We start from the raw sequence: 138,221 nt of genomic DNA, 5'->3' as shown, positions 1-138,221 counted from the left end.
ATGCATTCTATATACGTGCAATAAACATGCTGGAAAAGGAAATATGAATCATAAGGCTGTCACCATCACTGTTGCCAGATCTGAAGGCTAGTTTGCTCAGTTTGTTGCTTCAAGTACAAAATTGGAGGATGAAATGCTCACTTGCTAGCTAATCTCCCTCACTGGCTGAAATAGACTTAACCAGGCCTGTGATACAGACACAAAAAGAAGCTGAAGATGTCAGATATTTTTCTCAAGTCCATTGTGGAGATTGCAATCACATCTATTGGGGTGGCAGCAGGAGGAACAAGGGACTTAAAGAGGCTGAACAAACCGATAAGGAAAAGCTGTCTCTGTTCTGCGTTTTGCTCAGGAGCCTCTAGAGCAGAAAAGAAGATGAAAACTATTGTGCAAAACCTTGATCCTCCCCTTCATTACACAATAACAACAGCTTCTTCTGATCGGCTGCATCACTGGCTGGTTCAGGAGATTCTTCCTGCCCACAGCTGTAACCAACTACAACGTTGCACTGACGATTCTTAGAACTTTGTTACTACGACTCAGGGACATGCGGTCAGGGGAGAGGAGACAGCGCCTAACCTGTCATCATACTCACCTACCATCATGAGATGTGTAGCTAAGAATAAAAACATATATATGTACGCTAATCTGTTCCATAAATGCAAAAAACATGTATGATTTGAATCCTTTTCATCAGTTTTATCCTCACAATCCCTACATTTTATGTATTTCTTGCACAATTACAGTATATGCTATGAGGTGAGGCAGGCAGTAGCTCTGCCTCAAATGTAGAGTAGGGGAGCTCACGTACTCATGAGCTCACGATTGCTCATCAGTTGTTGCTAATGGAGTTCAATAGGAGTTAGTTATTTTCATGTTTTGCTCTGACTCGATGCAAAAATGGGGAATGTAATCTTGTTTAATTAAAAATGTCTCAACAGTGATCATTTAATCAAAGCATAAAGTAATAATGGATGATCAATGCTTCATTCAGACTGAGAGACTTCTAAAACAAAAAGTAGATTTTTCCTGCGGTTTTTGTCCAGAAGGAGAGACGAACGGACTTAATTTACAAGTAAAGGTTAGAACAGGGTTGGGTTGACGTTTTGACTGGTGAGCCACAAAGGGCTCTGAACTCGACAGAAGTGCCAAACCAAGAGCAAAAATGTGGAGTAAGAGAAGGAAAAAACATGGAATCTGGACAAAAAACATAGTTAATTTTTATTGAAACTGAATATATACGTATATATATACTTTAAAACAGAACATTTTGGAGTTTTTATTTCAAAATTAGAGAAATGCTGCGTTTGTGAGGTGTTGCAATGATCGCGAAAAAAAAAGACAAATCTTCCACCACCAAATGAATGTAGAATAACTTTTTGCACCTAAACAAAGGTAAATGTTTTTATAGTGTGCCATCTATGTGTAATTACCAGAGTTACAAGGAAAATAAAAAGGTAATAAGGATTCTTCTTTCACTTTCGGCTTGTCCCATCAGGGGTTGCCACAGTGAATCAGCTGTTTCATTGTGGATGAGTCGCATGGTTAACTTGGCAATGTTTTATGCTGGATGCCCTTCCTGGTACAACCCTCTCAAACAAACCAGGCTTGGGACCGGCACAGACGCAGAGAAGGGAACAGGGAGCAGCCTGGATTTGAACACTGGTCTCATGGATGGAAGGCGCTGCAAAGCACCACGAGCTAAACTGGGTAAATAGAAAAAAAGGTAATAAGGATCGTCTGTATAATTTATTTCAGTTTGGCGGGCCAGTTTTAGGGTTTGCATATTGCCCCCAGGCCATAGTTTGCCCACCCCTGCTAGACCAGTGTGGGGATTCTGTATGTATGTGAGAGAGAGTGTGCATGTTGTGTCTCTGTTGTCGTCTGTCTGTAGCATTCACCTTGGTGTTTTTTTGGAGTAAACTAAATTTGACATTCCACCTTGGGCCAAAATGAACCTACTATGATTCTTATAAGATTGTTCATGAGAAATGAAACACAGATAGTAGTTAGCAAATATATTGGGTTTTTATATGTGTATATCTGACTCTGAAAAGCCTCACCACACGTCACTGCTACAAAATCTATTTTTACCTGCAGAATCATGCTGGTGTAGTTTCTATTAAACTGGACTAATCCGTGCATTAGAATTGCTGCAATGTTGAAAATCCATACAGAGGTCTGTAGTGTCTGCTTTGTTGCAAAAATGCTCCTTATTTTGGTCATGTAATCCCATGAAGGATACGCATTTCTGGGGAGCCGCTTGTTGTGCTTTTGAAAGATAAACCCTGGTCAAAATGAATCCATGGAGCACTCAAAGAAATGCTTCAACATTGAACTCTTCTGCTGGTAAAAAAAATAGATGATGCTATTGAGGAAATGATCTTCGAGCTCCTGAGGGATTTCTTCATGGAGGATTAAGTTGTCACACTTAATTTCTCCAAAGGCTTAATATTAGGACTCTAAATGATGAAGGAAAAAGATATATATTTTTTTCCTTTTTAGAACTGAAAACATGAAGCAGTCTATAGAGTCCTCCGGAACACTGTAGGAGCTTGCAGCACGTTTTCAAGTGCTGAAAAGTCTGCTTAATGGAATGAGCACGATCCAGGCTGTCAACAGTTGCACTCCACTGAGAATAGGAACTGGCCAAAAGAGAAGACTGGAGCCCTAAACACACAGATGAGGAAGCTCCTCACAATGCTGGATCTGTTTCATCACAAATGTGGGCAAAAAGCAGAAAACCAATGCAGCAAACCTAGCATCCAGGATAAAACAATAAAAACACATCAGTTTATCAGCAGGATCATTAAAGGCAGTGTAGTGCTAAATTAATACGTCAGGCAGTAACAGCAGCAGGAGAGGAAAAGTCAAATGGATCAAGCATCAGTGGAAGGACAAGCCCCTGTGTGGTGTTCCATCTGCAAATCCAAGAAGTAGCTGAAAGTAGCAGAAAAAGTTCTTGTAGATTGAAACGACTGGACTAAAGGACTGCACTAAGGCATTGATCGTGGCTGCACAGACACAGGCCCTGAAAACAAGTTCAATAGATACCGTACCACACCAGCCAACAGCATTTAAAATGCCAGCAGCCACGGCACACATTGAGCTCCATAAGCACATAGCACAGCCTGCAGAAAGGACAAGTTCCAGTTAAAAAATATCAGGTTCAAGGGGAGAGGTGGTCCTAAAATGGTCATAAATCGGTCAATTCAAAAACACATAATGCCATACCAAATAGGCTTAGTGATGATGAAGGAACAACAGAGGGTGGTGATGATAGCAATAGATGTTGGTAACCTGATTATAGAGAAATTGAGAATGAACTAAAGAAGAGCTGAAAAAATTTATGAAAGCAAGAGTGGTTCCTGTGGCATTTGCAGCCCTTGGAGCTGTAACTCTCAAACTGCCTCAAACCCGTAACATCTGTTCACTGCAAACACAGGCCTATGCAAAAAGTCTGACCCCATTGGTAGATTTTCTTTAAATGAGAAAACAAATCTGCCAATGTGGTAAGAAAAGTTGTCTTACCAAGAATTCTTGATTTTAAAAAAAATTCCAGTCACATGCAAAAAAATTGATAAATCATTTTTCTTGCAGGCCAAAAAATTTGACATTTTTTATTGAAACAACTGCCTCTTTACTTTTTTAAGATTCAGTTTTTGCAGCAGGAACATCATCCGTGATTTCTGTCCAGAAGAGTGTAGTACCACAGACAGCTATGACAGTTTGCATAACCCTCAACCTCCAAGGCTATTGGGAGAAAAAGCTGACCGACATGGAAGAGTATGGAGAACTTCAGATCTTTTACAGAAACACAGTAATGTTAAAACGTTTTTTTATGTAACAAATCACACGTCATAACGCCCCCAACAACATCTTACTTGAAGTTCAGGACTCAAGTTGATGCAAGTAGTGCAAGATGTCTAAAGTAATGGCAAATACTTATAGAACTTTTCTACCTTCCTTAAAGGTCCAAAGTGCTTCACAGTCACAAACCCAGTCACACACACCGGTGGTGGCTCCACTGCCAAACACTGGCGCTACCAGTAGCCACGCATCTACCAGGTAGGCTTTGGTGTCTTGCCCAGGGACACTTCCCCACATGGGCGGGCAAGGCGGGAATCGAATCTGCAATCCTACCGCTGCACCACAGCCGCCCTATATTCACACTGCAACAAGCAGTGACCACTTTCAACACGCTTTTTGGGCTTCCATGTAGAAAACCCTTGCAGTCACACAGAGCTATGCAAGTTTCCACGACCATTTCAGAAAAATCAGGGACTCGGATTTGGTGATGACACATGGATGGCGTCCACGGAAGTGCCAGTCGTTTTGAGAATTGATCATGGAAGAGAAATACTAATTGCGGTTTGTGCCCAGCTGGAATTTTATGACACCAAGTCTTTCATATTGGAATAGAGCTGTGAATAGAAAAAGCCTGGAGCAAGCACCAAACCTCTTCCAACTGTGGGTGCCAGAGATGTGCTAGTAAACAGTAGTGGGGAAAAAAGAAGAAGCCCCTCCCTGCACATCCAGTGTGAACGTCCATCCATTTTCTTAACCAGTTACATCATTCAGGGTCATGGGGTTGCCAGAGTCTGTCCTGGCTACTGTTGGGTGAAGGCGGGGTACACCCTGGAGACGTTGCTGGTCTGTTGCAGGGCACGCAATGATTCCCACACACACGCTCACACATGTATAAGAGGAACCAGCTAACCTATGAACCATGTTTTTGGAGTATGGGAGGGAAAAAACTCCAGAAAAAAAACAAGCAAACTCCAAACAGAAAGGTCCCAGCTGGGATTTGAACAAGGACCTTCTTGCTGTGAGGCGAGAGCATTAATCACTGCACCACCTTGCAGCCCATCAGTGTGGGTTCAAGAACACACTTAACGCAGATTTTTGAACATGCATCACATGCCTGGTGTTGTGAACAGAGCATTACAGGGAAAAGCAGCAATGGTCTTTTGCTCCGACTCATTCCGGACTCGTCGGTTTTAGATGATGGATTGTGGTGTAGCTTTTAAACTCCACTCCAGCTCTCACAGAAGTCAGCATTGTAAATGCTTTTCGAGTCGCATATCTGATGGGCTGAGCGGTGAAAAGCGTAATAACATGAGGCTGATGTTTCCTTCTTCCTGATAAGAGCTGTCACATCCAAAGTGCTCGAATGCCAGCGAATTGGGTTTGACAGGAAAAGGGAGCAGGTCTTATTAGATTTAAACACAAAAGCAATTTTTTGAGATTGTGCTTGAAATTGTGATGCAGCATAAAATAACTCTTGTTGTTTAACTTTGTCCACTTTTTATTGATTGACTGAATTCAATTAGGCCTTGTGGCAGGCTTGAGTCTGTCTCAGCTGCCAAACCCCTTTGTTTTCAGAAATCTACTCTGCAGCATCAGAGCAAGTCTTTTTTTCCCCATTGCAGTGTGCTATTAGAGTTGCTTATGCTGCCAGTGTCTAGTATCATTCTCCCAAGTGCTTTTTTTTGTGCGCGAAAACACACTGTCCCTAGGGAATTCAAGGGTATTTAAGGAATTATTTAAAACAAACAAAAGACCAATTAAAATATTTTCTGTTGGTGTCCTCGGGAAATTCTATCACATAGATTATACAGTAGGACGGCGTCTGAAAAACCCTGATAGGCAGGGTTTTTTCGTGTACAGTATAAATATTCTGGATCCTTCCACATTTTGTTTTGCTTTTCTCGGAGGATCCACTAGATAGGGAGCTGTTCTCTTAATGGAAAAGACTAAACCTCTATTTAGTCTGGAGGATGTCAGGACTAATGTCAGTCGGATTCTTTGCTGCTGCAATATTAAACTCCCAATGTCTGTTTTTCCAGCATTGGCAAACCTTTTATTGAAAAAACTATTTACAGGCATCAATAACATTGCCATGCATTTTTAAGAAAGGCAATAGAGGAGATTACAGCCCACAAAACAACCAAAGGAATCTTTGGAGAACTAAAAGCAACACAGTTCAAAGGAAGCCAGTATGCTGAGATTTATTAATGATATAATAATCATAATAACAATACATTTTATTTATATCACCCCTTTCTGGGCATCCAAGGTCACCTTACAGGTAAAAAAAAAAATCATAAAAATTAGTTACAAGGATCATGCAGTAGTTAAATAAAATACATAAAACAACAGAATTATACATTTATTCGGGAATCTGGAAGTGGGTTTTGAGATTTTTAGCAAACTAAGGGAGAAAGTCCATGTTGTGTAAATCACAGGGGAGTGAGTTCCAGAGTTGATGTGGCATTTGTATAAATTGCCAATATCATGAATGACAACAACCTCTTTGCTCCAAATGTGTTTACTATTAGGAAAAATAAATCAGGTAAAAGCTGCTTGATTCATTTTCTGATCTTTCCCAGCACCCTTCCTGTTGGCTGCTCCCTTAAGGTGGCGCCACAGCAAATTATCTGCCTTCATCCCATCCCATCTTCTGCATCCACCTCACTCACACCAACCACCCTCATGTCCTCCTTCTGCTGCATCCATGAACTTCCTCTTTGAATTTTCCTTAAACCTCCCTCACGGTAGCTCCAACCTCAGTGTAATGAGCAAACCAAAAAATATTTATATGACATACACGAGCTAATAACTAATACTTAACCCTTGTGCTATCTTAGATGACCCCACCCTTACACTGATGTGTTGTCCCTACCATGATAAAGGTGGAAAGATTTCATGTAATCCACGGACACCAGTGAGGATCACAAATCATTGAAGAAAAAAGGTTCAGCGCACTGTCTAGTGGGTCTAGATGACCCAACTCCCAACGTTAAAGCGCCTAGGATAGCACAAGGGTTAAATAATATACTAACTCCCTCATAACAGGTCATTTGGTAATAGTTTTTTTAGCCATCGACTAATCCGGTGAAGCTTTGTTGATTAGGAAACGAGTGGAACAAGTTCAAGATTGTAGTTGTTATGCACGAACAGAAATGGGTGGGGCAAAGTCTCTCTGCTCCGCTCCATGATGCATCACTTGCAGACAAATGGATAAAAACAAAATAATAATGGATTGGATTTAACTGCGCTTTGCCAGATGCTCGAAGCACTTCCATTGTGTCCATTATTCATTCCTTCATACTTGGTGATGGTAGAGGCCTGGCTGCCAGTTTACACCTAAAGTCCCTCTGACCATCATCAGGATCATTCATGCACATTCAAGCTGGTAGGCAGTGGCGTTAAGGGGCTTGCCCAAGGGCCCCATTGATGTGGTAATTACCACTAGTACCATTGTTTATTCCTCTCCAGGAATCGAATCCTGGATTCCTGCGTGGTAGCCTTCTACCTTACCAACCTTACCAGGATCCCTGTACATCTTCTTTTGCTCGTCCAAGGCGACATCTGACTCAAAACGGCTGGATAGCTGTTATTGCTCGCCATTTTTGTTTTACCGTGACTGTTTGGGGTTGTGGGGGGCTGTAAGGTAGTGGGAGATACTGTAAACAAAGGGATGATGGCAGATGAGCGCAGGCTTACTTCTGCACTCCCTCCCACAACTCAGTGGTGAGTTTCTGATGAACTCCTGCCGCTCTGCAGAAAGTATGTCCTGGAAGATGACAGTTTTTTTTCATTTTGTGGCTAAAAATGGTATAATCATAATTAAAAGATCACTGGCTTTAGACGCTTTAAAAATAGATGAAAATGTCATTGGAGCAGGACTTTAATGTACTGAAAAAAAGCATGGTACCAGCGAAATGATTACATCCACCCTAGAGCCCAAAACGAAAACAAGCACATAACTCCTGACATAAACATGTCTGCCAGAGGTTTATTAGAGAACCCAAATGAACTGCCATGTTTTTTGTATTTAGTATTGCATTAGTTTTACAAATGACAATAAAAAGAAAATGTTTAAATAAGTGAAAAATAAAAGTATTGAAGATCTCACCAGACTCACATTGTTTTTAATATTATCCCTTATAGCCATGTTTTTTCAATGTGTGCACTTTTGGAGGTTAATTGGGAAAAAAAAACACTTGGGAATAGATATGCTGAAACCTTTTGATGATCCTGCCCCCCCCCCCCCCCAAAAAAAAAAAAAAAAAAGAAAAAAGAAATTGTCTTTGAACCCAATACCCTTGAGGAAAAGCTCATCTTTTTTGCGCTACAGCACATGAAGCGTTTTGTGTAAAATTGACTGCCGTCTGTTTGGCTAAGCATCTTCTCAAACATTTGGGGAAGTGAGCCCTACTCAGGTATGAACAGGCCTCGCAGCTGGACTCAGTTGTCTTATTTTAATTTGTCGATTCATAAATGTCTTAACAAATAACAGTGAGGTGCCATTATCCCTATCTATCTATCTATCTATCTATCTATCTATCTATCTATCTATCTATCTATCTATCTATCTATCTATCTATCTATCTATCTATCTATCTATCTATCTATCTATCTATCTATCTATCTATCTATCTATCTATCTATCTATCTATCTATCTATCTATCTATCTATTTATCTATCTATCTATCTATCTATCTATCTATCTATCTATCTATCTATCTATCTATCTATCTATCTATCTATCTATCTATCTATCTATCTATCTATCTATCTATCTATATAAATATATATATATTGTGGAGGTGAACAGGGATTCCATAATATTTTTTATGATCTTTTTACTATGCATTACAGGGGTTCTATTATATTTTCTATGTTCTTGTTATTATGAATTTAATGGATTCTATAATATGCATGTATATTTTATTGCAGAAATATGCTTGATTCCTGCCCTCAGTAGCAGATAATATGTGCCGAGGTCACCAGCAGGCCTGTTTTTGACTTGTGGTCTCTGTTTTCTTTCTGTACTGGAGTGTTTATGGAGCCACGACACCTGCAATTCAGACTAGACAAAAACACACCATTCTAATGACGTATTTTGTATGTTTCATCTTCCCTTACTGAATAATAAAAAAGCCTTTTTGCCTTGAGGACAGAGAGAGCAGACAGCCACAAAGCCTAACAGGTCGTGTTTCTCCACCTCTCCCCTTTTGCAAAAGGTTTGAAAATTCATGCAGACTCTTGTGTGTCTTTTCGTTTCCAAACTGCACATTTCATTTTTGGACGTCCTGAACCATCCGAATCTGCGAAGGCCGGACGAGACGGCAACATTTTATGTTTATATATATATATATATATATAATATATATAAAACGCCCCTTCACCTCCAAGCTCGGGTCCTCTACCAGAGGCCTGGGAGATTGAGGGTCCTGCGCAGTATCTTAGCTGTTCCTAGCGCTGCGCTTTTCTAGACTGAGAGGTCTGAGGTCTTTCCAGGTATCTTTTGTAGCCACTCCTCCAGCTTGGGGGTTACTGCCCCGAGTGCTCCAATTACCACTGTCACCACTGTCACCTTCACTTTCCATGCTTTCTCCAGTTCTTCTCTGAGTCCCTGGTATTTCTCCAGTTTCTCATGTTCCTTCTTCCTGATGTTCCCATCGCTTGGCACTGCCACATCCACCAAAACGGCTTTTCTCTGTTCTTTATCCACCACTACAATGTCTGGTTGGTCCGCCATAACCATTCTATCAGTCTGGATCTAGAAGTCCCACAGGATCTTTGCCCTCTCATTCTCTACCACCTTCAGAGATGTTTCCAATTTTGACCTTGGGGTTTCCAGTTCAAATTCTGCACACATGTTCCTGTATATTATTCCAGCCACTTGATTGTGGCGCTCCATGTATGCTTTACCTGCCAGCATCTTACACCCTACAGTTATGTGCTGGTTTGTTTCAGGCGCCTCTTTGCACAGCCTACACCTTGGGTCTTGTCTGGTGTGGTAGATCTGAGCCTCTATTGCTCTGGTGCTCAGGGCTTGTTTCTGAGCTGCCAGGATGAGCGCTTCAGTGCTGTCCTGTAGGCCAGCCCTTTCTAGCCATTGGTAGGACTTCTTGATATCAGCCACTTCAGTTATGGTCCGGTGGTTCATCCCATGCAGGGGTTTGTCCTCCCATGAGGATCTGTCCTCCAGCACTGTATCCTCTGCTCTCCATTGCCTGAGACATTCACTGAGCACACTGTCAGTTGGGGCCTTGAGCTTGATGTATTCATGGATCTTGGATGTTTCATCCTGGATAGTGGCTTCTACACTCACTAGTCCTCGGCCTCCATCCTTCCGGCTAGCATTCAGTCTCAGGGTGCTGGATTTGGGATGGAACCCTCCATGCATGGTGAGGAGATTTCGTGCTTTAACATCCGTGGTCCGTATCTCTTCCTTTGGCCATCTTATTATTCCTGCAGGGTATCTGATGACTGGCAGTGTGTAGCTGTTTATTGCCCGGGTCTTAGTTTTGCCATTGAGCTGGCTTCTCAGGACTTGCCTTACTCGTTGGAGGTATTTAGCTGTTGCAGCTTTCCTTGTTGCCTGCTCCAGGTTGCTTTTTGCCTGCGGAATTCCAAGTTACTTGTAACTGTCCTCGATGTCTGAGATTGTTCCTTCTGGGAGTGAGACCCCTCCTGTGTGGACTACCTTGCCTCTCTTTGTCACCATCCGGCTACATTTCTAAAGCCTGAATGACATCCCAATGTCAGTACTGTAGATCCTGGTAGTGTGGATCAGGGAGTCAATGTCACGCTCGCTCTTAGCATATAGCTTGATGTCATCCATGTAGAGGAGGTGACTGATGTTGGCCCCATTTCTGAGTCGGTATCCATAGCCAGTCTTGTTGATTATTTGGCTGAGGGGGTTCAGACTTATGCAGAACAGCTGTGGGGACAGAGCATCACCTTGGTATATCCCACATTTGATGGACACTTGTGCAAGTGGCTTCCCATTGGCTTCAAGGGTGGTTTTCCACAGCTTCATCGAATTTCCTATGAAGGGTCTTAGAGTCCTGTTGATGTTGTACAGCTCCAAGTATTCAGTGATCCACTGAATGCTAGAAATGGACTAGATGCGATATAGATATATATACACATACTGTATTTTTGTGGGTTACCGGTTTTCTCCAGCATGATGTAGCTGTTGACAAAATGTGCTGCTGAATACTTCAATGATTTTGAAACGTAATACCTGTAATTTTCCAGGAAGTGGCCATTATTATCTGAGCTCACCACAGGCACAATGAGTGATAATGACAGGGAGCCGCATCCCTGACAGAGAGGTATGGATACATTTGTTTTTTTTTTCCTCATGATAGAAACGACAAAACCAATTCCAGTGTTACTTAAACCATGGGTCATTTAGATTTTCCCACTTCTAGCTTGTAAGCTGTTCACTCTCTTTAAAACAACAAAAAAAAACATTCATTTTCTTTGTATTCTGGTCTATTCTCCCTTGCATTTAAAAATAAAGAGGTGAGAAATTAATGAAGGGGTCTCCAGCAAGGAAAGAGCCTCTCTGAAATGCTGAGCTGACTCATAGTATAGGCAGTACAGGCAAATGCTAGGGTGGCTGTGCATCCAGGGAACGACAGAGAGGGAGACAAGTGCGATTTCCACTATTCTTAAAACAATTTGTTCGTTATTAAGTAAGGGATTATGGCAGTCAATTACCAGAAATTAACGCACAGTTGCTTCCAGGAAGTATATCAATTTCTGATAAAACCTTGAAGGCCAATTATCTCAATTATACCATGGTCACTTACAAAATAAAGAAATATTCAATCAGTTTTTAGTACTTAATTCTTGTTATTTTTTTCGGTTTAAATCACTTTTTTCACCTAAAGCGCACTACTTCATACAACACGTTGTCACGCTGATTGTCATGATGGGCTAAATAAAGCTTAAGTTCAGAGAGAAAGTTCACCTCTTACAAGTTGTTTTTGTCCAGATGATGAAGCTAAACTTTGTTTTAAAGAAGCTACAGCAGTGATTTAGAACATTTAAGGTATGTGAACGGAACTTCTCTTTTAGGTGTGCGTTATCACTGTGGAATATCACTTTTTTATACCATGATCCGGGTGAATTCTCAATTCTGATTGGCTGTTGGGTGTGCATTAAAAAGATCTAATGTTATTTTGGCTTTGAAGAGAGAGTTGTATTTTTTTAAGTTCCATCTAAAAAGTGGTTCCTTCATGCAAACAAATTAGACTTGTTGATGCTTTGCCATTTCCGTTAAAATCTAAAAGATACTACAGTGAAAGCGGGGTATTTGTCATAATTGTAGCACCAGGATACAGAAAAATTATATAATCTTCTTAGAGATCGACCAAGAAGTCTCCAATTTGCAAAAAACAACAAAACAGCCCATAAATAAAAGAAGTAAAGAAATTCAGATTTATTGACATCAGCTGTGCTGACACAAAGCCGGGACCAGGAATAATTTAAAGCAAAGATAATCATCCGTCAACCGTCAGCTGTCTTTCACCAGGATTACACTTTCGTTTGTTTTTAGTTATTCCTCAATAGGGAAAGTACGTAACTGAAATGAAAAAGCTTCTGGAAGACAGCCAGTAAGATTTTTTTTTGTTTAAAACAACTTCATAAGTACAAAACATGCATCCCAAGTTATTCACAATAATCAGTCTTACAAAGTACAGAGATTGCAAAAAAATTAAAAATCAATTAAAATGACAGCAACTGTAAACATCTTCATCAGATGTTACACGCAAGACACACTTGGCTAAGTCTAGCTCCTAAACAATGAAAAACATCTTTACCATTAATTTTTACAAGAAAATGTACCGTTCTCTGATTTCTGAGCCATTTTCAAAAACAGCCTGAGGTAAGGTTTAGCACAAGAGACACGGCTCAATCAAGGCTTCGAAAATAAATAAGTCACAAAGAGGACAAAATGACTCTTCAATGAAGAAATGCCAGTGATGCCTTCCTTCTGGTTTAGCTGTAAACAAATTCAAAGTGCCAAAGGAGTTCTGAACTAATCGTCTGATAAAATCCATCTTCATCTAATAAATGTTGGTCAACCACGCTGCAGTGACACACAACAAATTACAATGACAAAAAAAAGGCCAAAACTAAAAAGGTGGGACAAGGTGTAAAAGAACCGCTCAGTGTTCCCTTTTCTGCTTGCGTCCCACGTCGACCTCGTCCAGCCCGCTGGCCGACCTGGACTGCTGCAGTTTTTGCAGCTGAGAGTAAGAGCGGGGCTGCTGCTTCTTCAGCTTCTGCAGGTGAACGTCAATGGGGTCAAGATCGGGCTCGGAGGCGGGGACGGGCAAGTAGCCGCCATCTCTTGGCAGGCACAAGCACCAGCCGGCACCGGCCAGGTCCAGCTCGCTGTAGCTGAACTCAGCCTTCTTTATCTTGAAGTCCACCATGTCGGCAGACTTGCTCATGTCCACCAGCAGGTTCCAGAAGACGCAGCTCAAGATGATGCCCAGCAGCTGTACAGAGACACACATGATTCAACAAAATCACTGCAGCCAAAACACAATTGATGATGAAAGTGCAAAAATACACTAATTACTGTACTTTTTTAGAGTATAAGTTACAGTTTTTTTTATATTTTGGCCAGGGGTGTAAATTAAACTCAGTAGCAACTTATATGCGATTTTTCTTTTTTAAACTTGGCTTAGTTGATTTGTTATTTTCCAACTAACAACCAGCTTCTCTTTAGCGGATGTTTACCACTAAAATCCTTTAGAGGGCACTGTAGGTGTGTGTATCCGTATTTGCTACTGACACCAAAGCAGAAGAAGAAGCGCCGTCCAAAACAAACAGAATCTGATCGTTTTCCTCCTGAACTTTATGATGTTTTTCTTATTTGCATTGAGACATTGTTTTTCATTAATTGCATTCATCTGCTTCCGTTTGTTCCCTTTCAGGGTCACAGGGCTGCTGGAGCCTATCCTGGCCACGCATGCACGGGGAGAACAGGCAAACCCCACACAGAAAGGTCCCCCATTGATGTTGTGTTTCAGGTCCCCCAGCCGGGACTAGAACTGTGAGGCAAGAGCGCTAACCACTGCGCCACCGTGCAGCCACATTGTTTTTCTTGTTTTTTTTAATTTTTTACATCCTTGGGCTAACACAGGACAGCAAGTCATCAAACTGGGTCACAGAGACACGAAAGTACCGCTGTAAGCGCCGTCATTCAGACGCAGAAGATAAAGAAATATAGACTGAATGATCTCATAAACCCAGACATGGAGACGGGATTACCGATGCTTTTGTAGAACTCTTTCAAATAAATAAACCTGATCTCTCAACGACATCCGTGTCTTCCATGCATTCTAAAGAAATATACAGTCTTCCATGTAGCGTTGAGGCTAAAAAGCTCATGGTAGCTCCTCCCACACGAGACAGGAGCATTTAGTTTATGAATGCATTTTAGGAACAGCGTTAAGCATTGAATTTGACACATGTTAAAAGGGGCAGCAGACATATATTTGACGCGTGAATTGCGTTTGGTGTGAACGCAGCGTTACGCTGGGTTTGGCGGATTTGTTTTAGAAGTATTACATAGCATTCTTTCCATCTGTCTATCCCTCCATTCATCTTTTTATTAATGCATTTTTTGGCTTTTGTGACTTATACTCTGGTGCAACTTATACTGCTGAAAATACGGTCGGTTAAATAGTGATGCAGCTTTTTGAAACAATAAAAAAGCTGCATTATTTTCGTATACCTGTAGGTGCATCTTAAAGAAAAACTTAAAGTATTCAAATTAAAATAAAAAAAGAGACAACTAACTCTGATCAAGAAGGGATTCAACCTCAACACTTCCATGTTTCATTTAGATGAGACATTTGGTTTTTAAAATAACAATATTTTACTCAAAGTTGTCATTTTCGAAAAGAAGCACCAGCAGCTGGTCAAAGAAAGAAAAATGCAACCACTGCCATTTTAAAAATATCCTTTAAATGTAACCCTCTTCTCACAGTGCAAGGACTTAGTATTTATCAGCTGTAGTTTGAATGAACTAAACATGAAAGGCTGACAGCAGGATGCCAAGAGAGAAGAGAGCTGTGAAAAAATAAAGGTGAAAGATTCTAGTCGGCCAGTATTTTTAGAAGTCTATTACATTTGATACTATTTAATTTATGTCTTAATGCTCCCCCCATCTGACCACGAGGCTTTTAGGAATATTTGAGATTTTAACAGAAGTCTGGGAAAAGCTGCTTGAACTCCTGAAATGACTTGATCAAATCTAACCAAGTCAGCAAATACAATCAAACTGAAATGTTTAAAAGAAGGAAAAAAAACTATAAAAACTGTAAATAAAAAATTACAAGATGTGTGTGCTGAGAAGATAAATGGAAGAAACAGACCATTGTTAATTGAATTTTAAATGAATCTGAAGAAAAATGGGCACAACACTGTTATCTGAAAAGTGTCAACGAAGATTTAGTCTGGGTTTACAAAAAAAAGCAGCAGTGCTGAAGAAATGAAGGCTTTCATTGCAAAAAAACACACCAATTTTTCTGTTGATTTCTTTTTTTAAGCCACTGCCATGCACATTTACTCAAATATTTTCCAGCAACGGCAGATCTGAAAACGCTAAAGACATAAAACAAATCCAGGAAGGAAAAAGTAAATTGTCAAAACCAGAGTAACTGAAGGGATCTGTTGAGAAGGCAAAAAATAAATAAAAAAACATCTGTCCAAAGAAGAAGCAGTGACAGCAGACAGGCTGCTGCTCGGATAAACAGCTGCAGCTGAAGGGAAAAATAGACGTTTTCTTTCAAAACAGGTGGTCCCTAACAGTTAACCTTCAGACAGGCAGTGCCTCCAGTTTTCCATTACCTGTGGCAGCCCAATGGCACAGCAAAGTGCAACGGTTATTCCAATGTTGTCACTCATCCAGAGGTTGACGGCATGGATGCAGCCTCGCACGTGGATCACCTCCTGCAGGGTTTCACGCTGTCACACGGAAGAAAAAGAGGGGAAAAAGTCCAACTTAAATCCAGAAAATTAACTGATAAATACTTTAGCTACTCTGCATCAGTCACTTTAAAAGTATATTTGATGGTACTTAGAAACCTTTTAGGCTCTTTGGAAATTGTTGTTTCTTTAAAAAATGTCAGGGCAGAACAGAACAAACCAAATGTTTTTGCCCTTTCACTTATAGATTGCAACAACATCCCCCTAGAAAAATAAGTCAAACATTCTCAAAAATTGGAAACTAAGCTGCCTATGTGGTGATAGAAAAACAAGGAATTCTTATTATAACAGAAATAATTGAGACACGTTTTCTCAAACTTAAATTGTTTTGCCACTGAAAAACTTTCTTGCTAAGATTTATTTTTCTTGAAACGAGGGCTAATGAATACCTAACCTTTTTGATTTAAGTGGATTTTGCTGGACTATCAAGATTTTTTTAACTTCATTTTAACTTAAAATTTTCCAAATGAGTAAAATATACAATTAGATTCAAATGTTGACAAATCCTGAGTGTCAAAAAATAGGAGTGGACTGTTGCTGATGTGTAATGAGGCGGTCGGACGGCAGCGGCTCAAAGGGAGCATCGCGGTAAAGACAGAAGCAAATGCATTGCTGCTCTCACCTGTTGGCTCAAAGTGTTGTAGCCACAAAGAGTGTTAATGACCTCTCCCACCTGCAAGGGAAGCACACATGTAGACGGTCGGAAAGAGCATTTTGACAGGGAGCAGAAACAGAAGCACAGGGTGATGACAGCAGTGCTGGTCCGGAGGGGCTGGACCTGTCGCCGGCCAGCTCGAGCGTAAACTTGGTGAAATGATTGCAGCCACCATGAGAGCAAAATGATAAGAGCACACATGTAGAAAATGTTCAGACTTATATATTTATATAGGAGTCTATGTGTGTGTGTGCAGTACACAAAAAGATTCTGGCTGCAACTTCTCCAACACAGGTAAACAGTAAGAACCACAAGAGGCCAAAATTCATTTAAAATAACCCAAAGTCTATTTTCCTTTAAATGGCAGCATATCTACAGTTTATCATAAAATATTCTTCTTTCTTAAAGTTGTTTATGGCTGCTGTGGAGATAAGAAGCCCCCTTTGCAGGTTTACGAAAGCTCAAGATGGAACTGACCCAGCAGGTCTGAATCTGAGTAAAGCGGGACTGGAGGAAATAAAATAAAAACTCTGAGAAGAAGCTTCCTTTTATTCACGAATGTTCATATGGTAAAAGTTATTCAACAGAGTTTGTTTCTTAAACACAGCCATGGGACCATTCTCTAGGATTTCCAGAGAACGGTCCAGCAGTTCTGTGGGCGGAAATGCCTTGTTGATGTCAGAGGCCGGAGGAGAATGGCAACAGGGACTCAACCAACCACTGGTTACAAGTGTGCAGGGTTCAGGGAGGGGTTTAACAAAAGGAAAAATCCATACGACCTGCCTGAGTCTCTCCTACTTCACCCTTACATGTTGTTTAAGTGTTTACTCCAACCTGTTGCCTGCAGCATGCCCGTAGAAAAAACCCTGAACGTTTTTGCTGTCCGGGCTCATCGGGTGTTCTACCATCTTAACTCTTCCTGCAGGACACCTGGGAGTCCATACAGACAACTTTGTGTGCAGAAAAGGGCAGTTGTGACTACAGCATTAGCAGTCAAGAGCAACTTTCTGATGCCTGAGCCCCAAAAACGTCTTCTTTCAAAATGCAGGAAATCCTGAGTACTATTCCAGAACTAAATGACCAAAGTTGGAAAAGGTTGGTGTGTTTTGAACCTGTGAGCTGCTCATTTGTGAAGTGAAAGTCCAGCAAAGCTTCACCTTACAGCATGACTTTAAAACAAACAGCTTTTGGTTTTACCCTTTAAATTGTATGCAACAAACCAGTGCAATGCTCCATCAGCATTATGTGGCACTAAATTATTCTGATGGTGTAACCATAGCAACATAGATAGAGAGTTAGATAAATCTCTGTCTCTTATTTGAATCTTAACAGGTGAAATTTATCTGAGTCATTAGAATTTGTCTTCAGACAATATATTACTTAATAAGCACAAATAACATTTGCTGATAGAACAATACGAAACATTCATTAACTATAGTTCATAAGCAGAAAAGGGCAGCAATGTGTGCTGTCAGTCATGCAGCAGGACAAAAACAACACTCTCCCAAACACTGAGGATGTCTTCACAGAGGACTTTAGGCTGTTGTGGCTGCAAAGGATGGACCAACATCATACTAGAACTTCACATATAGAGTAAAAAGAAAGCCATTGCTAATGTAAAAAGTAAAAAGGCCTAAAAGCAGCCAAATTTAATGAAATAAAGTGCTAATAATTATTTCAAAAATACGCTGCAGGGCTTTCAAATTTAGGAATTTTCCTCTGATTTATCTTTCTTTCATGTCCAAAAGAAAAGGAGCTGTCACACAACAAAAAAGACCCGATGAACTTATCAGGAAAAGAAAGGACACTTGGGTCTTTTTAAGTTCTAAAAAGAAACTAGACTTATTCTTTTCAAGCTGAAACCTTTTCCAAAGTGCATCCAAAAGGGATATTCGGATAAATGAGAAAGACTTGTGAGTTGTTGGTGTCTGACCTGCAGCCAGAGGGTCAGTTCAGAGAACTCTAAAAGGGGACGTCAAGCAAACCACTGATTTACCTTTTTAGTGAAAAAACATAATGCTGATGCAAGAAAAGTGGCCAACAGCTGAAAAAGATGTATCAAGCCTTTTGGATTCCTGCTAACATTTCAGCAAACTCCATTTTTTTTATACAAAAAGCGACATTTAAAACTCTTTAATGCTTTGTTACAACTTCAGTAAACTAAGAAGCCATATTGCTTGATGGAATTTTGAAGCATTGCAGCTCCCATAGTCAGGAGCCTGGTTGTAGTATTGCGCTTCAACCTAATGAGGTGAAAATGAGGGCATTGTTTTGTATTTTTTGTGTAACAAGTAAACAGTGTTCTTGTAAATGAGTTGAACCTTTTAACATCTGAGCTTTTTGAACTACCATAACTCTACCATAACTCTTCAACCTATGAAACGCAATCAATGCAATGAAAAGCAGCTCAGGGCTGCAATATGCAACCAAATGCAACATTTGACACGAATAAAGTGTTGCGTACCAAAGCAAAGCTGCTTCTCACCGAGTCATAACCAGCTGGTTTACACTGATTGCGTAAACGCTTTATTACTGTAAAGTGTACTTTCTACTAGGGCTGCATGATATGAGGAAAACTTCCGATATTAGTGATCAATATTGCGATAACGATAACATGCGGTATATGAACAAATAGCAAAACAACCAAAAACATCATTCTCATTTCCTTCCAACAGTTAGAAAAAAAAATTATACTCCCAATGACCCTCGTTGACACAGGAGACGAACATCTAAGATAAAAGGGCTCCATTCGATTGGTCAACAACGTAAGGGAGTCCATCTGATTGGTCAAATTCATAAATGGATTTATTTGATTCGTTAAATACTTCAAGCAGCCAAAAGATTGTTTTAGCACATTTAAGGAAACCATTTATTGCTATTTTCGCCGTTTTTTGCATTATGTATATTGCACAGCTTGATGTTGCGATAAAGATACATTTTGCAATATATTGTACAGGCTTCCCATCTACTGTATTATGGTGCATGTCAGCGCAATGCTGCTTTTCTCCACTACAGAATCGGATGGAATTATGTAAGCTGCATAAACGGTTAAATAGTTAAGGTAATTAAATAATGACTCTCCTCTGACATCAAAAATATGGGTACCAGAAGTCTTTGTTTTTATTTTCTGAACATTATACAGATTCAAAATATTTAGGAATGCCTTTTAAGTATATTAAATGAACAAAGCAAACAATGCTAGACATGCTTCCCAACAACAGACTGTCCAACAGTTGGACAGGCAGGAAAGCATGTTGGGAAGCATGTAGATATGCTTCCCAACAAACTGTTGGACAGGCTTTTCTGCCTGTTTGTGGACCAAATAGATGAACAAATGTAAATACAGACAGCTTCCATCAAAAATGATTAATAAAGTAACAGTTAGACATGCGATTAGCTAATAAAACTAACATCAAGATCAGCAAATCAGAGAAATCAGTTTTCAAATAAATCATTTAAACCATGTCCACTAAAATCTGTTTGTGTAAAAGTAGCTGTGGATAATGCAGAAGTGAGGGCATGGAGCATTGATGTGGTTCTGCTCTAACCAGCCTGCTTCTACACTGGAGCTGAAGTATTTCTACTCTAACGCAGTAACCTGGTTATATTTGCGTGATTTTCTATAGAAACTCAATGTAAGACCTACTACTTTGTTTACTTAAAATTAAAACGTACAGGAATCCATCCTGAATTTTGGGGAATCCTGGTTACTTCCTGCTTCAATCAAGACAGAGCAACACTTGAGAAACAACTAGATGTGTTGCTGTGGATGAATTTTCAGCAGCAGAACTCACCTTGCCTCGAACACAGCAGGTATACGGAACCCCACATGCCAGCGGACCAGAACCATTGCAGAAATGGTACTGATTGACTTCCCAATCCTTGTACTCATCTCCTCCACAGCATGAAAACTTAAAAACAAAACAAAAGAGGAGGTGTGTTTGATGACCAAACAAGATTTAAAAAATTGGCAGTTAGTTCAAAACTGTCCCCACGGTGCCCACCAGCCAGCAAACCCCACACACCCAGACAGACAGCTGTAGATCCAGTTCAAACCCTTCTGCAGTCAAAGGTATGGGCTCACGTGGTGACAACTACACCGTTTCACACATGTTGAGATCTTTTCCAAAAAATAAAAGACATCTTCACCCCTGAGATTGCCAGACACAAGCAGTGCAAACCCCCACAGCAGGCTCCAAGCTGGATGTTCAGAGAAAGCAGAAATGTGAGGGCGTCGATGGTATATTTGGAGGTAAAGGCTTTTTATTCAAGCTATCAAGTAAAGGAGAAAGATCTCCTCATGAACGTCATACAGACTCACTAGGAGAAGATAAATGCAAATATTGTGAGTTTGTTTTATGACATTAGTTTATTGAAGATAACACACTGCAACGCCAATGTAAAGGAAAGCTTTGAGTCCTTCTGTTATATAACAATTACAAATAAAAGATGACTTTAAATTCTAGATGATACAAAGAGACCCTCCTTAATTCTTTGATCCGGTGTACGGACATGAAGAAGAGAAAGACATATGTAATGCGGTTTTATCAGACTGAAACAAAGAGACAACGCCCAGCCGAAGCCTCCTTTTAAACAGGATTTTTATAGTTAAGATGTTCAGTGCCTGAAATAAAGAATTTTATCAACTTCAATAATAACAGTGGTTGTTATTTAATTAGGTAAGGTATTAAGAAGTAGTTCTCTATTCTTATATTTGTTATTATAAGTAGTTCTTTATGATAATGACCTGGCGGGGGAGCAGAGACAGAGCAGTCAGAGATCATTACTCATTACTCAACAAGCTGAAAACTGGTTTACAAACATTAAAGTACAATGCACACTGAAAAGAATACATGAACACATTTAGATGCAACATCAGCAGGCTCGGCACATCATTTTAATTAAACACATTTGACCACCAAGTTCCCATAAAAGGTACTTCAGTCTGTAACTGCTAAATAATGGAAAGATAGTCAGTTTGATGGATTTTGGGAACAATAAAAAAATTAACTTGAGTTGTATTTATTATTTATAATGACTTCCAGCAGATACTTGGTTATATTTGCTCAATATTATACTGACTTATTGAGCTGGAGATGTTTGGAAGTCATATAATGTGATGCAAGGATCCAAACCACATTCCTTTGGTTTTGTTTGTGTTGAGAACAAGTTTTAAAGAAGTTACGTCTCTGGACTGTTAGAACTGCTTTTGGGGATGGGCCAAATCCATAAAGGATTGTGTCATCGGCTTAAAGGTGAATAGATGAGCCCATAACTGACATGTCAGATAATGCACTGAGTTCTATCTGAGACGTATTTAGTGAATCAGGGAAGTGATTGGGCTTTTTTCAGAAACTGTGTTAGATAATTTAGCTAGGTCTATATAAATTGGTGCATGAGCCATTTTACAATGTAAAGCCAAATTATGTCATCCAGCACTTTCAAAGTTATTATGCAGCCAACAGTCTTGATTTTCCACCTGGAATCTAATCCTCTCTTTGTCCATTTAGCCAGTAACCTTAGTGGGTAGAAGACATTTGACACAAATACCATGTAAAATATTTATAATAATTTTAAATAATTTAAAAATGGACTGATAGATTAGTCAAAAACTAGAATCCACAATAGATGTAGCTAAAGATTCAACTCAAGACAGTATTAGATAGATTTATGAAACTTTAGACGGTGTGTCATTTTTAAATGCTCTTTTGTGGGGCAATAAAAGCAGCACACGCCTTCACCATATCAAATAGCTGTGATAACAGTTAATCGATTGCAATTTCCAGAAAACATTGAAGCTGAGCATTCAGTGAATGAAGCGAATGCTTTTGCAAAGGCAAAAACCCAACTTTTTCAGTTTTTGAAAGCTTCTCAGAAGCACAACAGCAGACGTGCAGGTCTGATGATAACTGAAGTTACGCCTGAAACTCACAGAAACGCCTGCCTGCTGCCCTCACTGCAGACAAAAAAAAAACAAGTCTGTTAGCCGTAAAAGGCTAAAATAGATTCTCTTTCCACATGAATTCTGCCTCTTTGTTGTTGGTTTCTTTTTTTGATGCTCGGTCCTGTTTGGTTTCTGCAGTGGCTTGGTTTAATTTAGCAGCAAACAAATCCATATTTAACAACATTAGTTGCATTGATTAGTGCTACATAATACCGCGATCACGTTTCCATCTAAGATTTTTTTGCTGTCAGGTAAACATATGAAAAGGTGAGGAAAATGGATGCTAATAATTGCAAAATACACACCTCTTCTAAATAATAAAAAGTGCTAACATGTGAAATATGCATAGGGCACAAAAATGTTTGTCTGTATTGGTTAAAAATAATTTTGTTCTCATTCATTGTTCCCAGTGTTTACTTGCAGCTAAATCTGCCCATCAAGATCAATGCTAGCAGAGCAGGAGATGAAGCTTCAGTGTTAAGAAGCAAAAGTTTGACCCTTTACTCTGTTTAAACATGTTTCACAGACTAAGCAGGCTGACACCAGGAAAAGAGGCGGCATAAATGCTGAGTCACATTTAGTTTTCTTATCAATTGCTGATCATAAAGTCGATTTTAGGTTAAAAAGAAAAAGCTAAAAAGGGATCCAAATGCAAGCCTTGAAATAATTTAACTTTAAAATAATACTCTGAGTTACTAGTTCCAATGCTTTAACTCACAGTCATTTATTTATTTAAAAAAACAACAGTAATTAAAAAAGTCAGTGTTTTCAACGTAAATTGTCCAGCCTTTGTCCTTTTTTCTGACTAAAATAATATTGTTACCTTTTGCTGCACATAGTCCAAAATGTTTTTGAAGTCCAGATCATCGTAATAGTGTTTTATTCCTTCTCGTAAGCTCCTCTGAAACAAAGCAGATGTCTGCACCAAACAGGACAAAAAAAAGCAGGACGTTACTCATTGTTTTGCTGATATTTTTGGACAGAATGCAGAGATGGATTATGGGAAACCTTTTTTTCAAAGATGAGAGCCATGACGAGACCAACTGCTTGGAGGAGCAGCAGGACGCACAGGACACACAGGAACTGTGGAGAGAGAAGAGGAACCAATTCATAAAAACAAGAGCCCTAACAAACAATGACAGCTTCAAACACCAAATATGTGTCTCTAAAAGATTGGCAATAAAATTCTGCAGTTTTTATTTAATATAAAATAAATTATTTGGAAGTACATTGAAGACATTGATCCTTTCTATTGTTACTTCATTATATGTCTTAATTTTAATTCCATATTAAATTAAACAGGTAGTCAAAAACTGCACATTTGGCAGCATAAACCAAAAACTATGAATAGGATAAATGAACGGCTAGTTCATTCTTATTCTCTGGTGCATTGTAGTGCACTTTTTTTTAGTTTTCATTTTCTTGATAAAAATTAAATAATGTAAGTAATATAAAACCTTTATGACTCAATAAAAAAAATTAAAAAATGTATAAAAAAACAGAAATGTTTCTCATAATTTTTTGCTTAAAACATATATTTTCAGTAAAACGCTCAGATTTATTTTTGAGTTTCTCTCTAATATCTATAAATTTAGCTACATCTTATGGAATGTTGGCTTAAAACCCCAATAATTTTTTTTTTTAAAGCACCCTTAAGATGGCCTATTGGTAATGAACAGATTTATAGATAGAAGATAAATAAAATAGCAAGAATACAGATAAACAATAAAAGAAGTTGACAATTTTAACACGTTTTGACCTTTGATTTAAAAAGGGAGAGTGTTGTGGATGTCATGAGGAAGAACGTCTCAGGGTTTGGAAGTTGATTTACTAAACTTTAGAACCTGCTTCATGTGGAGCTGGATGGAAGACGAGGATTTGAGAGAATGGGACGAAGACGATAAATGGATGAGATCAGACAGGTAATGTGGACTTAAAATCAAAAAAGGAAAAATTTGAACTGAATTCCTAAACAGAGTAGGGATTTCAGAACGTGGGTGGTGTGATCAGAAACAGGAGCTGTGATGATAATACAGGAAGCACACATTCCTGTTTTTGAGGAAGGCCAAAAAGAATGGCCCCCGGTTCGAGTCCCCGCTGGGGGACCTGAAACAGAACACCAAATGGGGGACCTTTCTGTGTGGAGTTTGCAGTTTCTCCCCGTAAATGTGTGGATTTTCTCCGGGGACTCCAGCTTCCTCCCCCCGTCCAAAAGCATGTTTCATAGGTCAACTGGTCGCTCTAAATTGTCCCTAGGTGTGAATGTGATTGTGCATGGATGTGTGACTTGTGGCCAGATTGTCCCCTGCCTTCGCCCATGAATGGCCAGGATAGGCCCCGGCAGCCTTGTGACCCCGAAAAGGTCAAAACGGGATTAGAAGACGAATGGATGAGTGCAAGAAGGAACAACCTGTGAACATGTATGGAAGCAGAGTGAAGAGGATGAAGGAGATTTATATTTCACCAGATGAAGCTGAGCAGGTGACGATGTTAATATGGTTCTGGAATGAAAGAAACCATATGAACTATATGAGACTACTGATTTGAGAACCTGGGGAAGCAGAGGAGGAGTTGATGTTGATAAAAAAAAATGAATAACTTTGGTAAGTGCAGATTGTACTGCTATTTTACGGAAGTTATAGATAAACCAGAATTAAATCCAGTTTGTGAAAGAAGCAAAAGTGTAGACAGGTTTGCTGGAGCAATAAAGTCAAGAGTCATTGATAAAACATTCTGGAAATAATGAAATTGCAGGAAAACTAACAAAAACATGTGCTAAAAACAGCATGTCTTAGGACAGAGCCTTGAGGGATGCCTGTCATGAAGGTGGAAGGCTGAGACTGGATTTGATGTAAAAAAAAAATGGGAACAGTCTGAGTGATGAGAGTGAAACCACTGCAAGGGGGTGTGGGAGATACCAATGGAGGAGAGGCAGTCAAATGTGGATGGGTGATATAGTAGTAAAGGAAGTACCAATACTGAGAATAATATTATATTCCTGCCATTTTTTAAGCTCTCCGTTCTTTAAAATATCCACAGCTGACTTTTTACAGATGATGAGGTCTTCTAACTGTTCATCTGAATATTAATAATCAGATGATCCATAAGGATTACAAAGCTGTACCAGAAATTAGAACTCTTTACACATATCCTGAGAAGTAGCGTATTAGCATGTAGAGCAAATGATGACATTACCCTACATCCTCACCATGTGCAATAGTGTTTTGTTGTCTCTCAGGGATCCGACCATTCCCACCACAGACACCGTGAACATCACCAGACCCAGCAGGATGAGCAGCACGGCAGGAGCTAGAAAGAGACCCTCCAGGGTTCGATTCTTCTGCCTTTCCACTTCTGCATAAACTCCCACACAGAGCACACAAAGACCCATCAACTGGAAAGAGACGGAGCAAACGTTCATGAGATGACGATTCTTGTTCAACTCTTAGCTATTTAACTCAGGAAAGCACCCCAGGATTTATTTAGGAAACTCTTTTGTTTGAAGTCCTTCCATTTAATTATATGGATTTAATAACTTCTTTACAAAATAAAACAGCTTAACCCTGTAAAACCCACTACATCAAAAAACTCACAGATATTTTTTGGAATTAGGATGTTTTTACCCTTTGATGAAATCCACAAAGATTGTTCCAATATCCTTTTTTTTTTTAGATATAGATATATTATGATACGTTGTTTCTTGTTCACAATTATGATGGTTTAAGATGCAAAATATTGGCATGAGTGTTCAGGAAAAAAACACCTTATTTACCCACCGTCTCAAATTAGATCCGCAAATTTTTAACATGGTGTCACTGGGATTGAAAAAAATTAAATTTCAACAAATTTAGCATTCTTTCAATACAGCAAGTAGTTATTTAGAAAAAAAAATTGATGAGTTATTCTGACCATAAGGTTTTGAAAATTTTCAAAACTCTTCCCACCAAGTGTTTTTGAGATTTCATGAAAGCAGTGATTTTGAAATGAGCATGAATGGCAATTCTACTGCCTCCAGTGGAAGGATGATGAACTACAGGGATTGTACAAGTTGAATACACTGGGTTTTTAAGGAAAGTTTGGATCGTTCTAAGTAGAAAGGGGTTTAAGAAATGTGTGTATCAAATATGGTACGAATGGTTATTCACGGTTAATGATAATAATTTGAACTCCTCAGGTGTGCCTACAATCATTTCATAGGGCTTTTGAGGAAGATGTCCAGATAACACCAATGATGTCAATTGATTTTAAAACTGAATTTTTTAATCAATGATGTTTTCTCTTGCATCTAGGCTGCACTAATATCTTTGTTGGGATGGAAAATGTCAAACTTGTTTGCAATTCATATATAATACATTTATATATAAAATATAATTTGATTTGACTTTAAATGATTCTTTATGTTAACAAAATAAAAGTGCATCAGATTGGAAGTTTTAATTTGCTTGTTATTCAATTTTTATTTTCAACAAAGGCAATCTGCATTTATTCGTAGACATGACTACTTAAACTCCCTTTTACTGCCCAGAAGTCTCCTTAAAGCATTGTCAAAGACGTCTGGCTCGATTCCCATTTACGGCGTCAGCATTAACCTTCACTTTAGCGATGATACAGACAAGAATGAAGGAAAGCCTAAATTTTTTATGAAACCCCGAAAGAATAGGAAAAAGCACGCTGCAGGAGTGATTTTTGGAGCAAAGTTATTCTTATAAATAGTTTAACCACTATTTTGACAAACATTGAACCATAAAAAATACCTACAGATTTGAATTATAGGTAAGAATTTTGACAGAATGCTGGCAGCTTCAGTTCTGTCATGGCACTAACCAAACTTAGCATTCCCTCAGCAACCATAGCTTTAATTAAGTCTGCATGGATTGCTCAAGGCAAAAGAAGCCTTTGTTTGCTGAGCCACCATGTCCTAAATCACAGCAGTGAGTGGAGAGGCCAAGGAGAAACGAATCGGTCCAGTGGGAGGAATGGAGGTTTGATAGAATCAAAGCTTCTTTTTTTATTATTGTTGATTCATTCTCAGAGCTTGTTTTACATTGTTTTGTTTTGTTTGTTTGTTTTCTTACCGTGAATGCAGAAAAAATATGGGGGCTCACATAAGGAATTAATACCAGCACAGGTTGACTGACCTTTTTGAGGCCCATTCAGATGAAAGTTGTGTTTTTCAGAATGTTCTTGTGTGGGGCTGGATTGATAAAATCGATCTGAATCGATCCAAGCGTAATAAATCAATATTTGATCCATACAAGTAGAGATCGTTCTTTAAGATTTTTCCTTTTCTGGTGACTTTAATGCTACTGGCTATGTCCGAATTCCTTCACTACTCACTACATAGGGCACATAGTGCGTTTGCCATTTTGTAGTGCTGTCCAAATCTACGATTCCAAAATCCAGTGCCTTAGAATTTTTCCCAGAAGTCTCTGTGAAAAACCAATAAGCATGCATGCTCACTTGAGCTTTAAGCTCAAAATTGCATTTCTGACTATGTCTATATTCAAATCCTTTTGAATCAGGAGTAGATGAAAAAATGCGGTCTGAAAAAACTGGTAGCAGTGACGGTAAAGCTACAATCAGCAAACCACAAGCTTCCTGCTCCACTTCCTTCTGATGTACCCACTTGCAGAATACTTGTTTTCCTCGTCTGAGATGGCATCTGACTCGACAACATTTTTGTTGCACCGGTAATGTTAGGTTGGGGGTGTGAGGGGCTGTAAGCTAGAGGGAGAGAGTGTAAACACGAGACACAAGATCTATTTATTTTCATTACACAAAATATCAGTTGTCCCCAAGTTTCTTTCCCCCTGTATTCAGTGTTGGGTTGGAACCCCCTTCTTAATGTGTTCTTCTTCGCTGGTTTTCCCTTTTTATGTTTGGCGCTTGCTTTCCCTCTCCCCTTTCTGTTTTACTGTCCAGCGGGAGAGATGGGTGTCCTGGAATGTTAGCAATACGAATCTTCATTTTATCTCAATTATGTCCGATATACTGTTATTATTTGGGATCTGTTATGAAAAATACAAAAACTTAATAGACGTCGACAGTTTATTTCAGTGTAAGAATTAGTCACCCTCGTGTCTGAGCTAATACGGGATGCTAACCCTGCAGTTTCTATTGTTTTTTTGTTTGTTTGTTTTTCTGAAAAATTGTCAGATTTATCGTTATCGGGATATCAAACTGTGCAATATGCATATCGCAGAAGACGGCGTAAAAATCGCAATAAATAGTTACTTTAACTGTGCTAAAACAATCTTATGGCAGCTTGAAGTATTTAGCGAATCAGATAAATCCGCTGGTGCATTTGTTCAATTGGATGAAGCCCTTTTATGTTAGATGCTCGTCTCCCATGTAGACTAGTTTCATTTAAAGTATAATTTAAGTTATGTCGTCTCTTATTTAAATTAAACTGCAGTGAAATGGAAATTATGTTTTTGATTGTTTTGCTATTTGTTCAAACATCGCAAGTTGTATTGTCATCACAATACTGATCGCTAATATCATGCGTTTTCCTCATTTCGTGCAGCCCTACTAGACAGCAATTGCTCTTTGTTTTTTGGACCTAGAGATCAAATTCAGTCACAGAGTGACATCCCCAAACTTTACAATTATGATCTCAGCTTTGGTTAACTAAATCTAAATCTACCTTTATATCATACTGTTGTCTTTTTTTTTTTAACTATTATTATAATTGACTTTATTAACAAATGTATTGTAATGACTAGAAATATGGGTCCTTAAGTGTGCGTGGGGATTTTTCCATCGGCAAAGCAGCACCATGATCCCTTTAAGAGCATCCATTGCCGGTAGAGCGTCTCCAACGCCCTGCACCACCGTGCTGCCTGTTCGGATCGCTTTGTATGCGCTCTGTGTCTACAGCCGTCATGGATGAATCACCACACCGCGAGCAGACGGCACCCTCCTAAACCATCAGCAGAGGGAACTTTAAAAAATGCTGTTGTTTTTTTTATTAACAAAAATACAAATAAAGCGACGATTTAGAAGCGTTAGTCGAATCTGACACTAAAGATTCACCGGCTAGCTAATGTTCAGGGAATTCCCAACCAGAACACATAAAATAACTGTGACACTTCCACTCAAAAAACAAATAAATACTTAAACAACCATGTTTTTTTTTTCGTATCATCTGCTGACCCCACTTCTCCTACTGTAATTAGAAGTGTATTCAGTCTATCTTACCGCAAATTCGCTTAAACATCTGGTTTTAAGGTAAAAGCATAGGCGTGGAAGTTCAATCAGGTTGTAACGAAATATTTGCTTCATCTGTAAATTTAAATAAAAAGGTTGATAATTATTCTTATATGTATAAGCCGAATAATAGAGGAGATTTGCAATATGTATAATAGAGAAAAAATATATTATTGCAAGCAAAGAATAAGACAAAAACAGACCGTTTACTTTAAAACAATCATTTCCCTAGTGAAGTTCGGGAAGATCATGGCTACTGCCTGATTCGACATGATTAGCGAACATCACTGTGGTTGAAACATACTTGCAATTTGTGCAAACATCCCGCACTGAACCACACACTTACCGAGAAGATCATAGAGTAGATATTTAGGGTGAATTTGATGAAAAAGTAGAAGTGGTTGGTTTTCCTCAGTTCAGAGTAGGGCGGCATGGCTGCTTTCTCTCTGCTGATGCTAACTGACAAGCTAGCAGGAGTAGCTTTCGCTTTTTTCGGGTGATGTGAAAATTGTGAAACTAAAATACAGAACACTCTCAACACAAAAGCCTTTGAGGAATATGAATAAATTTTAAATGTGCACCAGCTCTCATTTCTAATATAGTAAGGTATTGTGGGTAAGTCCCGAAACGAAACCACTTCCGTGCGGTCGGCCACTCCACGCTTTGTTTTGACGCTACTCTTAAAGAGACAGTACACGCTTCTTCATTATTCATTCATCCGACAGTAAATACAGGTTTATTATGTGTTATACAGTTGGGCCATGATTCTTTTCTCCAACAATTGAATAATGGAGCCCAAAATAAGTATTTACAAACACTTTTAAAAGTTTGTTCTGACTATGGCAGAGACTTTGATATAAACTACAATCCCTCCAAATCAAAGTAATGATTGTAAGGACCAAAGACGACAGAAATGTAAACTTTCCTGTTTTTAAACTTTGTGGAACGCCTCTGGAACAAACCTCATCTATCAAATACCTTGGACATTTCATTACTGATGATTGGAGGGATGATAGAGACATTCAGAGACAGTACTGTAAACTCTATGCTCAGGCAAACATTCTGATGAGAAAATTCAGTACGTGTTCTCTTCAAGTGAAGTGTTCGCTGTTCAGAGCTTACTGCACTCCTCTGTATACGGCCCCTCTTTGGTGGAACTATGGACGTGGGACATTCCGCAAATTCTTAGTGGCCTATAATGATGCTTTTAGGCTTCTGCTACAGGTGCCAAGGTGGTACAGAGCCAGTCAGCTATTTGTGGATGCTCACATCCCCACCTGTGAAGCACTACTGCGTAAGCTTACATACAGCCTTATGGAACGCCTGGACAAATCTAAGAACTGAATTATCATGTCTCTGACTGATCCCAGAAGAAGCTCATGCCGCTACACCTCTGCCCTGAGGAAACACTGGATACAGCGATTATACTTTTTTAATTTATATCTTTTTACTTTTTATTATGTATACTGTATTTGTATCTTTTTCTATGGACCACATCTGAGTCTGAAATAAAAGTGTGTTTTTTTTTATTTTTTATTTGGTGACTACAACCTCAATACTTTCTGATAACCCTGGTAATCAATAGAGTTTCAAAAGTTTCATGCAGTCTTCCTCAGGTTTTCACACACTGTATTTTGGTCTGTTCCTCCTTTCAGATCTTCCTAAGAGCTCCGGTGCATTAGGGCTGCCGTTGGGCACTATAAACTTTCAACTCCCTCTGTTGGATTTAGGTCCAGAGTCTGATCACTCCAGAACACTGAAATACAGAGCCACTCTTTAAATCCCCATGTGACATGTATGGGACCAACGTCATACTGGAAGAAGCAACCACACTTTCTTCAAAACTGATGAAAGGAGGTCTTTTGCCCAAAATGTCACAGTACATGGCTCATAATCCACCCCATTCGTCCTCTTTAAACAAAGCAATTGTGTTACATTTACAAAAGTGCAGCCCCTAAGCAGGATGTTTCCAACCCCATGCTTCACAGTAGGTATGGTTTTCTTGGGATTCAACTCAGCATTCTTTCTTCTCTTAGTATAGAGAGCGGCATTCACACCAAAAATGCAGCTCCCTGCTGTAAACCGACAACTTGGTTGGTTGCACCAAGTGGCACAGCCAAGTGATTGTGCCACTTGGTATGCATTCTCTGCCAGGATCTTACACCCTGCAGCTATGTGCTGGATTGTCTCTCTCTTCATTCAAGTCTCCAAAACAAATGTCTGTAAGTCAAGTGACAGTACTTCAAAGTCAATAATTAACCTCATGCCTTGGGTTTTCTGTCTTTATGTACACTGATGGACACTCTTGTGTTCAAACACATGTTTTGTTTAGACAAATTGTGACTGCCACAGAGGTCCAGTAACAAAGCATTACCTAAGGTCAATGAGGAAAAATGTTGTTTCTATTGAAACCCTCCCAGGTGTCACTGTCACTGCCAAGGTAAAGTTTTCCAGTAGAGCAGTGAAGTCGACAGTCAAGGCAATTCTTAGAACCCCCATTTGGAGACTCCAAGAATGTCGAGGACTCGACTTCTGTGCAGCTGCACAATAACAGAAACCACAGTTGGAGGGCTGACACAACCCTCTTCTTCGCTGGGGTGGACCTTAAGATATTTAGAACTTGTAATTTTTTCTAAGTTGTAAAATAACATATTTTACATTTTGAGTATTCACATAATTAAAAAGATGCTTAAATTAAAGTGTATTTGACCATAAAATACTCAAACCTTTCATAGTATATCCTAATAGAGCTTTACATCTGTACTTACGTTTGCTTTGATCCCAGCTTTTGTATCGAGTTGCATCCCCAATACTACCAATTGCTAGTAACTGGCTATTTTTTGCATACTGATGACATTGCTGACGTGTTGTAAACAAGTGTGCTTACCTGTGAAGCTCGCTGTGCAGTTGTTTTCACCCATGAGTGATTACCCATGTTTTTGAAGAGCCCTCTGCCACGACACGTCTTTCTTTTTGTTACATCAATTTGTTATTTTTATTATCTGCTTTCCTTAACAACCGGGATATTGAATTTGTGGTTACTAAAGAAAATAAAAAATAATTATAATCAAGTTATGATCTATTTTCCTTCAAGATAATTAAAAATCATGGCTATTTGTGCTGCGATATTTTTGTTCTTGACCTCACTGGAAAAGGTGAAATCAAAGTTTTCTCCCCACACCTATTAAGGGAAAAGCCTCCGGGGAAAAAACATTCCCTAACTACATCTACCAGCAAAAAAATAAATAAATAAAAGGAAACAAAAAAGTGATAAGATTGTAAAGACTGATTCAAATTTGTTTGTTCTTTTCTCAATTTTTCACATTTTCTGTATTTTTTTGTTAACCTAAATATAGAGCTCTTTCCTGACTTGTCCTGTGCCAGGAGCTGTTAAAAATGTTCATGGGACAAATAATTAAGGCCTGCAGCGGTCACTAACTCAAAAGGGTACAAAAAGCCCTCTAAATGCCTAAAAGAAAAGGAATAAGCCCAAACAGTGTAGTACTAAAAAAAGCACATAAAGACACAGTCAACGTGGTTGGAAAAAATTCTGCATCTTAATCGCCATGTTTCATAATTGAGTTTCTCTTCCTTACTGCACCTTTGAGCAAAAAATTGACACACATCTATGACCAGGAGAAAATACATTTTTGGTCATAGTGGAACACTCCCCTCCCCTCAGAAAACGATTCCAAATGATGGCCACAGGACTTACATTTTTTGCCAAAGTGTAAAATTTGGCGATTTTTCATGTTTTTTTCACTATATGGAAAAAGAAAACATTTGTTTGAGCAATCTTCATGAAATTTACCCCACGTGCCACCGCCTCAAGTCTACAGCCTCCCGTGGGATTTTGTTGACTTTTGACTATGAGAAAAAGCCACTCTCTTGAAGTAAAAAAGAAAAAACACATTTAGTACCAGCTACAAGTAAAAACTCCTCCTTTTAGGCATTTTCATCTATTGCTTCCTAACTTCCAGAGCATCACTGGAAGCTACTGTGGAAAGAACATTGGAAATTGTAGATTTTGAAGAGCATGCATGTGGCAAGCTTGCAAATGTGGTGATCTCCTGTGAACTGCACTTTTTTACTGGAATATTGTGAACATGTAATGCATGGATCCCTGGCTAGCTAAACGAAATGATAAAATATTGGACAGGAACATATTAGGAATGTGGGAGTGATTAGCAAATAACTTCCGTTGCTAAGGAAATCCAAAAGATTACTATTGACAATTCTTCTGAAGCTTACATTGATGTATTCAGGATCCACAGGTGACCCAAACATAAAATGGTTGCTATGGAGATGAAATCAACACGAAAGCCACCATAAATAAAAAAGTTTTCAATTTTTTTTAACATCAATTTGTCACATGCAGATCTGACTAGCATGACATTGACAGAACGGTGGCGAGGGCAGGCACGTAGCGCCTGCGAGCCATACAATGCCGTTCACGGCTTTAATTTGGTTCTAATTACATAGTGAAGGTACTTCAGTAACCTGCAGAAAATTGGAAAATGGGAAGGAACATTTGAGATCCCCAAACATCCCACCTGATCCATCAAAAATTGATTTCGGATGGATGTGAAGGCCATCTGAATCGAGCCATTACTCCTGTCGAGATTCATCTGTTTGTACACCTTGATTTGTTCCAAAGTTTAGTGCCACACACCAACACACAGAAACTTTTCTTTGTGGTACTTACCAATTTGATCTTGAAGTTCACCTTAAGTTGGAAAAACTGTTTTTGGAAATTGAATGGTAACGATTTGCCACTGACTCTGTATAAAAGTTGTTCAGTGTAAAAAGGTCATGCAGTTTTAAAAGTCTAGATTGATAAAATAAATTGTTTGTGTGATCAAGATCCTTCACACAAAGCAGCTTCTGTTTCTTTTTTTCATTGCCCCTATTACGCTAGTCATATCTTTTGATAAACATTGCAGTGAGGAACACTTTTTCCATTATTTGTAGGTGGCAGGTTCGTGAACACAGGCAGAAAGAAATAGATTGAAAAAAAATCCTTCTGTAGAGCCCTCACTGCCCTTGTATTGTTTCTCTGTGCTGTCATTACAGCAAAGAGACTCCTCATTGTCCTTCTGCACTCTCACTTTTGAATTTGATTGACTAGTTAAATGAGTCGAATTTCAGATGACCAGAATAACTTTGACTGGAAGTGTTTAGTGTTTCATGAAAAGTGTCTGGTTTCTTATTCAAAATAAAATGAGGAGAAATTTTTCTTTCAACTTATGATGAGACAAGTTGTTCATCAGTGAATACTTTTAAAAGAAAATTGTCCTTTTTGTTAAACTAGCACCTTCAAAAGATTTTTCAATAGTCTGACCTCAGCTGATTTTTCTGAAATTACAAAGAACTGCAATTTGCAGAAGTGCAGATTGGCCCCACTTAGCAAAAACACAAAAGACTTCACATTTCACAGTAATTAAACGTTTTAATTTTCCTGACCGTACCTTATTTTTATTTTTTATTTTTATTTTTTTATGTGGTATAGTCATTAATTTCTTTAAAAAAAAAATTGTCAACTCTCATCTAATGATGCACCCTTGACCAAACTGTACTTTATGCAGTTTATGCATAAAGTGTTTTTGAGTAAATGTCAATTAAAAAAAATATAAGACAAAAAGTGGGAGTTAATTGTTTGATAAACTGTTTACTAATTGACTGTTAGATAGTTATCTGTGACTTAGGTCAACTTTTTTATGGATGACATTTGTTGATCTAAGTTTACTAACAGATTAATACTGTTAAAAATAATTAGCTTGCAATAGTTAATGAAGGGGGTAATAGGTCATTAATTCATCCGTAGCTCTTTTGACAAATTTCTTAAATATTTTGAGAAACTTCTGTTGCTTTATTTTGCTTTTTAATTGCAGGATAGCAGAATGAGAGCTCATTGTTGCACACACATGATAATCTGTTACATAACTCTGCAGAGGAAAATTCCTAGATGGATAAAAAGAAAGTATTTGAACAGCTCAGAAAGTATGAAACTCTTTATATGAGTAGACCATCCTGACAATTTCTTACTTACAGCCACATTAGTGAGGTGTACAGTAAAAAAAAACCAAAGAATTTTCTGGAAGAAAAAAACCTGTGGAATATTGTACCTTATGTTCTGTCAGCTGGTAAACACTGATAGTTTTGAGTCTTGCTAGAATCGCACATTTTTGGTTCATCAGTGAAGACTTGTACCATCTGGCGCTCCTCATCCGTGCCATCAGTTGTCTGCCTTTCTCAGCGGTTCACAAGATCCCTTTCAGCGCTGCTTTATCCTGTGGGAGCTGAAATGCTTCAGTGTTGGCTGATAAAAGTGGACTGCATGAATCACACAGCCATAATCGTGTTCAGAGAACAGAGTGGAATCAAGCCTTTGATAAAGGAGATGATAGCAGGCAGGGAGCAGGACTGGAGACTCGAGGAGGACTTATACTTTTGGCAAAAACATAGAAATTGGCTCTGACTGATATCAAAATCGATGTGTAAATATTTTGTGAGAACAACAGGGTTTTCATTTGTGTTGAAAAACGTGATTCACAGACAAATTGGTGACCAACGTCAAGAAAATGAACAGTCATATTGAGTAGTTTCAGACAAATGTGGTCAGCTTAATGATCTTAAAGATTAGTCTTGCTTTGATGTGACTACCTGCTGCCTTTTAGCCCACCTCAGAATAAGGCAGCAAGCCAGTTGAAATTACCTAGCCTCCTTAATACACACAAGCAAATCAAAGCAATATTCTCCTCTGCTGGTGTTAGGAAAGTGCCAGCAGCCACAAAGGATGCTCAGTGTCTGCTAATTCCTGATTGACATGGGCACTGATGGCCATGGTGAAGCGATGACACAATTTTTCTTCCTCCTTAGTTTGGAAAGTACATTACTTATCAGAAAGCTGCCTGAAAGCTGCCAATTAAAATAGACAAATAGATAAAATCACTTAATCTAGTAAATTACCTCTAATCATAACGTACATACTTGAATACTTTTGGGGTCACAAATTAAATTAAATAAATACCAACATTTCTATAATAAGTTTATTAAAGTAAAAATTCAATATATACCCCAATATATGGCAGCCTTTCATTATAATTTGATACATGCATGGTGTCTGTTTGAAAAGAAACTCCATAGCTCAAATATTATTTCAAAGTATTTGTTACACAGATTTTAAACTATAGAGGTCAAAGGGCAGGATGTCTAAATGAATATTTAAAATGATTTAGATTGAGAAAAGAAGAAATGAATTACTGAACAAAATAGACCCAATGGCCAAACAGGCAAATGACAACTGAAGGATTTTTATAAAATACAACTTTCTAAAAAATGCTAAAATCATAACCATAATTAGAGATTATACTTAAATGATTGTGTTTTTTTTCCCTTTTTGACAATTACAATGGACAAGTGACTCTTTAATATAAAACATATATCTCAACCTTTACTTGGTTTGATATAATCCCAACTGCAATGTTAACAGGTCACACAACAAATTTGAAATATTTGTTTTTCTTCAAATAGTTCATGACGTTTTTAAAATATGATAGTTTAAGAAAACAGATTTAAACAGATTCAAAATGAATGTTGGTTGCTTGAGTGAGAATACATCCAAGTAAGTATTTCAACAGCATTTGTCTTTAATGTATCATGGAATCCCCAAAAATATGCTTTGGCTGTATCCTTGTGAGATTCTCATTTAAATGTCTTGCTAGCATTTTTTGGAATCTCACAGTTATGAATGTAATATAATTCTGAAGCCAAATATGTCATTGCATGTGATTCAGTATTTTTAATTAAGCATAATTATTAGTTTTCAATAAAAACCCAGTTATTGATATTTTTGAAGGTAATTTACTTGATACCTTTTCATAAACATTAACCTGAAAGGTTTATATATTTTGTTAAGGTGACTGACATGCCAGAGTGGCGCCTGCTCCACGGATTTAGTGTATACAGACTGGAAGAATCATTTCCAAAGAAAGACATCTGTTTGAGTAATCATCATCTGTTAAGTTCAGATGAATTTCAATCACATCGTCATTCAATATTCTTTTGGATACCAGAACTCTGGCTCAGGCTGCTACTTTGGTCATACTGGTGTGTAATGGCTTTTCCAGAAAATGCATCTACCTGTTGAACATTCAGTTTACAAAGATTGAAACTTAAGCATTTTGCATCACTATTTTAGATTGAGGTTCACATGCTTTTGGATCAACAAACGTGAAATTTGATTTGTATGTAAGATTTATTTTTTCTTATTATTTTTTTGGAAATCCCATCCTAGAGTGTGTGTTCTTGCGGAAAATTTTGGACATTATTTTATGTTTCTGCAGTTACCAAAGAACTTGGTGGAAAACAATATCTGACGCCCAACACCCCAACATGAAATCACCCTAAAACCAAATTTTCACCACCTCTTCTGTATTCATGTTGTAGATGAAATTATTCTTTAGTCTTGGGATTCATGTAAAACATATTAGCTTGTTGCACTCTTTGATTTCTTGCCAAATTTGGCAGCTTTTTGTGGTTCAAGCAAAAATGCTGTCATCTTTTGTAAATATTTTGTACCATTCCATTCTGCTACACCTTTACAGTAAAACAAAAAGTCAGAAAAGATACAATTCTCTTAACTATGAATAAACTTTTCTTAGTTTCTTGATTTTTTTTTATTTTAACTTTTTTTTCATTCTCAGTTTAAGTTTAGTTTTTCATTTCTGCACTTCAGTGCACTATCTTTTCAGCTGCTTTCTTAGTTAAATACTTATTTAGTCTGTTAAAGATTTATTTATTTAGATTTTTTTTTTACAGTCAGTCTTTGCTAGAGCCTGTTGCCTTAACCCCTTTGTTCTCTGTCTCTGAACAACCATGCACGTGACCATTTTGGGCAGTAAATTTACTGTCATATGTTGACTGGATGAAAGAGGTGGCTTAACTAAGACAGGTTCAAACAACAATCTGTTGATTTGAAATAAATTGAAGCTGCTCATACAATCATAGATCAGAAAGGATTTTTGCTATGTGTGTGGGCAGATTGAATAATAGCCAAAAGGTGAAAGCGTGACAGTCATGGCAGCAAAAGTGGAAGCAAAACGTTTTCTTTACTTTGACACTTGGAATGTTTCTGTTGTATTTAGTGAAATGTGGAAGTTCTGCCATAATTGACCTGCTTGCAGTGCATTAAATACCATGGATAATGCACCTTTGTTTTAAACTAAAAGCTCACAAGAGCGAGACAAAAAACATGACAAAGGGACAAACAGCTCTCACCGAGACTGGTGGATTCTAAAGGTAGCCGTTTCTAAAAATGTGTTACATGGACCAAGTAAAATTAAAATCACTTGTTTTTCTTTTCATTTTTTTTCCCCATTTCTATAAATTATAAATCAAATGTTGTACATGTTCCTGAATGTTCAGTTCACAAATATGAAACCAAGAGGGGGCAGTGAGAACCAATGTTGGAATTTTAGCGCAGCGCATCATTGAACACCACATCATATAAGACAATCAATGAGATATGCAGTATACTATGAGGTTAACTATTTCAGCATCAGCACATGATAAATACAGACTCTGGGAGTGCTTTTGTTGAACTTTTGCTTTCAAAAATTTTTCTTTACTGCCTGCCTGATTATTTTAAGCCTCTTTGCCAGATTGATGTAACATTGTCCCCCCCCCCCCCTGCCCCATCCGTATGTTGTATTATTGTCGACAGATGAATAATACGCAAATTAAATCAGATAGAGGGCATTTAAGCATGATAATCCGTCTGGAGTCCCCATGCGGTTTTATTCGGAAGGAATGAATAACTTACCTCGCTCATCCATAATCATAATCACTGAGCCTGCCCATTGGACGGGTGCGTACTAGCTCCCTTCATAAGTGGGAGTGCAGCTGCTCAGATCGAACAGAGAAACTCGAAGAAGGCGCTCAGACTCTGAGGGTGAGAGGACGAAGCTGAGCGTTCTGTTGTGTGAGACACGATAAGGCAGCGCGCACTCCTTCTACTGCTGTGCCGCGCGTAAAAGCCGTTCCATTTTTTTACGCACAGTCTAGAGTGGCAGATTTTTGAGATTTTGTCGAACCTAAGGTTTAAGATATCTTTTTATATGAATTTCAAGACAGAGAGGCCTTCAGGTGGACACTTTGCCGAGATCAGTCTGAACTATAATCGGGAAAAGGAGGCATTTTCCCCCAAATGAGCGCAAGGTTGCAAGGTTTTCTGAAGTGACCTTTTCTTCACTGTTTCACCGGAATTATTCACTTCAAGTCGTAATGTTCAGTGGGTAGTCTCCACTTGCTGTCACAACAATAGAATGGATCCTCTGTTTAATACAAGCGCTGTGCCAAATTGGACTGCGAGCCCCAACGACACCGACAACGACAAAGAGTACGGGAACCAGTTTGTGCAGCCTGTCTGGAGAATCGTCCTCTGGGCTATTGCCTACAGTTGTATCGTTATAGTGTCAACAGTAGGCAATGTTACGGTGATCTGGATCATTATGGCGCACAAACGCATGAGGACTGTCACCAACTACTTTTTGCTGAACCTGGCTTTCGCCGAAGCCTCCATGTCCACCTTCAACACGGTGATCAACTTTGTCTACGCAGTGCACAACGAGTGGTACTTTGGACTGGTCTACTGCCGATTCCAAAACTTCTTTCCAATCGCCGCTGTCTTCGCCAGCATCTACTCCATGTCTGCGATCGCTCTGGACAGGTACGTATGCTGCTCACGCTGCGCTTGTGTCGATAAAAGACAGATGACAACATATGTGTGGAGAAAAACAAAAACCTTACAATACATAAAGTTCCATAACATGTTTTTTTTCCTCTGTTAAAATTTATATTAGTGAGAACAATTTAGAATTGCTTGGTTAATAATGCAGAAATATGACACATTTTCTAAACGCAGAGATAAAGGAGTTCATGGTGATAAAACCTTATTTAAAATCAGATTTCAAAATCTCATGATGGAGTTTTGCTGCAGTCTGCACATCAATGCAGTCTCTTAAATCTGAGCTGTGCATAGAGCCCCCCTCCCCAACAAAACAAAGATTGATTGTTTTAAACATTTGCAATAGATAAATGATTTAGACAAGCAAGTGCAGCTCCCAAAAGCAGATTGTTCAAAATTGTTATGACCTTGTGGCATCATCTGTTCATATAAATATGTAAAAGTCTGTCAGAAGATAATAGTGCTTTCTCTATTTAATGGGCATCTCCTCTACACAATGCCATAGAATGAAAATGAATATGTAAAAACCAAAGTTCTGTTGGAATGTGTAACATGTTCTGTGTGTTTGTGTCACTGTCTCACTGTTTTAACAGGTTTGTCTTGTTGTGCATTCATATGAAGTGTGTGTTTGAGGGTGCAGATTTAGTCCTGGATGCATGAGTTCCACATCTGAGCCAAAGTCGGATAAAGCCCCAAACATGATCATTTTTTGCCTCTTTTTTGTCTTTTTTGCATATGGCAGGTCACATAATGGAAATAGCTGGCAGGTCTTTTTAATCAATTTTAGCAAGAAATGTGTGATTGACATTTTTTGAGAGCTCCAAAGAGACAGAAAACAACAAAAAAGATTAGAGTGGCATCACGCCACAGTATAAACACCTCACTTCCCTGCTGCCAGTTTGCTTTAAATCTGTATGAGAAAACATTCTCATTCCTTCCTGTTAAAAAATGAAGTTTTATTTTTGCAGGAAAGCAATTAAATGAATTTGTTAATCCAGTGGAAGAGGTAATGAAAACAATTTTAATCAGAGGTGAGGAAAGTTTTTTATAAGGGGAATCAACTAATCTTTTCCTTTTCAAATTCTTGATTTCTCTGAGCTGAAGAGCTCCCGTGTATTTTTAGATGTGACACCCTCTGAAAAATACAAATGGAGATCTGTGGGATCTCATCACAGGTAGTGTTGAGACTCTGCTTCATTGTATTGTCTGCTGTGAGAGTGCCATGGGGTTCCTGCACTGCACAATTCACAGATTATCAGTAAAGCTGGGTGCCAACAACAGTGTGTTGGCTTCTTCAAAACAGCCCACCTGCAGCCTCCAGGCTCATGAAGTCGTTCAAAGGATGCAACATGTTTTTCTTGGATTTTATTTTTTCTAGCTTTAAAGGAAACTGAGCTTAAGAACTATATCAGTTAAGACTTTCATATATTATCACTTATTAAATCGCAACTTTTATGTATATCATTATTTTGCTCTGCCAGTCATAAAAATGCCTTTCGAGGCAAACCATCCAAGTTGTGCCCTATCCCTTCCCTATCTTCTCTGGGATAGGCTCCAGCATCTCTGTGACCCTTAAAGGGATTGAGCAGGTTTAGAAAATGGATGGTCAAAAAAAGACATGAAAAACAGTAACTTTGGTCAGTGAGTTGAAGTTAAATTTAAATTAATTTAAGCAAGAACTAATTCAAGGCTTGATGTGAACCTGAACTTGGTTTTAGTATTTATTAACAAAATGTCTGGCTTAATTTTTTTCACTCCTAAAGGGACAGCTGTGGCTTGGAGGTAGAGGAGTCTCCTAGGGAACAGTTGGCGGTTCCATCTCAAAGTGCCTTTAGGCAAGACACTGTTTGCTGAGTTCTCTCTGGCGGGTTAAGCTAAGCGGCATGGCCGCTTCCTCAGTAGTGTATTATTGTGGGAGAAAGTGAGTACCGGTAAATGAGAAGCCGCGTAAAAGTGTGTTGAGTACCAGTAGCCAATAAAGTACTATCCAAGTGCAGACTGTTTACTATTTTCCATCATAATTAACACAATCCAGATGATCAGCAGCTCTTTCAGTGTTGTTCTTTTGATAATGTGTTAAAATCGATACAGTAACAACACTGTGGACTCAGCCAAAAACAAAAGTCCAATTGTTTTATAGGAGGCAGAGTTGCTATAAAGCAGTGCTTCTCAAAGGGGGGGCACGCAGAAGTAGCGGTTTTAGGCACGGGCACAAATTTGACAGGGCGCGTTGGTGACAGGGGCTCAGTGCTTGGAGAAAAATCTGCGCCACTATGGAATTATTATTATCTGTTATATGACAGAGTTTGTAACAGCCTGAAACCTGTGAACTGCCGTCCCTGCAACTGCGCGCTCCTGTCACACGCGTGTGTGAGAAGGAAAGGGGAGGGATAGTGTGCTCAGGCTGCCAGGTGGAACCGCACACGCGGAACGCTGCCTAGATTGCACAACACCAGGATCATCGCATGCCTTTAGATTCCTTAGCTCATGCTAATAATGTCATTCTTTATGAACTATTGTAGACATTTTGATGACACTTTATTTTCCATAAATGTATTCTTTGTCTGCCTGTGGTTTAGTTGGTGTCAGTATTTGACAGAAAGACAGCAGGTAATGCAGTAAAACAGCTGCACTTTATGAGATCATAAATAAACAATCCACCTTTTAAAAAAAATCAGCACAATGTTTTTTACCTATTTCTTCAGACTAAAAACGTTAAATATATTGATGCTGCTGTGTTAATGTTTCAGATCAATTTACATTTAATATTATTTATTGATTGAATTATTTTTCTCTGCAATGTGTCTAGTTTAAATAAGGAATGACAGATTTTTTTTTATATCAGGCACTCTAAGCTACTTTTCTGTTTCAGAGTATAACAGGGTTTCTGTGCGGCTAAATAAAGTTAAAATTTGTTGAAAGTGGATTTATGTTGCTTTTTTTCTTTTTTTAATGTTAAAAGATACAATTTCAGGTATACTTAAACAATTTCCTAGGGGGGCCTTGCAAAAAATAATTGAGAAGCACTGTTATAAACAATCACATCTATCCGCCCGTCCATCCATCCATCCATCCATCCATCCATCCATCCATCCATCCATCCATCCATCCATCCATCCATCCATCCATCCATCCATCCATCCATCCATCCATCCATCCATCCATCCATCCATCCATCCATCCATCCATCCATCCATCCATCCATCCATATCCCTTCCAGGGGGTTAGCTGGAGCCAACCCAGTTAATGTTGGGCGAAGGTGGGGTACACCCTGAACAGATTGCCAGTCTGTTGCTGGGCCACACAGTCACATGCGCACCTTGAGAGAATTTAGCGACACCTATTAGAATAAGAAGCATGTTTTTGGACCGAGGGACGAAGCCGAAGAAAACTCTTGCATGTGTGAGGAGAACATGTAAACTCCACACAAAAGGGTCCAGCCGGGATCCATACCAAGGCCTTCTCACTGTGAGGCGCAACCGCTAACCTCTGCGCCTCCGTGCAGCCCCATCCACAAGTCCTGAGCAGCAGAAAGAAAACCAGCTAGTCCCAATAGTGCCCTGCCTATGAATTATTCATAGGCACCCCCTGCCAATTTCAGGAATGGCATCAAGTCAATATACATCTTTTTTATGATTTGCTCTTCAGACTTACTCTATGGGCTGTTTTTCCCCAGAAAATAGCTCAAATAAATTACTCTGTTTATATACAGAACAGTTCATTTGTATTCATTCTGCTGATGAACTGGACTTGGGTTCACTTACCCTTGTGTCTGGAAAAGCACACATCTCTGGTCTGATCTTCAACAAATATCTGGTAAACCTTTGGTTTCACCAATCAATCAATGGAGACTGTTTTGTTGATCAGCTTTTGTGTGGACCCATTTCCGGCCCTATATGAGTTTTTTTTTTTTTTTTTTTTTTGGAGGGGGTTCAGTTACCACAGAGTTTCTTTAGATATTTTTAAACATATGAGTTTCTGGCAACGGAAATTCAAACCTTTCCGAAACCTTAAATGTTAATAAAAACATAAAGAACGGGAACTAATAAAACATCCCTGCCATCTGTCAGCATGCAAACATTATACAACATCACTTTTTACTTAATATTCTAACCAGGAAACAATGATATCATAAACTTGAGAAAGCACATTTCTTTTAAGAGAAATATTGCGCTGGATATTTTTTTGAGGCACACTTGCTCGAGTATCAACTCCAAGGTCATCTGGCCCCGACGAGCCAATCTGAGGACTGCTATTGCAGTGAAGGTGTGAACACTCTGAAAAAGCAGAGTGGAGAGATTTTATTGTCGCTGCGGCTCTTGGATGCATTTGCCTGGCTGATGCTGAAGCAGTTTTACTAGTTTCCTTACTGCTTCTGCACTCATTGCTCACTTTTTTTAGACATATTCTTATGTCCATTTTACCAATTTTACAACAATACAGAGTGCACAACTGAAACATTAAGTTAGCAACCAGTCCTGGGGGGGGGACCGGATTTGTGTATTTGTTTGGACCAAAAAGCAGTGATGGGACCATTGTAAAATTTTAGCAAGAGCTTGTTTTAAACCTTTTAGCCTAGAAGTTTTAACTTAATGAATTTAATTTCACAGTTAAATAATTTGCATTTCAGCACACTTGTCCACAATCTCTAATTCATTGATCGTGGGAATGTTAGCTCAACTGGCTAATGCTAGCTGTTGTTGGAACCTGAAAGCAGCAACCCAGGACACAAAATCATAATCCAGGTTGCAGCACACCTCAAATATCAACACATGTCTTTGCTCATATCTCTGTTTCTAACTGTATATACATACAGTCCCATCAGGGAAATATGAATGATAATCCATAGAATTCAATGGAGCAGTGGCTACTGAGAATATTGGAGAGCCTGATGATGCGGGGGCCTCCCAGAGGAATCCACTAATCAACACAACATGGGGAGACACAACTGTCGAGACAACAGACGCATGCACAACTCCAGCACACATTTCTTTTTTTGCTCTATAGGAATGTTCTTTTTTGGTGAGGGGTGTGTCTTTTTTCTATTTTGTAAATCAGAGTTCTTGCCAGTGATATTTTTGGAAAAATTATCCCTTCAGGATGCTTAGAGCTGCTAAATAAGCCCCATGTGTTTTCAAAGAACTGGACTATTTAATTTTTATTTATTTATTTATTTTCATTTTTGGCTCAAAATTCAAGGTACTGGATTTTTTACCAATAAAACCCTGGGACATGGAAATCCAAATGAAACACACACACACACACACACGCACACCTACACACACACATTGTACTTTCGGCAATTTAACAGCAGTTTGTGACATACTATTTTGTGAGGTTTTATTTTTTTAATGTTATATTTTTGTTCAGTGTAAAATATGTATGTAAAACATATTTTAAGGAAAAAAAAATACTAAAGAAAATTAAGCTTTTTTAAATTAAACATTATTGTGCAATATTGCTATCAATTATTGCACATGCGAGACTTCATTTTACAAAATGAACATTTGGATAAAGGCACGAATAAAAAAATAGTTCTTAATGTTAAATATTCAAAGTACGCATTTTTAGGTAATCTCAATGCTAAACTCGTTGTTTAAGATGCATGTATTCACATGTAATTATGGAGATAATATAAGATAATGGTCTTTAAGATGAAGAATAATAATAAAAAAGGAAGGGATTAGCCCAGAGCTTTTGAAAGAAAGCCTAATGGAGTGCATTCCTAATGTGCAAACCCGACTGGAAAGTTGGATGGATAAATGAATAGATGGATGGATGGATGGATAGACAGATGGACCACTACACAGTTTGGTCAGTCTTTAATGTGGTTAGAATTAGCCAGAAGGAAAAAGATGTCTGTGAAAAAAAATAAAAATAGGGCACCACGAACTGATGACTTCATCATTTCTTGCAGCACTGGAGCAGAAAACCAGACAATAAACATCCACCTATTCAATAACCGTTCTGTCCAAATGATGATTCGTTTATAATCTCAAGGTAATTTAAAACTGCAACTACTGGAATGTTAATTAGGGTAGAAATACCAGAAAGATAGGGAAAACCTCAAAATGTTTTCTTTCCAACTAAAGTAATTGGAGGATTAAATTGCAAATAATTGAAGACTTCACTTTAGAGTCTGACTCCTTGAAGATTGTTAAGTCCTTTTCCATATATACTGCTTTAGGATTTTTCTGCCAAAATGGAGCAAATTCTAAAGAGCATGCTGTAGCAAAATGCAAAAAAATAAACGTTTTTACACAGGGGCGGCCTAAATACAGCTCTAGGGTCGTACCGGTATGTGACCCTTTAAACTATTTAATCTGACTAGCCAAACTGGGATAAATTATATTGATAATTCTTATTTGTGTTTTTTTTTTCCTGCATTATGGTGTCTCCCCATAAATGGTGCTCTACAAATAAACTGACCTTTGTTTAGGTGAAGAAAGTTATTCTAGATTTGTTTGGTGTTGGGAGATTTGTTGTTTTTCCAACGTTTATTTGGGTTTTTAAATTCAGACTGTAATTTTTCCCCATCATTCCAACACCACATAAACGCACCATTTCTCTAATTTGCATTTTTCCTTGAGGGACATCAACCCACGGGGACAATGCAATTGGCATTAAAATGAGAACAAAAGCTGCAGTTATGAAATAAAGAAAAAGTGCTTAAAATACATTTTTTAAAATTTTTAATTAAAAATGAATCATGTTTTTATATGTAATGTGATTGTTTGTTTATTAATTAATGGGGACAACATACGAATACATTATGGTTAAAAAGCACAGATGCTTGCACTAGATTGTAGCTTAATAGCTAATTTTTATCAGTAATCCCTTTACAAAACAATACATTATGACTGAACATTACTTATCAAATTAAGAGGGGTTATTTTAAAAAAAGAAAAGCAATATAAAACATGTTTTACCAATTTACAAAAGAAAAAAACACAAAACACAACCCTACAATTTAGAATAAAACAATTACACCAATAGTCTGGTTCGCTGATGGCCATCACATCTGATGGCGAAATACGGCCTGTTAATGTGAATGTGAGCAAGACTGATGCTTCAGAATCCATGGTTTGGCAGCTCGTCTGTGTGTCTGACCAATACGTAAAAGTTCATACTCAATTTTTTAATGCCAACACATCGTAGTCAAAACACAATCAGGCATAATGTCATTATGATGGACACCACTGGTTTAACCTTGGGAAACGAGGAGAAAAGAAAAGTACAACAATAGTGCACTCCTATTGGTTTCATGGGGTGTAACTTGTACGGTTTAGTGCAGCAATCACAAAACCCCGGTCATTAAAACGTGTATTACAGTAACACAATGAATTCATGAGTTTACCTGAAAGGTGTCTAAAAGAAGCAAATGCTGTTGCACATCAAGATAATCTGAGGTACAGTACAGACCAAAAGTTTGGACACACCTTCTCATTCAAAGAGTTTTCTTTATTTTCATGACTATGAAAATTGTAGATTCACACTGAAGGCGTCAAAACTATGAATTAAAACATGTGGAATTATACACATAACAAAATAGTGTGAAACAACTGAAAATATGCCTTTTTGTAGGTTCTTCAAAGTAGCCACCTTTTGCTTTGATCACCTCTTTGCACACTCTTGGCATTCTCTTGATGAGCTTCAAGAGGTAGTCACCTAAAATGGTCTTCCAAAAGTCTTGAAGGAGTCCCCAGAGATGCTTAGCACTTGTTGGCCCTTTTGCCTTCACTCTGCGGTCCAGCTCACCCCAAACCATTTAGATTGGATTCAGGTCCAGTGACTGGAGGCCAGGTCATCTGCACCACTCTAGCCCTTACACAGACTGGAGGTGTGGTGGGGTCATTGTCCTGTTGAAAAATAAATTATGGTCCAACTAAATGCAAACCGGATGGAATAGCATGCCGCTGCAAGATGCAGTGGTAGCCATGCTGGTTCAGTATGCCTTCAATTTGGAATAAATGCCCAACAGTGTCACCGGCAAAGCACCCCCACACCATCACACCTCCTCCTCCATGCTTCACGATGGGAACCAGGCATATAGAGTCCATCCATTCACCTTTTCTGTGTCTCAGAAAGACACGGTGGTTGGAACCAAAAATCTTCAATTTGGACTCATCAGACCAAAGCACAGATTTCCACTGGTCTAATGTCCATTCCTTGTGTTCTTTAGTCCAAACAAGTCTCTTCTGCTTGTTGCCTTTCTTTAGCAGTGGTTTCCTAGCAGATATTCTACCATGAAGGCCAGATTCACACAGTGTCCTGTAAACAGTTGTAGAGCTGTGTCTGCTGCTTGAACTCTGTGTGCCATTGACCTGGTCTCTGAGCTGCTGTTAACCTGCCATTTCTGAGGCTGGTGACTCGGATGAACTTATCCTCCGCAGCAGAGGTGACTCTTGGTCTTCCTTTCCTGGGGCGGTCCGTATGTGAGCCAGTTTCTTTGTAGCGCTTGATGGTTTTTGTGACTGCACTTGGGGACACTTTCAAAGTTTTCCCAATTTTTCAGACTGACTGACCTTCATTTCTTAAAGTAATGATGGCCCCTCTTTTTCTGTACTTAGCTGCTTTTTTCTTGCAATAATACAAATTCTAACAGTCTATTCAGCAGGACTATCAGCTGTGGATCCACCTGTCTTCTGCACAACACAACTTGTGGTCCCAACCCCAGATATAAGGCAAGAAATCCCACTTATTAAACCAGACAGGGCACACCTGTGAAGTGAAAAACATTTCAGGTGACTACCTCTTGAAGCTCATCAAGAGAATGCCAAGAGTGTGCAAAGCAGTAATCAAAGCAACAGGGTGGCTACTATGAAGAGCCTACAATATGACATATTTTCTGTTGTTTCATATGTTTATTTTATGTATATAATTCCACATGTGTTAATTCACAGTTTTGATGCTTTCAGTGTGAATCTAGAATTTTCATAGTCATGCAAGAAAACTCTTTGAATGAGAAAGTGTGTCCACACTTTTGGTCTGTACTTAATGTCAAAATCAAAATTTTATTTTTTAAAGATACCAGACTTTTTTTCACTCCTCTTGTATTTAATAAATAATAAAACAACCTGCAACAATTAAATAGCATTTTTACACACACATGGCAAAAAGATTAAATTAGTTGTGGTCAATAACTTCGTTTTCGGCACAATTTACTTATTTGGATGATGTTTAACAGCTTGTTCAGATGATATATTTCTTAGATTATGAAAGCTCCAGAGAGCAGGTGCTGGGATTTCAGAGACATTTCAGAGTGATGGATACTTTCTAATATTAAGAATGCATTAATGTGCTCAGTGTAGTGTGGAGACTGTGACTGATGCTCATTATTATTTAATTTAGCAGTGCCGTTTTTCTCCTCTATTTAGTTAGGTCTTGTGCACAGCTGCCACTGATCGCTGCTCTTGGTCTTTTGTTTGAAATGCTGAAAATCACTTTCCCCTGTTCGCTAGAGCAGTGCTTGAACAAAACATTTCATAGCTTACTTAAGCTGAAGTTCCAAACACTGATCATTCTGAATGAGCTGCGGGGGAGCCACAAGCAAGAATTTTTAAGTACCCAGTTATTCTAAGATACCCTTGATTAGACTGATTGGATAGAAAAACTAAAGCATTTTATGTAAATTACATAATTTACATCATACGAAGTGTTGTATAATGCAAGCTGTGTTGAGGAATCAACATTATAGTAATAGTAGATAAATATAATGTTTCGTTTAAAAGTTACTTAATGAGACAAAATGCTGCATAGCTCAAACAATTCTTTAAATCACTGCACTTAGAAATAAAAAGAGATGAAATTTCTCACAATTCAGCATTCAGCAAAATATAGTTTTCTAAGAATTCACAACAGGCCAGCTTGTGAACTTTAAGGTAGTGATGTGGACTCCATGTTATTTTGTTCATTCTGATATCAATAAAAAAGGGGTTTGGTTGTGTCTAATTTTACTTTGAAATGCAGTTATATTTGGGTCTAATTTCTGTATAACATGGCTTTGCTTAGAGCTGACACCTTGCAGTACAACTTCTTTGCAGGTAAATGCTTATACGTGTTCTCTTCATGGAACTCTTTGGGAATTTTAGGTATCCACAGGAATGACAGATGGGCCTGTTTGTTCTAAACTGGCAGTGGCCGACAATCTGGGCCTTGCTTGCCTCTGGTGTATCACGCTGCTTGTACAATGGCAGCTTCCATTGTGGTGAGACCTTGGCAAGCCTTTGCAGTATAAAATAGAAACAGGAAGTACAAGGATTTGGGCTTATTTTAAAATTGCAGTTTTCTTTTTTAGTAATTCTGAACTGAGCAAATGTTCCTTAGAATGTAAAATGGATTTTTAAACATCTAATCTATGTTTCACTATTTTCAGATATGCAACCATTTCTGTAGAAAAAAAACCCCTCAGAACTTCTTTAATTTTCCATATTTTCACATAATTTAATTTATAAGGCACAGTTGAAAGCCTAATCCGGAGAGCCTTTTATATATATTCATTCTGGTTACTGATGTCAAAGTGATTTTAAGAGGTACACTGGTTGGGTTATTGTGAATTTGCTACCTTGGCTAACGTGTAGAGGTGTCAGATTGTTTTAAGTGTTACTAACAAATATGGAGTTAGCTTAGTCCAGGGGTGGGCAATTCCAGGCCTCGAGGGCCGGTGTGTCTGCATGATTTCCAGATACTCTTGCCCTACTCATGGCTGATTACCTGGTTCAGGTGTGTCCAGCCAATAATCTTGCCCTACTGATGGCTGATTACCTGGTTCAGGTGTGTCCAGCCAATCAGAACATGCCAGAGCAGGGTATGCTGGAAAACATGCAGGACTGCGGCCCTCAGTGCCCACCTCTGGCTTAGTCACAGACATTTTTGTGGGCGGTATCAGTCTGTTTTTTTACATGTTGCAAACAAAGTTGGGTATTACAGACACTGTTTATATGCAAATGTAGCTGGGGCTTAACTAAACAGACCACTTTAGCCTACTCTGAGGTTTAGTTTAGTTTAGCCATTACCGATTGAATTCTATCACTTCATGTTCTTTATGATTTCATGCTAACTATACAATTACCGGTAGGAAGCCCATTGAGATGACTATTGTTGTAATATTGGGTTATATAAATAAAATTGAATTTAATTGAATTAATGTAGCTAATGCTTCTAATCTTACTGTGAACATAGTAAAGTCTGGCTGACTGACAGACTTATCTCTGACTCTTTTGTCTTGCTTTTTACATTTCTTTTAAATATTTCATTTCAAACACAATATGAAAATAAACACAAGTGTTAAAAAAGGCAGATAAAACTAAAAGAAAATGTGCTTAAAAAGAAGTGGGTAGAAGAAAAATCCTGTAAGATCACACCCCTTTTTTTAAAATATCTTTTGTTGTGCATATTCCTATTTACAGTTTTTTTTCCAAGTCTAATTACCTTCAGTATAGCACCTGTGCAGAAGTGACATTGACGAACATTTGGTTTGTGTTTACTGGAAGCAAGTTAGTTCTGGCTTTAAACATAGGGATTGCTGTTTTAAGTTTAACTAGTTCTAATTTCAACAAATCCGAATTTTAAAAACAGGGCATTTGCATGTGCTTTTCTTGTAAGATATACAAACACTGTAAACTTGATTTATAAGTATTTCCCCAAACTTCGACACTGCACTGTAAATATGTTATTATCAGGGAAGGTATTAGGAAACCTGCTTTGTGAGTACGATGCATTTTTCCCAACACTGCTATGCCTTTAGCAGTCCATAATTACTCCAAGGAACTCGGTTTCCGTCACTCTTTCCACCACATGATTATCAATAGCAACTTTTATTTCTGAATCTGCAGGAATATGGTGATTTTCAAAAATCATGAATTTAGTTTTGTTAACATTGCGTGAGAGTTTATTTATGTCAAACCATTGTTATAGTTTTCCCAACTCTGTATTTACTATTTTGACAACTTCCCTAAGATTCTCCCCTGTACATCCTATACGTGTGTCGTCGACATATAAAAAGTATTTGAGTTTATTTGACACCATGTGTATGTCATTTAGATATCGGATGAACAGTTTTGGACCTAATATTGACCCTTGTGGTACTCCATGGGTTAAATTTAGCAGGGATGATTTACAATTTTCTAGTTGAACTAACTGCTGCCTGTTTTTAATGTAACTGTTTAACAAATTTAATGCCAATCTTCGGATTCCATATATTCCCAATTTATTTACCAAAATGTTACAATCAATAGAGCCAAACGCCTTTTTCAGATGGATGAACACTCCTACAACTTATTATCTGTGCCATTTATAATGCAGCTTATAGTTCGGTACACCTTATATATGACATAAATTCAGAAAGGATTATTCATTGACGGTGCACCTTATAATCCGGTGCATCCTATAGAGCGTGAAATAAGGTAAGATTATCGGTTAATTTAGCTTCCTTCTCTTAGAAACAATTGAGAGATCCATCCAGACAGATTTAAGCCCAATAGTTTGAAATTGAACAGGTAAAAAAAGGCATCAGAACCATTTGAAGGGATTTCAATACAAAACAAAATTCAACTTAAATATCAACTATTTCCTTTGTTTAACCATTTAAAATAAATGAGTATTTAAAACTGTTTTTCAGTCTTCCCAGGTTTTGGTCTCTCATGAGTTATTACCACTTCTAACACTCGCTAAGGAAGACACATGAAGATTATTGAGAGCTCCACAATTATGCAAGATACCTAAATATATTTATTTTTTAAAATGTAATTTAATTACATTTTTTGGATAAATATTATCTAGCTCATTCAGTTTCGATAACTTCCCTCAAGGTTTTTGTTCTGCAATATGTGTCCAGCAAATGTTAGAAAATCCTCTGCATATTGAATTTTAATGAGTCATTTATATGCTAAGAGACCCCTAACACAAGCTTTTCATAAATGTTTATAAAGTCATTAGTGAATGTCTGTTGAACACCTAATAAAAGCGCTGCAAATGTAATTAATACGGCAGCTTTTATAAATATTGATAATCTGTTAATGAATTGTGCAGATACATTTGAATTGGATTTGGGTCAAAAGCCGTAAGCCTCAGTGCAGACGGTCTGAGGTTTAACTTTGATTTTTTTGTGTGGCTGTTGTTGGAACAAGCACAAAAAAGGTTTTGCACCAAAGCGACCCAGTAAATAGTTCATTTTATTTGCCGTGTTTTTGTTTGTGAAGGGATGTCTAATTTAAATAATCTTTGGTCTAAGCAGCGTCAACATGTGAGCTTTTATTACATACTACATACTCTAGAGATGGAAAAATCAAAATAAACATTTTTACCTTTTGAAATTTGAAAACTACACAAAGTAAATTACCATCCAGTGATGCACGGCAACAAATGTGAGCTGCTGGCTTTATCTGTCCCCGCTCAAATTATTTCTAAAGAAAAGTATATGCCAAGGAGTGGGAACATGTAAAACTTTGTGTTACTTGATGTTGCTGCAGCGTTCTGGATGTCACAGGCTGGAATACGAGCCTTCATGGGTGTTCACTGAAGGGAACCACAGCCTAGCAACTGTGTTTCCACTTGGCTGTCTTTCAGGCCCCTGAGCCGCTCCGTGTTGCCTCCCCCTCCACATTGCCTTCACCTGCCTGTTGTAGCTGTGTGATAAAGTACCTTTTAAGGCTTTTCACTTCTATTCAAAGGTCCCTGATATCTGTGAAAACTGTACGAGTAAAAATAAAAGTTGCGGAGAAAAACCGCCTCTGGCTTAAAACGGAATGAGAATTGACTGATCACAGTTTTCTCACTCACAGAACAGAGTTGTCAAAAGATCTGATTTCCCTCACCGAGGGAAGACATTTGCTCTGTCTCAGTGCCTTGATGACTAGTTGTAATAAACAATCCGGCTTGCTGCATCATCGGGTGTTTCCCTGGGAGAAAAATTAGATGCCAAGCTGCATCAAGCAAAAAATGTGTTCTCCCAATACAAGAAGCTGATAGTCCAGCTGTCAGACTGTATCTTTATGATGCAACAAATATCAGAAATCCTCTGCATCGTAAAGTAAACATCTTTAGTGACAGTGTTAATGTTTAACACCTAAAATCATCCCGTGGATATGTAAGCTGGGCAGTTTCTGATTATAAAAAGACATGAATTTAAAACAGTGTTTTACCTTACTGGGAAAGGAGTCAGAATGAAATTGACCATTAACCAATCAGGAGCTTCAGGGCTCCAGACTGCGAGCAATTGGTCGCATTTTGCGACCAAAATTTGAGAGTGTGCGACTGAATTTAACATCCAGTCGCACATGCGCGACCAGTAAATTTGCCTCCCCCACCCCTACGTATTTTTTTATACATTAAACTTGGAAGGGGCACGTCAATGATCAATGAAATAATCAATGAGACGCGAGCGCACACGCACGCAGGCCGACACACACACTGGCGCACATACTCATGAAACGCGAGCACGTACACTCTCGCGTGATGCCTGTGTGTGAGGCGGCCACTGCGTGTGAGAAGAAAGGGAAAGCCACTGTGAGTGGCTAAAATGCGTGTAGGGGGAGGGGCCTAGAGATAATTGAGTGCGCGTAAACATCTGTGGGAAGGAAACGGAGACAAATATCATCACAACCTGATATGTGCGTCTGAGCTATGAGCAAGCGAACTATTGATTCGTTCTTCCGACCTGCAGCTAGTGTACCAGTGCCAGAGTGTACAGCAGGGGTCTCAAACTCGCGGCACCCAAGATGATATTTTGCGGTCCCCGCCTTGATATGAAGGTTTAATGTTACTGGAGCCCGCTAGTTTGTACCTTAAAGTAAGAAACACTTTTTTATGTCACATTTTCTTCAAGTATAAACCATGACATGCTTATTTATTTATAGATCTAAATAACATGTTATAATGACAAAGCGAGACATTCCACAAAAGTTAAACATTAACTTTGGTTTATATCAGGAAAGGTAGCATCCTTATTTACACAAAGCCCTCGCATAAACACACAATGGTTATTGAGTGTGTGCCGTAATGAGTTAGAAGCACTAATGACGGTAAACACAAATAGTCTAATGCATGACATTTTCTGCCAATACTGTCATTACTGTTTTGGAAAAGGTCTTTATTATCTTTATGGTTACCAACACTTTTTGTCTGAACACCTAAAAGCAAACTAAAAAGTGTTCATTGAAGGGAACGTCACTCTCCTGGGTGCAGCAGCCGCTGGGACTTTTCTACCTTTGGTCCTGAATACTAAATCCGTGGTCCCCAACCTTTTTCACGCCATGGACCGGAATGACATCACACTAAGTTTTCACAGACCGGTCTTTAAGATGTAGGTGGATGAGTATTGTTGCTACGCTATGGTGTAGAAGGAACAGAGTCATAACAAGACAAAACCTGAGCTTTTATTTTGACGCGCATAACATTGTACATGGCACAGGTGTCATCATCCTCTCCCCTTCCCACACTCATGGTGCAAAAACGAAGTACTGTCTATTAAAGTAGCTTTCTTTTTTTGGAAGTCGAAGGCTCCTGTTGTTGTTTCCTGGCTGGGCGTTTTCTCCGTGGCAAAGAAACGTTCCAAAGACGTTTGTTTTTTACTCATATTGCTAGCTCTTGTGTTTTATTTTAGCGGTAACCTATCACGTGACTGAGAAGAGCGCCTTGGCCTGCGTCAAGAGTGACAGAGACGGATGTAACCGAGAATCTGACAATTTTTCAAAATAAAACCTCTGTCAGATTCCGAAATAGATAAAACGGAAGTCATGCAAGTTGTTTATTCTTTCTCTGCGGCCCGGTACTAAATGACCCACGGACTAGTACCAGTCCGCGGCCCGGGGGTTGGAGACCGCTGTACTAAATAATATTTCATTGCCATAGAAGTTTAGATTCTTGATATGCTTAAAATTAATCATTTAGCAGTTGGATGGCTCAGTTGGCTGATGAAGGACTGGGTTTACTTCCCAGTGCAGGTCCTTAGGCTAGCCCCTTCATGCTGCTGCCTCCCGGTTCCTTGAAAATACAGGGTTGTGTCAGGAAGTGCATCTGGCGTAAAAACTCTCTGCCAAAACAAAGTAAATCAGAATGAGCTGATTTGGTTTGGCGACCCCTGACGGGATGTACCCAAAGGTAAACAACCAGAATAACATATGTTTAAATGAAACAATAATTCAGACGGTCGGGTTATCATCATAGACTTAGTGCAGAGCTAAACTCATACACGCCAACTCATTCATTAGTCCATCTGAGTGTTTTGCAGATGTTTATTCTGCTCCAATTTCTCTCCAGATGGTTGATGTCACCAGTTTCAGTAGATTTAGTTTTGCTGTACTACAAAACACACTTGAACATAAAAGCATGTTTCCACTCAGATGTGTGAATTAAAAGTCACATTATTTTTAATCTGTTCTCCTGTTCATTTTAGTTTTTCTTTTTCTCTTTGGTCAGAAAATCCTTTTGCATTCTGGGCCTAACTAAACTAAAGTTTAGTGTGTCCAAATTTGACAAATTAAACAAAAACCATGGTCCACTTGACTTAATAATCACACTGTGTCCACCAAAAGGACTAATTATTAGATGCATTACATTTGGCCTTAAGGAAACTGCCTTCTGAATGAGTAAATGCAAATAGATAAACATAGATCAATTTAGTGTACACAATCTGATTGATCAAGTGTAAAACAGAAGCTTACAGGTATGTATTATAAAGTCTGAAATCAAAGCAAACGTTTTTTCCACCATGTTCATAAATTGTTTTCGGTATTATAACACTTGCTCTAGTTTTTTTGTTTTTGACAGATTTAAATTCCCTACACTTTTTTCTAAAATTGCAAAACTTTTACTTATAATTGAAGAAAAAGTGTTTACCCTTTTAACACATTTTTAACACAGTTCTTAGAGAAAGAAAAAACACATTTACCCGCAGAGGTAAACAGGAGGAAGTAGCAGTACAGGTGACATACTGTAATGAGTTTCACTGAATTAAAAAAAACAATATTATATTTTTCAAATTACATTAATGAAATAAGGGTTGTTTATTCTGTGCACAGGACTCTTTCAATGTTAGGATATTTATGACACTTTAATCGCTCATGTTAATCTGATTCTGCAGATGACAGAAGCCAGCTTGCTCTCTGTTCTTTACATCCGTCACTTTAAGTGACATGTCGAGAAAGTTTAAGCAGCCTCAGAGCTGAGCGAATGTACAGAGTGATCAACACTTGGCATTTCCTGTTGCTGTAAAGTCAACACAGATAGGAACTTATAAATACCCGCAGGGCTGCGTAGAATTGAGCGCCCATCTCTGAGCGGCAGCTGCTGTTACACAGTTATCTGTGTCTGTGAAAGGCTTGACAGTGTTGAGTAGGGCATCAACCCTCTTCTTTTGAGAAGAGTTTTGGCTGACAGAGGCTGTTAGAAGGAGGAAACAACTGGAAGCTCTTCCCGCTCTGGATTTCACAAGTGAATCTGATGTGCTTCATAACACTGCATGTGTGACTGAATCCAGTGTCACTACCAGAGGTACTGCTTGGTGTTTCTTGGCACATTTCACAACCATAACTCTTACTTTACATAAAATTAAGAATGATGAAGAATGTTGTGGCTTCCCATTGAAGATAGATGATCTTGAGGTTGCTGGACGATGGGTGGGAGTGCTTCACATAAATTGGGACTGAGGTAATCAGACAAATTGTGAAAAAAAATCATCACACACCATTTTATTGCAGTATAAAACATGCACATTATGACACAATTCATGTGAAATGTAATACAATTTGAACTTACAATATCTGTGATCGGGATTTGGAGATGCTACAGCATCCTCCTATAAAACTGTAATAATAAACCTAAAGACCAACAATGAAACAAAAGAGTTTACCAAAAATGTCACCAACACAATTTTATTTTTTTAAGGTTTATTAGAAATTATCCTCTAAGCTGTGGGCAAAACTTTTAGCGCACGGCAAACCCCCTAAAATCAGATTTTTCTGTTTACATGCTCCCCCATGGGCTTACAACTCCTCAGACCATTTACATAACATTAGCGGCGGAACAAAAATGGTGAGCAATATTGGAGCTTTCCAGCTGTAAAGTTTAGAGTCAGATTCCAGCTCAGATGAGGAAAACAAAGACGTACATGGATCTGGTCTCCTACAGGTGGATGCATCAGAACCGAGAGGACCAGTGAGTTAGTTTGTGGCCCGCCCAGCATATTTCCTACTTCACAAATACAATCTTTGCAAACTGCAATATTTCTCTGGTCCTTATTTACCATGATTTAAATAAAGAAATACTCAGAAATTCAACTTTAAGCTTAATTTCTTATATATATATCATCCATCAGGAGAAAAAAAGCCACAAGACAAGACCAAACACAACATTTAGTCTGTAGTAGTAGGTCTTTTTTCACAATGCCAAACAGAGGGCTTGTTTTCATATTTGTCTTCTCTTGCAGTTTCTTTATTTTTTCACAAAACAGCCCTATTTACAATGAAGGCCCAGACAGAGCATACACAGTCGCAGCATACACAAGCAGCTCCACTCTGTCTGCAAGTCCCACTTGGCATGCAGCAGAAATTTGGTGGAACTCCTGAGATATCGAGTTTTCCCAAAGGTCACATGCATGTGTAGGTATAAATGGCACCAGGGGCAGAGTTTGAATGTGGGCTTACTTTTTTTTTTAAAAGCAAGTTGATTTGGTCAGCATTAATTTGACAAAAAAATGCTTCATAGGTTAATTGGGGACCTTTAAATTGTCCCTAGGTGTGAATGTGCGTGTGCATGTGTGTGATTTGTGGCCCAGCGACAGACTGGCAACCTGTCCAGGATATCCCCTGTCCTGTGTGCGTTGAGAAAATCTGATGGTCCTGGCGTTGACCTATACCTATAGGACTGATAGCTACAGCATGATGGAGTCATTTTTCCCTCTATCTGAAATTAATTAAACATGTGAAATCTAAGCCTTCACTTGTAAACAAACAGTTAATAGCGTTTGTCAAAACAGCACTGCTTAGTTTTAAGGCACAGTGGTTAATGCCGGTTGTGAAATTATTTTCAATTTACTGCCATCAGGGAGGAGACAGTAAATCCCATAAAGCCAGGACCAACAGACTCAAAACCAGTTATTACCATCAGGCCATCAGGCTCTTAAATGAAGCCTTTTATTTGCTGTGACATTTGTATACATGCAGTATGTTTTTGCACTGCTTTTTGGCTTTTATTATTGTCTTTTTTTCCTTTTTTATTCTTAATGCACTTTGACATGATGGCTGACTTTAATTTTGTCGTGCTCCTTTTATAAAGAAAAAGTATTCTATTCTATTCTAGTACAATTTTATTTTTGCATTTGCTTCTAAAACTTCATTTTTAATAGAAAGAAAATGCAAAAACAAGGCTTTGACAAAATAAAGTTTAGGAAAGCTCAGGTTATGTACTACCGATACTTTTTAGCATTTGTGTTGGCTGCCTATAATCAAACATGCATGTTTATTCGTTTAGTAAACTGTTGTGTTACCTGATGCACAAAAAAGGGCAATTTTGGCATTTTGCTATTGAAATGTTATGAAACAAACCCTGATTTTTTAAGCAGTTCTTTTATAAAAGACTCACAGTGGAGCAACAGCGAGACCGGATTAGCCAAAGAAAACGGATGGATGGATGGATGGATGGATGGATGGATAGATAGATAGCTGGACTGAATATTAAAATACTATTGTGCATGGCAGAATTTGATGGTAACAGGAAAAGGCTGCTGCGGTGCAGGACAGCTACACCACCTGTGAACCCCATCGTTCTAATATGGTGGACTGTCAGAACCTGGAAAGTGCTGGCACACTCCTATTTGGAAAATCATAGTTGTTGGATGAATGCTCAGTGGCTTTGTAGTGGAGGGTCCGCCCTGTGACTGAAATATAGTGAGTTCAAATCCAGGCAGTCATACCAAAGACTCTAAAAATGGGACCCAATGCCCCCCTGCTTTACACTCAGCATTAAGGGGTTGGATTGGGGGGTTAAACCACCAAATGGTTCCTGAGCGTGGCTGTGTCTGCAGCTCACCGCTCCCCCAGAGGATGGGTCAAATTTCACACACTTAGGTGTGTGACAGATACTTTGACTTTTTCCTTTTTTCATAAATATGTTATTAAAATGGATCTATCTTAAAAAAATTAAAGCAACTGATTACTCTTTAAGGTCTGTTCTTTTCACATCATTACTTGGTTCTGCTGACAATATACAATAAATAGAATAAAAATGAATTTTCAAATAAGGAGATGCTGTTAGGGATTTGTGTTTGTGAATGCAAACATTTGACTTTTATTTCTCATTTCTAATTTTCTTGCTCGCTGCAAAGAAAGCAGTGGGGGAGGTGCATCATGGGCGTTGACTTTTTTTGTTGTTTTATTCTATTTTTGAGTGTAAATTATTATTTTTTGTTTTTGTTTGTAGTTAGTTGGGGGTTTTCGTTGTTAATGTTGTGTCACTTAAATTTTCTTAGCAGAAGTGCAAAAGTGCAGGTATGTTTTTTCCCTACGTTTCCTAAATCCTTTTGCACATAGAAGCATGGCACAAAAGGCAAATACTAAAATTAAAAAAATTGAAAAGACAGTAATCATTCTGGTTTGGTAATATAAAATGCAGTTGGCAAATGTTGTAGTTAAAAGGCATGGGCATGGAAATATGGCTGCTGTGCAGGCTTTGACATGAAATATTGGATGCAGCTTTGTTGGCCCCTACTCGCTACGAATTTACAGAGAAAAACCAGGCAGCCAATTAAGATTATTTATTTAATTTTATTTATTTATTTTATAAAGAGGTCAATTAAAACACAATCAACTAAGGAACTTACCCAAACTTAACTTAACTAGCTGAACAGAGTAACAAAAATAAATTGAGCTGACTGTTATAAGTTAATGAGGACCCGAGATAAGGCACGCACAGGGTGCAAATAAAGTTTATTTGGAGAGTTCTTTCAATCCAAAAAACGTCCAAAGTCCAAAGGAAGGGGGCTGCTAGGTCCTGTAGAGCTTGAGAAGCAGTGTGACGTCACAGCCGAGGGGGAATTCCGTGAGGGGTGAAGACAGCAAGGTCCGTGTAGACAGCAGGCTCCGAGGGGGGAGAGAAGCAGACAGTCTTAAAGAGCGTAGGGAGTTGGGAGGGGCGGCTCCTTACGTGAAAGTAGCGGCAGGCTCCGTGTGAGCGTCGAGAGGACCAGACTCACAGCGTGCGGTGCCGAACGGAAGCGGAACGTGATCCGTGAACCGTGATCCGTGATCTGTAACCTGAGGTTCATCAGCAAGGTGTTGTGGGCATATTCTGCCCAAATCAGGTTGCGTGACCAGGACGAAGGATCTGAAGAGCACAAGATTTGTAGGCTGGTCTCCAGTTGCTGATTAAGTCTCTCCGACTGACCATTGGATTGGGGATGAAATCCTGATGAGAGGCTAACTGTGACACCCAGCAGTCTGCAGAATTCCGACCAGAACTTCGCTGTGAATTGTGGGCCCCTGTCAGAGACTATATCTCTAGGGACGCCATGTAACCTGACGCAGTACTACGTCAGCGGTCTCCTTAGCCGAAGGTAACCCTGGTAGAGCAATAAAATGCACCATCTTTGAGAATCGATCGACTACCGTAAGTACTGGGTTGTTATCTTCTAAGCATGGGAGACCAGTCACAAAGTCCATAGTGATGTGCGACCAGGGCCGGTGGGGAACCGGGAGAGGATTGAGGAGCCCAGAAGTTCGTTGGTGAGAGGTCTTGTTTCTAGCACAAACGGGACAGGCCGCCACATATTTCTTTATGTCAGACTGTAGGGAGGGCCACCAAAAACTCCTTTTGACTACAGTGGTGGTTCTACTTATACCAGGATGACAATGGAGAGCCGATGAATGGCACCAGTGGAGAACCTTTGAGCGCAGTTGTTCTGGAACAAATAACATATTGGCCGGACAGTCACTAGGAATGGTTAGCTGTGTCTGAGCTTGTCTGACCTGAGTCTCGATGTCATTGGTGAGAACTGCTAGCCGGACTGAAGGTGGCAGGATGGGCTCAGCACCGTGGTCTAGAGGACTGGAAGCATGTTGACGCGAGAGGGCGTCAGCCTTAGTGTTCTTAGAACCAGGTCTGTAGGAGAGTGAAAAGGTGAAATGATTAAAAAACAATGACCATCTGGCTTGGCGGGAATTGAGCCTTTTGGCTGTGCGAATATATTCCAAGTTCTTGTGGTCCGTGAAGACGATGAATGGATGTTGAGCCCCCTCCAGCCAATGGCGCTGGCCACTCATCCAAGGCGAGCTTCATGGCTAGAAGTTCTCTGTCCCCCACATCGTACCTTCGTTCAGAGTCACTTAAGCGACGTGAGAAGAAGGCACATGGATGAACCTTGTTGTCCTCCTTGCACCTTTGTGAGAGCGCCGCACCCACACCTTGGTCCGAGGCATCAACCTCCACAATGAATTGTCTGTCCTCATCAGGCATCTTAAGCACTGGAGCAGAAGTGAAAAACCTCTATCTGGATGAAAGCCTCATTGGCTTGTGGATTCCATTCAAAGCGCCCGTTTGATGACGTGAGAGCATGAAGTGGTGCTGCTATCTGGCTGTATCCCCTGACAAAACGGCGGTAAAAATTTGCAAACCCAAGGAAATGTTGGAGGTGTTTGCGGGTCTCCGGGACAGGCCAGTCTAACACTGCCTGTACCTTTGTCTTATCCATTTGGACTTGACCTTCTGCTATGTTTAACCCTAAAAATGACACCGAACTGAGATGAAATTTGCACTTCTCTGCTTTGACAAATAGTTTGTTTTGGAGAAGCCGCTGCAAAACCCGGCGGACGTGTTGAACATGGTCAGCCTTTGACTTGGAAAAGACCAGAATGTCATCCAGATAAACGAAGACAAAATTATTAATCATATCCCCCAACACCTCATTCACCACATTTTGGAAAACGGCTGGTGCATTACAGAGACCAAACGGCATGACCAGATATTCGTAGTGGCCACTGGGAGTATTGAATGCCGTCTTCCATTCATCACCCTCTTTGATCCGAATGAGGTGGTATGCGTTGCGAAGGTCAAGTTTTGTGAAAATGGACGCACCCTGAAGTAACTCAAAAGCTGTGTTCATCAGAAGGAGTGGGTAGCGGTTCTTTACGGTTATTTGGTTTAACCCTCTATAATCAATGCATGGCCTTAAGCCCCCATCCTTCTTCTTCACAAAGAAGAAGCCAGCACCAGCAGGCGAGGAGGAGGGACAAATGAGACCGGACTTAAGAGAGGAATCAATGTACTCCTGCATAGATTGTCGCTCAGGACCAGACAGAGAATAGAGATGACCCCTGGGGGGAATATTACCGGGAAGGAGTTTGATACAACAGTCAAAAGGACGGTGGGGAGGCAATGAACATGTTTTAACTTTATTGAAGACCTCTTTCAGCTCCAAGTATTCAGAGGGTACTTTGGACAGATCCGGATACACCTCCTCTACAGCCATGACAGAAGCTTCACGGCGCTTCATGGAACCAAGACAGGTTTCAGGGCAACCAGCTCCCCAGGTCAAAATCCTGCCAGAAGACCAGTCGATATTAGGATTGTGTTTTCTCAGCCAGGGGAGACCAAAAATGACAGAGAGAGCAGGAAGTGAAATAACATGGAAACACATGTCCACCTCACTGATGTTGAGCCCTCTCTTTTACCGGACAGCGCGCCACTGGATGTCCTGGTGCTCCACAGTGGAAACACAATTTCATCCGGGATCTGCGCTCTCGCTCCTCCGGTGTGATCCTTGTACGGCCCAGCTGCATGGGTTCAGACGCCCCCAGGTCCTCTCCTCCTCTGACGGCTGAGTTTGCGTCTGCAGTGAAGAAAGGCTGAGGAACGTGAGATGCAGGTGGCCGTCTCATACCTCTCTCTCTGCGCCTCTCCCTCATCCGGCGGTCGATGCGGGCAGCCAGCTCCATCAGGCCATTGAGGGACAAAGGTAGGTCTCGAGCTGCCAGCTCGTCCTTGACGGAGTCGTTGAGTCCCTGATAGAATACATCATATAGCGACCTCTCGTTCCATTCACAATCAGCAGAGAGCGTATGAAAGTCTATAGCATAATCATCGACTGATCTGTTGCCCTGGAGCAGATGAGGCAACCGACGACCAGCCTCATGGGATGGAGTGAGTGGATCAAACACCCGTCTGAGGGCAGCAGCAAATCGAGGGAAGGAGGAACAGACGTGAGACTGTCGCTCCCATTCAGCAGTACCCCATTGTCCAGCTCTCCCAGAGAGCAGCGACACAGCGAAGGCCACCTTGGAAAGCTCAGAACTAAACATGGACGGTTGTAAAGCAAAAAAAATCTCGCACTGGGCAATAAATGTCCGACAGTGTCCAGGGTCACCTGAAAAACGTTGGGGGGGAGGCATGCGGGGTTTTGGGGCGCCCTCCTGGGCTAGCCTGTTAGCTTCGGAAGGCCTGACAGCTTCTGAGGAGATATCATTCAGACGTTGGAGTATGTCGTTCATACCTGCAGTATGAACTCCGTAGGGAGTTGGGAGGGGGGCTCCTTACGTGAAAGTAGCGGCAGGCTCCGTGTGAGCGTTGAGAGGACCAGACTCACAGCGTGCGGTGCCGAACGGAAGCGGAACGTGATCCGTGATCCGTGATCCGTGAACCGTGATCCGTGAACCGTGATCCGTGATCTGTAACCTGAGGTTCATCAGGGTGAAGAATCTCGAACTGGCAAAGAGTGAGCAGACACATTCACTTCATATACCCCGCATCACAGCTGGAGCCATTGAGAAATCAGGGAGCAGGTGAGATGAGAACGGCAGAAATGGCGAGACAACACCGAAATCCTGACACTGACAAGATGACGCATCAGGTAAACCAATATTGGGGGAGATCAAATCATCTTATTAAGTGTCGGGGGTCGTCAAACATTTGACAAGGACCACAGACAAGAGGAAACAATTATTTGTTCATCATACGCAAATAAGATTTATATAAATGCACAACAACCCAACAGAACTAAAGCACAAATATTTAAATCAGTCCAATGGTTTATTAAATTCTCTGGTTTACGGAATGAAACATGATTTTCACCCAAATGACAATCATGTTTTTGTTGTTTTTCACATGATCGTGTAGTATTTGTCTATTACGCTTATAATGGCATTTCTTTTTTTTTTTTTTTTTTTAAACTTGTTCTGTCCAACAGCTGAGCAAACAGATTAGAGCTGAAGGCTTTTTGTGTTGGACAGGTTTTACTATCACAAAAAGAGGTTATATAGCTTCAAGAAACTAGAGTGTAGATTTGTATAAACCCCTTTTTGTCGTATTATTTTTTATTTATTTGTTACATTTAGTGTGTGTGGGGAGGGAGAGGGGAAGAATGTGAGGGGAGGGTGGAAGAGAGTAAAAGGAAGAAAGGTGAAAAGGTGGGGGATACAAGCACTGATTTGAATAAGTTATTATTTTAAGCTGTAACAATTATACCAGATCTGCTGGAAAGACGAATGTTACATCAAAGGTGAAAATCTGACACTAAGATGAGCGAAATAAATCTGTCCATCAATACACTGTGGGTAAGGAGGAGGGATGAAGCAGACAGGGAGCAGTGTGGCAGTGTGCACGTGCACGTGGGGGTGGAGATACATGCATGCTGCCGACGTGAACCGTGTGTTCATAAGGGGAGCCAGATCCTACCCAGCCAGACCAGCCAGACCAGGAGAGGGGAGGAGAGCCCCCCAGGCCAGAAGCCCCCCCAGCATCCGGACCCAGGCAGCCCGGGAGGGGAGGAGGAGGGGACCGCCCACCCCACCAGCCAGGCACAGAGAGGGCCCCCCTATAGGGGCCCCTCCAATGCCCAGAGGCACAAGCGAACCCAGTGTCCGGCCCCCAGGCCACAAGACAGGAGCGCTTAGCCGTACCAGGCGGCAGCCATGGGGGCCACCGGGCGCCGGACACCGAGACAAAGGCCAGGGACGAAGCCAGGGCCCCCGGAACCCATGAACCGGACACCCCCCGACCGGCGCCCCGTCTCTGCAAGCCAGCCCAGGCACGCGACCTAAGCAACCCAGGGATCGCCACGCACCCACAGCCACCCCCCATAACCCTACAACCCTACACACTACAACCCCCCCCCCCGCCATAATATCTGAGCCCCCCTCCCCAACCCTCTCAGTGCCCTCCCCTCTCTGTGATGGGGAGGGAAAGCCCCAGAGGGTCCCAGCGAGCCAGCCCCCAGGGCCGTCCTACCCATGCACTCACGCACACATACTCACAATCATCTGGTTACCCCCCCCCACCCCCACCGCCACGCAGTAACCCCCCCCCAGCCGGCCGACCCCCAGCGCCGTATGCCCGACCATTCCCGCAGCCGACAGGATACCCATAAGCCCGGCCGCCCTGAGAGGACCAGGCGGGTGAAGACCGGCCCCCCCCCCGACCCCACCCATGTATGGAGGTGTGGGAGTGCTGTGTGTGTGCTGCAGGTAAAATAGGAGGTAATATAGGAGGTATAATGGCATTTCTGTGTATTTATTTTTTTAACTTTTTGTTAATCAGACAAAAAAAATGCAGTTGGAAAAAGATTGTAGCTGTTACGGATAAGCTACAAACGACAAGCTCCCTGCTTTGCTCCATTCTGATGCATCCACTGGCAGACAAATAGATCCATGTACATCTTTGTTTTTCTCATCCTAGCTGGAATCTGGCTCAAAACTACATGACTGATAGCTTCAATTTGTTGTGGAATAGAATCACGAAACCAAATAACGCCTACACTTATGCAGGAGATAAAAAACTGGAGCAAAACATTTCTGATCAGTGTGCAGTGGGGTACATGCACCTTGAGGACGGAGTGATTTAGAAACATAAAGGATGCAATAGAACACTCTGTGGTTAAATGTAGATGGAAACAGTTTTTTTCCAACACAGACCACTGCATTAAACCTTACATAATTCCAAAACTAAGAAATACAGTGAAGCTCAAGAAACACGTTCACAGTTAAATTACTCGAGTTTATTGATAAATGGAATTTGAAAGAGAAAATAAATCCCTTGCAAGCATGGCAGCAGGCAGCTGTCCTCATTGCTGCTTTCTCCTTAATCACTAACATCTCAGGAAAACAGGGCAGCAGCCACACGGTGTTGACACAAAGCCACTGCATTGTCATGGCAGTTTAGATTCTATTTGGGAATAATTGGAGGTATCTGTTACCCACCAGATTCAGCCCCGCTTCCATGTACTGCTTTCTTGTCGTGATGGCTTACCATACAGAGTGCAATCAAAAATTGCCCACAGACAGGTTTTTGAAGTGTATGGTTTCAAAGGTGAGTGTTCCAAAAAGCAAAATGAAAGGGAGGGGAACATGGTAGAGCACAGCTCTTCACCAGCAAATCCATGAAAAATGAAACACTCGCTGTGTTGGCTGTGTTTTTGGCACAGACAGAATCCACAAACTAGCTCTTTATAGTTTGTAGAAAGGCTTTTTCCAGCAGCGTATTACTTTGGGAGTGTGGATCATTCTCTGTGTGGGGTATTAAATCTAACCAATGTGTGCAGAGATAGTTACACCACAATAAACAATAAAACAGCCAGATCGGCATTGATCGTGTACTTTGGTTGTTAACTATAATGCCATTGTAGACAATCCTTTGTGTAAAATATTAATATTTTATAAACAGATTAGACCAAAAAAGTTTTGATAATCTCAGGGATTTACATCAGCCAAATTGTTATTCTTGCTGTAGAATTTGAGAATTGTGCACAGCGATAAATTAAGATTATCTGAACAAAACAGCAAATTATCTATTAGAAAAGAAAAAATGTTATTTTCATGGAAGCATAAAGTGCATAATGTCAAGTGTTTATACTTTTTTGTGTACTTTTCCCACACTTGAAAAGGGCTGAGTGTCCAACGTTGAAGATCGATTTACTCAGACTGCCACTTGAGATCAATTTCCAAACTTTAATTTATTTCCATTTGATCTGGCAGCAATCAATAGGTAAAAACCTTAAACACACACAATAACAGTAATAAATATTACAAAATTCAACATACACATTAACAACAAACATTTATGCAATTTAAAGTGCCTCAGTTAATTAGCAACATTACTCATTTACTTTAATAACATTCTTATTTAAGTTCATGTATTAATTCCAAATTTATTCAAGAATTACTTTAAAATCTCATTATTTAGCAAAAATTCACATTCATAAAGAACTTCCCAGTGTAAATTTACAGAAGTTACAAAGCACACCGACGAAATAAACATCTAATCCTTAATGCGGAAAATTCCCACTGGTACCTGAAGTACACACAAACATTTGCGGAGTGCACACTCCGGTCCCACAACACACCAAACAAACAAGGAAACAAGTGATCGCGCAATTTTAGCGCTTGGATAAAGTCTTTTCTTACCGGCTGCCTCTTCAACAAATTAATATGGACCACTCAATTGCACACAGGTACGAAACAAGCTTTATGCACGGACTGACAAGGCTTGTGTCTCGCCGGTGCTTTTCCTGAATGAAGTGCGTGCTTCGCCATTAAATAAATGACGCAGCACGCTCAGCTGTTCAATCCATATCACGTGATCAGTCAGATGCTTTGCGCAACACATAATATTGCAAAAACAGTGGAAGAAGATTAAAAGACGACTTAATACTGATTGAGTCAAAAAGAACCTAGTTATATGATGTACAGCAGTCCCTCGCCATCGCAGTTTCCCTTTTGCGGTCTCGCTTTTTTGTGGATTTTTTGGTTCAATTTTGAATTCCTTTATTCATGTATTATTTCATTTTAAGCTGGGTCTTGTGTTCTGCGTCCTGTTTGGCTTTTGACTTGTCAATCAATCTCTGTGCCGTGTCACCTGCACATAATGCGTTCAGTTCACCAAATTAGCACATGTTTTTGATCTCGAGCAAATCTTTGTTGTCATTCTATTATACTGAACTCATTTTTCTACCACATTTTTAACTTTGAGAAAAGTGAGAAAATGTTCATGTGTGTCAGAGAAAAGTACATGAAGTGTCTAGTAAGGGTTTTTGTAAAACATTTGTAATCCTACTTTGACTTAATCTATCACGGGTTACTGTTAGAACATAACCCCCATGATAAATAATGATTACTGTATAATTCAATGCAGGAAGTCCAAGATATACTCTTTGAATTTCACAAAGATAAAAAGACAAAAACTAAAACCTAGGTGTTAATATTTGCTACCCTCAAGATATTTCCGTTGTACAACTTAAATTTTTTCGTTTTCTGGGTTCCAAAAACCACTGGACCTCGTCAACATGGAGGTTGCACTGTGGTGTAGTGGTTAGCACTCTCACCTCATATGAGAATCCCCTGGTTTGAAACCCAGCTGCGTGGCGTTTGCATGTTCTCCTCAAGCATGTGTGGGTTTCCTCTGTGCACTCCAGTTTCCTCCTACGGTTCAAAACATTTTTCATAGGTTAACTGGTGATTCTAAAATTTCTCATCTGAATTGTGTTCTGCAATGAACTGGAGACCTGTTCAAGGTGTAGCCCGCTTTTTGCCTAACAGTAGCTGGGATAGGCTCCAGCATCCCTGTGACCCTGAAAGCGCTTTAGCTGGTTTTAGATTATGGATGGATTCTCACCATGTTGAGTTCATTCAATGTTTGCAGTCGGCTAATTCTGGAGGGTGTTGCCACAGGAAGGGAAGTGAATCACATGATGACTTTTCATAAAGCTTAGGACTCCACACCAGATTTTCTTCTCGATGGAACAGGACTGTGACTTTACCTGGGCTCCGCTCTGCAATCTGCTGGGAACAAGCTAAGGACCGCGATCACTTCATCACAGTTCAGGAGGCTGTCTTACTCATGAAACAATGGGGATATAATTATACTGCATATTTGGGATCATTCTGTTCATGGTTCTCTTGGAATCCCAGCCTCTGACCTGCCCTGACACTCCACTGACCTGACATAGCATCCGTTTGGCACCTCAATCTGGATCAGCATGTCAATTGCATCAGAACAATGAAGCCCACAAATGTTTTAAGATTTCTAACATTTTAAAACAATGTTGATTTATGGAAAGACTAACAGCAGCGGAAGCCAAATGCAGATTTGTTAGATAAACATATTCTACTTATCAAAATCAGTTAGTTAAAAAAAGGTACTTAGCAAAAATAGCATTTAAGATTAAAGGAGAATCACGTTGTGGCTGTAGATACTGTAGTTGTGAAATACATACAATATATAAATAAATATAGATATAGACTGTACATGAGAACTGGACTGAGTGACCCCTCCCCCTGGTGTTCCAAACAGGAAGTTGAGATATTGTCAGAAGTCAGATCTCTGTCTCCACCTCTGGTCACCAGCGGGACTGGTTCTTTCGTTCTGTCTTTCGACGGGTTTGACTGGACTGAGTTCTAACCACATCTCCTGGATTCCACACACCTGACTCTCATTCACTCTATCAACCACAGCATACTTAAAGTCTGCACTGAGCTCTGCTCAATGTGAAGTATTGTTTGTGTCACTCTGCCTTCCTTACAGAGTGTTTTATCTGGACCCAATCTTCTGTCTTTTGACCCTGACTATGTTTGCCTGCTGCCTGCCCCAACCTTCGTCTGTATTTTGACCAACCTGTCTCTTCTCTGATGAACTTATCCCTGTTATCGACTCCTGCCTGACCCTTATTTAGCTTTGTGGACTTTTAGCTAAGCTAATAAACCTGCTGCACTTGGATCCAGCCATCTGCCTGTTCTTGGGACAGATATAAACAGCTATTACTATTTGTCAGATTTGAATTAAAAAAGTCAAATGAAGGAATAAAAGAGGGATCGGAGGAAACACAGGTACCCAGGCTTTTATTGAATTAAATGAGTCAGAATTATATCTTGACTGACTCCCATTTCTATTGCCTTGTAATACTACATTGACACTGTTGTTAAGGTTTTACTTCTCCTTCCCTGCACCGACTTGACCTTTAACTTCTTGTTGTGCTGCTCTTAGAAGCTGTTGCATCCAAAAAGAGTGCTTGGATGCCAGCAGGAGAGTCCATGATTTGAGCAGCTCGCTGCAGGTGTGTGTTTGATTCTGACATCAACAGCCTCACAATGACTCATCTGAGCTGTAAGAAAGCATCGTGAGTGTCAGAGTCATTTGCAGCAGCGCTAAAGTGAAACTAAAACTATGACCTCTGTATTTCAACAGGCTGCAGGGAGTTTTTGATTTTTTTAGACCTCCTGTGTGTGTCTGATGTGTTTTTAGGAAAAACTTCAATTTAACCAATTGAGTTGGGTGATTAGTCGGATTAAACCTTTAAGCAGGCCTCTTTCTTTCTCAGCAGGAGTTTGATTGGTAAACTTTGCTTGCAAAGTTATTATGCTAAGATATTGTGCTAAATTAATCAACATTTTTTGTAAAGTGCTGTTGTCAAATATATTTATACATTTAATTAAACATATATTTAAAACATGTCTAAAGTGAGAAAATCTAAAAGAAAATGAAGCATCCATTGTCCTTTTTTCCTATATTGAGATTTTGTACATGAAAAATGGTTCTTGCATTTTTTCTTGAGAGGCTCACTGAACGTAATTGACTGAATTTATTCATACTTGACATAATTTATCTGATTATATGAGGGAGAAGAGAATACTCAAATGCTGTGTGAGATAGTTGTTTTTTTTTTTGAATTTCTACAATCTTTTTTTAAAATGCAACTTATTATTAAAACTCAAATTCAGGGACCATTATGTTTCATGATGTGGACCACTCACTTTGCCCAAACCTATTTTGGGGAAAGCTATAACAAATATTTTTTTTTAATTTACGAGTAAAAAGTCATAGATCAACGAGGAAAACACCAAAGTTTTCCATTTATCGGAGCCCAGCTTAAAGGTGAAATATGTGGAGCCTTTTGTGAAGCTTTTTTTGCGACTCAAAATCTTTGGCGATTCAAAATCAGATTATTATCAGTGGAGCCGGCTTTCCAGGGTTCGGTGTCGGTAAGGCGGAGTTTTATATGTAAAATAAGGACCTCAGAGACATTTGGGTGTGGAGGATCTTTATTTTCCTTTTCATTCACATGACCTAAAGTTCATTTGTCACCTTGCGTCATGAACCTGTCATCCGAACACCAATGCAGAAGTAAACAGTGTTAAATATGCCCACTCCTCCAGATGAAACGTCCCATTTCAACATAAAACAATAAAGAGGAATGAAAATAGTAATTTGCATTAGCATTACTACGTAAAAAATGCCACAAAAAAAGTGCTCCTCCTCAGACGGAAGCATCACACAGACGTAGAGATCTTGTCTTTAATGGAGGAAGAAAGGATTGAAGTGGACAGCTGCAGGGATACCGATGGCTTCATCGGGCTGCAGAGATCCTGCAAACCACCCATCAATAAATAAAACATTAATAAATCGTAAATCAAACAAATGAGCTTCCAAACATTTGGAACATTATCAATAAACATTCAGCTCACCTGTTCAACTGAGTTTAGTCGGTCTGCTCTGCTGCTGCGCGGCGTTCACTTGCTGCTGCACTGTATGCTCACTTCGACTCAAAATCTCATAAATTTATGAGAAAAAATCTAGTAAATTTACGACTTAAAATCTTGTAGTTTTCTTTTTTTCTTTTTTTTGGTAGCCTTAAAACTACGTCGTAGCCTTAAAACTATGATTTTTTTTTTTTTTTTTTTGCCTAAATCAAAAACTTGTCGTTTTCTAGGTCATAGTTTCTGCAGAGCAGCAGAAGTTCATCAGAAACCCACCTCTGAGTTATTGGCGGGACTGTTGGTGGGACCACATGTTTCCCATCATCCATGTGTTTACATGGTCCTCTGCTAGCTTACAGACGTACATGGATCTATTTGTTTACAAGTAGAGGCATCAGAACGGAGCTGTTGTAACTTCTACATCACTGCTACAATCTTTTTCAAACGGCATTTTTTTTCTTCTTTCTTCTGCTGCTGATTCACGACTATTTGAATAAAGAAATACTCAGAAATGCAATTTTAAGCTGAATTTTCTTGTACATGTCCTTCATCAGGAGAAAACTGCCGTAAGAGCACGTTAAAAACACTCAAAAAAACATTGCAGCATATCAAAAGATATTACAAATTGATATTAAAAGCATGTTGCACTAGTGACCTTTGAGGTTGATGTTATAAGCCATAAGACAAGCTTGTGGTTAAGTCTTAGCGTGTTTTGGATACAATTTTTTAACTAACGTTATTTCCACAGGTACATGGCCATTATCCACCCCCTGCAGCAGCGCATGTCGTCTACAGAGACTAAGGTGGTGGTTGCAGTGATCTGGGCTCTGGCTCTGCTCCTGGCCTTTCCTCAGTACTACTACTCCAACACGGAAAAGATTGGCGGCAGGATCCTATGCTACATTGACTGGCCTGAATACAAAGTCTGCAACGTGGAAAAGATGTGAGTCTCTCCACATAAAATCTATTCAAATAGCTAAGTGAAGTTGTTCATTGCTTTTCAGTTGACAGCAACTGCAGTGGGATGCTGTTTGTGTTGAGAAAAAGATGCATGCAGTGTGAAAGCCACTGCTATTGTGCTGTGTCTTTGACAAACTGACGGCATGTCACCACTTATTGTGTTTTCTCCACTGAATAATGCATGTACTTTCAATGAAGGAAAAATAGTAAAACAAATTTTAAAAAGCATTAAAAAATGTATTGTACATTTGCTGTTTAATTCTGAAGCTTCCCACTGCAAATCATTTTTAGAGGAGAAAATTAAGCAAAAACAGGACACAGCACTGTGACCACTGCAGACTCAAATGCTGGAATAATGAATGTTTAATGCATTTTTTTCCCAAGTCAACAGTCAAAGAAAATTGCCAGAATCTCTGATCCTTGATTTCCAATAAAACTGGTTTTCACTGACATCGGCTAATCAATCAAACAGCCTGTGGGGCAAACCTTTTTTTAATTGTTTTTAAATACAAAGAAGAACGTGATCTCAGTGAAAATCTAATGGTTTTTTTTCAACCAAACTATAACATTTTCATGCGGTGTGTTTTAAAAGAAAAATGCCCTTTATTTATTGGTGCTAGCCATTCTACTGTTTCTAAAAGCCAGCTGTCTGTCCCTCTGCAATTTATCCTGCATTTAGTGAATCAGGAAGTCTCTTCAATCAACTCCTAAAGTAGCCAAATATTTTATTTTTATTTTCTGCAGGGACCAAGAGAAGACCAGAGTCACTTTTATCATTTAGTTTAAATAACTGTACTGTAACTGTACATATTGCTCAGCAAACAAATATATTGATACGTTAAGTTACAATCCTTTGGATTTAAAAAAGAATCCAATTGTGACAGGAAAGCTAAGTGTGTTGTGCTCCTTGAAAAGTAAGAAAAAGCAGCCAAATTTTCTTTGGCATTGCTAAATATGTATATGATTCATTTGTTGTTAAATACAAAAAAACATGAATGGAGAATATAACTAAAACCGTGCAGATGAACAAAACACTGACTGAGAAAAATAACAAATCTAGAAAGAAATTGGTCTGAATGATGAAGAACACATTACTTTTAACAAGCAAAGGTTAAAAAATATTAGACTTTGCACTCTCAGCTGACTAAACTAGTTATTTTTCAAAATAATCTTTAACAAATGTAACCCGAAAACCTTTTTTTTTCAGATAGGAGCATAAATGAAATTGCATAAAAGCAGAGACGAATTGCCAAGAGTTTGCCTGACAGCCTTTGAATGACTGTGATGCAACAGACTAAAAAGGCTCAGTCGCTTTTCATAATACACGACCTTGGTCAGTCAGCCAAGTCATGACTGAAAAGTCATCGGTCATCCAAATATCGTGTATCTTTAAGTTACTAAAATAGAACAAAAGAGTTTGTGTTACAGGGGAAAACTGGAACCAGTCTTACAAAAAAAGACAAAAAACCTACAAAGCAGAAACATGGGTTGCTGTGCAAAAGCACAAGTTAAATATATGAGAGGAAAAAACAACACCACCACACAATTTTCCTGTCACACAGCATTTAAGTATGCTTTGAGAAAACTGGCTTAACATATTTGTTGTGAGATGTTGTATTCACATTTTACACTATATTCACTGCTTCTGCAAATAAATCTCATGTCTTTTTAAAGCCCAAAAACGCAGCTGTCTGACACGCACACAAGAGAGGAAAACACAGGTAAGCGTCAACAATCTGTGCAAAATACTAGTACAGAGAAAAGCGCCCACGCCACGACACGCATCCTAGTGCGCAGACACACAGCAACGAAGCTCTGATCCCAGCTCTGCTGTTGGCACCCTCTCAGCTCATCAGCCGCACTGTTGATCCTACTCTGCTGCCAGCCTGCCGTGGCCTTTCCATAGAGATCCGGTTATGAAATGTGCAACAGCAGTTTCATTGTTTGTAAGTGGAGGCCTGATATACTTTTCCAACGACACTGTAAGAAGACACGTGTGAGCAGGCTGAAAACACAGAAGCCGCTTTACTCCACTTCTGAAGCCGAAAGTGACACATCGGATGTAAGCTGACCCCAGGTCACATCCCACCTGTTGTCCTTTGCAGGCACGCTGCCGCCTCCGTCTTCTGCTGTTGCAGTCTGTTGGAATTTGCAAAAAGGTCTCAGAGGAGGGTATTAATAGATGTCACTATTTGTGAATGCATGCTCACACAGACAACTGCTCAAACCCAGGCACAGCAAAGGCATCGCCCTTCGCCCGCCATCGTTACTGTCTGCACCCTGTGAGACTGTCTGCCACGTCACAGTCAACTGAAATTAGTAAGCAAGGTCTCAGAGGAGGGTATTATTAGATCTCACTGTTTGCATGCTGACAAAGGCAGCTAACTGCACACAAGCCGAAAGCTTTTTAACATTGCATCAACTGACTATAGACGTGGAGAACATGAAGATTATGACTGTTAGTTCAAGAGTTTGTCTTTTGGTTTTGTAATCGGGTCACTTTATGTTAATTTTCCTAACATTTACACAATCTTAATGCGTTTGGGAATTTGCAACATTTTGAAGCAAGAGCAAAATACAGCAGTCTATTGTTTATTGGGGGAGTTACGATCCAAAATTAACCCACGAAGAACTAAACTCATAGTTGTTCCATTACTGTAAAACCCCTCACTACACAATTTCTAAACTTTTCTCAGACAGACATGAACATTTTCCAACTTGTTGTCTTGTTGAAACTCTCAAAGTTCAAACCTTCTTAAAAAACAGGAGACACAGCACGGAAGAAATTAATTGACAGTGCTTTACAACTAATCATGTGGCAGACATGATCTGCCATTGAAAAAAAAACACCCAAAATTGCACTAAAAAAATCTGCAAATCACGAGACTGCAATACGTAAACTGTGATGTAGCGAGGAAACTTTGTACATAAAACTCACTTTGTCTGGACTGTAGTTTACTTTAAACAGGATGAGGTTGGTAATGGTGTCTGATAGGCATAATAAACCCGTTTTCCTGAATAGGTTTCCTTTGGATGGAAGAGGTTGAAAAGCTCATTTATTTTTATTTTTTTGCAATTCAGGTATTTTTTTAAAACCCCTTAGGCTTGTTAGCTAGAACCAATTTTACTGCAATGCAAACAGTTTACTGGCACCAGTTGGTTGCGTCACTTTAGCTCAGTGTTATGGTACACACACACGTCATGTGACAGGCTAAACGCGGGTTCTTGAACGCGTATATAGGCCATGGTGTTCACACTGGTTGAACACGGAGAAGGTTCTTCTTCTTTTTCTTCTTCTACTGTTTATGAGCACATGGCCGTCCCCTACAGTTGGTGCCAAATGTCGATAAGGTACACATCTTGCAAATCTTTTTCTTTTACATCTCTAATTAGGTATCAAATACTTCTGACTGGGCACAAACCGCAATTATTACTTTTTTCCTCCTGAATTTTCAAACAGGTGGCATATCTGTAAATTAAAAATAACGCCATCCATATGTCTCCACCAATCAGAGTCCCTGATTGGTCAAAGTTTGATATTGTTTAACTTTTAACGTACGTCCAATGGTTTTGAGTTTTGTTTGGAGAGCCAGAAAACTGACTTAAAAATGTGCGTAGCTACACGTCAACACAAGTTTTGAAAGCTGGACCCTGAAACATATGCTTCCTTTTAGTGGTAGTGGTTGCTTGAACGCGCATTGCTGAGGGTGGTGTGAACGTAGCTTTACAGATGCCTGCTTTGCTGATTTTTGTGTTTAGGACTCTTCACAGATGCTGGGAAAGTTGGGAGTTGAGCTGAGAGTTGATGTGTATAGTTTCATAAGTCAAGAGCGTAATGATTATCTTGTCGGATGATTTGGTTCTTCTTCTCCCTAATTTGTACGTTTTTCCACATCCATGTCCTACCATTATGTGCTAGTTTCTTTTTTTTGTTTTGCAAGGAAAATTCTTACGTTTCTGAAATCTTTGTAGAAACTAAAATGTGCACATGTCTAACGCTGGTTTATCTGGTCATACTGCAAATGCGTCTTGTTAAAAAAAATCATAGTTGCAGCAGAATCTGCACATTATCAATAAAACACATCTACTAAACCATCATACAAAGAAGTCTAGGAGTCGAGTCGTGACATCTGAACTTAAAATCTTTTTTTTAAATGTGTCATCACTCATCCAAGTGGCTTCAACATATTAAGAATTTAGCTGTGCTGTGCTTATACACATATATAATACGGGATGACCTGTGAGGGCGCAGCACACACTGCAATACAATGTGTTTTTGAGAAATGCAACAGAAGGACAGAAAGAGCCAATACTTGAATGTCTAAAGTCTCTGAAAAGAAAGAGAGTGCCAAGGATAACAGCTGAGGATCAGACAAGCATAAGTGTTTCATAATAACAGTGGTTACATTGAGCTGTAGCTGAAGAGCTAATTGGTATGTGGATGAATCATGAATGATCTGCTCTTTTCAAGGCTGTGGGTTGATCTGTCTGCATTGAAGGAGCTGCTCTAATTAACTCTTTTAATTTCATGCAAAGAGTAAGAAAAAATGTGTTTTATTGATTTTACCAGAGTTAACATTCTTCACTCAATGGCCCACATCCTCTGTGGCCCTGGACACAGCTGATCACACCGCCTGTTTGGTTTGGTGTGTGTTCCTCAATCTGCACATCCACCACGGCAACAAGAAAAGCTGAGGTGAAAACATGTCACTGAGTGTTTTAACAGCCATCAAGGAGTATTTTTGCACAGGATGCTCTGGTCCGGTCTAGTTTATAGTTCAGTAACTTGTTGACCATGTCCAAATCTAGACTTTGGATGTTGACAATACTAGTGTGAAGCGACTTCCTGTGCAAATCCATCATCTTTATCTTGCTCATTCCTCACTAATGGACATGTTGCAGTGTTTTATCATCCAAAAATGTGCGTCACACATGGTTCCCATTGCTCCACGCAGTTACAGAGGATTTCTTCAGCAGGTCAATGACCAGTTGGTTGGCTGGTCATCTGTCTGCTGTGGCTTGTTTTCCTTGACTGCTTGATCTCTTTTACGGGAAACGCGAGGATTTATTCAGGACACTTTTGACTGTTGTCTGTTGAGAACTTATAAATCAAACAAACGCATAAAAAAACAACAACCCTAGAGCAGTATGAGCTGATTCTCACTGAAACAGTGGCATTTCCTGTCTTCATCAAATCTCTTAGTCACAACAGCACTTTTGAGTGGATACAGGCTGTTTGCAGGCGAAAAATGTGCAAACCTGTAGGAGACGCACAGATGACCTGCACAAAATGTTAAGACTGTAGACCACTTAATGAGTCCTTAGATAGAAAATCTTCATGCATGTTTTTTTTTCTACAGGCACGCTGCAAGTTACAGGTCAGAGTAAACACTTAAACAACACAAAAGGTAAAGTTGCTAAAACTTCTATAATTATGTATCCCAAAATACCACCGTGCGGCAACCTAAATGCAAATTTTTCAGCAAATTTGGCTGGTGGCTGTGCGGTGGCTTTTGTAAAAAGGAGGTGGCAATAGCAGTTTTACAGGCGTGGCTGACTGTTGCACATTCGACTGACATTGGGAAAGAAAAACGAACTGGATTAAAAAAAAAGAGAGAATCATTAGAATTCAATAATATTTTTGCTGTAAAAAAATCACAAAGTAGCACAAGTATATAGCGAAAAATTAAGTTAAGTTTCTGCATTTGGAATTGTTCTATGCTCTAATAGAGATACTTAAAACAAAAGGATGGAAAGCTTTGCGCGGTTCTGTTTAAAAAAATCATACTCACTTCAACTTAATACCTCTAATTAGAAAGATATGATGTTGCACTTCTACATTTAGCTAATCCGTCCTTTCTGCATTATCCTTCTTTTTCTAGAAATTGTACTAGCTTTTCTTATCAGCTGCCTTGCACTATGAAAGCAGATGCCTTTTTTATAGAGAAATTCTTTGGATCTATTTATTTACCGGTAATTGGTAAGAAGGCTTTACGGCAGCTAGGGATTTGCTGAGATTATTTTAAAATAGCCCTGATGGCTAAAAAAGAATAGACAAGAACACAAAGTAACTTCCAAATGCATCAGTCTGTCCACAACATGCTGTACATAAAATAGCTCCTGAGTGCTCCTAATTCCATGCAAAAATAATCAGAAGCGCAGTTTTTATCTTAATTTTCTTTGCATATGTCCTCCATCATGAGAAAAATGCTGCAAGAACATGTTAAAAACACCCAAAAACACAAGTGAAGATTACAAATCACTGAACAAAAAAGTTCAGCGCACTGTCTAGTGGGGTCAAAATGACCCAACTCCCAATGTCAAAGTGCCAAGGATAGCACAAGGTTTAAATGACAGGCAGGTGGTGTCAGACAGCGTCTGCTCCCCCAAGCATTATTCATCAGTGAGAGCTGAGCCTCTCAGAGGCCTGTTTGGGAGATTGCCTGTGTCACTATTTCCTGCTTTAACACACTAAAGCTTTGGCTGCTGCAAAAATTAATTAATGGAAAAAAGCACATTTTGTAAACACAAAAAAATCAATGGAATAAACCTGAATAAGACATCCAAACTGGGAGAATTTATTTTATTACCCAGCAGTATTAAAGAAGCAAATCACAAAATACAAAATATAAAAAATAGTAAAACATACACTCTTTGTGGCAACTCCTGCGATACAATTTAACTTTTTCTTGTTGTAAAAAACTCTTTCAAATATTCAGATTTAAATTTGTCAAACACAGTTTATACTACATAATTTAAAATAAACATGGTCCAAAAATCAAAACCCATGTCTACAATAGTTACTTTCAGCTTCTCTTGTTTTGATCTGGCACAGTCCTAACCCTTGAATAACTGGGCATTTCAGATTGTGATTAGGCCAATCATGTCCCGGAGTGGTACAGGATGTAGCGGAGTTGAATGCATCAACAATCATCCAGTGAAATGTATGTAGGTGCTGTAAGAAATGCAGAAACTGAAGGTTTTGGTTTTGATCACATTATTTCCCAGAGAAGCCCTTTGTTTACAAACCTCAGTATAGAGTTGGATTTGCCTTAAAGCTGCTGCTTATTTACAGTGTTTGGAATGGCCAGCTTTCACATTACCAATTGCTATTGCAGCTCAAACATCTAACTTTTGTTTACATTGCCATTTAAATAATTCATACCCAAAAGCCAAGCCGCGGCTGCTTTTTTTGTGAAGCTGGATGTGACTCCTATAATTATACCATCCACAAAGTCACTTCAATCATGCAAATCAGTTAAATAATCCATCTTCTTTCTCAGCTTGATTTTAAACCTCTCCTCATCATTCAATGTGTGAAGGAGTTAGAGTGAAGAATCACTTCAGAATGACTGAACTCCCTTTCCAATTCCTAGATTTGCTTGTAGAGACTTTATGACCATACAGCCAGGAACCTGCAGGCATGGCCATACCAAAATGTGGCAATATTTTCCCGCAGCTGCATTTTGGTGAAGCACAATCCTATATTCCTAAAAGTTTCCGCGTCGGCACGGCTCGATAATCCATTTCATTTGCCAGTGAGCGAATTGTGCTGTCAAATTGAAGTGTGGAAGCTCAGCAGGTGTCTGCAGACATCTCCGTCTGCCTCCTATATCCATCTTAAAGTCTTCTTCTTCTTTCTCTTTCGGCTTTTCCCATCAGGGGTCGCCACAGCGAATCATCCTTTTCCACCTCACTCTATCATGGACATCTTCTACCCTAACATTAGCCAACTTCATGTCCTCTGTTAAGACATCCATGTATCTCCTCTTTGGCCGTCCTCTCGCCCTCCTGCCAGGCAGCTCCATCTCCAACATCCTTCTACCAATATATCCACTATCCCTCCTCTGAACATGTCCAAACCATCTCAGTCTGGCTTCTCTGACTTTGTCCCTAACACAGGCAACATGAGCCGTCCCTCTGATGTACTCGTTCCTTATCCTGTCTAACCTGGTCACTCCTAAGGAGAACCTCAACATCTTCATCTCCGCTACCTCCATCTCAGCCTCTTGTCTCGGTCTCACTGCTACCGTCTCTAACCCATAGAGCAGAGCTGGTCTCACCACTGTCTTGTACACCTTTCCTTTGAGTCTTGCTGGCACTCTTCTGTCACACAACACTCCTGACACTTTCCTCCACCCGCTCCAACCTGCCTGCACTCGCCTCTTCACCTCTTTTCCACACTCCCCATCACACTATATCCATCTTAAAGTATTTTCTTTTTTAGTGTAGCATTTGGTAAGTCTGCTTGTGCTATTTTCTTAATGAAATGAAAGAAAAAATAAATTTAATATCCAGTGAAAAAAAATATAATATTTAATAAACATTCTGGAAGAGTATTTTATAGCTTTCAAACCAGTTTTTATCCTTTCTTCAGTCATTTGCTCCTTTTTTTTGTAATAGATCTAATTTTCCTCTTTGATGCAAGAAAAGAAGTTGATTTTGTCCATTTTTAATTTATTCTTAAAACAAAAAGACAAAAAAAACCACGTAAAATCTCATAACAGACCAGAAACATATGTGAGTGGATGATAACGTGATGCTCAGTGACAATCTGAATGATACATTTCAACATGCCCTCACTGAATATACACAGTTTTTCTGTAAGCTGATTATTCTTATAGACACTTGTGTGCACACAAACCACACTGCTGCTAATAAATGGAGTTTTGTTAGCATCTGGTTTTGTCAGAACAGATTTTTTTTCTCAGTCTAATGTTTTGGAGTTTGCATACGCTTCATTGTGCCCCAAATAGGTCAAAATACAGGGTTTAATTATCCCTGTGTGGAAAAAAAGGTTTTGCTTGTTGTGCTCAGACAGCGCATAATACATAAATAAGACACAAAAACATGAGCAATCGATTTTTTAATGGGCTGTTCAAGAGATTGATCCAAAAAAAGTGGGGGGGGGATTAGATAGTTACTGAGGTGCAAAATTATAAATTGCGAACAAAGGTGTCCGCTGCTGATGTGTCAACACTTTTGCAGTGATATTGAAATTTTGTTTCTAAAGTGCCCAATCAGGACTCTTGATGAAAGGCTTTGACTAGCATCTTAAAACTGAGGGGTTGAAATAATGTAAGGTGGTAGGACTCTGCTCCATGAATACTGGACAGGACTTCTATTCCCTCTTTCCCAGTCAATTTTTTCTCCATTATCTCAATCAACTATTTTCTTTTCCTGCCTTGTCATGACGGGGTCCCAGGGTTTGCTCGAGCCCATCCCAGGCAATTTGGGGCAAAGGTGTGGTACACCCTAAACAATAAATCTACTTTCTACACCCACTTATTGCTGTTCAGGGTCAAGGGGATACTAGAGTACCTAGCTACTGTCAGGTGAAGGTGGGGTACACCCAGTCCAGGTTACCTGTCGACTGCAGGGCTACAGGCAAAACATCAAATCTTGAAAAATAATTTAGAGTTACCAATCAAGCTATGGAGCATGTTTTTGGACTGCAGGAAGAATTGCCTACAGCAAACAAAATGTACATTGAGAACATGAAGCTCTAACCTGGCAGGATCAAGCCAAATTTTGAACCAGGAATTAGCCACTACACCACCATGAATCACATCTTTTTATCTTCTTCTCCCTTATATAGGGAGGAGAGTTACAGATAGTAATGATAGGTAACATTTACTTTGGTCACTTGGTAAAATCAAAGTTTGTAACTTCAAACCAGCATTACAGCCCTCGTCCTAAATTTAAGATGTGCATTAGTGTATTTAAAAAAAGAAAAAGGGGATTTGCTTACCTTCCTGTCAACATTAAATTTAAAGGCTTGTTCCAGGGGAACTCTAGTATTTTTATCAGTCATTTCCTTCATGCTTGAAGGCATTGTAAAAAAAAAAAAAAGATTGCTGCACTCCAGCATTACCGTAACTGTGTGCTGAATAAAATACATCTCGAATACAACATAACATGAAAGGCTACAAATGCAATTAGGTCCCGTAGCTTAAGATGTTGCTTTTTTTAAGCTCTTGAATTGTTAATCCTTGTGTAAAGCTTTTTTCATTAACTATTCTGATGGATATGTGCACCCTGGAAAGGTCTGTCAGCATTAAAAGTCATTGGGGAGGGTGTCTATGAAATAGGTTTAGCTGCATATACATTTTTGTTCTGAAAATATTCTCTTTAAGTTTATGAAAGTGTTCGCTAAACAAAAATTCATTATTTGACTTCAAGATTAGAGTCCTACTCAAGTGGCAGGAGCATCTTTAGGTCCAGAGACTCTCTGGCTGAAAGAGCTGCACAGAAGAACCTCAGGAGAGTCATCACTGAGGCTGAACGCAGGTACAGGAGGCATATTGAGGAATACTTTATGCCTTTAGTCATAATTGCCCTCAACTGGAATAAATGCACCCATGTGGGTCAACAGCGGTATTGGTGACACGTGACCAAGGCATTAACGACCAAAAGTCTAAATCAATAGGGCTAGGTACAAAGACTAATCAGCTTGAGAACACTGTCCACACCAACACCACCCTGTAGACCCTCACTCTGAATATATGCAAGAATTCCTTCGGTTGCTTTGATCAACAACTAAAGAACCTGGACAACAGTGGACAGAGGCACTCGGCCACAACGACCACAAGAACAGGTCAGAGCCACAAAAAGAGGGCAGTGGACCCTGACCGTATCACAGGGAGGATACTCAACTGAAGGCGTGGTTACCATCCTCTTCAGGATCTTGCTCCTGCAAGCTTAGACACAGTGCAAATAGATAATCTGAGAATGTAATTGGCAGAGCTCTCCACACAGTTCACCTAGACAAGAACAACATCTATGTTATGATGCTGTTCATAGACTTCAGGTCAACTTTTCAACACAAAGATTCCCCACAAATGACCAAAAACTGAGATACTTAGTTTTAGGCAGATCACTGTGCTGCTGGATTTAACCCTTGTGCTATCCTATAGGCACTTTACCATTGGGAGTGAGGTCATCTAGACCAGGGGTGGGCAATTCCAGGCCTCGAGGGCCGGTGTGTCTGCATGATTTCCAGATAGTCTTGCCCTACTCATGGCTGATTACCTGGTTCAGGTGTGTCCATCCAATTAGAACATGCCAGAGCAGGGTATGCTGGAAAACATGCAGGAATGCGGCCCTCAGTGCCCACCTCTGATCTAGACCCACTAGACAGTGCGTTGAACTTTTTTCTTCAATGATTTGTGATCTTCACTGGTTTCCATGGAGTACATGAAATCCTCTTCACCTTTATCCACTTTTGTCATGGTAGGGATAACACGTCAATGGTCATCTTCACCCCATAGGATAGCACATAGATTAAGACTTTCTGTGTAACAGACAACAACATGGCAAGATACTTCCTCTGCTCTTATCCCAAACACAAAAAGACTGCAGAGCTTTGTCCTCAGCCCTCTCCTTTATTTACCTTTCACATACAACTGCACCCCAACCTACCTTTTAAAAACTTTTGTCAAGTTTTCTGATGACACAACTGTTGTAGAACTGGTAACAAACAATTAGTCAGTCTATTGACAGGAAGTTCAGCATCTTTTGCAGTGATGCACTCAAAAATGAATAAAGCTTCAACGCATGGAACAAAACAAGAAGGAACAGCATTGAGTTGTAAGGACAGCAGAGTGAATCATTGGCGTCAGGCTTATCACTCTGTAACTTTGTCTGAAACTTTGTTTTTATACGCTTTTTAAATAGCACTCAGAAGCACTGGATTGTGCACTCTTGTGGTTCCACTATATCAAACTGAAACAAAAAGTTAGGAAAAAGAGTAATGTCACCAAAAGGAAGGGGAGCAGAGTAGAGAGACCTGCCCAGTACATTACAAGTTGCTCCTGCGGTACAGACCTATAGTTGTACAGGCATCAGGACAGGTTAAAATACTAACTTTGTCAAAAAGGAAGTCTAGACTGATAGAGGGATAGCATGTCTTAACCCACAAATCGAATGCCCAGAGCTGGTCTCGGAGAGTGAAATCAGTGGTAGACTTGTTTGCTTTCCTCTCCGGTAAGCCTCTTAGTGTTTGATTTCCCTGGTGTTTTTTTATTTATTTTTTATTTACCTTTGCTCCAGTGATCTCAACACTCCTTCAAGTCTGATATCTTGTCACTGTATTACATTTTTGGTTCAAACTAGTTTTAATTATTGCTTACCAGTCCAAATCTTTTTTTCAAGGCTCTGATTTCCATAGTCTTTTTACAAACGTGATAACTTGATTGCAGAAAATCAACTCTCGCTTTTTTCACACAAAACTCTCTGAAATGTGTGAATTGAGGATTGGAAGAACTATTAGAAGCTTCATTATTCTATCATTTTGGCATTTTCATTAGAGCTTTTTAAAATCATGTGCTTCTAATTTATCCTCATTCATTTGATGTTTTTTTACGCTTGTAATTACGACATTAAAGATAAAGTATAAACATTTTTTCATCTGTTTTTATTGTCTGTCTTTAATACCGGTAAATTCGTTATGCTCTAGGAATATACATGCTTTCATGTCAACGATTTTTTTCTTATTATGACAAGCTGTGCACAAGATAATTATATAGCAGGCAATGCACACCTCATAGCTGTAAAAACACACAAAAAGTGCTTGATACACTTTCATTGTGATAGATTTTGACCTAGCAAGATAACTAAGTCCTTACGAAGCTGCAAACTCTTTCATATGCAGGTATGGCAGGACTGAACTATGACTTTACATGTATTTGAAATAAACATGAGTTTGATGCCAGAACAACTGTTTTTAGTCATGGGTTATGTTAGTTTCAAATTAGAATCTTTCAGCTTTATTTCTATGTCCTAGAATTTTTCAGAGTTTTCTCAAGATAAAAGTGGTCAAATATGTCCTAGTTAGATTGCCAGCATCCCTTTAATGAATGCACATTTGTTGACTGTCAAATTAACTGTTCTTTCTTTATTGTACACATGCAGCTTATCATTCTCAAGACTGCTAAAAGGCAGAAGTTTTGGTTGATCTTTCTTTGTAATCTCATTTCATGTCGACTAAGTTAAAACATTTTGCCAAGTCCTAAAATGATCAGGACCATTTGCCTTTTTTAAGGCAAAGACAGTCAACAGTTCTTTTCGGGAACATTGCATGACCAAGGTCCAAAATAAGCAACAAATACAACACAGTCTAATTTACATTTAAGTGCTAAATTATTTGTTTTTACTCCATTTTAAGGCACCATTTTTAGTAGAAAGGACCAAAAACAGAAAACAGATCAATGATTGTAACTCTTAAAAGCTATCGTAGTGGAAAAACCTCCCCACATTGAGATCTGGAGTTCTTTTGTTCCATAAAAATGAGATAATGTTGGAATCAGATGCAAGACACTGAATTTGTGATGGAACAAATTAAGGCTTTGAGAAGTAAACTCAAATTAACAAAACTAAGAACCCTCAAACAAAAAGCAGATAATCTAGCACCGACTAATGAAGCTTTGACACTAAACGTGATTCCCGCATAAAATTCACATCCGCTGCCTGTCTTTAGAAGTCAAATTCCCTACTGGGTGCTTGTTTGAAAATCTGTTGAGGAACTTGACATGTGGGAAGGGCTACTGTTAAAAGGTTTTAACTTCATTTCTACATGGGAGCATTGACTGTATCTGTATATCTTATATACGCAATGCATGGAAGACATGGATGACTTTGGGAGATCAAGTTTATTTGTTTTTGGAGAGCTTTACAAAAGTATTGGTAATCACGTCTTCATGTTTCCATTCATGGAATCATTCAGACTCTCCCAGTATGGTGAGGTTCACCATCTATTGCAAGAGCTGCTTCTGACTGACAACTGCTTTCAGCAGTATTTCCGTCTCCCTGTGACCCAGTTTGATGAACTGTTGTCCAACTTTAGTCCAAGGAGGGAAAAAACAAAAAAGAGGACCTTTTTTATGTTGTCTTGATGCAAATGAAAGAAATAGGTTGAGTTAAAAAAAACAATCTGATTCTCCTCCATGTTGGTTTTGGACTCCACCCTCTGATCACATCATTAACACATCATGGCCCAAAGCGGAGTCCCTGATTTGTTGATGCAATGCAAATTTTTTGTTCTGACATCTGAACTCTCGATATGCCGCGATGCTTGTGACGCGCCACAGCGCCCACAACACACTGCTGCCAGACTGTATTTGTATATTGACTTAACACTGAAACTGGCTGCCCCTGACGCACAAATCATGTTGGGTGTGAATATAGCTTAACAGAATGCCTGAACCTAACACAAAGATGTGAATGATTAAAACTGATTTTGCCCTCTGGTGTGATTTTTTTTTTTGAGTTACTAGTATATTTTCTTGGTTCATGCTCTGTTTTTTAGATGCTGTGTTTCACTTCTGTCACAGTCTCACCTGGTTTCATTTGAATAAGCTGTCTTCAGTCAGTCCTCTTCAGTGGATTTGAGTGTCTGGTTCTCACTTCACCTTTGTCAGGTCATCTGCTGCTTTGTCACTTTTCTTCTTCTTTTGTTTCATGAGCTTGTCATGTTTGAATTTAAATGTTTTTGTCAAGATTAGGGTTATTTATTAGACTTTTAAGCCCTGTCTCCTGCATTTCTGAGGCCTGAACCGCAAGTTCTTGACAGCAACTAAAACCTGGTTTGACACTAACTGGGCGGAAGGAACTGAATCTAAATACACTCAACACAAGAAAACAAAGCTTGAATCTAACAAGTAAAACTGAACCAAAAATTCACTTTTGTAATTTAAACTATAAAGTAAAAAAATATGAAATATTTTTTTAAATGTTTATTATTTTAGAAATGTAAGTTAAATAATACATGCTATAGCTTACCATATACCATGCAAAATCCATTTTTTGTGTATTTCTTTGGGTATTATAATGGTCATTCCTCACAAAAAGAAATGGTATTTTGATCCATTTACACATTTGTAAGTATTCCTCTAAAAACCTGTGCTCTGAGCACTAGCCCCTCCCAACCCACGAGCTGATTCTCATGAGCTGAAGTAGACCAGAGAGGAACAGCCCCTTCCAGGAAGACTCTGCGCTGCCAGCACATACACCCACTTTTTCTGCGGAGCTAGCAGTGTTTGGTTAAAAACTCTTTCCCTTTATTTGTAAAATATGCACACCCATCTTTGCAAAAGTTCGGATGTTGTTTGTTTTCGTGGGCGAGACGCAGAAACACTGCTGAGGCTGCATGGCTCTAGGTTGATGTCATGAAATGGGCGGCACCCGTAAGGAGAGAAAGCCAGTGCATCAGAGATCGAGGCGACTTACTTCCAGCTTGAAAAAGAACTCAGGAAATTAACTAGTATTTAAAAAAATATTTTGTATGCCAAAGGTAATATACTATCATAAACATGGATACTGTTTACCATAAAAGGCTTAAGAATAGCATGATATATAATGATATACTGAATATAAAATAGAGTTGTACCTCATGCAACCTTTCCAGCTCCACAGTCAACAATTTGTGTTCTTCTATTTACTATTGTACACTTTTGTTTGTGATTGTGTCTCTTCTCCAAGTTTCGTGTTTGACCATTTTTTCTTCGTCATCCTGGTTATTAATTAGGATTAAAATAATTGTAGCTAATTGCTGTTAAAACGTCACGTCAGGCTTATCTACAGCTCTGGCGCATGGAAAATGAATTGTCCCCGTGTGATCACTGAAGTCAGGGGGTCTTCTGTGTGAATATACTTAATCACAACATGAACATTTGTGCACCGATCTGAAGGCAATGATATCATTTTGTACAATTTAATGGACATTAATGCAAGCATGCACTGTGGGGTGCTTAGAGTTTGCAGTCAGCCGGGTGATCAAACGCTGTGTCCGTGAACGATAAGAAAATAATTTGCTAAATTCTGAAACTGTCACATTTCATTATTCTATAAAGGATTTTAATTCAATGGGCAGTTCTTGAAGAAAAAGGTCTGACTCTCATACTTAACAGTTAAATAGTCTCAGAAAAGAAAACTGCTTTTAAAGTCCCCCTGAAGACACTTTTTTCAGGATTTTTCCTTTAGATATAGACATAAATCCAAATATTTTTCCTGCATCATCTTTTGTTAGAGTCCTAGATCTAAAAAACAGAAATTAATTGAGTTTTATGTTACCATTAACTTGGTCTTGCAAATAAATGGATGTGTAGTCAAAAGTATATTCAGTTTCTAAATACAATGTAAAATTAGTCATGTGATTCAAACTGGGCTCTATCCTCTGTTTGTCATATTTTTTAAGTTATTTTTTTCGGAAGGCTTTTTTTTTTAAGCGAATTGCTCAGATAACCAGCTGCTGATGTTACAACCAGCAGCAGCATCAGTCAAATGAACGTGTTAACAAAGTAAAATCCCCCTCCAATGAAGAAGGTGTTTTTAACATGTTCTAGTTGCATTTATCTCATGATGGTGACCATATCTAAAGAAAATTAAGATTAAAACTGCATTTATGAGAATTACTCTATCCAAATCATTGGGAATCAGGAGTAGACGAAGAAATGCTGTTAGAAAAAGCTTGTAGTTGTTAGGTACTGTTCAAAATACAATCAGCAGGCCACAAGATCACTGCACCTGTCTCTTTGATGCATCCACTTGCAGATAAATAGATCCATGGATGTCTTCATTTTCCTCATCTGAGCTGTAATCTGGATCAAAACTATACAGCTGGATAGCTCCAATATTGCTTGCCATTTCCGTTGCACTGCTAATGTTACCTTGGGTTTGTGAAGGGCTGTAAGTAGTGGGAGAGAGTGTAAACAAAGGGATGATGGGAAAAGAATGCAGACTTAGTCTCCACCAACAGTTCCGCCCATAAATTAGAGGTGAGGTCCTGCTGCTCTGCAGGAGATGCGTCCATGAAAACAACACAGGTATTTTGATTTTGGCTAAAAACGTCATAATCACAATTAAAATACCACTTGGAATGCTTTATTCAGAGTGGGACTTTAAAAATTCCATAGAGAAGATTTACAGTAAATTTGTTTCTGTGGTGCTGCTCTTTCAAGTTTAGTTTTATTTAACAGTCTGATGGTACTGTTGATCATACCAGTGTGCACATGCTCAAATAAATCTGATCTTAAGTTTGCAGCTAAACAAAAATAGATCTTGCTTTAAAGAAAATATTAGACCCTGAACACTGGAACCCCAGAAGAATGTATCCTCAGCTTCCTGTCCTCCACATTATTCACCCACAACTGTGCTCCCAGACACCCCCTAAACGCCTTTGTTCGGTTGGCTGATGACACAATTGATAGCAAGCAATGATAACAGCCAATATAGAGGAGGTCCAGCATTTGTTGCAGTGGGCTGAACTCAATAACGGGGACTTGAAGCCTTCAGAAAATTCAGGCAAACACAGCAGCTTGCCTTCTGCATTCAAAAAGTGGAGGTGCGGAGGTTGGCCACCTCACACAGATAACACACATCAACCACCAGGTAAAGAAAGCACAACAAAGACTTCATTTTCTCAGGAAACTCAGGAAGGCTCACCTCCTGCAGCCCCTTCTCAGAAACATCTACAGGTCAACCATTGAGAGCATTTGGACCTACTGCTGTACCGCCTCGTTCAGCAGCAACACAGAGGCAAACAAGAAGGACATGTAGTGGGCGGTGAAAGCAGATTAGCTCGTTACTACCTGTCCTCAAAGGCCAACTCAAGAAAAACCTGACACATCCCCACTGGCCCATCCACCACAGACTCTCACTGTTCGCCACACACCTTTCTGGGAAAAGATGCAGACTGATACAATCCAGAAGAAAAATCATAAAAAAACAGCTTCTACCCACAAGCTGTTAAATCCATCCCATCCCGACCATCTCCACTTACCCGCATTTGAGTGCAGTAAGGTATATACTGTGTATTGTCCCAATGTTGTCACTACCTCCATCCATTTTCAGAACCCTCTGAATTGCTTTCGGTGTCATGGGGTCACCGGAGCCTATCCCAGCTACTGTTGGACAAAGGCTTGGTACATTCTGACAGGTTACCAGTCCATCACAGGACCACACAATTACACACTTACAAACACACTTAAGGTCAATATGAAATCATCAGTCAAACTGTGGGAGGAAAAAACCTGGAGAAAACCCAAAGGGAACATGCAAACTCCACAATTAAATAACCCAGTTGGTTTTCAAACCAGGGCCTTCTGTGAGACTAACCACCATTCTACAATGCAGTTGTCACTACCTAAGTGAATAAAAAGGCAGATTGCATGGTTTTGGAGATTGCACATTTTAGTAAATTGCACTTTTTTGAGGAACACTCATTGCCTCTGTGTTTCTGTCTGTGCTTTGCTAAAACTTGATTTGCTTTTCTAGCCGTTTGTTTGATTACATCAAAGATGAAGAGAAGAGATACTATCTGTTTTTCAATGTTTTGAACCTAAAACAATGACAATAATTATCTATTCTAGATTCACTTCAAGATATAACTAATTCAAAGACAAACATTATATTTATGCCCCTTACTTGGACTTTGCTGTCTTTTCCTGTGCATGCTGTAACTTGACACTCTTATAATGAGGGATTTTATTGTCTTTTAGGTACCAAGTGTCTGTGGCCATCTTGCTCTACTTCCTTCCCCTGCTGGTGATGGGCTGTGCATACCTTGTGGTTGGACTCACACTTTGGGCCAGTGAGATCCCAGGAGATTCTTCTGACCGCTACAGAGAGCAGCTGATAGCCAAGCGCAAGGTAACCTGCTCCTTGGATTAACCAGCCCTTCCTCCTATCCGTATTACAGCCTCGAACTGAAGCTGGCTCCACAATGTTTTTTTTTTTTTTAAATCCTAGTGATAGAATAATCCTGACATCACAAAAATCCTGAACCTTACATTTTTACTGCTTTCATCTCCTTCTTCTTTGGTTCTTCGGCATACTCCATTTCTTTTCACACTAGCAAGATGTATTCATCTTCTATTTTTCATGGTCAGCTGGCCATCTTCACATTACAGGCTCCATTTATTTTCAGTCACACCTCTAAACCATCTGTGAGCATTCACAAATTAAAAATTAACAGATTAACTGATTGATTTTATTTTTTATTTTTTAGGATTATTAGTATGTACAAGCGATGAGACACAGCTTCAATACCCCCAACTATTTCATTATTCATCACCAAAATCATCATGTGCAAATGTTGTATTTTGACTGCTTCATTTACAATTATTTATGAGACACTCAGAATAAAGGGATATCTATTTTTTCTCTGTGGACTGTGAGAATACTTTAAATGGAATAGATTACTCTGAGCAATTTGACCTCCCACAATCATCTGTTGAATGTTACTTCCTCTTCCAATTAAAGGAATGATCGTACAATTCATGCCGACAGTTGGTAAATGTCAAATAAGAATTCTTGTACTACACTATAAATGCATCTTACATTTATTGCAAGAAATGTTTAAGCTGTTATTGTTTTCTAGTTGTTAGAAATGTAAAAAGTACAGCATCTTAGAAACTTTCTGGGGGAAAAAAATATGCAAAAGAGCTGAATGCACTGGTGCAGCTGTTCTTTTATTCTGTATAAATTGTTAATCTACTGGACAGAACAAAGGGTCCAACCTGAAAGATGCTGATCCACCGTCACACTAATGAGACAGCTTCACATGTCTTTATTTTCAGCTCATCGCAGTGAGAGTGATCTGTTTATTGTGGGTTAAAGCTAATGATTTGCCCCAGTGTGTTACATTTTCAATTTACTTGACAGAGTTCAAAGCAGCTGAGGCTTTTCAGCAAAGAGCTCTGCAAGGGGCTTCAGTCAACAGAAAGGCTTAACAAAGGCGAAAGAAACTGAATACCAAATGTTTAGTGAAGACCAGCAGCAACGCTCATCAATAAGCAATTAGACCAGGAGCAGGAAACTAACAGTTCCTGCTACAACACCACTGTTGCAAGTTTCCCCCATCCTTTCAACTTCTGTTGATTCTTAGCAGTGTTCTGAGTCATAGAAGGTGCTGGAGCCTATCCAAGCTATGATGGGTTACAACCTTGACAGGTCACCATTTCATTGAATATCTGCTTGGAGACTCACAAAATTAACAAGGGACAATTGAAGGAACAATTTTAACACCACCAACATATGAACCATGTTCTTTGGACCAAGAGAGGAGGTCAGTGTGTCTGGAGAAAACCATTCATGCAGGGACAACATGCAAAGTCCAAACAGAAAACATCCAGTTTAAAGATTGGGTCCTTTCCTTTGCTTTGTATGTTTTTGGCTCCTGCACCAGGGGCCTTCTCACTAACCACTGTGCAACTTTGAATTGGCTCAAAGGTATGAAAAAATACAGCTTTTACTTCTGGTTCCTGCTAAAACAGTCAGCATACACTCAATGACCACTTTTTGTAGTTATTGGACATGGTCAAGATGATCTACTGCAGTTCAAACTGAGCATCAGAGTGGGGAAGAAAGGTGATTGAAGTGACTTTGAACGTATCATGGTTGTTGGTGCCAGACAAGCTGGTCTGAGTATTTCATAAACTGCTGAATTTACTGGGATTTTCACCCACAACCATCTCTAGGATTTACGGAGAATGGTCTGAAAAAGAGAAATTATCCAGTGAACTGCAGTTCTGTGGACAGAAGTGCATTGTTGATGCCAGAGGTCAAAAGAGAATGGCCAGACTGGTTCCAGCTGATAGAAAGGCAACAGTAAATCAAATAACCACTGGTTTACTGCTCTGCACAAGAGCATCTCTAAATGCACAACACGTCCAACCTTGAGGCAGATGGGCTACAGCAGCAGAAGACCACACTGGGTGGCACTCCTGTCAGTTAAGAACAGGAAACTGGGGCTATAATTCCCACAGGCTCACCAAAATTTAGTTCAATTCAATTTTATTGATATAGCACAATATTACTAAAAAAAAGGAAAATAGAAGATAGGGAAAAAAATTGCTTGGTCTGATGAGTCTCCTTTTTGCTGCCATATTCGAATGGTAGGGACAGAATTTGGCATCAACAGCATGGATCCATCCTGCTTTGTATCAATGATTCAGGCTGGTGGTGCTGGTATAATTCTTTGGGGGATATTTTCTTGGCACACTTTGGGCCCCTTAGTACCAGCTGAGCATCGTTACACCTTCCACAGCCTACCTGAGTATTGTTGCTGACCATGTCCATCTCTTCATGACCACAGTGTACCCATCTTCTGATGGCTACTTCCAGCAGGATAAGGCGTCATGTCATAAAGCTGGAATCATCTCAGACTAATTTCTTGAACATGACAATGAGCTCACTGAACTCAAATACTCAAATGACCTCCACAGATGCCAGATCTCAACCCAATAGATCAGCTTTGGGATGTAGTGAGGTCACATTAAGACTGACCTCTGTTTCAGTATTTTTACTTGTTAAAGTAAAAGACTTCACCTCAGAAAAATTCTCTCCTCTAAAATGCTTGTTTTGTTCTTTCACAAACAAATGGGGCATTTGCACACTCACAGAATGCATTAAAACATTACTTTTTTTCCTAAATGGAACCAACTGTTTAAAATAGTCAGTAAATAATTCCTCATTGCATTTTATGTCTTGTTTTGCTTTTCTACAATTAACTTAAATAAATCTAGCTGGTACTGAAAAGGTTTTCTAAAACCAAATATAAAATTGTGCTGTCATTTGTCGACCAGGTGGTGAAGATGATGATCGTGGTGGTGTGTACGTTCGCCGTGTGCTGGCTGCCCTACCATACCTACTTCCTGCTGAACCAGTTCTTCCCTGACATGTCTCAAAAACCTTTCATGCAGCAGTTCTACTTGGCCATCATGTGGTTGGCTATGAGCTCCACCATGTATAATCCCATCATCTACTGTTGTCTGAATGACAGGTTGGTAAAGACTTTTTCTTAGTAATTCATGCAAATATAAAGGTATAAAAAAATTCTGGTTAAGATCTACAAAACATGAATGGCAAACAGATTTCTACCATGGTTTTTTTTTTAAGTGTAGGTTCTTTTTAAATTTTTAGTTTGTATTTGGATATAAAGGTTTCTGCAGGACAATTTTACATATAATGGCATAAAATGTGTTGGCCTGTATTTATTTAACAACTTTCAGAAAATCTAAGCAACATCAGTCTAAGCAAATGCAGAAAAACTCTGGCAATACAAATAATTGAAAAAAAATTCCATGTGTGTGCAAACATTGCAATTTAAACTCTCTACAACTTCACAATTGCATTTCCTTTTAATGCAAAGAAGGTAAAATGTATTTTTGTCAAAATTGCAACAAGTGAATCAATTAATCATTGCCTAAAACCACACTAAATCACATTGAAAAAGCCATTTTCCACAGCTGCTGCAGAGACAGGCGGTGGAAACAAAAGCAGAATTAGGGTCGATCTTGATCACTTTCAAATGCATGGAGAATGTGGACACCTACAAAACTTCTGCAAATGGAATCGAGTTAGCATTGACTCCAAACTTTATCTGTGGAATTGGCTGAATGTCACAGTTTGCATTAGCAGTATGCGCTCGGGCTGCATCGTTAGCAGCGTTCAGCCTGCCAGCTAAAATGTCAATGAATCAGAAGGCTGTTATTTAACAAAACAAACACAGATGGTCAGCTCCGCTTGTTGCTTTAAATCACACATCTTTTCTTTCTTTCAGCAGGAACCACTTGTAGTTTTGCTGGCAGGCAAATGAGTTTTCACACTTGGGTGTTTTTACAAAGGAAACTCATTTAGTCCTACAAATTAAATCGTAGGCTGTATCGCAGCAAGCTTGGAATTAGTCATTATTTAAGGATTAGGCTTCCTTTGTTTCAATCACCTTTCTTGATTCTAATGAACGACACAGCGGTCATCTGTGTTGTTCATTATTTTCTAACCTCTGGTGTGCTTGTTATGTTATAGTTTTTAACCTTTTGCAGATTCCTCACTGATGTGCCTGCTTCATGTGGCTCCAAATTCATCATAGTTTAGATTGAGCCTTTTTATTTAAAGAATATGAAAATATTTAATTTTCACATTCCCCAACTTCTGCGATAGTTTTGTTAACAGTTCATTTTTTTGCCACGTGTCTCACTGAACTATGTGTTACTGCAGTTCTCTGTAAGTGTGCGTCATATAAACAGTCTGACTGGAAAGATGTCCAAGTTGGCTGCTTGCAGTTTTGTTTTTGCTAAGAAGCTCTGGTTTGAATCATTGTTCTTCTATGATGTTTTGAAGGCAATGACTAAAGCAAATTCCACTTAATGCAGCGATTTACAATAATGGAGAAGATGTTGGTTGTTGTAGAGCTTCATATTAAATAATCCTTTACCACCAAAGCTTACAGTGGGTCAACGAGCGTGTCTTATTTAAGTGTCACTGGTGACAGCTCCAGTATTCAAGGGTTAAAGACAAATACTTTATTGTTAGTTTAAACATTGACTGTATATGAGAACTGGACTAAGTGAGAGTGATGTAATCCATAGAAAATTGCTTTTTTCTGGCTCCAACCAAATTAAGTCAATTCCGTTGCCATTTTTTCACGATATGGATAGTCATTGTTTCTATTGTAACCACTATCACCAATTAGGAGTGAGCTTTTTAGACCACATCAACTGTTTTGAAAGTTTAATGCAAGACCACCTACTTTTATTGAGGCATCTGATTGGCCAGTTTATAACTTGAACAACTTTCACTAAAGAAAAAGAATCATAAAACAAATTTATCATTATTAAATTATTTATTATTATAATATTATTTATTATTATTTAGCATTAGCAAGAACATGTTAAAATATGTATCAGAGCAAGAATTGGTATTCTGTTAAATAGAATGACTGAGTGATAGCTGTTTATTTCTCAATGAAAGTCTTCTAGGAGTCAGCGAGTACTTCCTGTTTGGAACGCAAGGGGTCACTCAGTGTAGTTCTCTTATACAGTCAATGGGTTTAAAGAAAAAACTGCAAGCCACACAGTTATTGTTGCTGACGCCAAGCTTGAACCATCTCCCAAAGAGCCTCGTTCATCAAGAAATATTGCTTGTACCTTTGAAAGACTAAAAGCAAAATCAATAACAAACCCCCTGTTTTAGAATGAACGATTAGGACTTTTTCTTTTTTTTTAAGGTTTCGCGCTGGTTTTAAGCAGGCCTTCCACTGCTGCCCCTGTGTCCCAGAAGGCTCCTATGAAGGCCTGGAACTCAAGTCCACTCGGTACCTTCAGACTCAGACCAGCGTTTACAAAACCAGCCGAATGGAGACCACCATATCCACGGTTGTTCATGCCGGCGACGACGCTGACCCGACCAAAATTAAGAATAAAGGAAGACTGGGACCTGGCGGAGCTGTGGTTAGTGCACGACCACATGGTTCATCCCTTGACCTCACTTCCAATGGATCATCTTCCCAGAGTGTCTCCAAAACCGTTTCAGAGACTTCCAGTTTTTATTCCAGTTACAACACACAGGAATAAAAGTGGAGTTTTCCAGAAGGCAGAGAAAGTGTTAGTTCCCATTGATACTCCTCGTAATTGATATATTGTGAATGTGTGATTATGTGCTGGTGACTGACTTTTTCATGAATTTACATTCAACATGCTGCCTGAAATATTGTCTTTGGAAGTTTGGCCCCTAGTCCCTGAGCAACATCTTCATCCACGGCACCCCCACAGAGAGTGCTCACTCTGCTCATGCTTAGTGTAAAACTGCAACAAAGAGCATTTCATCTGCATGAACACTTTCTAAGCAAAAGCCAAAGCAAGGCAAATGCCAGTGCTTCTCAACTTCAAATCCTGTCACAGGAGCCTGTTCTTAGCCAGTGCTGAAAGAAGGCTCACACGTCCAGGAAAAAAAAAAATAAAATCAGACAAGCTGTGCAACTTCACACAGTCTATTTTAGATTGGAGCCACAGTGTAACATGACACCAGCATGAAGTGAGAACAGCAGAATCCAGTTTTCACAAGGAGTTTTCTGCCCTGACAGACCAACCTCCCCCATCTGGAATAAAGAGAAGCCTGGTTTTCTCCTGCGCTGTCTCTTAGAAAACACTGAAATGCCAGCCTCATTTATGCCTCATAATATGCCAACATATTCTCTTTTTCTATTTTTTTTGTTTCTTTGTTTCTTTAATTTACATAGCATAAAGAGCTAATTCTTTAGGTCTTGCATTAACACACCCCCTAATGACCAACAACACATCAGATGTTACTTGTGCCATCGTTTAACTGCCAATATGCTAAATCGAGAAAAACTAAGGAACACTTCTTTTGCTTGCAGGGATACGTGACAGGACTCCTTATCAATGGATTAACTGATCATTACTAAGTGTGAGCTAAGGGGTACACAGGACCTGATGGAATAGCTACAGGAAAAAGATGTAACAAATGGTTTAAAAGAAAAAAGTCCTTTTGTTTATAGAGAAGTAGATCAACTTCTGAACATTAGGACTGAACGTGGAACAATCCTTGTTTTAATGAAGTGACTATTGTAAAAACATGCAAAAACTACATTTCAAAAGATCTAAAGACTAAATAATTAAGCATTAGTGATATCAGCGTTTTACATTATTTTTGCTATGACAAAGTAATTTCAGGCATCACTTCCACAATAAACTTTTTGCCTAAAGTTCATTTGTTCAAAAAGGCAAAACCTGGAGGGATTTCAGCATAAGAATGCTGTTACCCCTTTTTCTGCTTGTGATTGGTCACTTTAACCTTTCTTTAAATTCCAAAGGGTTTAAATTACTGTGCTAAGTTTCCGGCTTTTTGAGGTATATGGGCCTCTGGTTCTCTCTTTGGTCTGAGTTTTTTTCTCATCTTTCAAAGAGGATTGCTTATTTTTTAACTAGCTAAAGCAGAGGTTTACTCCTCCAACTGTGTTTTTTGTGCTTTCACTTCACTAAAAGTAAACTATATTTTAAATCTCATAGTTTTTTTTTCCCCACCCATTCCTCATATAAACCAGGAACACTTTCAAGTTCAATAGTCTCTTTAAGTTTTTATGTTTAAATTCTGTAGGTGTTAAAAAGAACATAAAAGTAATGCAGGAGTCATGTGATCCATTATACAGTAATTTGGAGAGAGTAATATTGCAAGGAGAGGCATTGGTCCTGAATATTACAGTCTGAAAATGATCTTCACAACACTGTTTTAAACATTTTTAACCCTTAGGTGATACACTTAGTTCATATTTGGTTGCATGCATGTGATCCCTTCAGAACCCTCATCTGTCCAAGCAGGATTCTATCAGTGTCCACAGTGCAGAAGGCTGTGCCATGCCCTGTAAACTAAAAGCCATCTCCACCAGATATAGAGACCACAGCCTCTGAAACACCTCTGTGAGCAGAGGATTACTGCTGTCAAGAATTATTGTTGCCTCCATCACATCAAAATGTAATTTAGCTGCACAAGATGGAGCTTATTAATTCTGAATTTAAAGGCCTTTACAGACTTTTTTCCCTTGGAGTGTTTACAGTCTGTGCGACTTTTCTACTTAATATGCAGCAATGCCTCACTGTTTAGCATAATACACCAGAGCAGCTCACTCCGCTGACATCCAGGAAAAAAATATGTTTGGGCAACCTAAGGCTCCCATGAAAGTTAGCACTGAAAAAGCAGAGTTAGAACTCCAGCACCTGTATATTTAGCTCTGACATTTAAAACTACATTCACACCGCCCTTGGCAATGCTCATTCAAACGACCACTGTCAATGAAAAGTCTAAGTAAACGTGTCTAAATGTGCTTTCAAAACTTACGTGCTCCGCATGCAAAACACGCAGCAATGAAACATGCGTCAAAAGTTAAACCAGGTTTAACTTTAACCTCTGATTTGGTTCTGCTGTATAGATGACATCCCTTTTAACTGACAGAAGTGCCAACTGTTAGAGAATTAAATCATGGAGGAGAAATTAATCATTGCGGTTTGTGCCCAGAGGGAATTCTATGACTTTTGTATATTGGAATAGAGCGATAAAGAAAACGTCTGGAGCTAGATTTGCACCGCTTCAACATTTCGCGCCAACTGTTCTTGAATGCACATCACCTTCTCGGTGTGATTGTAGCTTAAGATTTCAGACACTACAGTGGGTCACATGAGAAGTTATTACTCTACTTTTGTTGCCACTTTACCTTTATTGAAGAAATCTAATACTTCTGATTCATTATTTATTTGAGATTGTACTTCAAAACATTAAACAAGTCCAACAGGTCTTTTATTGTAATTGATCAGTTGTCACTGACGTGCATTCATTAAGTAGCCTAAAACTTTTTTCCAATCATTTCATTGTTAAACTGCATTCCCCCTTCTTCTTTGCTGCATGAAATAACGTCAGAGTTCTAATGAAAACACTGACTTTGCTCTGTGGAAGTTGAAATGAAGCCATACAAATCCTAACTGACTGGAACCATTTGCAGAGATTCCCTGTCAGTCACAGCAACTTTTACATTGTTTTTATAGGTATCATGAATCCGTCTCTAACAATTCCCTTGTAAACATAAAAAAACAGGCATTCAAAATAACTGTGAGGGGCTGGTTACCCACGGGGAATTCAATTAATAAACAGAGTTCCTGGAGTGCAATTCAGTCTCATTCCAAACAAAAATGGACGTATTTTGCTTATTTTCTCCCACAGAAATTAGGAATTTATCCTGATGCCAAGGCTCTAATGACAAAATTTCAATTTCCTCTATTTTGTTTACTGATTCCCCCCCACCTGATGTAAACTGTTTTATGCTGCCAAATAGCTGCGACAAAGTATCAAGCTCACTGTTTATTCAAGCTAAAAAGTGATGAAGTGATTGGAGTCCAATCACTTGAAGATGTTTGGGTGATTGGTGTAAATGCCTTTGCAGAAATCCATTGACTTTACACACAGTTTACTTTGCTTTGAACAGAATACTAACATGTTTAATCATTCAATCTAATATAGTTTACAGCTACATAGATCATGCTATCGTCGTGTAGTTTGTTTTTGTTTTTTTACGTTTTTTGTGTACAGTATGGTCCATCTGAGGCAAAGGTGTTTTATAAATATTGTGCAGTCTTCTTCAGAGGTTTGTTTTAATTAAGTTAAAAAAAAAGTTTGGCACATTGATGTAGGGCTTTTGGTTTTCAAGTGTTCCAATACATGATGCAGACAGCTAAAGCAGAAAATGTCCTGCAAACACATCTTATTGCGTTATCGTATGTTTTTTCACAAGTCTGTGGCTCAGTTACACTGCTGTTTAAAGTGAACACAGCTGGTTCAGATAAGGATGGCACAATCCTCTTTATGCATGTGCATAGTCGGACTGGACAGATCTGAGCATGTGCAAAGTCGGACTGTACAGCTGAGTCTACCCAATCTGTACCGCGCATGTGCAAATGTTTTTTTCTTCCATTTTTTGACAGCAGTTTACTCCCCAGTGTATGAGGATACCGGCTCTTAATGGACACACTATTAGCTCCATCAACACAGATATGTTATTAATGGTTAAATATGTTGGAAAAATGGCCACAATAGCCTGGGGGCATCTCCTCAGAGTACAATGTCCTCAGTTCTCATCTTTTCCCGTTGCCAACACATATAAAATGAAAATAAAAACAAACAGAGAGGAGAATGACGAGTTTTTCATTGTCTATTATGACAACAATATGAAATTACACAGTGTTGCATTTAGGTGACATACCGATACTTCTAATTTTACGGTGGTTCAATTCAGTCGAAAAAAAGCTCTCCATCATTGAGGTAAAAGCTCTCCATCATTGAGGTAAACATACATTTGTTTGGACACTGAGGTATATGTTGTCTTAGACAAATTGCTTAACTGTCACAATCTTGGTGACAACAGGAAGTGGCATAAGATTCGATATCCAGTGCAGATCGGGTAGCTACACACTGATATGTGACACATTAGTAACGTAAAATGTTTCATAACAGCGCAAACATGCTTTTTTCCGTGACAGAATCAGCTAATTTTAACTACTTAAAATCTTCAAGTCTATCAAAAATAGTTGTTAGCCTTTGCTGTTAATTTGTGAGGTTTGAGGTTTATACAAAATCACCTTAATTTCTTTGTGGTAACAATATGTAATATTAATATACTCTAATTTTTAAGATATGATAGAGCTGCTTTATACAATAAAACAATAAAAAGGCACTACTTCCTTAAGTGTTGTTTTCTAAATTTGTAAAACATTTGCAGTGGTTAAAATATTCATTCATCTTCTTAACCGTTTATTCCCTTTCGGGGTCACGGGAGCCTATCCCGGCCACTTGGGCGTAGGCAAGGGATGCCCTGGACTGGTCGCCAGTCTGTCGCAGGGTAGAATATCCTCAATCACACATCCATTCGCTCTCACACTCACACCTATGGACAATTTAGAGTTGCCAATCAACCTATGTAGCATGTTTTTGGATGGTGGGAGGAAGCCGGAGATCCCGGAGAAAACCCACGCATGCACGGGGAGAACATGCAACTCCACACAGAGAGGTCCCCCGTTGATGGTGTGTTTTTTCATGTCCCCCAGCCGGGACTTGAACTAGGGGCCTTCTTGCTGTGAGGCAAGAGCACTAACCACTGCGCCACCGTGCAGCGTGGTTAAAATATATAATTTATATATTATACCTGAATCATTTTGATAATTTAACCTTTTTGTTATTTTAATTGTTTGGTCTTACTCGTCCGTTGCCTTTTCTAAGCATTGAAAAACTCTAAAAAAAAAAATTTTTTTGTCATTTCTAGCCTTCATGATTTTTGTGATGGAATTTGAGATGTAAATGTTTTTGCAGAGATATTTGCTGATAAGCAGCTATTCAAAGTTTTAATTTTAAACTTAACTGTAAAATGTGACCAGATATATCCCATAGCACAAAGTCTTGAATAACTTGGTTTGGTTCCAGGGTTTAGTTAAGAAAAAACTTCCCTAAAGCAGATTCAGACTGTTAATGAATCCACAAATTTGTATTCAATAACATATCTGTAATGTTTAGTTATTCAGTCACAAATAAAGTGAAAATGACACAAAATATACCAGAACAACAGAAAAACCAAAAGCAGTTAAGGAAGATTACAACATTCTTCACAAAACACACCAGTTCTCTCCATGGGCTAAATCTAAAGATTAAGATTGTAACATTGACATTTTTTAAGTAAACTTTCCTTAAATGAGAAGTCTATTCCTCAAATAAGCATAATAACTCAAGTCTCAGGATTAGCAATTACAACCTCCCCTCAGGGGGATTAGTAAATAAAAAAATGGCCAAAATATGATATAATATAATGAGCAGTTTGATTTGCCTCAGTGATTTCCGATCAAACGTCCAGCTAATTGTGACGTCAACAGGATTCTAACACAATGAGGGCAACAGACTGGTGGCTGCTGCACACAGAAACCGTGGGCATTACAATATTTCAGCCTCTGAATATACTGAGCCACCAGAGCATTTGTGGAAAAACAATGAAATCAGATTACGCACTAAACAGGGACCGTCACCCTCGATGCCTGCAGGGCTGATAGGTTGATTTAGAGTCAGTGAGCTGAGCAAGAAAAACAGCCGTTCTCCATATGCATTTCTGTTGGTAATCTAACTACAGTAAGTGTACAGAAGCGCCACAGAGATGATTGCATTTCAGTGGGAGCTGACAGTCCTCCTCTGTAGGGATTTACTACAGTGGATGTATTTAACTAAAATTAAATCTGCTGTAAAGCACAAAACCATGTTTGCTGGACAGAGAAAACCAGAATGTTAATGTTTGGCTTTAATGTAATTTTGCAAAACCCAAACACAGACTTTCAGTTTAACAACTGTAACAAATAACATATCATTAGACTCAGACCATGCCACTGTATTTGACCCCCTTTTATTGGTCAGGGATCATATAAAGGAACTAAATTAAAGTAACCAATGAGTCCTCAGTAAGAGATCCAACATTTATTTTTAGAGTGAAACTTCAAAAATAAAATTCTGTTTTTTACAGATATAAATTCATTTTTTGAAGTTATTATTAATAACAAGAATCCTCTAGTTTATATTCCTCTTGGCATTGAAGGTTTCACTGATGGAATATTCCAACATTTTAAACACAAGTTTCTGTCATTCATTTACTCTTTGTTTTCCTTCCTCCTGTTAAGTAAAAAGTATTTCTTTGCTTAAATTTGTGTTATTTTATCCCACACCCACAAATACATGACTGCAGCTTCACAAACACTTCAGGTTTATTGTTTATTATCTCTCTGGGTTTTCGAAATGCCGCGAACAGAGTTTGTAGTCTGTTGTTTGCATTTTTATGTGTTTTCTTTCTGAAGCATATCAGCAAAATCTGCCCAAAAGCCTTTATTTTATATTATTATTTTATATAATTAAGAAAAAAAAAGTAATAAATTAAATCTTTAGACATATTTAAACCAACATAAAACATATGGTGCACTGCTCTTTGTATCACATTTCTACCAAAAAGGTATAATGATGTTTTACTACCCTCCTCTGCAGGGATGATACCAACTTTGATACCAACTTCATCCACAGGGGGGGAGCTACAGGGGGGCAAGGGACAAAAAGCTTTTTCCCCCTACTTGCCTCCCAATTTTTGAGACTACATTCGCATTTTTATTTCAGAAGATTTGGAAATCGTTAATACAAACTCTGCAAATGCCTAAAGAATCATTAAAATATGGAACTGATTGAAACACACGTTTTTGATCCTTTCATTTGTATTTGAAATATATATTCTGAATTCTTCTACACTACAACAGTAACTTTTTTTAAGTGTTAGTTTTTAGTAGAGTTTGAGTAGAACCCCAGAGCCACAAATTAAGATTCATTAAAACCATCAAGACATGTCATTAGCCTCTATGAACCTACTTTTGTGTGTTAATAATTTGTAATCAGAGTTGTAAATGCACTGCCCTCCAACCGTTTATCTACGTCATGCAAGGCTAACACTAGATTTATCCATGACTTTGCTGCCATACAAGCTTAACCAAGCTTCCTGAAAAACAAACAAGATGCGACCACCTTCCTCTATGTCTCACTGCAGAGGTCACAGCGTCATATAATTTGCATGATGGCCCACAGCTAAACATCCCACTGATGCAGCACTCCCAGTCAGTGGCTGCTTAGAGGTCATTCAAAGCGGGCTCCCTCTATCGCTTACTGTCATTCTCAGTTTTTTTTTCCCAGTGAACTTTTAACACAAATGCAATCTTAATGTCATTCAAAGTCTACCTTCAGCTGTAAAATCAATGTTTTACCTTATTTGAGGAGGTACAGTATATTGAAAAAAGTAGGACTAAAGGGTCCAACAGGCAGAAAAGGTGATGGATGAAGAGGTGATGGGTTGTGCAAACATTCTGCTGCTCTGGATGAGACCAAAAACATTACAACTTCTGAGCTGGCAGCTTCTGGATAAAAGTTCACCAACATGTTTCTTTGTTCTCCGCCGTTGTACAATTGTAGCCAGTAAGCCTGGGATAATACCGGCTCTACATCCTGAATGCAGCGTGTTGCCTTTTCTGGAAGATGCTCGGACAGGTCAAGTGGAGTGGGTGAACCAGAAGCTGAAGCTTTAATGAATGTGTAATCAGCTCTGTTCAATGAGCACTTACACACTCACCCATGATGAGAGCTGTGGAGACACAGACAAAGATTACAGTTTGTTGCTGTGGAGAGGCGCCAGGCGGGCTACTCAGTGGGGTGAGAAGGTTCCTCAGCAGCATCTCTTCCTTCTTTTTCCATCCTTTACTTGCTCTCCAATCATGCTAATTACGACACAGAAGTGGATAAAGGCAACTAAACAAGCACAGAGGCACACCTCAAACACACACACACACTGCTGGGTGCTGCTTGTGCTTCAAGGTCTCAGCACTGAGCTGATGAACATAAACAGATCAGTGAAAAAGGTTGACTTAAGATGTAAACACAATTTTTTTGCAGTTATGTGTGATGTTAAGAGTGCCTCTAAATGTGTTGTGTAACTTTACATGAACTGATGCTTCAGTCTTGATGCTTTCAGACAAATTTGTAAGATGTTTATAAAAATGTTTGCTCATTTTGCAACAAAAAAAAAAGAAAAAAAATTGTTCAGCAAAAAGAGACTTTCTCAAATGAAGGCAGTCAAACTCACCAAAATACAGTCTTTACAGCACATATTATATTCTGTGTTGAGATGTTTGTTAGTGCAGTCAGGTTTAAGGCTTTTGCTTTGTAAAAAAAAAAAAAAAGACCTTTAACAACCGACTTTGCTGCTTTTCACTATTGTGCAAATGTCAGCCTCTCAGTGGTCTTTTCTGTGACTTCAGAATGTGACATTTTGATTCGTAGCTGGAAAGAGAACCCACCCAGACCCGTGACATAAAGCTAGAAACATGTGGTTTTGCGTTGTTTAGTACATGGCCAGGTGTGCATTGCAGTATCACAGTACATTTCAAGCCAAAAAAGTGTTTCTTCTACAAAGACTGATGTTGACTCTATTTTCACTGTACTAGTGCCTCTTTGAATTGCTTCTCTAATGGCATGGCATGTCTGAAAACAGAGGATCACTTCCAGTAGCCCACACATTTTTTTTAAACTTTTTTTTTCCCTTTAACTTTCAGTTTTTGTTCAGAGTTATACATTCTACTAAACTGAATTACATTTGCTCTTAAAAACTTCCTAAACATTGAAATTTTCTCTTGAACCATTCAACCCTGCTATCAGTGCAGTGTTTACAGACCAACCCAACCATTCAACTGGTCTGGTTTGCATCCCATATATGCAATTCCTTTTTGTTTTTTTCTCAATGCCGATTGTGACGGAGACATTCTGACACTTTCCTCTGGCAAAACTGTCATTTGGAATGTCACTTGTTGTTTTCAGCTTCACATTAGTCTGTTTTATTTCAGAGGAGGGCATGTTTGACCTTATGAAAAGCAAAAGCAAGTTATGAGCCTCTCATTTTCTTCTGACACACTTCCAAGGACTTAAAGACCCACTCCAATGCAAATAGTGTTTTTGGTGTTTTTAACATGTTATTTTGGCCTTTTTTATGACAGAGGACATATATAAAGAAAATTAAGCTCACAATTGCATTTCTGATTATTATTTATTATTAAATCTTTTTTTTTTAAAGAGCTTATTTGTCTCCGCCTTGCCTGCTCCGCTCCAGTCTGATGCATCCACTTGTAGACAACTAGAAGGATGATGGGAACAAAGGGCGGGCTTACTCTGTGCCAACCTTCCTATCCATAACTTAGAAGTGAATTTCTAGTGAACTACTGTCGCTCTGCAGAAATTTCCTCGGAAACTACTTTTTAATTTGTTGTAAAAACGGCATAATTACAATAAAAAACAACAATTCTCTCAAATGTTATTATATATACTAATTTCTGGGTGGTGTGACTGGAATCCTGTCAATCACAAGGAACTTGGAGGGCTTTGATCAAATGACTCTTGATGGCAGAAAAACTATCATTTGTCCTGCTCCTCCAGGCTTTTTCCCTTAATATTTCCAATTATCTTCAAAGCTAAAATTTGGCTCTTCAACCCAAGAGCCAGAGTCAGAATTTGAGTTCAGAGGAAAGGAACGTGGAGCTAACTGTGGCAACACATTTGGTGGGAAAAAAACATTCTCTGATCTATTATTTTGTCAGAGAGTTCACTCTATTGTGTGCTTTTGGAAGTGATCTGCCTGTTTTTAGACACAATAACGCCATTGTTTAGTTGCAATTTTGTTAATGTCATGTTGAGTACTATGATATTTTATATTGAGCTGTTTCTATAAAAGAATTCAATCTTTTTGTGTGTTTTTTCAGTGCAAGTATTACCCACAAGTGACTGTGTATCTGCCTCATAAAGTTATCTGCCATCTGTGGAGTAACATTTACTATAAATGTGATTTTATGTTTGCTTTCTGCCAAAGTTGGAGTGTAAATTTGGATGTCTGTTAAAGAAAAAGAATTACAGTATCGATTTACAATCTGCCACATGGTGTTTGTGTTTATTTCAGGCAACAGGAGCTGTTCTGAATAATTGTGTGTGGGGGGGAAAGTCTATGGGTTTTTTTGCTGGAACAAAAGGACAACTAAAAACATCTGGCACAGAATGTCCTACAGGGCTCCAGTAATCTTCACAGGGAGGGAATATATGTACACTCAAATAATTAGCTTCAAGAGTGTTCCACACCTGAATCTGGCTTTGAAAATCCTGACCTGCACTCTGTTCAAAGATGACAGAGAGAACTAGAAAGAAGCTGCATGGGCTGAGTCTCCATAAGCATAAACAGACAGCACAGCTTTGTTGCTGGTGTCACATAAAGACATGTCACGTACTGCAGTGGACCTCCACCATGCATGATAAATAAAGTTGCCCTTAAGAGCTACACCTTCCCCTGCATTGTGTGCAGCCAGAGCTCGTCGTGCAGATACAAAAAAAAATGAATGCAGATCGATATCTGAATCAACCCTTTGTGAAATCAACAGCAAAACAATTTTTAGGTGATAAGGAGAAGCAGCGGCCAAACACAATAACAGACTGGGAAAAATAATTATAGAAGAGGAAATTGGCAACCAAAGATATGTATCCAGCCGTGACAAGAACCATTCAATACATTTCTATGGAGAGGACACATTCAGTCTCGCTTTAGAATCAAATATCAGATCTTTAGGAAAGCAGAACCAACAACTGGTTTCCATTGGTTCTTGTACCTGCAACATTAAAGTGACATTTTGTCTGATCTGTCAAAGCTGCCATCAAGACTGATGAAAAACAGGCAAATCAAAATGCAGATTTTTTGAACTTATTTATACATTTAAAGCTTTTTTTATGGTCTTCGTGAACAAGATTATCAAACTTAAAAATATTTTCTTAAATTTTTTTGACTGAATAACTTCAAAATGTACAGAGAATTTTAAGTAGCCAAAGCAACAAAGATGTTGTCTCTAAAATCAGATGCCGACTCAAGAAAGGCTCATTTCTCTGCAGACAATTGTCTTTGGGGAACACAAGCAGGAATTCAGGATCAGGTCCAAGTCCATCGTTTCTGCAGTTTTTCTCATGTTTTTGTTTTACCTTACAAAACATTTTTGGTTTGGAACAATTTCAAGTAGGTCCCAGGGTCTAATTAAAAAAACAAGTCTGTTGTTGCAACCATTACGCACCTTTTTGTGTGAATTTTCTAAATGCTGTGTGTTCTTTCACTAAGTCTTACATTTTTTTCATCGCTTCACTTTAATCTTCTTCAGTAAGGTCAGAAAAAAAGCAATTGGCATTGGGTTTTATTTTTACTTTAAAATTCTGAACAAAACAGCTCAAACATAAGATATGAGGAACTGTGCAACGTTTGTGTTCTATATTACAGATCACATATCAACAAATTGGTACGACAAAATAACTAATTACTCTGTTGTTACACCCCCTTGTGTGTCTAGGGGTGCTAGGGGGGGCATAACATAAAAAAGTAAAGGTTTGGCTACCAAGTTGACTGCAACACAAAACACCAAACGGATGTCTCCATAAAATATGACAAATTTATTTACAAATAAACAACCAACAAGAACTAAAAGTGAAGCTAAAAGGCTTCAGGGTGAACCCAGGCCAAAACAACAAACAAAACCCCAACTAACTGCAACATGTAATCTTAGCTGCAAAGAAAGAAAAGGGAAATCAAAGACAGAACGCTAACCTCCCTAACCTAACAAAACCAGGAGAAAACATGTACTAAACAAAATGGTGGTTCACCCCTACAGCTTCACTTAAACAAAATCATAAATCAAAGGACTAAACAGAGTGGGCACAGACAAAACTACAACGAACTACGAAGTGCAACACAAACTAAAACAAGTGGAGAAGACAAAAACAAAATGGAGAAGAGGGCCAAGCAGCATTGGAGGCTTTTGCTGCAAGGCACCCTTCTCACCAGCTGGAGGTCCAAGTGGTGGCTTTAAAGGCTGCCTCCACCAGCTTGTCCAAATGGAGGCCACACCCTTGCCAGCACACCTGAAAATAATCACAGACATACAAACAAAGATCCACAAAAAACACAGAAGTCCCACTCTGATACAAAAATAACACAAAACACAGAGCAAACAGAACCAAATAAAACCTAATACGGCCACAGCCGTAACACTGTCAAAACACATTGGCTTTGACGTTTAATTCCTGTTTTTGGTTAAAAGAATTTAGGCAATGTTAGTTGAAAAATGATTCATTTTTCTAAAAAAAAAAAAATGTAAGAGGTACTTTACTTTTCCACATATTGCACACTTCATGGCCTTCCACTTCAGGCTCTCAGAACTATTTATATTAGGTTATGGAGACCACACAGCACTGGTGTCCTGTCTGGCAATTTAACATTAAACAAACTGAAATGTCTACAAGGTTAGAGATCATTTTATACTGGCGTTTAAGATAAAACTGATGCAGCTTTGCAGTTTTACTTAAAAAATCAAAAAAAAACAACTATTGGTAGAACTAAGTATAGACGACACAGATGTGAACAATTTTGCAAACAAACCCCTACTGAATGTCCCACTGTGGGTTTTTTACAGGTAAAAGGTCGAATTGCAAGTCACAAAATGTCATTTAAATGTGATTTCAACATGAAAGATTGGTTGTATTTAAAATATCAAAGCTCATACCTCATGCACATCAGAATTTTTCATTAAAAGCTTTTGTAGCCTCTGATGAGCTAACAGCCTGAAATCCTTCTGGAAAAAAAAGAATAATGTGGGCATACTTAGATTTAGGTTACCATGTGGAATCACTAACGTCAAAACGATGCATCTGTTAATGTTGACATTAGGGGGAAAGTTCTGACAGGTTCAGCTATTTGTCTTTGATGTTTGTTTTTTTTTGTTTTTTTTTTTACAAATGTAACAATGCTCAGCATACACTCAAATGTTTCAGGAGATAGAAAAGCACTGGGATTCCACATAAACTTTACAAACTTTATGCCTATTTTAGAAAACTGTGGACATCCATGTTCACAGATAAACAAAAGCTATAGAAAATGAGTTTAGGAATAGCTGTAGGAAAGAATGAATGGAACTTTGATTAACGTGTGGCCATGGTTTTGGAGCTGAATTCCTGACTAGCTGCACTCTTCCTATGTTTGCAGCTTAAATAGTCAAGATAACATTTTGAGAGATGGTTTGGGGTGAGCTGGACCGCAGAGTGAAGGCAAAAGGGCCAACAAGTGCTAAGCATCTCTGGGAACTCCGTCAAGACTTTTGGAAGACCATTTCAGGTGACACTCTTGAAGCTCAACAAGAGAATGCCAAGAGTGTGCAAAGCAGTAATCAAAGCAAAAGGCGGCTACTTTGGAGAACCTACAATACGACATATTTTCAGTTGTTTCACACTTTTTTGTTATGTGTATAATTCCACATGTGTTAATTCCTAGTTGTGATGTCTTCAGTGTTAATCTACAATTTTCATAGTCATGAAAATAAAGAAAACTCTTTGAATGAGAAGGTGTGTCCAAACTTTTGGTCTGTACTGTATATTTTGTCATTACTTAACCAGTCATGAATAGAATTAAAATCTGGCATTTAAAAATTGATTTGAACAATCAGCCAGGCAGTGCTCTTCCTCACAGGTGTTGCATTTCCTGCAGCCTGAGGAACCACAAAACAATTTGTGTGCAGTTATTTTATTTGTGCCAGTAGATGGATTTATCTTCCTTACTGATTTTTAATGATGGGTAGTGACTCAAAAATGTAGGAAAAAAATAATAGATTACAGGAAGCTCCTTTTTCTATTCACATTTCACAACATAAGCAGACTGTCATGGTGGCCTGGCAGACTCCTCCCCCTCCAGCTCTGCTGCTTATCTCTCTCAGCTGTGACCACTCTACTCATCAGACACCTGCTACTTAAGGAGACCCAGCTTCATCATTCTTCGCTAGTCCGTTAACCCTGATGGTGCCTAGTCTCCTGAAGCTCACTACGTCTGGCCCCCTTGTCTTGTCCCAAGTTAACCTTGACTGTTTTCTTCGCTTCAGGTTCTCACCTCACGCCAAGAGTGTCACCTGAATCTCACCTCCTCGAGCAGCAGCTGCCGCAACTCTCCTCGTCGACGCCACCTGTGTTTGTGAGCCACAGTCTCTGTGCTCCTCTGGATCTCCAGCCACGCCACGAACTCTGTCTGGCCTCCCAGCTCTTGGGACTCTGCACGTACGGTACCGGAGACTTCAGTCAAGAGCCGCAGCCACGTTACCCACAGCCTCGCCCGGAATCAACAAGAACTTAAAATAAACTCTTACCTTTCACTCACCTGTCTCTGCCTCTGGGTTCCAGCGCCTGGGTCCGTTCCGTATTCTAGTCATGACACAGAAAATGACAAAAATGTTTTCGAAGCAACATTCTACCCAACGAGTGTGATCACACCAGACACTTAATATCACATCTCTAAAGTGCCACAGTAAAAAAAAGTGCTTTTTACATTGTCATGTATTTTGCTTTTACAAAAAGGCAAAATGTCCTCTTCAGTTTTAAAATAAAACATTTCATGCCAACAAATTTACCTTACTGTGGTTTAAGAATTTTTTTTAAGAAATACAAAAGATTTTTATTAGATTCTGTCTGAAGTAAAGGTGATTTGTTTTAAATTCACACAAAAATGCTGTTAAAACAATATGTCAAAATAATGCAACGTTCTTTGTTTTTCCAAAAGCCAGGAGTTCATTAGACGATGAAAAAGGACATGTATTGTATTTTGTCACTAAGGTAACCGTCAGCCACATCAACACGTTTCTCCCTGAACACAGCAGTGGTCAAGGAGGATCAGCAATCACACGAGACTTGAACCACAGCCAATGTCTGGTTTCTGATAAAAGGTCATAGTAATTACATCTGCTGTCAGGATTCGGGAAGCTCGGCTGGCGCTGCATCTGCTTCCTGTCATTTTCCAATCCAGTGATGAGAGATTTGGGGAGCAAACGTCTAAGTGTCATTATAGGAACAAATGTCCAGGTACCACCATTTGTGCTTACTTTCTGTGCTTACTTTCACAAATCTCTTCATCATCACTTTACATGGAATTTTGATGGAAATTTATATCACACTCACCAATCAATTTTCACAAAATGATCCCAATTTTATAAACGCAATAGTTTTTTTTGTTATAAATGTCATTCAGACGCAAATAATTATTTTGTCACGATGTAAATATATTTCTGTTTTTAAATATACAATTAAATTGGGGATGAGGATCACATATGTAGTCTTATGGAACATTTATTTTGTTTTTTGCAAGTAAAGAGAAGACCTAGTGTTTGGAATGGTACAGGCTTTTGATTTTACTAATAATTGTACAGCATATAAAGCTAAAAAACTTGTTTATGCTTTTTGAATATGTTGAAAAAGACTGATAACCTAAAATCAAAACTTGTTTAATTTGTTTAAGAGAAATTAAAATTGTTTAATAGAAGTTAAATTTGTTTAGTAGAAATAAAAATGTTTTTATTAAAAGTTAAATGCTACGACGGAGTATTAGGGCCACCAAAAAAAAAAATTTGAGCCACCAAAAAAAAAAAAAAAGTAAAATTACGAGATTTTATCTCGTAAATTTAGGAGATAAAAACTCGTAAATTTACGACTTTTTATCTCATAAATCTACGACTTAAAATCTCATAAATTTACGAGAAAAAAGTCGTAGATTAAGGAAAAAACACTGAAGTTGTCCGTTTATCGGAACCTAGCTTGAAGATGAAGTATGTGGAGCCTTTTGTGAAGCTTCATTTCCGGATTATTATAGGTTTAAAACAAAGAGATTCTGAACCTTTTGGCAACTCAAAATCAGATTATTTTCCGTGTAGCAGTCTTTCCAGGGTTCAGTGTCAGTAAAGCGGAGTTTAATATGTAAAATAAGGAGCTCAGAGACACGTTTGGGTGTAGACAATCGCTGCAGCCTTTATTCTCCTTTTCATTCACATTTTCTGAAGTTCATTTGTCTCATTACGTCATGAACCTGTCATCCCAACACCAATGCGGAAGTAAACAGTGTTACAAACGCCCCCTCCTGCAGATGAAATGTCCCGTTTCAGCATAAAACAATAAAGAGGAATGAAAATAGTGTTTTATATTAGCTTTGGAACGTTGAAAATGCCAAAAAAAGTGCTCCTCCTTTTGTGTGACGGAAGCGTCACACAGACGTAGAGTCTTGTCTTTGGTGGAGAAAGGATTCAAGCGAACAGCTGCAGGGACACCGACGACGGCTTCATCGAGCTGCAGAGATCCTGCAAACCAACCATCAATAAATAAAACTTTAATGAATCGTAAATCAAACAAATGACCTTCCAGACATTTGGAACGTTATCAATAAACATTCAGCTCACCTGTTCAACAAAGTTTAGTCGGTCTGCTCTGCTGCTGCACGGCGTTCACCTGCTGCTCTGCATGCTAACTTCCACTGTAATCTCCTAAAATTACGACTTTTTTTTATGGAGTTAATTCAGTCTCAATAATCAGAAATGCACACAACCGGTTTTACAAATGCACACGCTCCGATTCACAAATGTCATTTTATGCAAACGTGAAAAATAAATTCGGAAATACACACCCTGTGTTTCACAAACACACAGATTGTGTTTCACAAATGCACACTAAATGTTTTACAAATGCACAATAAGTGTTTCTCACAAATGTGCACACTGTGTTTCACAAAAAACATTTTAGAAATTCACAATAAATGTATCAGAAATGCACAGTAGGTGCTTCACAAACATGATTTTTAGGTACACATGTGATGTGAACTCACAGATCATTCGAATTGCAGACTGTGCATTCAAAATCCCGTTCTCGTTTGTGAATCTCCCCGTGTGTGTGAGAGATTTTTCTACGGTGAATATTGAGACTCATCTGACGGAGCAGGTCAACTAATGTCACCATTGGCTAGTGAATCTGTCAATCAAACTCATCGGCAAAGCAGGCGGGTTCGCTTTTAGCCAATCGAATGGCCCCTTACACTTTCTCTACGCTTTCTGCAGGTGGCAAAAGCCCCGCCCTTTTTTGATTCTGGACCAGTCGGTCGTTAGCGTGTTAGCCTTAGCATGCCTTGTCGGTTTATTGCCTTCGGTTGTCAAAAATTACTGGCTTGTGCAACTTTTCAGTGGACCTGGAAGCAAGGCAACAGTGGTTGAATGCAGTTGACATAGAATCCATCGAACTCTGTACTGGTCATGAGATTTACAATGGACGTTTCACTCGGGATTGTTTGTACGTTATTCTCTTAGCTTTCATGCTAGCGTCATTTCAACACTCAGACACGGTTTTGATCATATGAAGGTGGAGGAGAAAAATCTTCAACTTCCACAGGTTTTGTGGAGAAACTGGCATCACTTTGCTCCGTACCACGCAGTGGGTCTACATTACCTCAAGTTCATCTCACTGTCAATCACAGATACCCAATACACCTCCCCTGCTCAGCCCGAAGTCACTTTGCTTGACCTTAATTTTATTTTTTTAATAACACAAATGTCATTGATTTTATATTGTAACCATATACATATACACCTCTTGGCCAGGTCACCCTTGCAAAAAAGATCCTCATCTCTCTGGGTTTTATAGCTGGTTAAATACTACACAACAAAAGATGGTCATAGAACAACAAAGTGCAAACATTCACCCTTTATTGCAGAGTAAAATTCAGTGAAAACATGGACAGATTAAAACATCAAAATTTAAGCAAATGTGGGATCTCTACTGATTTGAATTTTATTTAAACTGGTACTAATTTTCATAACTTCCTTACATACAATGAAGTCCCTTGAACAATACAGCAGTATTGATTTGAACTCTGTCTTCCTCCCCTCAGTCTCTCTTCTTCTGTATGTAATTATGTCGCCTAAATTAAGTTCTAAACACACTGGACAGTAAAGATGTAGGTCCACTCCCAAACGGTCTGAATTCCACAATGGATTGATGTCGTTTTGCAGTTCCAACATTTGTGGACCCAAAAGAGGACTGTCCAATACCGGGACATTGATCCCAGGATGAGGTTCAGTCATGGATCCACTCTCCTCCCATTCAATCTCTGGAACCAGCATACCCTGACAAAAAAAAAAAAAAAAAAAAGATACTGTTTATGAACAGTGCTGTTTTTTTTGTGTTTTAGATTATGTAGGAACAGAGACCGACTAATAATAACTTATATTGTTGCTTGCAGGCAGACCTCATATCTCCATAACTGATTATAATTTGCAAATAAGTGACTCTTAACAAAGTAGTGACATTAGTACATCTGATGGCTCATAAGGCCATGCATTGTGATGCATTTTGAACTTGCAGATGTGCTATTCTTCCTACAAACAAACAATTTAGGGAAATTGTTTGCACCACACAACAATAATCCTTTTCATTCATTTTCGACGAAATCCACTGTAGTCATTATGATTTCATGATACTCTTCTTGATACTTTCCACTTTAGTCAAACTGCACACAAATCAGTTGTCCAGTACAGTGAGATTAAATAAAGCATTTACCCGGGGATCAGAAACAGGGTTCTGGGTCAAGCCCAACTGCCACAGCTGATTTGGTGTCATGCTTTGCTCCGTCCTGATTGGATGGGTGTCCCACGCGTCACTAAAGACATCCAAACTGGCCTGAATGCGTGGAAGGAAGATGTAATGGCAGCAGAATACGTGATGTGACTGATATTGAGCAAGTCTTGGTCCTCAGGAGAGTGCAGGATGTTGTAATATAAACCAGTAACACTCACAAAGACATCACACCAGAGGAGCTCAATCCTATATTTGGAAAAAAGCAAAAAGAAATATTATATTGTCAGATTTATTTTTAATACATCATTCACTTTTATGTATCAGGGCTCCAGACTAACTTTTTTCACTAGGAGCATAGTGGCCCCTAACTGAAAATTTTAGGGGCACAACCAGAAAATTTAGGGTTGCATACCGTAAATCAACATTCTAACCAAATCTACTAATTTCCACTGTATTACAAATAAATACTTTAATAATAGATGCAGAAATTACAATGTGCTGTTTCTAATTCAGTGTCACATTTTATTCTGCACTTTTGAAGATGCAACATGAAGGTAAACTGACATCACCATCGCTGTCACGACAGTACAACTAAGTAAAAATAGTAAAAAAAATACCATACATTTAGAATAAAAAAAGTTTTTAGTAACAAGTGATTACCGTAGTAACCTTTCGTAATTTCACAGTTTCAAACAATACTTAAATGTATGTAAATATTAGAGGATGGAAATTCATGTTGGTCACACCAAATAGGTTTAGCCAAGATGCACAATAAGCGTGTTTGAGATCACCCAGATGGACGCAACACTGCACAGATCACCTGGTGTGTGACGTATATTTTTGTTTTTGCTCCAACATCACCTGTCAATCAAAACAAAAATATCCCGAGAAAGGGGTGAGAGCAAGACACCAATCAGAGCGAACGCAGCTGGAAATTTAGTATTGAACTGACTAAAAGCTGCCCTACAGACTAGGGTTGTGCCGATGGAAGATATCATCGTCCATCGTGATGGGTGACTGACATCCCGATGGAGAGACCACCATCGTGATGCCACGCCCCCGCCACGTTGCGCGTCGACATCATAAGCCGCGGTTACATGTACAAAATATCTTGATGGGATCAATGGTCGGATTAGAATCCAACCGTGTAGATGGGCCCAGAAAAATGTTTTCAGAATAAAAAAACGTTCACTAAGGTCACAATTTCGGTCGGAATAAATCATTCGCACACGCGCAGTATTCGCACATGCGCAGTTTGAAAACCGGAAGAGGATACAACTTCCGCCGAGCGGCTTTTTTTCCAAACTTTATTGAAGGTAACAATTCAAAACAAAACGATAACAGCGGCGAGCAGCTATATACATTGACATGTCAGCTCGGTAAAATACGAGACGATCTTCTAAACGTGCTTTTAATAATGTTACGGTTATTATGAAACACCTGTTCGCTCATCATTTGAATTTTAATCCGTGTGGTCAGTGCTTTTTCTGAACGTAGCCAGGATTAGCAGTATGCTAACACGGGCTAACAACATTAGCTTTGGGTGGCGCTGCATGCTGTGAATAACATCAGCCTTTATTTAGTCGGGACACGACTGGAAACACAAATCCACGTGATTGATTGAATGTTTTCTAAGGACTGAGCGAAATTTCTGCTTTGAAGCTCAAACCGCTGTGTGTGCTGACGATCCGAGCTGTGCTCAGACACACGTTTAGATCCGGTTCTGAGTTTTATAGCTCGTACCCCTAGAGCTGCGGGACGGATCGCAGTCTTAAATCTCCCACACATACCGCTCATGTACCCCCCCCCCCCTTCCCATCAAACATAAAGCTGTAAATCCGCCCTCCGCCGGTCCACTTCACTAGTTAAGTGCAGGAGCGGACCACTTCTTTTCTATTTTGCTTGTTACTTTTTCTGTTAAAGTCACTTCCCTCAGTTTATACTGGATCATCGCGGATTAACCATTAGTTGGGAAATAAAATGAAAAAAGCAAAATAACGAATAGCAGTTATATAAGAACGAAAAATGTAAAAATACCCCCCCCCCCCCCCCCGACGATGTCATCGTCCATCCCGATGGTTGACAGCAAACATCGTCAACGGCCAAATTAGGGGACATCGCCCAACCCTACTACAGACTACAAAACAATGCATTATGGGACATGCGTCCTGATGGGTTTTTTGTAGTTCACTGATCAATTAAAATAATTTAAAATACCAACTGATTAAAAAAAGGCTACATCCATTACAAAACATTAAAATAATTATAAAAGATGTAATATCACAGCTCATACTTAGGGGGAGAGGCATATTAAAACGAAATTGAATGTTAAGGACAACTCCTAATTCCTGGTCTCTTTCAGTCTCGCTGCAGCTTCGATTTCATGCGAGTTTGAGACCCCTGCTGTACACTCTGTCACTGGTACACTAGCTGCAGGTCGGAAGAACGAATCAATAGTTCGCTTGCTCATAGCTCAGACGCACATATCAGGTTGTGATGATATTTGTCTCCGTTTCCTTCCCACGGATGTTTACGCGCGCTCGATTATCTCTAGGCCCCGCCCCTCCACACATTTTAGCCACTTGCAGTGACTTTCCCTATTCTTCTCAGACGCATTGGCCGCCTCAGGCATCACTCAATGAAACGCGAGTGTGTGCTCGCGTGTGCTCCAGTCTCATGAGTATTCGCGTGAGTGTGTGTGTCTGCCTGCGTGCGTGTGCGCTCGCGTCTCATTGATGATTTCATCTCTCATTTCATCTCTCATTGACGTGCTCCTTTCATGTTTAATGTATAAAAAATACGGAGGGTGGAGGAGGCAAATTTACTGGTAGCACATGTGCGACTGGGTGTAAAATTCAGTCACACACTCTCAAATTTTGGTCGCAAAATGCGACCAAATGGACGCAGTCTGGAGCCCTGTGTATATATTAAAGCTTCTAAAACTAGGTTCAACTCACCGTTGATTGTGTGTACACTTTTCCCACAATGAAGCCGTTTGTGTCAGTTGTACGTACTGTGAGCATTAACTCGGCTATGCCCACATTTTCTCCTCCGTGATCTCCTCTCACCCTGACAATAACATGAAAATCATGTCTCAAACACATACATACAAATGCATCGCCAATACGGTACACATCAGTTTAAAATGTAATGTTCTTATGTATGATGCCAATAAGTAGAATTTCTAGGTTAGATAAATTGCAGGAGTGGGTTACATGTATCACTGGGGAAAAAATGAGGTGAGAGAGACTGTTAAGGGGGGGTAAAATGTTATTCATGAGGGGAAAGAGTTTTAGAGTTGCCTTTGTTTATGGAGAGGAGTCTAAAAAAAGTAATTTTATTTTTGTACAAATAACCAAGTACTTATACTGCCTGATATGTGAATAAAATATTTCTTTATGAATAACATGAATACCTCAGAGGAAAGCCATAAACGTTCACAGCGTCACTGAAGAAGGCCAAATGGGTGTCTGCACAGTTGTTGTCTGCTATCTTCTCAGGTACAGGATACATGGAATACAAGTACAAATACTTTCAACTGACAGATGTTTACGGCGGCAAAAATGCTAAATTCCCAATTGACAGGTAAAACAGTAATACAATAGGATGATAAAATATGAAATAGAATAGAAGGGTATTTAATAATCCCTGAGGAAATTTTTTAAAAATGGCCATCTTAAAAAAACACATAAACACACATGCATTACAAATAGAAATATCACAAAATAAAAAGATTGATAAAAAAGGTAAATAATTGGAAAATCAGTGGGTAAAATTAAAAGAAATTACTTGTAAGATGCCCTGCCAGAGAGTTGTATTGCCTGATGGCACGAGGAACAAAAGATTGTCACGCTGTCACGCTTCAGTAATTCCTAGAGAATAAATAAAAACACAACAAACATGGATTAGATAATTTAGCTGTCTGATCTTAAATTACATAATTTTCAAATATATGAAAGGGGAATTTTTTTAAAACACTCTTGCTATGATTACTTGAGCTTGTAGTAAAGAACACCTTTAAAAAAATCAGAGACAAGACACTGATCACAGGAAGCCTGTGTGTAATACTTACAGTAACTTCTACTCTAATCACTGTTGACAGCTGATTTCTCCCATCCACCCTTTCTGTGACTACTTATCGACTACAAAACAGCCTAAAAACATAATGTTTGGGATTCTTGTCATTACGTCATTGGAAGTAAAGATACGGGGATTTTAGTGGCTGTCACTCTGACACAATCTCACAGGGCTGGTCAGCACAATACGGGTTCTAACGTTAGAAACTTAATGAGGCTTCTTTCATTCAACAGTGGATTCACGTCTGTTATATTTAAAAAATGCCGTTTTCATGAATGTCATATGAATTAACTTTGTTGCACAGTCCACCCCGTCTTAAAGTCTGGGTTGTGAAAATGCTCTGTCTAACTTTAACCCGGATCGCGTTTACATAAAGGCAGCACACGGAACAACTAGCTAGTTAGCATAGCATAGCATCAGTGTTTAAACAAATCGCCGTCTCCAAATCAATACTTTTTATTAAACTTTCTTTGCTGCTGTAAATCCGGCATGCTTTTCCCCTTAGTTCCTTATGAATCATGTTAAGAACCTACAGATCATTGGCTATAGACGCTAGCTTGAACCGACACCGGCTTGAACTTCACTCACAGGCAGACACGACTTGCACAGGCTAAGCAAAACAAAGCTAAGCTAATTTGCGGTGGGGGTACTCTGCAAACGACTCGGCTGCAGTGTTCATACAGCATTCACACATGTCACTTGGCTAAGGAGAACGCTTCAACTTAGTATTCAATAACATTACAGGACGTACGACGAGGGAATGATCAAATAAATGCATTACTTACGGGATGAGACTGATCCCGTTCAGAAGACCTCTCCGCCATGTTTGCCGCCCGCGTCCTCCCAACTGCTGTGCTGAACAGCTCCCTCCCTCGTCACTTTGAAAGTGAGGAGTGTAAGGGGCCATTCGATTGGTTAAAAGCGAACCCGCCTGCTTTGACGATGAGTTTGATTGACAGATTCACTAGCCAATGGTGACATTAGTTGACCCGCTCCGTCAGATGAGTCTCAATATTCACCGTAGAAAATTCTCTCACACACACGGGGAGATTCACAAACGAGAACGGGATTTTGAATGCACAGTCTGCAATTCGAATGATCTGTGAGTTCACATCACATGTGTACCTAAAAATCATGTTTGTGAAGCACCTACTGTGCATTTCTGATACATTTATTGTGAATTTCTAAAATGTTTTTTGTGAAACACAGTGTGCACATTTGTGAGAAACACTTATTGTGCATTTGTAAAACATTTAGTGTGCATTTGTGAAACACAATCTGTGTGTTTGTGAAACACAGGGTGTGTATTTCCGAATTTATTTTTCACGTTTGCATAAAATGACATTTGTGAATCGGAGCGTGTGCATTTGTAAAACCGGTTGTGTGCATTTCTGATTATTGAGACTGAATTAACTCCATATTTTTTCTCCTAAATTTACGAGTTTTTAATCTCCTAAATTTACGAGATAAAATCTCGTAATTTTACTTTTTTTTTTTGGTGGCTCTAATTTTTTATTTTTTTTTGGTGGCCCTAATACTCCGTCGTAAAATGCCATTTGTAGAAAGTTACATTTTTAAACATTGCAAAAACTAAAATTACTGCAACTCTGAATTGTTTTTCACTCAATGTATAAACCTATTAAAGATCACAGTCCATCATTATGTAGACATTGGGCGTCTTCAATGTCCATATAATGATGAATATGCAGCACATCCAGTATCACTTCATGCCAAATTTAGGTTGAAATGATGGACAAACTTGTATTGTTTTTTTGTTAATATTTTTCAATTGTTGTGTTCTTTCATACGTTTTTGAGCTGAGTAATTTGTTGGTGGGATTTGAACTTCGGGACCTCCGTAGATGAGTTCTGATAAAGGTCAGCATCAATGAGAAGCATTGAAAAGCACTAAATTGGGGGGTGATTAAATTGGGGGTACATTGTCACCGGGGGGTTAGCCCTGCACTGGCCCCAAGGGCTCGGTGGGGGTGATGTTCTTCTGGTTGAGGTGGAGCTGCACTCTCTGTCCCCCTATGCCTCCCTGCTCTCTGTGGCGGTCCTGCTGGACCTGGCCTGGATGGCGGACGTGATTGCCCGGTGAGCAGATTTCCTCCATCTTCTACACCGTCCGGGTGTCTGGTGTCCTGGCTACCCCTGCTGCTTCGGCGGGGGTCTTGGTGTGGGGATGACCGGGCACTCTCCCTCTTTTTTTACATCCCAACTTCCACCCCAGAAGAACATGAACACTCACTCAAGTGCAGGTGCATCTCACCTTTGCACAAATAGTTTGCGTGACTGTATGAAATGTTTCACATGTGTTAGTCTGAAGGCATATGTATGCGTGTGTGAACGGTGGTTGTGTTGTTTACATGTTGACATGTTTATATGCGAAGATTTTTGGAGCCAACAGGTATGTTTGTAGCATTTAAGTGTGTGTGTGGACAGGCCCCGCCCTCTTAGATTTATTATACATCCACACCTGACAGTAATGATTATAAATTTCCAGCAACTTGTTGCCTGTTGCTTTTTTTTTGCATGTTGCTTTATGATTTTAACCCCCCCCCCCCATAATCACCCCACCCCCCCTCATCTACCATCCCTCTCTTTTCTTCCCTCCTCCTTTTATTCAAACATAAACCGTGTGTGTCAGAAGATTCATAACCTCATGTTGTAACTGTAAAATCTGTCCAACACAAGAGGCCTTCAGCTTTGACCTGTTTGCTCAGCCGTTAGACAGGACAAGTGAAAAAAAAGGCATCCAATCGACTTTCTTATTATTCAGCTCTCTGTGTGATGAACTTATGGAACTAAGGGTGTTATTTTGGTGGCAGTTTTCTCTGCTGCTGTTTACGGACATGGGCTGCTGGTCTTCTTTGCAGAACTGTGCCATAGATTCAAAAACAAGTTAGTGGTGCTCTAAAGGCTATGCAAGACAGATCTTGTGGTCACTAGAAGGAGTAAACACTGCTCAGTCCTTTATTGACATGCGTGTCAGCCACTCCTGATCAATAATAGTAAAAGAGTTTGAGCAGAGCCAGCGACGTCAAGCTACCAGCTACCTGTGGCGCTGTCAGCACGCCTCAACTGATGAGCTATGAGAAGGCCCTAAAATAATGATCAAGCTGGTCAATGACTATTTATCATGATTAGAGATGTTGTCAGGATAAAATGACCTGTGTAATGTCTTCATGGTCTTTTAACAGTGAGTCATCTTTTTAATTTCCCCCTTGGGGGTTAACGCACTCTCTGGGTCACATTAATTTTGTCAGACATGTCATAACAGTTTGTATAGTAATTACCTAATCACAAATCAGATTCTGCATTAGGTTGCCTTCATGCAATTTCAGTATTTTTACATTTGAATACAACTTTCCTGTACATACTTAAAACATATCACCTGAAACATTTCTGTTCCATGCAAACATGTTACCTAGAACATTAAATGGTAAAATGAAAAATTATGTATATTTATATAGCACTCAGCTGCACCTTCCTGTTCAGGGATAGCAACTATCCAACCCAGCAAACCAGGATAAGATCATCAGGCTACGGCTGGGATATGTCACTTATTATGAAAGCCTTAATTCCATTTTTGAGTAACAATCCTCTGCTTCATGAATATTTCAGTGCATTTCTTTGTAATACTTTCAGCAAGATGAGAAACAAAAGCTGCATTCTTAAGTATATTTGTACATTGAACAACGTATAAAACTACTACTTAAAGAAATTCCACCTATAACACTTGGTTTTAAAATTGAAACAGAAAACGTTAATAAAATAAATACAACTTCTCCTGTTCCCCTACTAATTTTTACACATCTGCTCTTAGTCTAAATATCACTTTTTGTCAAGGAGTTACCATAAAAAAATAAAAAACTCTCAATCTTTGTTTTGGCAGAAGATTCAACCTACAAAGACGCTAGAGTACCTGTAGATATGTGTTGGATAAGGTTATTCCTCTCTAGTGATCTCAGGATGTTCTGAACTGTGACCAGTTACCAACAAGAGAGCATGACATGTTATTTGGAGTTCTACACTTGATTTTTTCACTAAATGTTCCATAAGACATGTGATGGCAGCCTACTGCCAACCTTTGGGAAGGCTGACTTAGCAAACTCTCCTGCAATTCATAGTTTTGTTCAGTTGACTGTATAAGAGAACTTGACTGAGTGACTCTTCACCCTCAGCATCCCAAATATAAAGTACCTTCGGTTCTCAAGAAGCCATAATCCCATAGACTTCCTATAGAGAAAAATACACAGCTACTACTCAGTCATTTTATTTGTCACAACAACCATTCTTGCTCTGCTGCCTAGCTCGAAGTAAGTTATTTTCTATGTGTGACATCACACTAACTCAGTCAAGTTCTCTTGTGCAATCAATGGTGCTTAATGGTAAAAAGGATGGCTGAGAGTGGATCCGCTTTTTGTACAGATTCTTCATGGAAAGAGCAAGTCACCAGTGGCTGATGAAGAGTTAATTTTGCTAATTTATGACATAGTTAGCTAAAAACATTATTTATATCAACATTTCAAATTTATTAAGGTAAATTTCTTATTTTCAAATTAAGAAGTTATTTTTTAATGTTTAGTTCAGAGGAAGATGTTGAAGTTCTCTTTGGGAATGATGAGGATGCATAGGATTGGGAATAAATCCATCAGAGGAATAGTGGTAGATGTTTTTGGGATAAATACAGGGAAACAGATTGAGATGGTTTGGACACATTAAGTAAAGGAAGGACAATAATGATGTTGAGGTTGCTGAGGTTGGAGGTAACAGGAAAGAGGTCTAGCGGAAAACCAGAGGAGCTCAGTGGTTGACATGAAGGAGGACATTGGATAGGTTGCTGGAGAATAGAAAACAGTTAAAAGACAAAGAAGATAAAATATTCAGTTGTGTACTTCCCTGCTTTTCATTTCAATGGTCTAATCAGCCAGCACCTAAACCCCTTGGGTTATCAGTCAAGCATGTTTGATAGACCTCCCATGTGCTCTCATTCTTATCATTTGTGTTGTTACTCCCTTTGCCGCACGTTCTGAGTAAATCAAACCCAATTTTTTCAGTAAATCTTACAAGTGGCTATCCACGACAGCTTGGTCAACACTTTACATTAAACCTTGGATCCAAAACCAGGCTCATACTAGTTAGGCTAACTGAAACTTGTGTTTTTTAACCACAGTAAAGCATATAATAAGTTTGGAGATTTCCAATTAAAAAATGGTGGGCTTTTTAGAATTTTAAACAAGTTCTTATGAAATTTTCCCCATGATGGAGGTTGGAGGACATAGCCTAAATAAACAAAATGAAGCCCAAAATTGCATTTTTCTTTATTCAACCTATTGAGAGTTTGAAGCAGACAAAAAAAATGCAGTGATGTGAGTGCCAAACTCAGAAGGCCACAAACTCCATTCTGCTCCATTCAGATGCATCCACTTAATATTTCATTGGAGGTGGATGGGATGGATGGATGGGAGGTGTGGACAGGCTTACTATGTGCCAACAGTTCTGCCCAAAACTTAGAGGCAAATTTCTGATGAATTCCTGCCACTCTGCAGAAACTGTCTTAGAAAACGTCTTAGTTTTTTTTTTTTTAATAATGGGTTAAAAAAAAACAGCATAACCATAATTAAAAGCTGGGAGCAATTTCATAATAGATCAAAAGATGATCAGAGCAGGACTTTCAAATTACTTTAAAGTTTGTGTTCATATTATTTCAGTTACTTAAGGATCCTTCAAACTTCCCCTGCACTTCTGCATTTGAGACACCAGAAAACACCAACGAAGACCCAAAAGCAAGAATGGGCTCTGATTCCCAATAATCCAACCCAAGGTGGCCGTCACTGCTGATTTAAATCGCATGCACCTTCTTGAACAAGAGAGTTACGAGTGTCTGGTACATTGTGACAAGCAATTAATGAGGGCTCAGAGGACCTGTGACACTATAGAATCACTACATGTGTCAAAACTGCATCGCATAAATGTGACTTTAACATGGATTATCTTAGGTGTGGAAATGTCCATGGCCTTGTAAGTACATGTGCTGCAAGTTATGTGTCCCTTATGTGTTTGTGAGAGATCCGATCAGTTTGAGGGCTTGGACATAAGTTTTCTCAAGAGACTTCATTTGCCTTCACTGTCAGCAGTATTGCATCATGCACTAAAATTATAACGCCAACCAGTCACCCAGGAGAGCTACAACAGTATAAATTCAGATCTAATGGCTTCTCAGGGCAATACTGACATTTTGATTATATGTCAGCTGCCAGCTAACTGCTGTTTTCTACCTTCAACATGATGGACACACTTGGAACAATGAACAAATTCCACCACTCTGGGTGTTCAAAATTTTGCATAAACTGTTTAGCCTTTTTTGATTGAAAGTGATGAGCCAGCTCAGTCCCGCTGACATAAACAGAGAAATAACAACTTTACGTCCAGTTAAAAAGATTTTCCTTGGACTGCCAGTTTCAACTTTCAAGCCGAAGATGCTTATTAGCAATTTTGTTCTTAAGCTTTACCTTAATTCTACATATGCCCTATTTTCAATAACATTAGGGCTTCAAAATATTGGTTAGGTTTAGACAATGTTTACATATAGTTGAAAAACCCATCAGGTAATCCAATCTAAACTCGCATGTTTTGATCAATCGTAAAATCGTTCTAAGTGGTCTTTTAAATATGATTTTGCCATTTTTAGCCAAAATCAAAAAAACTGTTATTTATCAAGGAAATAGTTTCTGCAGACTGGCAGTAGTTCATTAGAAATTCACCTCTGCATTGTGGAAGGGACTGCTGGCTTGAAGCAAAACTGCCCCCTTCCCCTTCCCCCTGCTGAGAGCTTTCTGTTGACATGCTCTCCCATTAGCTTACAACCCCTCACACCCCCAACCTAACCATAATGGCGAGCAATATTAGAGTCATCCAGCCGTACAGTTTTTAAGCAGATGCCAGCTTGGACCAGAAAAACAAAGACCTACATGGATCTATTTTTGCAAATGTATGCATTAGAATGGAGCGGAGCAATGAGCCTGTGGCCCGCCCACCGTATTTTCTTCATAACAACTAAAATCTTTTTCCGATGGCATTTTTTCGTCTGATCTTAAATTCCTGATTCACAATGATGTGAAAGAAGAAATACTCAAAGATGCAACTTTAAGCTTAATTTTCTTTATTAAGAAAATGAAAAAAATGCCACCAGACCATGTTAAAAACATGTTAAAAACTTTCATCTGAATAGGCCCTTAAAGCCATTAAAAATGATCAAGAAATGGATTTCACAACTATATCCCACCTCACCTATTAAAAATGCTAAAAAGAGCATCTCTTCATACAGGGAAATAAATTGTTCTGACTGATGAAAATATCTGTGTCAGCAACAACTCTAACTTTGTAAATATCTTTAGTGTCTTAAAGATAGCCTCTTGAGAAAAACACATATTTATATTGAGTTAATAATTTCAATTGTAGCTGTTTCTGATGTGTGAAATATTGTGACACATTTTCGGTTTAACCTTGAAATACGGAGCCAGTGGATGGATTTGGATGAAACATGGATGAATCTTTACCGACCCTTTCAACAGGGATTAACTTTTTCTCTGTACATTAGTTCAGCAAAAACAGCTCTTTATATCTTTTAAATTGGCTCTCAATTTCAGAGGTATCTTTTAATATTTTTTAGGCCTACAGCCATTTCAGACTCCATATAGACCAGCGTGAACACAGGCCGAGGTGTAAATTGTGAGCAATAAGGCACAGAGTTAAATACAGGCCAGATGCTTTTTTATTCAGTAAAGAACAGAAAACCAACAGTTCAAAAAACAGAGAGTGTCATTTGCTTGTTTTCCTCTCATCGCTTCACAAAGAAACAGAAGATGAACTAGTATTATTTTTACCTCACTTTGTAAGGAGAATAAATTGATTTACATCTAAAATGCAATATTTATTTGTTTATTGATGTATTTTAGTGAAAGGAGGTGAGCGTTTGTCATCGTTTTAAACTATTGCCAAGACAACTGCCCACGGGCTGAGGCTGTCTGCAAAGGTTTGAACACAAATGCAATTTTGTTTAAAATTGAGGGCCAAATTGCACCTCTTTTTTCTCTGCGTCTCTTATGCCACCTTAGCATTTGGTGTCAGGAAATTACTGAAATGCGCTGAGAAAAAAACAAGGCCTTGTGCCTGCTGAAAATACAGCTGTTAGTCCAGGTCTTTGCAGAGTTCTTGCAAGGAGCATATTTTGCTTTTGCTTTACCTGTCAGTGTCTTTGTTATGCATGGGCTTCCAATGCTTGCTTTACTTTAAAAAAAGATTCTAACAAACTGCTTTTTATGCAACGCTCGAACCTGTTTCTGTTGTTTCAACATCTTGAAAATGATAAATGTTGTGTTATAAGAAAAACACAATGAGAAATAGGAAGAAACCAATAAGGCAGAACATACAGGAGTTCCCTAAGTTTTTTAATTTCATTAGATTTACTCTTGAAATTAAGTCATGACATCTGTAATTATGGTCTTCTCTTTTTGAAACATTCAGCCACTCATCCAAATAGCTTCATCAGCCTAAGTGAGGCTCAGTTTGAGCCCCACATACACGCCTTCGGTGCGTTACCCACTCCCTCTGTGAACTGCCACCTTAATATAGTGGGTGTGTTTTAAAGCTTGAGTGATCCTAGGAGCTCATTAGTAAGGGGCTAATGCCCTCAAGGGTCTCCCATATCAGGCAGGTCCCCCTATGAGTAGACAATATCAAAGTTTTATTACATGGCTAGGATTGGCCTCACCAGGGTCTCAATCTGAAACCAGGCCTGAGGTTGGAGCTTGTAGGCAAGTGCCTGATGGTCTTCCTCCGGGATCGATTGGACCCAGCTGGAAGGGATGACATGGCATCACTCCCCCATTGGTCCACTACATGCAGGTGAGCTTAAAAGAGCCATTGTAATGTGGTTTGAGTTGCAGTCGTAGGTGGGTGCCTCAGTGGCCCTAACCTTGGTTATGGAATCTTTCTTTTGTACGTCACCTCTCTACGAGGAATGAAGCGTGAGGTAGTGTAGGTGCAGTGTTGGGTAAATTACTTTTAAAAAGTATTTGATAACTTTACTTTAGGTACTGGATAAAATTGTAATTAAATTACTTTACTCATTACTTGTTTGAAAAAAAACATTTACTACTTGTTACGTTACTTTTTTCCACTCATTCTCAAGATTAGAACAAATAGCAGAAACAAGATCCCCTTGTCTTTCATTTAACTTTATTTTTAAAGTATGAATATGGTTCAAGACAAAACCTGGCTTCATTCCAATTCAGACAGTAGTGTAAAAAAACACAACCCGTGGTTTATGCCACTGCTCAAAGTGAGATGTGGAAAGAAAAACTGTCACTCCAATATCTATGACACTAGAGTCATATCTATCAAATCTGAAACTAAGCCAGTCTTCTGAAAACAAACTGGTTCAAACTGTTGTGGTTTCTTCAGTCAGTAATGATCTCCCCTGTTTTGGAGAAGAGTCTCTCACTTTTCAGGTTCTGGAGCCAATTCTAGATAAAAGTATTTCTTGCGGACTCTAAATGCAGCTTTTAAATTATCCACAAAAGTGACATGGTTCAAATATTTTGCTTCTTTTCCTGCTGTCACTCATGTGCTTGTTTCTGTGGATGTTGATTCGTCTTGTTGCATCAGTCCCTCTACCTTGTTCAGACTTCTGAGCTGCTGCGAGTGTTGCGGACTGCAAAATAACAGCTCCTGTCGCTTTCATCATAGAGCGACTCTAAAAGTCAATTATGCGGAGCAGGTCTCTGCTCTACTGCTCGTCACAGCGTCTCTCTTCGTTTCATCTTTGAGCCATCGGACTTTGATTTTGAGCGATGACTGCGGCAATGAGGGACTGTCTGTACTTTCACCAATCTCCATCTGCATTAGTGTACCTGCATTAGTTGTTCTGTTTTTATTGTATTAATCTCCGTGTTTTTTTTCATTTAACCAAGAGAAAATGTCAGAGCCTACAAAACCTTAAAAACAAAGTAGGGAGGGTATCTGCAGTCCAGTCATTGACCTGTAATTTGTTACATTACTCAGTTACTTATAAAAGTAATTAAATTCAAGTAAGTCCTTACTTTGTAATCCGTTTTCCCCAACACTGTGTAGCAGGTCGAGAGGTACTAGCTAGTTATTGTTGAGCTCACCTCCACACACATTCTGAGCTCTAAAACCCAATCCCTTGAGAGAGATTATACTCTATACCATTCAGGAGTTGCTCATGGTGTGAGGCAGTGGAATGGAATGAGCTTGTTCCCCAGCTTGTCCTTCATGAGTTGGACTTCGTACCAGTGGATGAGGGAGTTGTTGTCTCTTTGGCTTTTGTCTTCCTGGTGTCTCTCAGAGAGGTACTGGAAAGGGTCCCAATGAGGGACTCTGTTGTCCTACTAGAGGACGTCAATTTGTCTATAACAAAAAACATTTAGAATGCAAGGCACAAGGTCGATGACAGACTTTTTAATCGTTTCAGGCGACCTTTGGGCGTGTGTCTTGGACACTGTATTGTCCACCTATCACTACTTGGTGGTGAGTTGGATCTACTGACGGGGGAAAGGCTGGAGTAACTCGGCAGGCCCAAAACTACCATAATGGTTTGCTGGGAATTTCTGGCTGAGACCCCATCAGGAAGGTATTCAACTCCCACATCCAGGAGAACTTCAAAAGCCTGAACCCATTAACACTGCGTGGACCCTGTTTTCCACCTCTATTGTCTCTGTTCAAAGCTAAAGGTCTCTAGTACCTTTCGTGGTGGCAATCCCCAAAACACAAGTAAGGGATGCCATCAAACTGAAGAGGGAGTCCAACCTACTGGTTGGCTTGTGAGTTTTTAAATGTGAAAATAAAGCTTTTTCAATAAAGAATTCATTTGTTAAACTAGAGAACTTTCTGGAATATCATCAACAGCACAGAGGAAACTATTGCCTTGTGCTTATTTCAAAGACAGCTGTCTGGTCTTAAGTGGCATGGTTTGTAACTTCCCTAAAATTTTGAATATTTTCTAGAGTACAGTAACTTTTAAAAGCATTTTCTTGTTAAAAAGGGTTTCGTCCACTTCCAGAGAAAAAATGAGCGCTGCAGTTCCACCACCATAACCACCAACACCTCCAGATGGCCTACAAAAATCCATTAACTACTTTTTATGGAAGCAAATCTCTACACTGAATTACCTATGATGAAGTCTGGAAGAGAGGAGTTCTCTTTCAGTATAATAGAAAATTACTTAAAGTGCAAGGACAAAGGCTAGGCAAATAAGGTTAATCAAAAGCTTTCAGTGGATTTATGTAAATGCATCAAGCCTGCTGACAGCTTCTACTGTGACTAATGCATTACTTAGCTGTACAGAAGCTACAGGAGGCGAGGCTTTTCTAGGCTTTTGTCGTATACTGCGTGCAGCGCCGCTATACCATTGACAGTCCATACTGAGCCAGACACAGAAGCATGTGACAAGGTGGTTCAGCTGCACTGAAAAAAAAAACATTCTAACAAGTAAGCAGTTGGACCCATTTTCCTTCATGATAACACGACAAGATGCATTCAAATTTCTGCCACGGCACAGGTGCTCATCATCATCTTTCAAAGGAGACGTTAGCGTCTTATTCAGGCCATGGAGCAGGCCATGTAACCACTCCCTACAATTACGCATGACACGCTAAACTTTTAATGAGCTGATGCTGTGGAACGTCTTGTGGTGCCTGCATTGCGGGACTCAGGGCAGCCAGTCCAATACATTTGTTAAGGTGTTTAGTGAAAAGCAGCTACCAGCACTGAGATGGATTTAAGATCAAGCCTTTAACATCTGCTGATGTCATGATCAATCAGATGGATGCCATTTGGTAGAGATAATAAAACCAATTAGCAGGTCATTTAAAAAAAAGATTAGAACCAAAAGTCCTTTGTAAAAAAATGTCAGACAATCCTGCCTATATCTTACTCTGTTGTATTTCCAGTTCACTGAACTTCTCTTAACTCCACCCTGACTGTCTGTCACTTCCTATTGTCTCAGATGGTTTTAACAGTGGTGGCAGCATTGTTTTGTAAAGATGCCTCTGAGCAGGATAGAGAAGGATGATGGTCAGAACACAGGAAAGAATGAAGACTTTCATGTTGCCCTGGACTTCATAGATGTTGTGCTGGCACACATCCCATAACTCGAAGCATAAACTAGTGTGTCAAACAGAGGCCTGGCCTCAACCTTTACTAGAACAAAAAAAATATATATTCATCATAAAGTTGTCAGCTTCAAGTTTTAGTTTATTTTTTATTTTATTTTTGCTCTGACATTTTACAAAAGATTGGTGGGACAAAGTACCAGAAAATATCTAACAGGACTCAACTATGAGGAAATTTAGCAACTCCATGTTGGCTATTTAGGTTTTTTGCTTATTTTTAAAGAATCATTATTGACTTCAAACCAAATTGATGTTACATAAACTATACGTTTTGTTTGGACCTTATGCCATTTCACTATTTGTTCTCTTTGTGTATAATAATCACTGTCTGCAAACCAACATATTATGATGAGTTCTGTCTGCATTGCTTTAAGAGCTGGAGTGCTAGACTGCAGATAAAATCTCAGGAGCTCAAGGCTAGACAAATAAAAAAAGACCATGTTTTGACCTTTTTCTGAATGAAACTAAGTTGGTGCAACAATAATCTGCCTGGAGCTAAAATGCATCTGATGTTTTGTCTACAAAAGTAATAAACTTAAAATTTCAAAGAAGAATCACGTTTTTTTTTTAATTATAAACTTGCAGTTGATACTTTGAAACTTTCATTAGCAAACCTTTTGCTTTCCACGGTGGCCGACAGGGCTCACACTACATACAAAAGAAACAACGCTACGGCGCTACCCGCAACACAACGAAATTACCCGCAACACAACAACATAACCGCCGCAACAGCGCAAACCGCAGCACAACGGAAATGAGGACTTTTTTTTCCTACCGGCGGAAAAAATTTTTTATTCAGTTTCAAACTATTCGGTAGTTTTAGGGCCACCAAAAAGAAGGCAAATTACGAGATTTTAAACTGTAAATTTAGTTTAAAAAAAACTCGTAATTTTATGAGATTAAAGAGGAGGTGCATGAGCACACAGAACAGCAAGTGAACGCAGAGCAGACTGACTAAACTTAGTTAAACAGGTGAGCTGAATGCTTATTGATAACGTTCCAAATGTTTGGAAGCTCATTTGTTTGATTTATGATTTATTAATGTTTTATTTATTGATGGGTGGTTTGCCGGATCTCTGCAGCCCAATGAAGCCATCGGTATCCCTGCAACTGTCCACTTGAATCCTTTCTTCCTCCACCAAAGACAAGATCTCTACATTTGTGTGACGCTTCCGTCTGAAGAGGAGCTCTTTTTTTGTGGCTTTTCAACGTTCTAATGCTAATACAAAAGACTATTTTCATTCCTCTTTCTTGTTTTATGCTGAAACGGGACGTTTCATCTGGAGGAGGGGGCGTATGTAACACTGTTTACTTCCACATTGGTGTTCGGATGACAGGTTCATGACGTAAGGTGACAAATGCACTTCAGGTTATGTGAATGAAAAGGAAAATAAAGGCTGCAGAGGTCCCAAACGTGTCTCTGAGCTCCTTATTTTACATGCGAAACTCCGCTTTACTGACACCGAACACCGAAAAGCAGGCTCCACTGAGAATAATCTGATTTTGAGTCTCCAAAAGGATCAGAATCTCTTTGCTTTTTAAAGCTTCACAAAAGGCAAATTACTATATTACTATATTTAATCTTCAAGCACGGCTCAGATAAACGGAAAACTTTAGTGTTTTTTCCTCGTTAATCCATGACTTTTTTCTCGTAAAGTTACGACTTAAAAGTCGTAATTTAAAAAAAAGACAGAGTGTTAGATGCACATGTCACTAAGTGGAGGGCTGGGTAAAGCTATATTTTTAGACAAACGTAAATTTGTAAGAAATTACGTTATCTTGTAAGAAAACCCTAACCTTGTCCAAATATCACGTAGCTCTCAGGAGAGCCGAATATTTTGAAACTGAATTGTTTTTTTTCCGCCGGTAGGAAAAAAAGTCCACATTTCCGTTGTCCTGCGGTTTATGCTGTTGCTGCGGTTATGTTGTGTTGTGGGTAACGCCATTGCGTTGTTTCTTTTGTATGTAGTGTAGCTTTCCTTATTGACAGCACTCAACTTGTTTAACCTTTGCAGACCTGGCATCCACACGCATGGGCATCACATTTTGGGTTTTACTCCCTCAGTAGGTAATTCTGCTTAACCTGGGGCCCTGTGATGATGTAAGTAGACGGTTGGCTCTAATATCTGGTCTTCAAAGGTTAAGTGAGAAAAGTCTCAGCATTCATCTTATATAGTTGGGTGATATAGGGGGAAACCTAGTGGCAGGAAAGACTTGAACCCAATCAATAAAGTTAAAAAGCTTATGTACAAAACTTTGCCGCAAGCGTGGAAAAAGAACAAACACAACTGGAAAAATCCTCAAACTATGCCGAAAAGAGTACAAGGAAACCTATAGGACGCTCAGATACTGAGGACAGAACAGAGATTAAATAATGATGCCTAATTAGTAATTCTAGGCAGCTGTGACTGCTTCAAGGAGAACCCAGGGGGCGCAGAGCATCCAGGAAAAGTCATCCAATCTGCACTGAAACAAATCAAATGTGAAACATAAAAACCAAAAACAAGGAAAGAACCATAATATTCCTCTGATTATCAAGTTTTAGAAACTGGGGTTCAGCTGAGAAAACCTCCAGTGATTATAACATCATTGGGTGTTGCTGGCTGAGTCCTAAAGGTCAAACAAGAACGGCTTGTTAACTGGACAGAAAATAGATGTCATTGATTGTTAAGGCTCTAAAACAGAAACAATTTAAAGTGGTAGGGTTTAAACTTGAGCAAAACACAGAGCCATTATGTGAATGCATGACATAGCTACAGATAAATATTTGTTCTTTTAGAAAACCACTATTTATGCTGCTTCCTAAAACCTTACAAAAGCTATAGGGAAACTTCAAAAAAGTGGGACAAAATCATTCAAAAATACCAAGTCAAAACATCAACAGTGACCCATTCAAAACAGTCACTATTCTACTATTTTTTTATTAAATCTTCTAAACTGCTAAAACCGTAGTCACAACTTCTCCTACGGGTGGATATAGACTTTCTGCAGGCAAAAAAATGGGCAAACCTGTATGGTGCATGCAGTTGGACCATAAGAATTTTCAAGGTCATAGGTTACTCAGTGAACTCATAGGGAGAAAATGTTCATGCACGTTTTTTCTATAGGCATCTTGCGAGCAACAGTTCACAGGGAACACCTAAACACCTAGAGGTAAGTAAGGGAACTAGGTGAGAAGCAGGCACATCGTATTGATTTATCTTTTTTTTTTTTTAAACCTTCCAAATCCTGTGCACTGCACAATGAACCCGCTAGTGCTTTTCCAGTGATGAGTTCTTTGCACACATCTTGCCATTTTCATGACGTACCTTGAGGTGACGATACAAGCTTCAATGGTAACTGCAAGACATACCTGTGCTCCTCTAATGATGCGGCCGCTCCTCCATAGGCTCGAACAACCCGAAAACATGTAGCACCCAAATGGGTGCATTTGAATAAAGCATAAGCAGTCAGATAATCAAACGTGTTCAACTTTAAGTCTACTAATTGTAGTTTTATATTTTTAAGGAATCTTTTACTCAAAAATGTAAACACTATTGCTTTTTTTGTAAAGAAGCAGTAATTGTGTCTTTGGTTCAAAACATATTCATCATATTGATCTTATTTGAGGGAGTTTATGTTACCAAAAAGTGCTTTAAATCTCTAATCATTGCATTCAGTATCAAGTGAGTTCAAGCAAAAGTCACATTTTTACATTCTCCTGGGAGTTTTGTTGTTGCTTAATCTTTACTTTGCATGTTTAAGGTTACAGCATCCTCTGTAAATGAGGAGAACGTCAAAGCAGATCTGCTCACTGCATGTAGACATTGGGATACATTTTAGAGAACCATTAAGATTACTGTAATCAGTGTCCAATGATAATGAGCATCCTTCAATCACCAATGGTACAGCTGTTAGAAAATAGTGCTTTGACGAGGATCTTAGTGCAGGAAACCGGAGCTTGAACATTGTTTTACATGAAACAAAGTTGATAATTAAAAGAATCAAATAGTAGAAAAATGTAAAATGATATAACACACAGAGAAACGTAAATGGAACCAGAGCGATGAAAACCTGAGTAACATGAACCACATGGTTGAATATATGGATAATTTCACTGTTGATAAAAGTTTTATTACTCAGAAAAATCAGTGATTCAAGATAATTGAGAACTATTGTAACAAATTCGTATTCAGAAAGGTAAGAAACCACAAATGCTTTTACACTCCATACATCTATATTTAACATTTTTCAAAAATTAATTAAAAAAAAACAAAAAACTTTTAATGGTTCTCCTTAAACTTTTACTCTTAGGTCGTGTCCCTGTAGTTGGTTAGTGCTGAAAAATATGCTGACACCCTTGTACTCACACCATTATCTAGGTGCCTGTGGTGAGGAGCCACAGCTGTTGTCACTTGGTTAGTGTCTGTTCTCATCTTGCTTGTTTGTGCCACAGCAGTACTTAAAAAAAGCAACCTGTTTTGTGACTCCTAAACGTGGTTCATAAAAACATTTCATCTTCTCATTGCGAGTCAAGAGTGTTTACAGAAAAGTTGCCGGCACATTAACTGCTATGAAAAGATGCTTAACATAATGACTTAATTGCTTGGGCAATTATGTCATAACAATAAATCCAGAATAAATCCTTGAGAAATGTAAATGGGGAGATAGAAGTTTGAATTCAGAGTGTGGTTCTGTGGAGCCCACACTAATGAGGGGGTTTCAGCAGCAAGAGAGCAGCACCCTCTCTGTCAGCGCCAGGTAACAAGGGGCTGTCAAGATGTCAGTGTACTTTATATAAAGAGTTTTATTGTCTTGAACTCATGTTTAAAACTGACCAACTGTCATCCATGAC

General features: G+C 39.1%; 2 protein-coding genes across 2 annotated transcripts; one reads left to right on the top strand and one right to left on the bottom strand.

Annotated features, from left to right (window-relative positions):
• Positions 1-12,227: 12,227 nt before the first annotated feature.
• On the bottom strand, positions 12,228-30,303 carry LOC101171254 (tetraspanin-15). The gene is made up of 8 exons (XM_004072885.4): positions 29,972-30,303; positions 25,625-25,810; positions 23,425-23,499; positions 23,240-23,335; positions 20,267-20,383; positions 16,440-16,490; positions 15,680-15,796; positions 12,228-13,317 (listed from the first exon to the last, which is right to left on the bottom strand). The coding sequence occupies exons 1-8, from the start codon at positions 30,056-30,058 to the stop codon at positions 12,982-12,984; spliced, it is 1,065 nt and encodes a 354-aa protein (XP_004072933.1). The 5' UTR covers positions 30,059-30,303; the 3' UTR covers positions 12,228-12,981.
• A 9,647-nt stretch (positions 30,304-39,950) lies between these two features.
• On the top strand, positions 39,951-98,129 carry tacr1a (substance-P receptor-like). Its single transcript, NM_001278897.1, has 5 exons — positions 39,951-40,354; positions 73,568-73,762; positions 92,274-92,424; positions 95,361-95,557; positions 97,784-98,129. Exons 1-5 carry the CDS (start codon positions 39,951-39,953, stop codon positions 98,127-98,129), a joined length of 1,293 nt encoding a protein of 430 aa, NP_001265826.1.
• The last annotated feature ends 40,092 nt before the right edge of the window (positions 98,130-138,221 follow it).

The sequence above is a fragment of the Oryzias latipes genome, chromosome 9, assembly GCF_002234675.1.
Source record: "Oryzias latipes chromosome 9, ASM223467v1".
NCBI lineage: Eukaryota > Metazoa > Chordata > Actinopteri > Beloniformes > Adrianichthyidae > Oryzias > Oryzias latipes.
The sequence above is the reverse complement of the archived record's forward strand: the minus strand, read 5'-3'. Positions and strand labels throughout refer to the sequence as shown.

Coding starts and splice junctions, on each gene's coding strand:
- LOC101171254 (XM_004072885.4), bottom strand. CDS start 30,058: ATGCCGCCCTACTCTGAACTGAGGAAAACCAACCACTTCTACTTTTTC. Junction 25,811..29,971: donor TCTACTCTATGATCTTCTCG/GTAAGTGTGTGG, acceptor GTCTCTTTCCAG/TTGATGGGTCTTTGTGTGCT. Junction 13,318..15,679: donor GTGCCATTGGGCTGCCACAG/GTAATGGAAAAC, acceptor GTCTCTGTACAG/CTGCTGGGCATCATCTTGAG.
- tacr1a (NM_001278897.1), top strand. CDS start 39,951: ATGGATCCTCTGTTTAATACAAGCGCTGTGCCAAATTGGACTGCGAGC. Junction 40,355..73,567: donor TCTGCGATCGCTCTGGACAG/GTACGTATGCTG, acceptor TTATTTCCACAG/GTACATGGCCATTATCCACC. Junction 92,425..95,360: donor AGCTGATAGCCAAGCGCAAG/GTAACCTGCTCC, acceptor TTTGTCGACCAG/GTGGTGAAGATGATGATCGT.